This window comes from Mustela nivalis, assembly GCF_964662115.1.
Source record: "Mustela nivalis genome assembly, chromosome: 19".
Classification (NCBI taxonomy): Eukaryota; Metazoa; Chordata; class Mammalia; order Carnivora; family Mustelidae; genus Mustela; species Mustela nivalis.
Genome location: NC_139038.1, coordinates 39,787,342 through 39,931,520, shown reverse-complemented (window position 1 = coordinate 39,931,520; position 144,179 = coordinate 39,787,342). Strand labels below are relative to the sequence as shown.

The 144,179-nt window shown below is 43.4% G+C and overlaps 1 protein-coding gene, 1 long non-coding RNA gene and 1 pseudogene across 3 annotated transcripts; 1 reads left to right on the top strand and 2 right to left on the bottom strand.

Moving 5' to 3' along the window:
- Nucleotides 1-45,143: 45,143 nt before the first annotated feature.
- LOC309854632 (uncharacterized protein) lies at nucleotides 45,144-94,787 on the top strand (the record flags this gene model as incomplete). The annotated part of the gene is made up of 5 exons (XM_082713987.1): nucleotides 45,144-45,228; nucleotides 46,227-46,291; nucleotides 49,263-49,416; nucleotides 49,991-50,073; nucleotides 94,696-94,787. The coding sequence occupies 5 exons, from the start codon at nucleotides 45,144-45,146 to the stop codon at nucleotides 94,741-94,743; spliced, it is 435 nt and encodes a 144-aa protein (XP_082570113.1). The 3' UTR covers nucleotides 94,744-94,787.
- Nucleotides 65,602-66,099, bottom strand: LOC309854576 (small ribosomal subunit protein eS24 pseudogene; annotated as a pseudogene). Its single transcript has one exon. The product of its transcript is annotated as a small ribosomal subunit protein eS24 pseudogene (transcript).
- Nucleotides 94,788-116,378: 21,591 nt separating the features above from the next.
- Nucleotides 116,379-126,791, bottom strand: LOC309854034. The gene is made up of 3 exons (XR_014306077.1): nucleotides 126,651-126,791; nucleotides 123,797-123,918; nucleotides 116,379-116,597 (listed from the first exon to the last, which is right to left on the bottom strand). It is a non-coding gene; the product is annotated as an uncharacterized lncRNA (long non-coding RNA).
- Between the last annotated feature and the right edge of the window lie 17,388 nt (nucleotides 126,792-144,179).

Sequence of the window (144,179 nt, the reverse complement as noted above, 5' to 3'; positions counted from 1 at the left end):
AAAGCACATTTTTTATTGTAAGATGTGCGCACTCCACAACACTCTCTCCTTGTGGGTTATAGGGTATTCCATGTATCAAGTGAATGTCAAGTTGTTGTAGGAAGGCTTTAAAGGGTTGTGAGGGGTAGGCTGGGCCATTATCTGTCTTTAACTGGCGTGGCTTTCCCCATGCCACGAAAGCCTGTAGGCAATGGGCGATAACATCTCTGGATTTTCCCCCCCATATGCACTGAGGTGAAAATTATTACAGAGGAGGTATCTACAGAGACATGATCATATCTTAACTTTCCAAATTCTGAAACGTGTGACATCCATTTGCCATATATGATTAGGTAACAAACCCTTAGGATTAACCCCCAAGGATGGTGCAGGTAGTAAGGTCACGCAATTTCTGCAGGAGACTACTATGTCCCGTGCCTGCGCTTTTGTTATGTTAAATTGAGGCAAAGAGGAGGGAGGAGTCAAGATGGTGGAGAAGTAGCAGGCTGAGACTACTTCAGCTAGCCGGAGATCAGCTAGATAGCTTATCTAAAGATTGCAAACACCTGAAAATCCATCGGCAGATCGAAGAGAAGATGAACAGCAATTCTGGAAACAGAAAAACAACCACTTTCTGAAAGGTAGGACCGGCGGAGAAGTGAACCCAAAGCGACGGGAAGATAGACCCCGGGGGGAGGGGCCGGCTCCCAGCAAGCGGCGGAGCAACGGCGCACAAAATCAGGACTTTTAAAAGTCTGTTCCACTGAGGGACATCGCTCCAGAGGCTAAACCGGGCACACGGGGTCAGGGTGGCCTCAGGTCCCGCAGGGTCACAGAAGGATCGGGGGTGTCTGAGTGTCGCAGAGCTTGCGGGTATTGGAACGGGAAAGCCGGCTACAGAGACAGAGCCGACAGTAAGCTTGCAGCTCGGGGTTACCTTGAACCGGTCGCAGGCTCGGTGAGCTCGGAGCACGGCCGGAGGTCAGGCAGACGGGAGTAACTGGGCGCTGTTCTCTGAGGGCGAACTGAGGAGTGGGGCCCCGGGCTCTCGGCTCCTCCGGGCCGGAGACCTAGAGGCCGCCATTTGTATACCTGTCCTCTGGAACTCCACGGAAAGCGCTCAGAGAACAAAACTCCCGAAAGCAAACCCGAGCAGATTACTCAACCCGGCCCCTGGTAAGGGCGGTGCAATTCCCCCTGGGGCAAAGACACTTGAGAATCATGACACCAGGCCCCTCCCCCAGAAGACCAACAGGAAATCAAGCCAAGACCAAGTTCACCTACCAAGGAGTGCAGTTTCAATACCAAGTAGAGCAGCAGAATTCCAGAGGAGGAGAAAGCAAAGCACGGTACTCATGGCTTTTTCCCTGTGGTTTTTTTTAGTCTTGCAGTTAATTTAATTTTTTTCTTTTTCATTTTTTGTTTTCTTTCTCGCCTTCTGGTAAATTTTTTTTACTTTTACCTTTTTCTTTTTTAACGTTTTTTAACTAGTTTATCGAATATATATATATATATATATTTTATATTTTTCTTATGTTTTCTTTTTTTATTTATTTTTTTTATTTTATTTCTTCCTTTTTGAACCTCTTTTTATCCCCTTTCTCCCCCCTCACGATTTGGGATCTCTTCTAATTTGGTTAAAGCATATTTTCCTGGGGTTGTTGCCACTCTTTTAGTATTTTACTTGCTCCTTCATATACTCTTATCTGGACAAAATGACAAGACAGAAAAATTCAACACAAAGAAAAGAACAAGAGGCAGTAACAAAGGCTAGGGACCTAATCAATACAGACATTGGTAATATGTCAGATCTAGAGTTCAGAATGACAATTCTCAAGGTTCTAGCCGGGCTCAAAAAAGGCATGGAAGATATTAGAGAAACCCTCTCAAGAGATATAAAAGCCATTTCTGGAGAAATGAAAGGACTAAAATCTAACCAAGTTGAAATAAAAAAAGCTATTAATGAGGTGCAATCAAAAATGGAGGCTCTCACTGCTAGGATACATGAGGCAGAAGAAAGAATTAGTGATATAGAAGACCAAATGACAGAGAATAAAGAAGCTGAGCAAAAGAGGGACAAACAGCTACTGGACCATGAGGGGAGAATTCGAGAGATAAGTGACACCATAAGATGAAACAACATTAGAATAATTGGGATTCCAGAAGAAGAAGAAAGAGAGAGGGGAGCAGAAGGTATACTGGAGAGAATTATTGGGGAGAATTTCCCCAATATGGCAAAGGGAACGAGCATCGAAATTCAGGAGGTTCAGAGAACGCCCCTCAAAATCAATAAGAATAGGCCCACACCCCGTCACCTAATAGTAAAATTTACAAGTCTCAGTGACAAAGACAAAATCCTGAAAGCAGCCCGGGAAAAGAAGTCTGTAACATAACAATGGTAAAAATATTAGATTGGCAGCTGAGTTATCCACAGAGACCTGACAGGCCAGAAAGAGCTGGCATATTTTCAGAGCACAAAACGAGAAAACCAGGCAGCCAAGAATACTATATCCAGCTAAGCTATCATTCAAAATAGAAGGAGAGATTAAAAGCTTCCAGGACAAACAAAAACTAAAAAAATTTGCAAACACCAAACCGGCTCTACAGGAAATATTGAAAGGGGTCCTCTAAGCAAAGAGAGAGCCTACAAGTGGTAGATCAGAAAGGAACAGAGACCATATACAGTAACAGTCACCGTACAGGCAATTCAAAATGGCACTAAGTTCATATCTCTCAATAGTTACCCTGAATGTTAATGGGCTAAATGCCCCTGTCAAAAGACACAGGGTATCAGAATGGATAAAAAAACAAAACCCATCTATATGTTGCCTCCAAGAAACTCATTTTAAGCCCGAAGACACCTCCAGATTTAAAGTGAGGGGGTGGAAAAGAAGTTACCATGCTAATGGACATCAGAAGAAAGCAGGAGTGGCAATCCTTATATCAGATCAATTAGATTTTAAGCCAAAGACTATAATAAGAGATGAGGAAGGACACTATATCATACTCAAAGGGTCTGTCCAACAAGAAGATCTAACAATTTTAAATATCTATGCCCCCAACGTGGGAGCAGCCAACTATATAAACCAATTAATAACCAAATCAAAGAAACACATCAACAATAATACAATAATAGTAGGGGACTTTAACACTCCCCTCACTGAAATGGACAGATCATCCAAGCAAAAGATCAGCAAGGAAATAAAGGCCTTAAACAACACACTGGACCAGATGGACATCACAGATATATTCAGAACATTTCATCCCAAAGCAACAGAATACACATTCTTCTCTAGTGCACATGGAACATTCTCCAGAATAGATCACATCCTCCGTCCTAAATCAGGACTCAACCGGTATCAAAAGATTGGGATCATTCCCTGCATATATTCAGACCACAATGCTCTAAAGCTAGAACTCAACCACAAAAGGAAGTTTGAAAAGAACCCAAATACATGGAGACTAAACAGCATCCTTCTAAAGAATGAATGGGTCAACCGAGAAATTAAAGAAGAATTGAAAAAAATCATGGCAACAAATGATAATGAAAATACAACGGTTCAAAATCTGTGGGACACAACAAAGGCAGTCCTGAGAGGAAAATATATAGCGGTACAAGCCTTTCTCAAGCAACAAGAAAGGTCTCAGGTACACCACCTAACCCTACACCTAAAGGAGCTGGAGAAAGAACAAGAAAGAAACCCTAAGCCCAGCAGGAGAAGAGAAATCATAAAGATCAGAGCAGAAATCAATGAAATAGAAACCAAAAAAAACAATAGAACAAATCAATGAAACTAGGAGCTGGTTCTTTGAAAGAATTAACAAAATTGATAAACTCCTGGCCCGACTTATCAAAAAGAAAAGAGAAAGGACCCAAATAAATAAAATCATGAATGAAAGAGGAGAGATCACAACTAACACCAAAGAAATACAAACTATTATAAGAACATACTATGAGCAACTCTATGCCAATAAATTTGACAATCTGGAAGAAATGGATGCATTCCTAGAAACATATAAACTACCACAACTGAACCAGGAAGAAATAGAAAGCCTGAACAGACCCATAACCAGTACGGAGATTGAAACAGTCATTAAAAATCTCCAAACAAACAAAAGCCCAGGGCCAGACGGCTTCCCGGGGGAATTCTACCAAACATTTAAAGAACTAATTCCTATTCTCCTGAAACTGTTCCAAAAAATAGAAATGGAAGGAAAACTTCCAAACTCATTTTATGAGGCCAGCATCACCTTGATCCCAAAACCAGACAAGGATCCCACCAAATAAGAGAGCTATAGACCAATATCCTTGATGAACACAGATGCAAAAATACTCAACAAAATACTAGCCAATAGGATTCGACAGTACATTAAAAGGATTATTCACCACGATCAAGTGGGATTTATTCCAGGGCTGCAAGGTTGGCTCAACATCCGCAAATCAGTCAATGTGATACAACACATAAATAAAAGAAAGAACAAGAACCATATGATACGCTCAATAGATGCTGAAAAAGCATTTGACAAAGTACAGCATCCCTTCCTGATCAAAACTCTTCAAAGTGTAGGGATAGAGGGCGCATACCTCAATATCATCAAAGCCATCTATGAAAAACCCACCGAAAATATCATTCTCAATGGAGAAAAACTGAAAGCTTTTCCGCTAAGGTCAGGAACACGGCAGGGATATCCATTATCATCATTGCTATTCAACATAGTACTAGAGGTCCTAGCCTCAGGAATCAGACAACAAAAGGAAATTAAAGGCATCCAAATCGGCAAAGAAGAAGTCAAATTATCACTCTTCGCAGATGATATGATACTATATGTGGAAAACCCAAAAGACTCCACTCCAAAACTGCTAGAACTTATACAGGAATTCAGTAAAGTGTCAGGATATAAAACCAATGCACAGAAATCAGTTGCATTTCTCTACATCAACAGCAAGACAGAAGAAAGAGAAATTAAGGATTCAATCCCATTTACAATTGCACCCAAAACCATAAGATACCTAGGAATAAACCTAAGCAAAGAGGCACAGAATCTATACTCAGAAAACTATAAAGAACTCATGAAAGAAATTGAGGAAGACACAAAGAAATGGAAAAATGTTCCATGCTCCTGGATTGGAAGAATTAATATTGTGAAAATGTCTATGCTACCTAAAGCAATCTACACATTTAATGCAATTCCTAACAAAGTACCATCCATCTTTTTCAAAGAAATGGAACAAATAATTCTAAAATTTACATGGAACCAGAAAAGACCTCGAATAGCCAAAGGGATATTGAAAAAGAAAGCCAACATTGGTGGCATCACAATTCCGGACTTCAAGCTCTATTACAAAGCTTTCATCATCAAGACAGCATGGTACTGGCACAAAAACAGACACATAGATCAATGGAACAGAATAGAGAGCCCAGAAATAGACCCTCAACTCTATGGTCAACTCATCTTCGACAAAGCAGGAAAGAATGTCCAATGGAAAAAAGAATGCCTCTTCAATAAATGGTGATGGGAAAATTGGACAGCCACATGCAGAAAAATGAAATTGGACCACACACAAAAATAGACTCAAAATGGATGAAGGACCTCAATGTGCGAAAGGAATCCATCAAAATCCTTGAGGAGAACACAGGCAGCGACCTCTTCGACCTCAGCCGCAGCAACATCTTCCTAGGAACAACACCAAAGGCAAGGGAAGCAAGGGCAAAAATGAACTATTGGGATTTCATCAAGATCAAAAGCTTTTGCACAGCAAAGGAAACCGTTAACAAAATCAAAAGACAAATGACAGAATGGGAGAAGATATTTGCAAACGACATATCAGATAAAGGACTAGTGTCCAGAATCTATAAAGAACTTAGCAAACTCAACACCCAAAGAACAAATAATCCAATCAAGAAATGGGCAGAGGACATGAACAGACATTTCTGCAAAGAAGACATCCAGATGGCCAAACAGACACGTGAAAAAGTGCTCCATATCCCTCGGCATCAGGGAAATACAAATCAAAACGACAATGAGATATCACCTCACACCAGTCAGAATGGCTAAAATCAACAAGTCAGGAAATGACAGATGCTGGCGAGGATGCGGAGAAAGGGGAACCCTCCTACACTGTTGGTGGGAATGCAAGCTGGTGCAGCCACTCTGGAAAACAGCATGGGGATTTTTCAAAATGTTGAAAATAGAACTGCCCTATGACCTAGCAATTGCACTATTGGGTATTTACCCTAAAGATACAAACGTAGTGATCCAAAAGAGCACGTGCACCCGAATGTTTATAGCAGCAATGTTCACAATAGCCAAACTATGGAAAGAACCTAGATGTCCATCAACAGATGAATGGATCAAGAAGATGTGGTATATATACACAATGGAATACTATGCAGCCATCAAAAGAAATGAAATCTTGCCATTTGCGACAACATGGATGGAACTAGAGCGTATCATGCTTAGGGAAATAAGTCAAGCAGAGAAAGACAACTATCATATGATCTCCTTGATATGAGGAAGTGGTGATGCAACATGAGGGCTTAAGTGGGTAGGAGAAGAATAAATGAAACAAGATGGGATTGGGAGGGAGACAAACCATAAGTGACTCTTAATCTCACAAAACAAACTGAGGTTTGCTGGGGGGAGGGGGTCCGGGAGAAGGGGGTGGGATTATGGACATTGGGGAGGGTATGTGCTTTGGTGAGTGCTGTGAAGTGTGTAAACCTGGTGATTCACAGACCTGTACCCCTGGAGATAAAAATATATGTTTATAAAAAATAAAAAATTTTAAAAAAACTTGAGGCAAAGAGTTAAAGCATTCACATGGAACCGCTTATGATAATGTCTCACCTGTTGCACTGGGTCCTCAATGGCAAAGACAAATTCTCCTCTGGTTAAGGCATATGCTAACCGATTACTTTTTGTCAGGGGGCCTGGTAAGGTTGTATGAGCTCATATGTGGCCAATATAAAATGGAGCCTTCCTGTCCCAAACTAATGTTTGGATTTCTTGTAATGCCTCAGAGATAGTAGACCTGGCATTAATAGAACCCACATTTTCAATGATAGAGACAGCTTGCACCACATATCTACTATCTGATAAAAGGTTGAAGGGTTCTTGATGAAACATTTGAAATGCTTTTATCACTGTGAGCAGCTCGGTTTCTTGGGGAGAGGAGCTTTGAAATAGGAAGGTCCAACTCTCTTCTTTGGTAACTATAGCTCCTACTCCTTGCTTAGATCCATCAGTGAATATAAGCCTTACATTACTGAGGGGTAAATGGTGAGTGATCCTAGGGTATGTGATTGGATTGGATAAACTGAACTGTAGCCATGGATGTGATGGGTAGTGGTTATCAAATTGAGTGCACGTTATAGTTATCAAAATGGCCCAGTCATCATCACAGGCTGCTAGGCACTTTATTTGTTCCTGCGTATATGGTGATATTATAGTATCTGGTTGTTTACCAAATGCTGCTATACTAAGTTTAATCCCTTTAAGCATAATTTGTGCAATGGCACTTGGGTACCAGGGCAAGACCTTCCCTGGAGAGTGGGTCAAACTAACCCATGATATGGGGCCAGATTGCCAAAAAACTGCAGTGGGGGCTCGTTTTTCGGCAAGGACACAAAATAGCAAAGGTTTGGAGTAGTCATTTCTGTCTATCTGAGCAGCTTCTAGCCTTTTCTGGATCAGATTGATGGCTGCTTTTGCCCCCTCAGTCAACTGATGAGGAGAGGTGAGGTTAGGGTCTCCTTTAAGTGTCTCAAATAAGGGTGACAATTGATATCTCTTAACAATTTTTGAAAATCATTTAACGTATTTAGGTGATCCATCCGCAGGGTTATCTTTAAAGGTCTGACTTTAGTATTCTCTAACCTAGTTCCCAAATATTCTTTAATGGGCGTCATTTGGACCTCTTCTGGTGCTATGTGTAATCCGAATTTCTCAAAATGTTTGTAAAGAAAGGAAAGGGCCTTCTCAATATATTGTTCTTTTTTATGGCACAGCAAAAGATCATCCATATAATGATACCCAATGAGCGGGGGAAATTGTGTTCTAACCTCCTTCAGGGCTTGTTCCACATATAATGGGCACATTGTAGGGCTGTTGGCCATGCCCTGAGGCAATACCACCCACTCATACTGTTGATCCAGACAAGAATGATTAATGGTAGGTACTGTGAAAGCGAAACATTGGGTGTCCTCGGGGTGCAATGGGATGGAAAAGAAACAGTCTTTAATATCGATTACCACAGAGGGCCAACCAGAGGGCAGGGCTGAGACTAAAGGCAGCCCCCAGCTGTACTGCTCCCATGGCCACCATCTTTTCATTAACAGCTCGTAAGGCATGTAACAATCGCCATTTCCCCAACTTCTTCTTATTCACAAAAATAGGCGTATTCCATGGTGATGTGGAGGGCCGAATATGACCAGCGGCAAGTTGCTCTTTTACTAACGTGTGGGCAGCTTCACATTTTTCTTAGGCAGGGGCCACTGAGGAACCCACATGGGTTTACTGTTTTTCCATTGAATTTTTAGAGGTTCAGTGGCCCCTAAGAAAAACCCAGCCCTGGCCCACCTATTCTTTGAGAGAAGTAATTAGTCAAGGGAATAGGTTCAGGGGTGCCCTGCAGCTGTTTTCCTAGGCCTCCCGTTCCAGGATAACCAGACTTAGTCATTAAGGCTTCAGCTTCCTCACTAGAGAATAATTCTGGAGTCAACTTCAGGTTCATTTGGGCCAAGACATCCCGTCCCCACAATGAAATGGGAATCTTAAGGACATATGGCTGCACAAGTACATGGTGGCCTTTATCATCCTTCCATGGCAGTGTAGCTGCACTGCACATGGGGCTATGAGCAATCCCTAATCCTCGAAGTGTTTGATCAGCCTTTTGCACAGGCCAATGCTTAGACCAATCAGCTTCATTGATGATATTGCGATCTGCTCCAGTGTTCAATAAGCCCATGAATTTCTTGTCTCTTATCCAAAAAGAGTAAAGGGGTCTATTTTCCATGCCTAGCGTGATGCATGCTAGAGGAGCTCCAGATGAACCTAACCCCTTTTGTCCCCACGTAACCTCATGGCTTCCAAAAAGCTTGTGACAACTAGGCCATACCAGGATTTGAGCTATCTTATCACCTGGACTAATAGCTGTAATTCCACGTGGGGAGGATACCAGGATTTTCACCGTTCCTTAATAATCAGCATCTATAACTCCGGGGTGAACAATGAGTCCTGATAATGCCATGGAGCTCCGTCCTAGCAAGAGGCCCACGGTGTCCTCAGGTAATGGACCCTTAAAATCTGATTCGACTACCTGGGTCCCCATCTCTGGAGTCAGTATGAGTCTGGTGGTGGCACGGATGTCCGATCCTGCACTCCCTGTTGTGGCTCGCCTTGGATCGTCGGCGGATAATGCGAGCGAGCCACCTGTTGGAGCACCCCATACATTTGAGGGCCCTGGGGTGTGGGGCCCCCCTTCCCATTTTTTGACCCTCTTGGAGGCAGAGAGTTTCCTTTTATATCCCTTATTGAGCGACATTCATATGCCCAGTGGGCATCCTTCCCACATCTTGGGCAGATACCTGGTTTTTTAGGCTCTTGATAGGACAACTTTCTCTCGGGGCACTCACGCTTAAGGTGTCCTGGCTCCTTGCAGTAATAGAAAACTCCAGGAGTACCCCTATGTTTATATTGTTGAGCTCCCTGTAATCCTTGTAAACCTTGAGTGATAGCTGCAGCCATAACGTGCCCTTGAATAACACTGTCGTTGATATCCCTGCAAACTTTAATATATGTACTCAAGTCTTTGCTTTTCCAAGGTCTGATGGCTTCTTTATACCATTTATTAGCTTGCTCATAAGCTAGCCATTTTATCAATGGCATGGCTGCCTCTACCTCCCCAAATATTCGACCAGCTGTTTACATCAGCCTCGCTACCAAATCAGCATATGCTTCATTTGGTCCTTGTATTACCTTAAACAGCTGACCCTGTAAATCCCCACTGCCTTGAATTGTCTTCCATGCTTTAGTGGCCGCGCAGCTATTTACAGATACACTGCAGGGTTGTATTGTATTTGGGCCTGCTTTCCCATGTATGGCCCTATTCCCATTAACATTTCTAGGTCCCACTGAGGATTTCCAGCCGCTGCATTACGGCGGGCAGTGTCCTCTGAGTATTCTTGCCAGGCTGTTTTCCATACTAGATATTGCCCTCCCGACAAGGTTGCGCGGGCTAGGTTACCCCAGTTTCAAGGACTAAGTTCATTCCTGCTATGGTCTCCAACAAAGATACCGTAAAGGCTACCTGAGGGCCATACTGCATGACTGCTTCCTTTAACTGCTTAACTAGTTTAAAATCAAGAGGCTGATGATACCGCTGGTTGTTTTGGTCCTCTAAAACTGGAAAGGCAGAGGCCAGGTCATGATCTCTCCAGCTCAAAACCCTGCCACTACCACGTGTGGTGCAGCAGCTACAAACTCCTTGGCACGCCATAGGATTATACGGCGGAAGGACACTAGGTGTCGCTGGAGTCGACAGTTTCAACTGTTCAAAGTTGGAATGCATTTTACGGTCTAACTCCTCCCCTGACATTTCTTCTTCCTCTTCACTAGAACTACCCCCCTCTGAGGCATGAGAAGACCGCTCCTCTTTCACTTCCTCCAATGCCAATGCTCCCTCTTGTAGAGCTGATTCACATTTGGGTATAGGCCCCACCAGGCATCCCGGACTAAGGTCCATATTGCCAGGGACCCGGGTGGCAAAGGCGTTTTATTGTCCTGTTTCTTCAAATCCTCCCCTAAGTGGTCCTATTGAGGTATGCTTAGCAAGCCTTCATCTAGGAACCATGGAGCCGCCTTTTCCACTGTATTCAAAAAGGCCCGAGCAGTTTTTGCTTTTAGTGAAGTTCCATTGGCTTTCAGCAGGTCTTTTAAAGACTCTTCCAACCGCACTTTAGATACTTCAGATCCCATTACGAACACACAGACAACAGACGTGGACGTTAAAGACAGTAACTAACACATTAACTTTTTACACGCATATACTTCAGTCGACCTTTACTTCCCGCTTTACCACAGAATTCCCACTTTTGAACGTGGCCTTTACTCCATGCTTTACCATGGAATTCCCACTTTTGAACGTGGCTAATGTCCCCGCTTACCTGCGGACCTTTACTCCCCGCTTTCCTGCGGATTACCTTGCAAGATTCCTTTATTTAGTTCCCGGGTGCCGGCGCCATTTATCGCCCTCGACCCCCAAGGATGACAAGAAGCCCCAGTTCAGATGTATCTTCTCTCTCTTTATTTCCGCAAGTCTACACACTTATATACGCTTACCTGACCAATCAGCGAGCAGGGTACAGGAGGGAGCGAATCAGGCTGCACACCTAAACGAACAACTTTGCTAGCAACCAATGCTGTTTACCTCCTCTTTGGGCATTCCGCTTTAGTCTCATGAGGCAATCCTAACCTGGCAACTAGCCAGGCGCCATCTTTTAATGGCGGAGGCCGCCCTGGTCGGGGTCTGCCTCCAACGCCTAAATAACGTGTGCTGCAGTCCTTTGGCTCTCACTTTCTCTTTGGCACTTTCAGGAGGGCCTTTTTGTGGGTGGCCTCTTCGCCCCCATGGTTACCTCCTTCCTTTTTAGGTAAGGATGATTTTGTTTTCGTTTTGGGGTTTTTTGGTTGTTTTAAAGGTTTATTTATCCTTTTAAGGATATTTGTTTATTTGAGAGTCTCCATCGGGGGCATGGGGAGGGTAGAGGGAGAGAGTAAGAATGTCAAGTACACTCTGCACTGAGCCAGGAGCCAGACTGAAGGCTCCATCCCAGGACCCTGAGATCATGAAATGAGCCAGAGTCGGGAGTGGGATGCTTAACCCTCTGAGCCCTGAAAATGGGCTGAGAATATGTAGTAGAACACATATGACTGTACTGTTTGTCACTTGACTCATTCAGAAAATTACATAATTCCTCAAAATCACATGCCATGCCATCATTAAAATCAGTAGTCCCAGGCAGGAGAGAGATTGTGAATGACTGCCCCCACACAGGGCACTGGTGTCTGGACAGGGTCTGATGGAGCACGTGTAATTAAGCCTTTGGTCTCTGTGTTGTCACATGTGGATTTAGCTTTCCAGGGTATGCATTGCTGTCTTTATTTTGTCAGCACAGTTCTCTCCTGCCTCAGGAGCCTGGGAAGGGGCTTCGGCCTGGGGTATGGGCAAGAGGCCAGGACTTTAGGAGAGGCTGCTCCAAAGCTCCTGGTGGCAGAAGAGCAGAAGGGAGCAGGGGAACTGGGGCCAAAAGAAAGAGGCCCACTGGCTCCCAGGGCACTCCAATCCTGGAGGCATAGCAAGCAGCACTGGCAGTTGCAAGCCTCAGTGTGGGGAACTGCCTCCCTGGGAACGGCTTCTGGACTGGGTCCCCACTACAGCCCCTTGCAGGGCCTGGAGCCCATCGCCACTTGCCGGAATCACACGCTCCACCTCGCTGGGCCACTAGGTCACCAAGAAGCCCGCACGCCCCCAAGGAGCACACACTCCCTGACATGCACTCAGTGGAGGCAGCGCAGGTGGGAGCTGGTCTCAGGAGACTGGCAGCTGTGGAGGCTCAAGGGACGGCAGCAGAGGCGGTAGCGGCGGTGAAGGGTGCTCAAGGCCCAGTGGCCTAGGTAGGGCTGAGGTCCTGGGCTGTGAAGGGAGAGGGGCGGACCACGAGGACTCCACCTATGGCGTTACTCCTCCAAGCAGCGCTGGTTTCGGCTTTTGGAGGGTGGGCGGGGGTACAGCCCATCCTTGACCATGGGCCACAAGAAGAGCCCGACTAGGTACCTGCATGGAGCGGAGGGGGTGGAATGGGAGGAAGGGCTGGGGGCAGGCAGGGACTGGAACAGGCTGGATGCTGGGGCCACCCGGGGTGGGGGGAGGCAGGCATTGCTAAGATGGAGTTCCTGGGGCTGGAGGATATCCTGGCGCTGGGGATGTATCTCTCCCACTAGGGATCGGGATTGGGGCTCTTCCCACTGCTGCAGCCCTGGGGGCTCCTTCTCAGGGGCCCTCCGTGACTGGGTGGCTCAGTCAGTTAAGCATCTGCCTTTAACTGGCATCCTGATCTCAGGGTCCTGAGACTGAGTCCTGCTCAGAGAGGAGGCTGCCTCTCCCTCTCCCTCTGTGTCTGCCCACGACTTGTGCTCACTGTCTCTCAAATAATAAAATCTTTTGAAGAAAGTAAATATAAAAGTTTATTTAGCATAATGTTGAGAAAAACAAGTTCAATCTTTAAGAAAAAATGATGATAGTGATAGCTATAAGTATCAGTTTAAACTAGATTTGTATGACGAATCTCGATGAATCTTTGCATCCATGCCCTGAGGAATGAAGCCATGCTGTCCCCACATCACAGAGAAGGACACAGAGGTTTGGAGAGGTGAAGTAATTATCCAGGCAAAGAGTAGAAATTGGAAGAATGGAAACTGGGCCTGTTCTCTTCCAGAAGCTCAACTGGCAACTTGTTTTTTCCATTTCCTTAATAAACATATACTTTTTAGACTACGAACCAGTGCTACATTCTGTCCCTCCAGGATTCTCCCCAGGCCCCATCAGAGAGGGCTCTGGGGCCAGATTCTCCGTCCCCATTCCAGGGGCCCCGGGTGACTCCTTCTGTCTGTTCAGAAACAAGGACAAAGAGCTCTGGGGAGAGACCCTTCCTTGGCCACGGGTGTCCACATCTGCTTGGCTTTCCCATGGCCTGCTGGAAGGTGAAGTCAGGGTCAGAGGTTGAGAGGTGGCTGGGGAAGGAGGAGGAGACCAAGGGCATCCCAGCCTGGTGATTCCCCTTACCTGTCAGACCATTCTTCCCAGGTCCATCCAGCATCCCATTGATCTGCTGCTACTTCTGCTGCTGGTGCTGCTGGTGCTGCTGGTGCTTCCAGATCCCTGCCAGCACCAGCAGGAGTGTAGGAGGGATCTGCCCTGTGGGGACCCAGGAATCTTGTAAGATGCCTCCAGCCCTTTCCACGGGTGCCCAATCCCCCATTCCTTTCAGGGTACCCCGAAGCTCAGTTGCCCAGTCCTGTATAATCCCTCACTTGATCACCTTTCCCATGGTCCAGAAATCTCTCAGTCTTGCCAGGGGCCCAGAGCTCTCCCCACAGTTCATGGGGTCCTCCTGCCATCTGGTGCCAGAATGCTGATGTGGGCAAAGGGCAGGGCATAGCACAGGCCTTAAACAGGAGGGACCTGTGGTTGTCACCCGGGCTGCCATTAACAGGGGTGAGACATGAGGCACTGGATCTCCAAAGACACTGAGCCCATGGAGGTGATGACGTCAATGTCTGCGTGTTCTCAACATGTGACTTCTTCTTGTCCTCCACACAGTTATGGACATGGGCATGGACACTCCCGGTTCGGTGAAGGAAATGAGCACCAGGCCAAACAGCAGGTAAGCAGGACAGCTGGATCTCAGACTCTAGGCTCCTGGCTTGTCTCCCGGGGACACAAAGGGTTTCATAGATGGGAGACTGACACTGGCTTTGGGGACACCTCCTCAACTCCATGACTGATCTCACCTATTTGAGGCCCCCAAACTCTGTTCCCTGCTTCTTTCCCTGCTCCCGATTCCAGTTCTAATCAAGGTGACTCTGGCCATCTTCCATGGAAGTCCCTGGCCCCCCTTACAGGTTGGGCCTCTCTCCTGTTCCCTTTTGGGCTAGTCTGACTCCACCCCTTCCATAGCTCTCCTTCTACAACCAGAGCAGCCCAACTCTGGGGTTCTTGAGGTGGACAGTGGTATCTAAGCAGAATTGAATACTTTGTTTTGTTATCCTTGTTTTGTTGTTGGCTTGTTTTTTATGCTTTCTGTATGTGTATGTTTAAGATGTTGTTGTAACTGAGGGTGGCAGGAGTGGAAGTGGGTGCGAAGGATGGGGTGGCTGGGGAATGGGCATTGGAGAGGGTATGTGCTTTGGTGAGTGCTTGAACTGCGTGCGACTGATGAATCACAGACTACCCCTGAAACAAAAACTACATTATACGTTAATTAGAAAAAACAACCTGTTGTTCTATTTAAGCAGTACTAGAGTGGCTCCTGTTTACAAGAAATTTACACAATAATAAAGTGGTGGTTTGTAGAGCACTGACAATCAGCTGTCTTGGGCCAGAAGGATTTGAGGAAACATTTGAGAGTCCCAGGGAGACACAGTTTAGGAAGTTCATCTCAGGACAGGCCCCAGGAGAGAGGATAACAAGGGGTTTGTCTAGTCTCCTGGGTCCCTGGCCCTGCCCACCTGCTTGGCTCTCCCCACCCAGCACAGATGGAGTTGCCAGCTCTCTGGGTGTTGTCCTGGATCCGCCAGGGTAGAATCTGGTGAAAGTCTTCTCTTAAAATGCTCTCATTCCTGGAGGTCCCAGAAGATGACATGAGAGTCTGATTGGACAGTTTCCCTGTAAAGTTTCCTCATGTAAAGCCGAAGCTAGTGCGTAGGAGGGTCACAAAGAGAAGTGACAGATCTACTCTGTCGGAGGTGTTCCAATGTCTCAGCCAATTGGGGATGATTTTGAGACCATGAAGTCTTCTCAGACTAATACCGGAGGATATTCCAGCCCAGAAGACATTTGATTTTATTGTATCATCCTCGTATCATTCAGTTCCAGTGTTGCTCTTTTCCTTTTCTATTTCTTTTTTATTTAAGATTTTATTTACTTATTTGACACAGAGAGAGAGAGATCACAAGTTGGCAGAGAGGCAGGCAGAGAGGCAGGCAGAGAGTGAGGGGCAAGCAGGCTCCCTGCTGAGCACAGAGCCCGATGTGGGGCTTGATCATAGGACCTGATCATGACCTGAGCCACCAGGAGCCCCTCTTTTTTCTATTTCTTTACTCCTGTTCCCATGATAGAGGTACTTCTCCATTTCTAAACATATGGGAATTTCTAGTTCACTTTTTATCAGTGATTTCTAGCACATTATATTACCACAAGATGCTCTGTAGTTGCCTGAATTAATGCATCTGAGACAAAATTGAAATTTCCCTTATGGTTAAAGTAAATTTGGCGCATTTTTGTAGTGGTCTCCTATGTGCCTAAAATCAGTGGATGTGGATGTGGACAGATGTATGGAGACAGCTATGGGATTCAGATGGTTTGCCATAAAGGTTTACATCTTGTGAATGTTCTGTCTGCATTGAGTTGCTGAGAGAGGGCTCGAACCTCCTACTCTGGTTGTGTACTTGCTTGTTGCTGCAGTTTGGTTCTCCTTTGCTTTCTACATTGTTCAGCCAGTGGCTCTCAGACGGGAGTTTGGAAGGGAAGGAGAGAGCGCCCAGAAGAGGGTACAGGGACCTGGGTTGGAGGAAGTAAACAAGAAGGATGGCTAAAGATCCAGAGAGGATCTGTCGTTGGGATGGCACGTGTTGGGGTATCAGGTGGGAAGGGGCTTTGTACCAATGAGGTCACCTGTGGCATCCATGTTGAGCTACTAGGGGCAAAGGCAGGGGATTGGCAGAGAGATTAGAATGTTTCTTGGTTGCTAAGGAAACGTTCAATCCCGGGAAGGCTTGGTGGAGGATGGATTCTCCACACCAACTGCTCCTGAGAGTTCACTTTACCTGCTAATGTGTCCTGCTGACCTTGTCCTTTACTAACCTGCTGACCTCCTGACCTTTCTGAACCGTGCTACTTCCCCTTGAGTACTTAATCTGACCCTGATACCGCCTGACACTGACCCTGACCCCTTCTCCTGACCAACACCTTCCCCATCCTACCCTCTTATTTCTTCCCTATTCCCCTCCCTAATTACCACCCTGCCCCTCCCCACCCCTTCCGAACACCCCCACCCCACTCTCCCCTGCCCCCCAACCATCTCCACTTCCTCCCTGGGCCCACAGTGCCCCTTAAAAGGACCAGGACATGATGGTGCAAAGGCTACTCTTCTGGCTTGTCTTGCTCCAGTGTCCCAGTTCCCCAAACCCAAATGTGAGTAAATGTGACACTTCACTCGTGTCTTCCTTCTCCTCCTCCTCCTCCTCCTCTTCCTTCTTCTTCTTCTTCTTCTTCTTCTTCTTCTTCTTCTTCTTCTTCTTCTTCTTCTTCTGCTTTTTCTTTTTCTTCATCTTCTGATATGATTTACTTGAGGAATAGAGAAAAGGGGCTCATGTGTAGGGGGCAGAGAGGGTGGGAAAGAGAAAATCCCAAACCAGCTGTGCAGGGAGCACAGAGCCCAAAGTGGGCCTCAACCTCAGGACCATGAGATCATGACTTGATCCAAACCAAGACTTGGTCATTTATCTGACTGAGCTACTTGGGTGCCCATAAGCTGCTAGTGGTGTCTTCCTTCCGACTGGGTTCTTTAATCACAGCTTTTTCATGGGGTTCTTGATGGTAACTTCAGAAGAACGAGAGTTCTTCCTGACGACTGGGCACCACAGGGCAGGTTTCAGGGTCAGCCTGAAGGGGTTGAGGCCACAGCCATTTTCCTCATGTTTTGGGTCCTGTCTGTGCTGCTTGGTCCAAGAAGCACAGCTTTGGTAGGATGGAAACCTGAAGGCACCAGGTTTCTAGTGTCAGGAGGAAGGATTTGTGAAGATAGGAAGAGCCATTGAGCTCTTTGTCCTAAATCAGGGGCTTGTGTGATATGTACATTATATCTCTTTAAAATTGTCTTCAAAAATGTCAGGAACTCTAATTTAGTAGGAGCTAGGGGTGTTAGATTGTCCCCTGGAATCCTGGTGAAGATCCTACTGCAAGCCTGGTAAATTCAGGGTCCAGCTTCTGTTTAGTTTGTTTTTGTGTCAGCGCATTGTTTATATTTGTCAAGTTTGACAGCCCTGGGTATCTTAAGCATTGGTGTTGGGACTAGAGTGTTAAGAAGTGAAATGTCCTTTTTGCTCTGCTTCTTGGTTGGTTGACTTTTAGCAACTTCTGAATCAGCCCTTTCCTTCTGGTCTTGGAGGCTGTCCCCAGGGACCGTGTGTCCCACCAGGTGCATGGAGACCTGAGAATCCCAGAAGACACTAATAGACCGCAACCTGCTGGGATATATGTCACAGGAAAATCACTAGGAGTGATGTGATCAGGAAGTGAATGAGTTGTTGTCCTTTCTTTGACCAAGTACGTGCAGTGTGTTGATTTTCCCAAAATAAGAAAGTTCTGGATGTCCTTAGGATTGTCCAAATATAAAGAAATACGTGGTTCCCAGCATGAATATTTTACTCTGTCATGAAAAAGTAAACCCTGTACCCCCAGGAGAAAGAGAGAGAGTCAGCCAACAGTTAGGGAACACCCCTGGAAATAAGTAGACTACTTTAGATCCGCTTGCACCAGATTAGGAAAGAGGGATCCGGAAGTGTCAGTAGCCAAGAAGGATGCTTGTATTGAGGCAGACCCATCGCACATGAAGACCTCTAGTCAAAGTAGACCCCATTCTGTTTCATTTGAGTCTTCAGAAGAGGGAATTTCTTGGTCGTCTGGATTGGAATCATTCCCCTCTACCTGGGCTGCATCTCATGGATCAGTTCACCTTTCTCACCCTTCCTCATCTCTGAACTCTTGCCTAAATGAACTGGTGTTGCATTTTCCACCTCCACCTGCTCATGGCCACTGTCGGAGAACCTAGAGTTTTTGGCCCCACTGGCTGTCCTCTAGTTAAGACTCAGCTACTGGTATCAGCATCCAGACAGCTGCCAGATGTACTGTGTGCCCACAGCTGGGCGTGTTTTACATTCCTGACAAGACAGCCTCTGTCTTTTGTGCATTTGATCCCCATGACCAACCATTGTGCTGACAGCTACTGCTCTCTTCCAGACAGTGGCTATTAAAGGCAGTGTACGTTTCCCACCAGCACACATTTTCCTGACCTCAGCTGTGAGGGCTGAAGAGGAAAATGTTTTAGATTTCAGGAGCTCCTTTCTAGAGAGCTTTGTTTGCACAAAATTCAAGCTTGGTGTGAATTAGTATGAATTGCATTGTTAGTGTCTTTTCTCCAGAAATACTTCTAAATGTAGTTTTTGTAAAATGATGTGTTCCTAGCCTTGGTGTTCGTATCCAGGAATTTTGTATTCTTAGAATTCACAGGCACCTGGGTGGTTCAGGCAGTTAAGTGTCTGCCTTAGGCTTGGGTCATGATCCCAGAGTGCTGGGATTGAGCCCTGGTTGGGCTCCCTGCTCAGCTGGCACTCAGCTACTCAGTCTCCCTCTGCCCTTCCCCCTCTCTCTTTCAAATAAATAAATACATTCGTTAATATTTTCCCTCTTTAGAAAGTTAAATTTTAAGTTGCTCTTGTATGATTTATTTACAGTACCAAGAAATAGGAACATGAATTGCTTCCATTGGCTTTTTGGAGATACTAACCCTCACAGATATGCTTAGAACATACATGATCACCTGATTATGTACTTCAGAAATCTGACATCTGGGTTTGTGATTCAGAATCAGAGTGAGCACTGAAAGAAAACATCAATGTTTTCAGAAACTAATCAGTAACTCTGATTTATTTTTATTGGGCAATAATCACATGTCATATTAATGAGCAGCCTCCTGTCTCTCTCACTTATGTCCTGATCTATAAACATGTGTCCATATAATGTGCTCATTTGTACCTCTAGTACAAATTCTATTCATGCTTTCTCTCATTCGTCCATAAATTTTGGGTGTAGTTTAGGAAATGGTCCAAAGGAGTTTTTCCAGGTCCTTCATGGATGTACAATAGAAGTCACTGACTCCTTACCTATTCTAAGTTTACATTGACTTACCTTGTTTATTTTATGTTGGCTTATAAATTCTCAAGTTCTGTTAGCTATAGAAAAAACAGTTGCAATGTGCTTGTAGATAAAATAAAATTTCAAGATTTGTCTATTAGATTTTGCCTGCAGCTTTAGTGTGTCATAATGTATATATGATCATAACATCTTTTCAAAGAATACTTTTTGCTGATATTAGACACAGGGAAGCAACAAGGAAGCCATCATCATGGTAAGTTGGGAAACACACTCATCACTGCCAAAAGTTTGCCCCAGCTCCTTGGAAATGCCTCTGTGCTCCTTCTCCTCCAGGAGGAGCTAGTTGAGAGGTATGCTTACCTCCTGGAGGCTGATTGAGGGTTTGTAAAGTTGATCTTTTGTGACAGATACACAGTAAAAGTCTTTGAGATTCCTCATTGTCTCAAATGGTATTTCAGCTTGTCCTTTCCTTGCCTGATCATTTCTGTCTTGGCCCTCATGGGATTGAAGTTCTGTGGAAGCTTCTCATTTTAACTGCCTTCTTGGGAACTTGTGCCTTTCTCATTTACCTCTGGAGAACCATCCTCGCTGTAAGTATATTAATGTACCTTCTGTACTTTCATTCATAAATAAGCAAAAAATGTTATAGTCCCTGGACATTTTTATGTCCATTCAGTACTACAAATTTCCCTCTAATATGTCAATTTTGATTATCACCTAGATTGATGTAGTTTTAAATTTCTATTGAAGTGCCTTCTTGATCCATATGTTCTTTTTTTTAAGTTCAAGCATAATTGGCAAACAGTGTAATGTGACTTTCAGGTGTACAACATGACTCCGCAATTCTATACATTTCTCAGTGCTCAGCAGAAGAAGTGCACTCTTCTTTCCCTTCACCTCCTTCACCCATCCCTCCACCCACCTGCCCTTCCACCCATGTCTTCTTTAGAAGTGGGCTGTTGAATCTCTCTCTCTCTGGTCATTTCTCCAGCTATCTTTCTGTTCTCGATCTCTAGTTTGAGTCAACTGGGGTCTGAGAGCATAGTTCCGGTGATTTCGATTCCTTTGGTGGTTCACATGTGTTGTATGGCCCCGAATATGGGCTCTCTTAGTGACTGTTTCATGTCAGCCCGAGCAGAATGTCTATACCTCATTGTTGAATGAAGTATTCTGCCAATGTGTAGTGGATGGGGTGGATGGGTGATGCTGGTCAGTTCACCTGTGTTCTCATGGAACTTCTGCATCTCTGGGTCTGTCAATGAGGGAGAAGAGGATTTTGAATTCTCCAGCTGTAGGAATAGATTCATCTGTTCCCACCAGCAGTATTTTCAGTTTCTGCTTCATGTACTCTGACACTCTGTTGTTGATGCATGCGCATTAGAAATTGTTGTGTCTTTTTGGAGCATTGACCCCTTCATCATTGAAATAATGCCCGCCATTATTCCGGACGGGTTTCCTTACTCTGTAGTGTGTGTTGAAGGACCATTTCACTGGCCACAGGTTTCTAGCTCGATGTTCCTTTAAACAATATAAACACTTCATCCTTCTTGATGGCATGGATTCTGAAAAGAAGTGTGATGTCGTTCTTATCCTTTTTCTCTGGAGTAAGGTGTTTCTGCTCCCCTCTCCCATTCCCACACCCACTCCCAATCCCTGCTCCAGATTTCCAGAACAATTTCTTTGTCTTTAATGATCTGTAGCTGAATATTCTAGATTAGGAAACATTGGTGTTTTTGGTTCATTGTTTGTGTGTGTGTTTTGGTATTTATCCTTCTTTCAATGTTTTGATTTTCCTGGATCTTGATTAGTTTACTCCATTAATTTCAGTCAATCCTCTGTCATTATTGCTTCAAATAGCTCTCCATCCACTCTCCTATAGGAATAGGTATTCCTGTTATGTGTGTGTTACACATTTTGTAATGACCTATCAGTCTTGGGTTTTCTGTGTTGTCTGTGTAATTTTTGTCTTTGTGTTTCTCTTTTGGAAGTTTCTTTCCTGTCAATGATTCTTTCCTCTGGTTTATATTGAGTGTCTTCATGAAGCCACCGCAAGCACTCTTGATTTTTATAATGGTGTTGTTGTCTTTCTAGACAACATGTTACAATCTTAGAGTTTCCTATCTCTGCCCACATTTACCATCTCTTCTTTCTCTTGTGCACTTTTCCCTTAGACCCAGTATCATACATCAAAGAGACTTGAAAGTCCAGCCTGCTCTCCCCATCACTTCTGCCACAGGAAGTGTGATTCTCGTGCTTGCTGTCATGGTTTTTACCTGCAGCATGCCTTGTAGGGTTGTGTTGAAAGCTAGATACTGTGTCCTGCTGAAGGAAGGGAGGTAAGTGGGAGTTAGGGTGAAGTTTTCTGCTTCTCTGGCTCGGGGTTAGACTGAGGTCCTCGCCGGTGAGACAGGGAGGAGATGGCACTGGACTTAAGGATTTCCCTCACCTCTGTGGCTGAGTCTTTGGGAAACCCCCAGTTAGACTCTGGAGACATAGTTTCATTTGAGGGCAGACCTTTGTAAGAAGAAAGAAGTCTTTTGAGTTTCTTTCTCCTTGGGACTATTCCCCCTCTCCCTCACAATGGAGAAAACTTCCCTTCAAAGAGAAAAGAAAAATATTATATATTTGGTGTAGCCATCGACCTTTCCACTTCCCCTACCCATGGGGCTGGTGACATGGGCCAGGGGAGCTCAGAGGTTCCTAATCAACATGTGAAATTAAAGGAATAACCATGGCTTTTTGATTCCCCTCCCCTGATGCACTCTCCCCAACAACATACTATGACTGGTTTATTGATAGCATGGTGATATTCCAATATCCTGGCAAGATTTGGGGGTTGGCCCCAGCCTCTCATCATCCTGTAAAACTTTTAAAACAGGAAATATGTTAATAGTGTCAAAATGAGGTCTTGCCTAGATGTTATTGAGCTATAATAACATGAGGGTGACTCAAATCTGAATTGCCTCACTCCCCTTTTTGGAACCATCAGCTGTCATTTCTGTCATGGCTTATGCTTCATCTCATAATGGGCCACTCTTTATCTCAACCGATGGCTTTTACTTCTTTTTGATGACACTGCATTTAAACAGTCTGGGAAACTTCATAGCACCTCATATGCCATAACTGTGTGTGAATTCAGCAAACAGCCAACTCTTTGTAAGGTTTCAACATAGCTTTGTAGAGAAGGAAAGACGTGGCATATCCTTGACACTGCCTGCCTTCTTTCCTCCTTCCTTCCATTTTCTTTCTTTCAGGATTTTAAAATAGTCCCAGGTTCTGTACTTCAGAACTGCAGATACTGGGTTGCAAAAATGTGAGGGAAATATACTAAGTGAAATAAGTCCAGTGGAGAAAGTCAATTATCCTTTGGTCACTTATTTGTGGAACATAAGGAATGGCATAGGGAATATTTGGAGAAGGAAGGGAAAAATGAATTGGGGGGGAAGAGTCAGAGGGGGAGATGAACCATGAGAGACTGTGGACTCTGGGAAGCAAACTGAGTGTTTTAGAGGAGAGGGGTATGAGGAGCCTGGTGATGGGTAATAAGGAGGGTACCGATTTCATGGAGCTCTGGATGATATACGCAAACAGTGTATCCTGGAACATTACATCAAAAACTAATGACAGAAGGGACAAGATGACGTGGGGAAGTAGGAAGAGGCACCTTTTCAACCTGTACTCTAAAGCGAGCTGATTACCTACCAAAGAACTCTGATCACCCATGAAATCAGCCTGAGATCAGAATTTTACACATCTGGATCTCTACAGGGGCAGAAGTCGCCAATGGGCAGGTAAAGCGGAGTGGGAAAGGCGGGCTGATATTGCAAGATAAACAAAAGGGGGAGGGAGCCACCAGAGCTGACCAGTTGTAAAGTAATACCCAAATATGAGCAAGCTTGCCCAGTGTCTGGGGACCAGCATTAACTTGGAGACTGGTGAAAGCACTCCAAAAGAGCAAAGGAACGTGGGGGATAAATTGTGGGAATCGGGGAAGCTAGGGACAGGGGCTTAAGTCCCCGGTCCCAGGACAGCCTTCCCTGCCTCTGAGCTAGAGAGAGTGTGACAAAGAAACCAGATCTTGGTCCCAGAGCCGCCAGCAAACCCGCGATTGCGTGGGTTCTGGCTCCTGTGAGGGGATGGGAGCCACACAGGACAGCAGAAATTGTGAGCCCTGCTACAGAGCCTCTAATGTGCGCCTCCCTCACCCTCCCCTGAGAGAGGTACAAAGGCCCAGCCAGCGCTCTTTGATATGCGCCATTGTTTCAGAGCCTAACAAACGCACCCCAAACTGCCAGGAGAGAGGTGCTCAAAGGCTCAGCCTGGTGCTTTCGGAACTGCACCTGTTCTCAGAGCCTGAGACGTGCAAGCGACCCACAGACTCCCCCGAAAGAGGTGCATGCAAGCCGGGTGCTCTTAGACCCAGAAAGACTAAGCACTCCCAGCCTGGGCCAGCGGGAAAATCTCAGTGTGCGATCGCTGCTTAGAACCTCTCTGGCGGTCTGGAGATCCCAGACAGCCTCCGCTGCCTTGCTTTTGGGTACAAGCAGAAGATCCTGTGTCCCCAGGGACCGTGACTCAGAACCTACTCTGCCAGCAGCCAAGGGGAAATTTATATGGGCTCTGCAACACCCACAGAAGAACAGACTGAGGCTTCTCTCTGAGAGGGAGGTCAGGGTACAGTTTGCTTTCCTCTAAACCTAGGAAAACCATCAAAAGAGGTCAAGGCGAGGGGGCGGGGGAAGGTGAACAAACATAAAAACCTCCAGAGAACAAAAGCCTGAAAAAACCGGTTTCCTCATAGCCCACCCCCTATAAGGGGACTGGAGGACTTAACTCAGGGAACATTACTGACTGAAAACCAACGTGGCAGGCACATCCCCAAGAAAACCAATCAAAAGAAAAAAAAACAAAAAAAAGACTACGAGAGAACCACCACCACTACTTCATAGGACAACTTTTATTTTTAATTTGTTCCCACTATTCTGGCTCATTTTTTGTAAATAGATAATTGTTTAACCTATCTACCATCACAGAGAGCTGTCCAGCACATCAAATTCCATAATAAATTTCCAACCTAAACTTTTTGTTGCATACACCTGTGTTTCTCTTTTGCACTTCTATTTTTTGAATTTTTAAAAAATTTAGTTTAGTTTAGTTTATTCCTTTTTTATTTTTATTTTCTAATATTCATATAGAGTTAAACTTCAAAGTAATCCCCATTCCCCAATCAATACTACCCCTATAGGTAAACCAATTTTTAATCCCCCTTTATCCTCGGAAAGTTGAGTCCTTTAACAAACATATCAATTACATCCAGCAAGGATCAAAACAACCTTCCTTGCCCACACTGAGAATTTATAACCACTCTCCCATCTTTTTCTTCCACCAGTGTTTCTGTGTTTTTGTGTTTGTCCTGATAGTATATAAATCTTACACTTGGGGTTCTTTTCAACAAGGTTATTCCTGTATTTGCATATATTTATATATTTTCTCTTGTTATATACTTTTATCAGTCTTTTTGTTTGTCTTTTGTTTGTATACCTCATAAATCTTACCTTGGGGCGCATTTGGGCTGAACCTTCTCTTTCATCTTCCCTTTCTTTCCTGTCTCTCTCTATCTATTATTTTTTTCTTTTTCTTGTCTTTTTTCTCTCATTTTGGTGGGGAATCCTGATTGCTCAGAAGTGTTCCAGAGTGCACCCTGACTGCACCACGGTCGATACATCCAACTACATCTGTTCAGTCATCTCTCACCAAAATTACTAGGAGGAGGAATCCCAACAGAAGAAAAATACAGAGGATGGACCTTCCACAACAGAGCTAAGGGCTATCAATATAGACAATATGTCGAAAAGAGAATTCAGGCTAACATTTATCCAGGCAATAGCTAGGTTGGAGAAAGCCATGGATGACCAAGTGCAATTGATTAGGGCCGTGCTGAAAGCGACCAGACAGGATGTTCACAATGTTAGGGCAGAGTTAAAAGTTACCAGGGCTGATGTTCACAATGCTCGCAATGAGTTCCAATCTAATCTAAATTCTCTCAAACCTAGGGTAACTGAGACAGAAGATAGAATTAGTGATCTGGAGGACAAACAGATAGAGAGAAAGTTCAAGACGAAGCCTGGAACAAACAGATTAGAAACCACAAAAACAGAATCAGGGAAATAAATGATGCCATGAAACGTTCCAACGTCAGAATTATTGGAATCCCTGAAGGGGAGGAGAATGAAAGAAGTCTAGAAGATATAGTGGAACAAGTCCTTCATGAAAATTTCCCAATCTAGTGAAGAACCAGCATTCATGTACTAGAGACCAAATGTTCTCCACCCAAGATTATAGATTCCAGAAAAACATCAAGACACCTGATAGTCAAATTGAGGAATCATAATTGTAGGTATAATCTCTTGAAAGCTGCTAGCACTAAGAGGCTCCTTACTTACAGAGGAAAGCCCATGAGAATAGTATTAGACCTCTCCACAGAGACCTGGCAAGCCATAAAGGGCTGGCAAGATATTCAGGGCACTAAATGAGAATAATAGGCAGCCAAAAATACTTTATCCAGCAAGACTGACATTCAAAATGGATGGAGAGATAAAGAGTTTCCAGGATCGGCAAGGCTTAAAAGACTACACAACCACCAAGCCGATACTGCAGGAAATATTAAGGGGGGAGTTCTATAAAAGAGGAAAAATCCTAAGAATAGTATTGAACAGAAATATAGAGACAATCTACAGGAAGAAAGACTTAAAAGGTAGCACGATGTCAATAAAAACAAATCTATCAATATCACTCTCAATGAAAATGGCCTAAATGCTCCCATAAAATGGCAAAGGGTTGCAGATTAAATGAAACGATAGGACCCATCCATATGTTGTCTACAAGAGACCCATTTTGAACCTAAAGATATACCCAGACTGAAAGTGAAGGGATGGAGAAGCATCTTTCATGCCAATGGGCCTCAAAAGAAGGATGGGTAGCAATTCTCATATCAGATAAATGAGATTTTAAACTAAAGACTGTAGTCAGAGATACATAAGGACACTACATAATCCTTAAAGGAACTAACCACCAAGATGATCTAACAATTGTAAATATCTATGCCCCCAATATGGGAGCAGCCAATTACACAGGAAAACTGTTAATCAAGATAAAGAGTCATACTGATATGAATACATTAATAGTAGGAGATCTTAACACGCCTCTCTCAGAAATAGATAATCGAAACAGAAAATCAATAAAGAAACAAGAGCATTGAATGACACATTGGACCAGATGGACCTCATAGATATATACACAACATTCCACCCTAAAACAACAGAATACTCATTCTCCTCAAGTGCACATGGAACCTTCTCAAGAATAAACCACATACTGGGTCACAAATCAGGACTCAACTGATACCAAAAGACTGAGATGATTCCCTGCATATTCTCAGGTCACAATGCTTTGAAACTGGAGCTCAATCACAAGGAAAAGTTCCGAAGGAACTCAGATAACTGGAAGCTAAAGACCACCTTGCTTAAGAATGCTTGGATCAACCAGGAGATCAAAGAAAAACTGAAACAATTCATGGAAACGAATGAGAATGAAGACACTTTGGTCCAAAACCTATGGGATACAGCAAAGGTGGTCCTAAGGGGGAAATACATATCCACCCAAGTCTCCATCAAAAAAATTGAAAACTTCAGAACACAGCAGCTGGCTCTACACCTTAAAGAACTGAAGAATCAACAACAAATCAAACCAACTCCACACATAAGAATGCAAATCATCAAGATTAGAGCTGAGATCAATGAGGTAGAAACCAGAGATACAGTAGAACGTATCAATGAAACTAGAACCTGGTTTTTGGAAGAATCAATAAGATCGATAAACCATTGGTCACACTAATCCAAAAGAAAAGAGAGAAAGCCGAAATTCATAAAATTATGAATGAAAAGGGAGAGATCACAATAAACACCAAGGCAGTAGAACCAATCATCAGAAGTTATTATCAACAGTTTATATGCTAATAAGCTTAGCAACCTAGATGAAATGGATGCATTCCTGGAAAACTATAAACTCCCAAAATGGAACCAGGAAGAATTCAACAACCGGAATAGGCCGATGTCTAGTAATGAGATTGGAGCAGTGATCAAAAATCTCCCAAAAACAAGAGTCCAGGTCCTGACGGATTCCCAAGGGAATTCTACCAAACTTTCAAAGAAGAAATAACACCTATTCTCCTGAAACTGTTTCAAACAATTGAAGCAGAAGGAAAACTCCCAGATTCTTTCTATGAAGCCAGCATTACCCTGATTCCCAAACCAGGCAAAGACGCTACCAAAAAGGAGAATTTCAGATCAATATCACTGATGAATCAATATCACTGTTGCTAAGATCTTCTCAACAAGATCTTAGCAAACAGGATCCAACAGCTTATTAAAAAGATTATCCACCATGACCAGGTGGGATTCATCCCTTGGCTACAAGGATGATTCAACATTTGCAAATCAATCAATGTGATAGAATAAATTAGTATGAGAAGAGAGAAGAACCACATGGTCCTCTCAATCGATGCAGAAAAAGCATTTGACAAAATCCAGCATCCGATGCATTAAAACGCTTCAAAGTATAGGGATACAAAGAACATTCCTGAACTCCATCAAATCTATCTATGAAAGAACCACAGCAAATATAATCCTCAATGGGAAAAAGCTTGCAGCCTTCCTGTTGAGATCAGGAACACGACAAGGATGTCCACTCTCGCCACTCTTGTTCAACATGGTATTAGAAGTCCTAGCAACAGCAATCAGACAACAAAGGGAAATAAAAGGTATCCAAATTGGTAATGAAGAAGTCAAACTCTCTCTCTTTGCAGATTACATGATTCTTTATATGGAAAACCCAAAAGACCCCACCCCCAAACTACTAGAACTCATACAGCCATTCAGTAATGTGGCAGGATACAAAGTCAATGTACAGAAATCAGAGGATTTCTTATACACTAACAATGAAAATACAGAAAGGGAAATTAGAGAACTGATTCTATCTACAATATCACGAAGAACCATAAGATACTGGGAATAAACCTAATCAAAGGAGTAAAGGATCTGTACTCGAGAACTACAGAACACTCAAGAAGGAAATTGAAGAAGACACAAAAAGATGGAAGACCATTCCATGCTCTTGGATCAGAAGAATAAACATTGTTAAAATGTCTATACTTTTAATGCCATTCCAATCAAAATTTCACCAGTATTCTTCAAATACCTGGAGCAAATAATCCAAAAATTTATATGGAATCAGAAGAGACCCCGAATCGCTAAGGAAATGTTGAAAAACAAAAATAAAATGGGGGAGTATCACGTTACCTGATTTCAAGCTTTACTACAAAGCTGTGATCACCAAGACAGCATGGTACTGGCATACAAACAGACACATAGACCAGTGAAACAGAGTAGAGAGCCCAGATATTGACCCTCAACTCTATGGGCAAATAATCTTTGACAAAGCAGGAAAAAATATACGGTGGAAAAAAGACAGTCTCTTCAATAAATGGTGCTGGGAAAACTGGGCAGCTATATGTAGAAGAATGAAACTCGACCATTCTCTTATGCCATACACAAATATAAACTCAAAATGGATAAATGATGGCAACGTGAGACAGGAATCCATCCGAATCCTAGAAGAGAACATAGGCAGTAATCTCTTCGATATCAGCCACAGCAACTCCATTCAAGATATGTCCCCAAAGGCAAAGGAAACAAAAGCCAAAATAAACTTGGGACTTCAGCAAAATCAAAAGCTTCTGCACAGCAAAGGAAACAGTCAATAAAACATAGAGACAACACACGGAATGGAAGAGGATATTCGCAAATGACAGTACAGACAAAAGGTTGATATCCAGGATCTACAAAGAACACCTCAAACTCAACACACACAAAATAGATAATCATATCAAAAAATGGGCAGAAGGTATGAACATACACTTCTCCAATGAAGTCATACAAATGGCTATCAGACACATGAAAAATTGTTCATCATCACTAGCCCTCAGGGAGATTCAAATTAAAACCACATTGAGATATGGCCAAAATTAACCAAACGGGAAGCAATATGTGTTGGAGGGGATGTGGAGAAAGGGGAAACCTCTTCCATTGTTGGTGAGAATGCAAGTTGGTGCAGCCTCATTAGAGAACAGTGTGGACATTCCTTAAGAAATTAAAAATAGAGCTTCTCTATGAGCTGCCATTGCACTACTGGGTATTTACCCCAAAGATACAGATGTGATAAGAAGGGCCATCTGTACCCCAGTGTTTATAGCAGCAATGGCCACGGTTGCCAAACTGTGGAAAGAACCAAGATGCCCTTCAACGGACGAATGGATAAGGAAGATGTGGTCCATATACACTATGGAGTATTATGCCTCCATCAGAATGGACAAATACCCAGCTTTTTTAGCAACATGGATGGGACTGGAGGAGATTATGCTGAGTGAAATAAGGCAACAAACAGAGTCAGTTATCATATGGTTTCACTTATTGGTGGAGCATGGTGGGCATGGGGAGTTAGGAGAAGGGAGTTGGGGGAAATTGGAAGGGGAGGTGAACTATGAGAGATTATGGCCTCTGAAAAACAATCTGAGGGGTTTTAAGTCTTGGGATTGGGAGGTTGGGGAAACCAGGTGGTGGGTATTAGAGAGGGCATGGATTGCATGGAGCACTGGGTGTGGTACAGAAACAAAGAATACTGTTAGGCTGAAAATAAATAAAATATAAATTTAAAAAAAAAACAAGAAAACAAAAACTAATGACAGACTGTGTGGTGACTAACATAAAAAAAAGCTAGGGAAATCATGAATTAATGGATATATTTTCAATATCTGCATGATCCCTTGTCAAAATTGAATAGGTTGAACATTCATTGACTACTATGTGAATAGAATTTGGGGGCAAAAATAAGTTAAACACACTTGTGCTCTTTATCATAAATTGATTGTGAGCCATGATGACTTCATCAGAAATTCTAATTTTATCTTCCTTTTTAATCCTGTGAATTCGTGCTGCTAAGCAAAGTGATTGTTGTCATATCTTTGGATTATAATTGTGGTACTATCTGTACTATAGATTATTACTCATAATATGTTTTGTCATCCAGCTTATCTTTGTTTCTTCCTCTCTTAGATAAAGCCTCGACAATACGAAGGTAAGATTTGGGGCTTCAGTTTTCTTTGCCAAAAATTCTCAGTACCCGTATTTGATGTGTGTTTAATTTGATGAGGGATAAATATGGTGACTTCTGATGTCTCACTGACTTAAGTCTTGAAAATGCTTCTCTTCCCCATGTGGAGTCTAAGTGACAGTGTGGAGGGAGTTGCCATCTCTAAGAGACCAGGAGAAGGAAATCTTCGTGGGACTAGGGAGAATACAAGGTGTAATTTTGCAGAGACATGTTTAGGAGGCAAGTGATGATGACAGCGTGAGGTCTGGAGTGAGTACTTCACCATGAGCCGGCTCTTGGTGAAATGTCAAGAGGAGAAAACTCTCTGAGTCTAGCAAACCGGCTACACGTAGGGAAGAAGGCAGATATTGCCATGCAGAGCGTGTGTTACAGGAGAGAAGTAAACTGTGGTTTTAAGTCTGAAGTGGAGGGGTCGTTGCCTACCAGGGGAGAATGAATGGAATAGAGCCTGTGCCAGCGGGGATAATGGATAGTGTGTGGGGATCATGGATTGTGGTGATTCCATGGTGCTGGCTGTTGACGGCCTGGGTGGCCACCTGGCACTTAGGAAACCATTGAATGTCGTTGTTCGTTGTTGTGAGTGTGGAAGTGGTACTGGTGAGAAGAGAGGTCTCAGAGCAGGAGAGTGCTCACAGTGCGTCAGGAGAAGAGAAGTTTGCACTTTGAGGTAGGATGAGAGAATTATTTTTTTAAGAGATTCTGTTTATTCACTTGATATATATAGAGAGAGAGCACAAGGAGGCAGAGTGGGAGGCAGACAGAGAGGGAGAAGCAGGTCCTTGCTGAGCAGAGAGTTGGATGTGGGATGTGATCCCAGGACCCAGGATCCTGATTCCAGCAGAAGGCAGACCCTTAACCAACTGAGCCACCGAGGTGCCCCACGATGAGAAAATTAAGTGGCTCTTAGAGGAGTCTGTGTTCTAGACCTTACAAGTGTTATGCAGCTGCCATCAGTCTCCTCACGAGTGTTGTTTTCCTTTAAGGGTGGAGGGTAACATTCTCCTGTTGTGATGAAAAAAGCTTGTCTTCTCAGGCTTGTGCATTATCCAGGGCCTCCAAAGACTGTCTGTAACGTGGAGATTGTACCCAAGTGTGTTTATAGCAGAGATCTTGTCCTCCAGAGCCCCCAGCCTGGGGTCCATGAAAGGCGATCTGGGAGCAGCAGAAAGTTTCTGAAGGCCTGTGAGTTGTCACTCACCTGATATCTTGAGCTTTCCTTGTGTGGAATTCCAAGTAGGACCTGGAAGTGGACGTTCCACTGAGCAGGAACAAAGTATAGTTTTGCTCATTATGGGTTGTTTGCAGGGACCTGCTTTTGTATCTGAATCACTGGAGGAGAGAGATGTTAGTTGCTAGGATGCTTGATTTTTCGGTCACATCTCTGGCGATGACATTGGCATATGCAAGGTTTGAATTTTCCAAGAATGGTGCTTACAGTTGGGAGAAAAATGAGAAAGCATTCGATTGTTTCTTTTTCTATGTTTGAAAAACATTTTAAGTAGGAATCTCACTGATATAGAATGTCTTAGGTTTCAAATGCTGCTACAACATGCTCCCTTCAGGCACAATGGGAATGCTAGCAAGTTAGTGACACCCAAGTGTCAGAGAATGTACTCTGGTGCTAATATATTGGGATTATTCAATGTCGCTGTTTTTGCTAATTATCTTAAAATTCTTTTTTCTCCTTTCAGTTACTTTAGACCAAATCAAGATGAAGATTAATAACCTTAAAAATGAAAACAGGGATCTTGAAAAAAACATAGCGAGTTGGGAGGAGAGGGTATGTTCAAATATTTTTTTGTGATTTCATATTGGTTACTTACCCTCTGGTAGTTCATTCTATCGATCTATATCATGCAACCCAGAAATGGTCCTTGAGTAAGAGAAGCTTCACAAACGTAGAGTACTGCCTCCTTCTTTGTGAAAGGAGTCACAAATATAGGTTTCTTTAACATGCTATTTTGGACTTCTGATTCTTTTTCATATTTTTTATAGGCCAGGGAAGCAAAGAAGCAAGCAGAAACGAAGAGAGAACATGAGCGTTCCCTTGCTGGAGTACGTAAATTAAAAGTAAGACTCCTTTCTTTGCCTGAATTGTGTTCTAACAGCAGAAATAAAAGTAATAAAATATTATTATTATTATTATTATTATTTCAAAGATTGATTTGAGAGAAGGAAAGAGTGAGGGGAGGGGGTCTGAAGGAGACAGAGAGAGAATGCCAAGCAGACACCGTGCCGAGTGTTTCGCCTGATGCGGGGATCAGTCCCATGACCTTGAGACCAGGACTTGAGGCAAACGAAAGCAGGAGTCAGACACTCCACAGACTGGGCCACCCAGGTGTAACCCAGGTGCCCCAAGGAATGAATCATTGTTACTCATTCAATATGTTTTCTTGAAGGAGAACATCAAAAAGGTGGAAGAGATTAATGAAAATTTGAAGGACTCCCTTCATTGTAAACAGGCTCTCTTACAAGCTCAGAGAGAAAAGAATATCAAGAATGTGGATGTGGTAAAAGTTAGGTGTTAGTTGTACTATAATGTGGCTTGGGAGGCTTTCGGTTCATTGGGTGAGGTGAGTGCAGTGTACTCGTGTGCTGTTTGCGCAGTAGAGCGTGGGCGTCTGGGAACAGCAACTACTACTGAACCGTGAGCTGTGATTTCACTTAGGACCACCCCGATGAGATTTGCAATTTCAAGGCCTAGGAAGTATGGTTTATTTCACAGCTGGGTAATCATCACATCATTCAGCGCTGCCCTCCAAGTTACGTAGAAAATCCCACAAAATACGTGAGCAGTGAAGGATGATAGCAAGCCCAATTTGTATAGTAGAATATTATTTTATATCAGTTCCTCTAAGAAAGCCATTTGTGCGTTTTTTTGACATGAACTAGTTTCTTTACGTGCCCCTTATTCCTTTTATGCCTCAAGGGCTTTCTTTGTTGCCCTCCATGATCCTGTCCTGTTAGGTGCCCTCATATGTCTTTTCTCAAATCTGTCTTAAAGGCCCAAGATGCACTGGCGGATCAAGAGCTGAGAGCCTTGAAATCAAAAAACCAAGAACTTAAAGGTACCTTGTTTGGGGGGATGAAATCTCCATATGGTGGCAATGAGTTTGCATCGGGCAGGGAGAGAATGCCTTTCTGCCTTCACGGCCTTGCCCTTCTCCTTTCCCCATTGAAACCAAGTTCTCAGGTCATGGCACAAACATAGAAAATTAAACTCATCCTTTACAGAAAGGAAAACATTCCTGGAAGACCAGTGTAATGCCCTGAGCTATCAGAAGACAGCTAAAGAAGCAGAATTGAACCTGCTAAAGAAAAAATTGGATATGGTGGTGGAGTTCTCTGAAAACCGAAAACTGACTGCAGAGAAGTAAGCTATTGCTGTCTTGTCATAGATATTGTTGTATGAATTTTCGTGGCAGCAAGTATTTAGATCTTCTGGAATTGGATCTTTGTGTACTTTTGCCAAATGCATTCTGTAGAATTGTGCCTGCCCTTCCTGTCTTGATTTGTGTAACCTGAATTTTCCTTTCTGTTCTAATGACTTGCCACATGTTATTGTGTGATTCATTGGGGAAGAAGAGGGAAGGTACCAGCATTAATCACTTTGATACGTGGATCCCCTCTGGATCAGTCTACATTGTCCTTTCATTTTAACTCTCATCACGTGCTCTGACCACTCCTGCATTAGGTCCATTTCTTGTTCAGTATGAGACTTGGGTCCAGAATGTGCAGAGAAAAATGGAATTCTCTTCCTGCAGAAACAGGGAAAGTTTCTTTGTGGAAAGTGTGCTGGGGCTCCAGCAATACTGGGTCCCTTTATCTGGTGTACAACTGAGATCATTCGCTGCAGCCCAATACCTTAGAAGGCCAGGGTATTTCCTGTCCACCTGATTTTCTTTTCTCTTTCTTTCTTTCTTTCTTTCTTTCTTTCTTTCTTTCTTTCTTTCTTTCTTTCTTTTTTAAAGAGATTTTATTTATCTATTTGACAGAAAGAGACACCGCGCGCGAGAGAACACAAGCAGGGGGAGTGCAAGAGGGAGAAGCAGGCTTCCCACCGAACAGGGAGTCCAGTGTGGGGCTCTGTTGCAGGACCCTGGGATCATGACCTGTACCAAATACTTTTAAGCAGATAATTACTGAGCCATCCTGGTGCCCCTCCACACGATTTTCTAGGTGTATGTCTCTTGGATCCCAACCAAAGCCTGCAGTTTCATTAAGTCTCATCTTTGCTGGCTGGACGAGAGCTTCGCTTGTTGAATTCCAACCTGTCCCCAAAAGGTTGCTTGTTCATTTACTTTGTATTCACTCGCCTGTTCTAGAATTCACTGATGTGTCCTCCGGAAACTGGCTCTCACTGCCAGGCTGGCTTTCTCCTAGGCCTCCTTCTTCTCCATCTGATTATCATGTTTCTTCATGTGCTCTTTAGAAATTGAGTGCATTCAGTCACAAGTTTTCTCTCTTGTCCAGTGTGTCCTTTTATTTCTCAGGAGGAGATAAGGACGTTGGAGTCCCTCATTCATGTGGAAAAGCAAAACTGTTCCCTGTCTACCCTGGGGAATCAGCTTTGTGTTATTCCGTCCCACATCGGTGGTGGGGGCCACTCTCTCTCATAGGCACTTGGGTTCTGTTCATTGGTAAAGACCCACTCCCCTCACTCTTTCCTTCTCTCAAATCAATCTTTGAAATAATAATAATTTTAATAATAATAATAATAATATTTCATTACTTTTATTTCTGCTGTTAGAACACAATTCAGGCAAAGAAAAGAGTCTTACTTTTAATTTACATACTTCAGGACCTTCTTGGGGCAGGTCCAGTGTCCTGACCACCTTTCTCTCTTCAACACCATATCCCTGAGCCGCACACTGACTGCCGCTCCAGAAGACATTTGCTGAAGGATGGTTGAGAGACCAAAAGCAGATGCTCCTGTCCTTCTCTTTCTAGAGCTTTTGTCTGTCCCTAAGTCTTTCTGCATGAGATTCTTGACAAGTGTCCTGTTGAAACCTTGTGAATGAACACCATGAACAAAAGAGTTGAGGGCAGCCCAGCAGACCAACCTTTCTAAGCATCACCATTTGCTGCCTTCACCATCCATGAAGTTGGTCTTGGTCAAGAAGGTTTACTTGGGACGCCTGGGTGGTTCAGTAGGTTAGAGCCTCTGCTTTTGGCTGAGTTCATGGTCCCCCTGGGATGGAGCCCTGCATTGGGCTCTTTGCTCAGTGGGCAGCCTGCTCCCCCCCGCTCTGCCTACCTCTCTGCATACTTGAGATCTCTCTCTGTCAAATAAATAAATAAAATCTTTTTTTTTAATAAAGGTAGAGTCATTGGAGTTGACAGATTTACATCTGAACTATGTTCCACTGTGATAACACCCTGAGTATGTGACAGTTCACATGGATTATTTAAGGACATATTTTCGGCACTAAGATTGGCCTTTTCCTATTCCAGGATCTTTCACGAGGGGCCAGGGGTTGTACATCTAAAGCCTAGAGATGTGTGGGAGTGAGTTTCCATACCAGTGAAGCCATATTCTGGAAGTTCCTTTGGGCTGAATGTGGGGGCACAGCCTTGGTCTGAGGATCAGGGCTCCCCACAGAGACTAATGATGGTCCCCTATTCATCCTAATGAGTGTAGCTCATCAGGCTTGGCTTTTCACTTTGAATTGAAATGAGCCTTCACCTTCTCAAACCAAAGACGTATTCCAAGAGGGCACAGAGTGCAATATTATTTGGTGACATAGTGAATGAATTAAAGTAGACAAGTAAAAAGAAAGCCCCGATTGCAGGGAGCTTGGCCAGCAGCAAGAGTTCGATGTTTCTTCAACCTTAAATGGGGCCTTCATTCATTTCCCTGTTGTGTTGTCAGTCTGTGCTTTTAGCGGGGACATTCCACCATAGGCCATCAAGTGTGCTGGAAGAATAAATGGCAAAAATTCAGGACCGTGGCTACTGGACAATGTATATATCTCTCCCATCTTAGGAAGCTAGAAGAGAAACTGTATGAATTGAATGCAACTAAGAATGAGCTGTTAGCTGCCGATAAATATCTGAAAGTAACTGAAGAAGAAATGGAGAAGCACGGGTAAGTTCAGACACTACATACTATTGGCTCCTGAAAAGTTCCCTTTGGATTTTTTTAAAATTTTTAATTTTCTTATAAACCTATGATGAATTCTTAGCCCCAGGGGTACAGGTCTGTTATTCATCAGGCTTACACACTTCACAGCACTCACCATAGCTCATACCCTCCCCAGTGTCCATAACCCCACCATCCTCTCCCTACAACCTTCCCCCCAGCATCCCTCAGTTTATTTTGTGACATCTTGTTTCATTTATTCTTTTCCTACCCCACAACCCCCCACGTTGCATCTCCACTTCCTCATATAAGGGAGACCATATGATAGTTGTCTTTCTCCGATCGACTTCTTTCGATAAGGATAATTCCCTCTAGTTCCAAGCACGTCGTCGCAAATGGCAAGATATTTCTTTTGATGGCTTCATAGTATTCCACTGTATATATATACCACATCTTCTTTATCCACTCATTTGTTGATGGACATCTAGGTCCTTTCCGTAGTTTGGCTATTGTGGACATTGCTGCTATAAACATTCAGGTACACGTGGCCCTTCAGATCACTACGTTTGTATCATTAGGGTAAATAGCCAGTAGTGCAATTGCTGGGTCATAGGGTAGCTCTATTTTCAGCTTTTTGAGAAACCACCATGGTGTTTTCCAGAGTGGTTGCACCAGCTTGCATTCCCACCAAAAGTGTAAGAGTGTTCCTTTTTCTATGCATCCTCACCAGCATCTGTCATTTCCTGACTTGTTAATCTTAGCCATTCTGACTAGTGTGAGGTGGTATCTCATTGTGGTTTTGATTTGTATTTCCCTGATGCCGAGTGATGTGGAGCAATTTTTCATGTGTCTGTTGGCCATCTGGATGTCTTTGCAGAAATGTCTGTTCATGTCCTCTGCTGTTTCTTGATTGGATTATTTGTTCTTTGGGTGTTGAGTTTCCGAAGCTCTTTATAGATTTTGGATCCTAGCCCTTTATCTGATATGTCGTTTGCAAATATCTTCTCCCATTCTGTCAGTTGTCTTTTGGTTTTGTTAACTGTTTCCTTTGCTGTGCAGAAGCTTTTGGTCTTGATGAAGTTCCAATAGTTTGTTTTTGCCTTTGATTTCCTCCCTTTTGATGATGTTTCTAGGAAGAAGTTGCTGTGGTTGAGGTCGAAGATGTTGTTGCCTGTATTCTCCTCAAGGATTTTGATGGATTCCTTTCTCACATTGACGCCCTTCGTCCATTTTTAGTCTATTTTCCTGTGTAGTGTAAGGAAATGGTCCAGTTTCATTTTAATGCATGTGGCTGTCCAATTTCCCCAACACCATTTGTTGAAGAGATGGTCTTTGGACATTGGACATTCTTTCCTGCTTTGTTGAAGATTAGTTGACCATAGAGTTGAGGGTGTATTTTTGGATTCTCTCTTCTGGTCCATTGATCTATGTGTCAGTTTTTGTGCCAGTACCCTTCTGTCTTGATGATGACAGCTTTGAAGCAGAGCTTGAATTCCAGAATTGTGATGCCACCAACTTTGGCTTTCTTTTTCAATATTGCTTTGGCTATTCGAGGTTTTTTCTGGTTCCACATAAATTTTAGGATTATTTGTTCCATTTCTTGGAAAAAAAATGGATGGGATTTTGATAGGGATTGCATTAAATGTGTTAATTTCTTTAGATAGCAAAGACATTTTCATAATATTTGTTTTTCCAATCCAGGTGCATGGAACCTTTTTCCATTTCTTTGTGTCTTCCTCAATTTCTTTCATGAGTGCTTTAGAGTTTTCTTAGTATAGTTTCTTTGCCTCTTTGCTTAGTTGTATTCCTAATTATCTTATGGTTTTGGGTGCAGTTGTAAATGGGGTTGACTCCTTAATTTTCGTCCTTTTGTCTTGTTGTTGTGTAAAGCAATGCAACTGATTTCTGTGCATTGGTTTTATATCCTGACACTTTACTGAATTCCTGTACAAGTTCTAGCAGATTTGGAGTGAAGTCTTTTGGGGTTTCCACATATAGTATCATATCATCTGCAAAGAGTGAGAGTTTGACTTTTTTTTTTTTTTTGCTGATTTGGATGTTTTTGATATCTTTTTGTTGTCTGATTGCTGAGGCGTGGACTTCTAGTACTATGTTGAATAGCAGTGGTGATAATGGACATCCCTGCCGTGTTCCTGGCCTTAGCGGAAAAGCTCTCAGTTTTTCTCCATTGAGAATGATATTTGCAGTGGGTTTTCCATAGATGGCTATGATAATATTGAGATATGGGCCCTCTATCCCTACACTTTGAAGTGTTCTGATCAGGAAGGAATGCTGTACTTTGTCAAATGCTTTCTCAGCATCTATTGAGAGTATCATGTGGTTCTTGTTCTTTTCTTAATGTATTGTATCACATTAATTGATTTGCAGATGTTGAACCAACCTTGCAGCCCTGGAATAAATCCCACTTGGTGGTGGAGAATAATCGTTTTAATGTACTCTTGGATCCTATTGGCTAGTATTTTGGTGAGGATTCTTGCGTCTGTGTTCATCAAGGATATTGATCTGTAATTCTCTTTTTTGATGGGATCCTTGTCTGGTTTGGGGATCAAGGTGATGCAGGCCTCATAAAACGAGTTTGGAAGTTTTCCTACCATTTCAGTTTTTTGGAACAGTTTCGGGACAATAGGAATTAATTCTTCTTTAAATGTTTGATAGAATTCCCCTGGGAAGCAATCTGGCCCTGGGCTTTTATTTGTTTGGATATTTTTGATGACTATTTCAATCTCCCTACTGGTTATGGGTCTGTTAAGGTTTTCTATTTATTCCTGGATCACTTGTGATAGATAATATTGTCTCTGATAGTGCACCCACTTCTTCCAGATTGTCAGATTTGTTGGCGAAGAGTTGCTCATAATATGTACTTATAATTGTTTGTATTTCTTTGGTGTTGGTTTGATCTCTCCTCTTTCTTTTGTGATTTTATTAATTTGGGTCCTTTTTCTTTTCCTTTGATAGGTGTGGCCAGGGGTTTATCAATCTTATTAATTCTTTCAGAGAACCAGCTCCTAGTTTCATTGATTTGTTCTATTGTTTTGTTTGTTGTTTGTTTGTTTTTAAAGATTTTAAGTATTTATTTGACAGAGAGAGAGATCACAAGTAAGCAGTAGGCAGAGAGGCAGGCATAGAGAGGGAGAAGGAAGCAGGCTTCCTGCTGAGCATAGAGCCAGATGCAGGGCTCGATCCCGGGACCCTGGGATCATGACTTGAGCCAAAGGCAGAGCCCCAACCCACTGAGCCACCCAGGCGCCCCTGTTTGTTTGTTTCTATTTCATTGATTTCTACTCTGATCTTTATGATTTCTCTTCTCATGCTGAGTTTAGGTTTTCTTTGGTGTTCTTTCTCCAGCCCCTTTAGGTGTAGGGTTAGGTTGTGTATTTGAGACCTTTCTTATTTCTTGAGAAAGGCTTGTATCGCTATATATTTTCCTCTCAGCACTGCCTTTGCTGTGTCCCACGGATTTTGAACCATTGTGTTTTCATTGTCATTTGTTTCCATGATTTTTTTTTCAATTCTTCTTTATTTTCCTGGTTGAGACATCCATTCTTTAATAGGATGCTCTTTAGCTTCCTTTCTCTGTCATTTGAGTTCCTTCCAACTTTCCTCTTGTGATTGAGTTCTAGCTTCAGAGCATTGTCGTCTGAAAATATGCAGGGGATGATCCCAATCTTTTGATACCGGTTGAGACCTGATCTGTGAACCAGGATGTGATCTATTTTGGAGAATGTTCCATGTGCATTAGAGAAGAATATGTATTGTTGCTTTGGGATGGAATGTTCTGAATACATCTGTGATGGTCCAGTGTGTCATTTAAGGCCTTTATTTCCTTGTTCATCTTTCGCTTGCATGATCTGTCCATTTCAGTGAGGAGAGTGTTAAAGTCCCCTACTCTTCTTGAATTATTGTTGATGTGTTTCTTTGATTTTGTTATTAATTGGTTTATATAGTTGGCTGCTCCCATGTTAGGGGCATAGATATTTAAAATTGTTAGATCTTCTTGTTGGAGAGACCCTTTGAGTATGATATAGTGTCCTTCCTCATCTCTTTTATTATAGTCTTTGGCATAAAATCTAATTGATCTGATAGAAGGATTGCCACCCCAGCTTTCTTCTGATTTTCATTAGCATGGTAAATTGTTTTCCACACCCTCACTTTAAATCTGGAGGTGTCTTAGGGTCTAAAATGAGTTTCTTGTAGGCAGCATATGGTTGGGTATTGTTTTTTTTATCCATTCTGATACCCTGTGTCTTTTGATTGGGGTATTTAACCCATTTACATTCAGGGGAACTATTGAGAGATATGAATTTAGTGCCCTTGTATTGCCTGTAAGATGACTGTTACTGTATGTTGTCTCTGTTTCTTTCTGATCTACAACTTTTAGGCTCTCTCTTTTCTTAGAGGACCACTTTCAATATTTTTTGTAGAGCTGGTTTGGTGTTTGCAAATTCTTTCAGATTTTGTTTGTCCTGGAAGGTTTTTACCTCTCCTTCTATTTTCAATGATAGTCTAGCTGGATATAGTATTCTTGGCTGCATATTTTTCTCATTTATTGCTCTGAATATATCTTGCCAGTCCTTGCTGGCCTGCCAGGTCTCTTTGGATAATTCTGCTGCCAATCTAATATTTTTACCATTGTATGTTACAGACTTCTTGTCCCGGGGTGCTGTCAGAATTTTCTCTTTGTTGCTAAGACTTGTAAATTTTACTATTAGATGGCGGGTTGTGGACCTATTCTTATTGATTTCGAGGGGGGTTCTCTACACCTCCTGGATTTTGATGCTTGCTCCCTTTGCCATATTAGGGAAATTCTCTCCAATAATTCTCTCCAATATACCTTCTGCTCTGCTCTCTCTTCTTCTCCTTCTGGAATCCCAGTTATTCTAATGTTGTTTTGTCTTATGGTATCACTTATCTCTGGAATTCTCCCCAAGTGGTCCTGTAGTTGTTTGTCTCTCTTTTGCTCAGCTTCTTTATTCTCTGTTATTTGGTCTTCTATATCACTAATTCTTTCTTCTGCCTCATTTATCCTAGCAGTAAGAGCCTCCATCTTTGATTGCACCTCTTTAATAGCTTTTTGGATTTCAACATGGTTAAACTGTGGTTCTTTTATTTATCCAGAAAGGGCTTTTATATCTCCAGGTAGGGTTTCTTTAATATCTCCCATGCCTTTTTAGAGCATGGCTAGAACCTTGAGAATCGTCATTTTGAACTCTAGATCTGACATATTACCAATGTCCGTATTGATTAGGTCCCTAGCCTTCGATACTGTCTCTTGTTCTTTATTTGTGGTGAGTTTTTCCGCCTTGTCACTTTGTCCAGATAAGAATATTTGAAGGAGCAAATAAAATACTAAAAGGGTGGCAAAGACCCCAGGAAAGTGTGCTTTAGCCAAATCAGAAGAGAACCCAAATCATGGTGGGAGATAAAGGGGGAAAAAGGAGGTTCAGGGAAAAAATTTAAAAAAGAATACAAATAATGAAATAATATAAAAAAGAAAAATATATATACATATTAGTCTGGTGACTAGAACAGGGTCATTCACTTAATTTGGGGTGTATTTTTGTCTCTTACAAGAAATTACCTCCCAAAATTTTAAAGGATGGAAAACATATATAAGAGTAAGCACAATGAAGGACGGAATATGACTATTAAGATGAAAAGAATTTTTTTTTAATTTCTAAAGAAAGAGTTGATATGTAAGTTGGTTGGGAGAATAAAGAAAAAGAAAGTGGAGAAGAATTGCTCAGGCTGGAGAGTACAACAAGCCCGGTGGTAGATTTAGGGTGTAGTTTCATCTATTAGAAGAAGTTGTACCCCAAATTTTTTAGAAGAAAAAACCCTATGTGTATACAGAAACTGAAGTTAGATACAATGAAGGATAACGTGACAATAATAATGAAGGTTTGAAAAAGATTATTTTAATGAAAAGTATTGTTAAGATAAACTAGTTTAAAAAAAAACGTTAAAAGAAGAAAGGGTAAAAGTTTAAAAAAAAATTAGCTGAAGATAAAAAAGTAAAGTTAAAAAAATTAACTTTGCAAGACTAAAGTATCATGAGGAGAAAGCCGTGAATTCATGGTTTGCTTTAGCCTCCTCTGGTATTCCGCTGTTCTCCTTGGTAAGTGAACTTGGTCTTGGCTGGACTTCTTGTTGATCTTCTCAGGGAGGGGACTGTTGTAGTGATTCGCAGGTCTCTTTGCCCCAGGCAGAATTGCACCACCCTTTCCAGAGGCCAGGCTAAGTAATCCGCTGGGGTCGCTTTCAGGAGATTTTGTTTCCTGAACACTTTCCGTAGAGTTCCAGAGATCAGTAATGAAAGTGGCGGCCTCCCAATCTCTGTCCTGGAGGAGCCGAAAGCTCAGGGACCCACTCCTCAGTGCGCCCTCAGGGAAAAGCACTCATCATTTCCCTCTCCTTGGCCTCCGGCTGCGCTCAGACCTCACCCAGGCTGTGACCAAGTGTCTCTGTCTCTGGCACACAGCTCCACCTGGAGTCTCCGAAACCCTTAGATCGCTGAGCTCTTTTGGGGGGATTTCCCCAGATCCTGTGCCATGGATTACGGTTCAAGGTAACGCTGAGTTGAGAGGTCACTCCTTGGCTCTCTTTCTGTTGCCGGCTTCCCCGCTCTAATACTTGCATGTTCTATGACACTCAGACACCCCCGGGCCTTCTGTGACCCTGCAGGACCTGGGGCCACGCCGTCCCTGCACGGGCTTCAGCCCGGTTTAGCCTCTGGAGCGACGTCCCTCAGTGCACATCGCTTTTAAAAGTCCTGGATTTGTGCTCTGTTGCTTGTCAGGAGCTGGACCCTCCCCACGGGGTCTATCTTCCCATCGCTTTGGATTCACTTCTCCGTGGGTCCGACCTTTCAGAAAGTAGTCGATATTCTGTTTCTCAAATTGATGCTCTTATTCTCTTCGATCTCCTGTTGGATCTGTAGGTGTTTGGAATGGTTTGATAAGCTATCTAGCTCATCTCCTGCTACCTGATGTCATCTCAGCCTGCTATTTCTCCACCATCTTGACTCCTCCCTCCCTCTGGATTGTTAATCTCTGTATATTTTGAGGACTCAATTAAGTAATATACACTAAAATTCAGAGGATGTATCCAGAGCAAATTAACTGACACAGAAAGATAAGGCACAAAACAATTACGTTACTAAACATATCTGGATCCCCAGTGTTGGCAGGACTGTGGAAACTAGCTCCATACCAGCGTCCTTGAGGTGGTGTTTGGAGGAAAACAGTTTGTCCTAGGATGAGTCTTTCCCATAAGCCCGGTAGTGGCATCTGATGGTGCTGGTCTCTGCAAACCTGGGAACCATAGCGAGGATAGAAGTTAAAGGAGAACAGAGCTTCATGGCAAAAGACATTTGTCATCTGATAACTGAGGGAAGGATTGAAAACGGGTAAGGAAGTTTTGTCGGTTTTGATCCTGCAGGCAAAGAAAAATGATGAAGGAAAGGCTGTAAGAACAGCTTTGATCCCACAGTCCAATTATACTCAGGTGAAAGTGTTTCCTGTGTCAGGATCAATTGTATGAGGGGACAGATAAGAGGAGGATGGCCACATTGGCAGATGATTGAAAATCACACCCAGTGTTGGGTTTTGTCTGGTGAAAACAATTGTCCCCCCTCACAGACGAGAAGTGGAAGAAATGCGAGAAGAGCTGCAGGAGTCTAACCTCAGCTTCAACCACAAGGTAACCGAAGTTGTGTCCAACACACTGACCCCTTGGCGCCCCCTGCAGGTGATGGTCGTGGCCCTTAGAGCCCTGAACATGGGTTTCTGGTGTGTTGGCTTTTTCAGATCGCAGTTCAAGAGAGGAATGCTCTGGCTAACTGGGTAAGTGTTTTTCTTTTCCTCATCTTCGTTTGCGGCACAGTCGGGCACAACTGAAGGTGGGTGTGTTTTTCTGCCGCAGATGAAGGCTCGGTATTGGGAAACAAGGATGATGCAGCAGAGCAGGGAGAACACCTACTGGAAATACAGGTGTGGGAGTTTGACATGCGTTTTTGCAGGTGTTTGGAGAGGTGAGGGCTATGCTGTTTACTGCCTAGGAGAGGACGTGGTGTTGTAATTCTTAGAGATGTCCATTCTTTTTCTGTGTTCAAGACTGCGCATGATGCAAAGGGAGATGCTGCCTGTGGGGTCCGTGAGGCGGGAACTGAAGCTGGGAAAGCCTGAGTTGCAGAAGCCTGTGTGGCAAGGTAGGGAGCACAATGGGAAATGCAGCAGCCTGATTTCTGCTGTGAAACCACACGGTGTCCTTCCTGTTCCTGTGGGTGATTGCTGTGTGTCCTGGAGAGAATCACAAGCCTGCAGGTGGTCTGAAGGGGTGACAGGAGGGTGCTTTTCTTATATGCCCCCAGGCAGCAGGACACTTGCCCCCGTGACAGGTGGAGCTCACACCGCTCCACACCTTACCCTTGCTACCCCCTTCGGAAGAGCTGAGCCTGAGAAGGTGCGAGACGAGCGCCCTTCCCACCTTGACTCAGTGGTCACCTTGACAAAAAAAAAAAAAAGACTATTGGTGAAAAAGGGCATTTATTTACTCATTATGGAGGTTTCTATATTTTTGTTTTATTTGTCATCTATAGGACCATATTGAGCAATGAAATATATTTTACTCCTCTCATGTTATCGGTGCAATGCCATAGCTTTATTGCTCAATCTGTCTATGATTTCTTTGTTCATGACTATACAAATGTCAAAGTCTGTTTCTTCCCTGAAATGTTTATTTGTTGGCCAGTCACTCATTCTAGGTCCCAACTGCAGGATGGACAAATGAACCATCCACCTGTGGCCTGAGAAGAGAACATGGGCTGTTCATGTTGAGGGTTTGTGGATGTCCCCACACAAGGCTATTCTCACTTAGGTGTTTAATCTATGAAGATAAAGTGATTTTTTTCTGATGTGTGTTGAGTACCCCAATTTTAGTGTTGATAGCCAGTTGTACCCCGACCTGTTTACACGTGATGGATTGCTTACAGAAACACTGGAACCAGGGCCCTGGAGTGTCTCACGCAAGAGGTGACTGGTGTCTCTCGTTGCAAAGGACTCACTTGAGTCACGGGTGAAACCCTCTGATAAGGGACCCAAGTAACCCTCTGATAAGGGACCCAAGTGTGGGAAAGAGTGCAAGATGGGAGAGGAAGGCATGGAGGGCATGAAACCACAATAAACATCTGACCTTTGTCTGATCTAGCATCTAGAGTGGTTCCCAGGATGAACAGCAGCACTAACCCTCAAAGGGACCCAGAGATGCATACGGTAAGTGCTTGGGCATTTTTAGTTGTGTCTGTTTCTGAAATGGATTGCAGTGTGGACAGGTCCCTGTCCTATCCTGTGGCCTTGGTGTGTGTCCTGTGATCATCCCTTTCAGAGTGCACGCTTTTCACCCAGGAGCCTCCACCTGCTCCCTTAGAGATCTTCAAATTTGTGCTTCCTCCAAAAGCTGTAGATGCTTTGCGACACGGGATGGTAGGACGCTCACCTCATGCGTGTGTGTGTGTGTGTGTGTGTGTGTACGTGCGTGTATGTGTGTGTGTACATAACTCGAGGAGGGTGACATCTCACCCCACAGTGAAGTCAGCTAGTCTGGCTGACTCCTTGCGGTTTGCTTTCCTGCGGGAGCTGGAGCATTTTTAGTATTTGGGTCAGGAGACTAACCTGGGAGGGTGTCTGCAGAGGTCCTCAGATGGAAAATGGGAAAAGCCAGGACCACGTCACACTTGCCCCACATGCTTTGGGCAGCTTGAGTGTTTGTGGAGAAGGTGAGCTGTGACCTCCCGTGCGTCCCATCTGAGTGGGTGAAGACGACAGCTAGATTCCCTCCAGTTGGCCCCTGGGTGAGATGATGATGAACTCTGGCAGGTGCCAGGTGTGTCATAGAAAATACCCCCTGGAGCAGCAGCCCTGAGGAGGGAATCCCAGTGACTCTCTGCAAGGCCCACACCTCACACGTGTTTTACTTATGCTTCCGTGAGCAGGTTCTGATGGGGTCTGATGGCTGTGCCAGCTCATAGTGTCTCTCCCGACCCATCCTGGGAGTATTGCCTGTGCTCTCCAGACACACTGGTTCCCATTTGGGGGTATCGAATCGGCCCATCAGTGGTTCTCAGCACCCAGGACTAGGCATTTGCTCTGTGCCTGAGCTAAGGACTGTCCGAATGTCAGGGATCCACAGAGCTGGTCTTGCTCACTCTAAGGGGTCCTGTTTCTCTCAGAAAGCACTCTTCCAGGTCCTCTGCAGGACTCCGGACACTCCTATCTCCTCAGCGCTGTCTGTGGCCATGGACAGCCCTTGTGGAGTGTAGAAGATCCCATTGTCAGGGAGGAAAGCAGAGCTGGTCAGGGGGGATGCTGGTGGGCTTCCGGTTGACCCACAAGCACCTGCACTTCCATGCATGGACACCTGGCTTCCCATGGCCTCTCATTGTGTTTGTTCTCAATGTATAGAAGGAGCTGCTCTGTTTGCTGTGATGGGGGAGGTGTGGTCCCAGCTGTCGATACTGGCCTGTCCTGAGTGGAGTTTTTTTCCTTAGCTTATTATCCTTGGTGTCACACTCTTGTCTCTGTCGAGGTGTGCAGACCTATATTAACATGTGGTGACAGTAGTTTTCCCCATGGCATCTCTTCACCCCAGGTGCTAGGTGAGACACAGGGGGCGGATAGCCGTTCTGGCACAGATGCTATAGTATTGGAACATGGTGGTGGGGAAGATGTGTGTGCGGATGTGTACCCCTGCCTGCCCACAGTGCACTCCGGGGAAGTAACTGGGGGAGGAGGTCCCCTCCCTCCACAGTGAAGTCCTCTGGCCAGCCCGACTCCCTTTAGGTTACGTTCAGGAGCACTGGTGAGCTCATGCTGGGGATAGATGGGTCTGGGAATGCTCACAAACAGAAACTGGAGAAAACTCTCTCTGCATTTTATACTGTCTCCTTTGCAGTCTGCAATGTTCTCAGGGCATGTTTCACAAGTCATCTCCATTTTACTTCTGATGGAAAACGTGCCTTGCAGAACCAGCCCAATTAAGACCCTGTCTACAAGTATTTTGAAGTGTCAAAGCTCTTATGTGCACTGTTGTAATCTCACACTGGGTCACATGTTCTTAAGGGGGACATCAGTGATTACATGCATGATCACTGCCTCCCAGCCCTTCAGCTGGGTTTCCAGGAGCAGGTCACTGGGTCCTAAGTTACTGTGAGAGTTGATTTCTTTTCTCATTACACGTGTGGAGTTTTCCACTGGGAAGCATATACCCTTTTGTGAATTCTCTCATATGGCCTTCCCATCTTCATTTCCCATTGTACAAAATTACTCTGGAACTCAGTAGGTTGAAATTTCCAAATGACTATGTTTTCAGACAAACACAGGGGGCGCCTGTGTGGCTCAGTGCATTAAAGCCTCTGCCTTAGGCTCAGGTCATGATCCTAGGTCCTGGGATCAAGCCCCACATCAGACTCTCTGCTCAGCCTGCTTCCCTTCCTCTCTCTCTCTCTCTCTCTCTCTCTCTCTCTCTGCCTCTCTGCCTGCTTCTGATCTCTGTCTGTCAAATAAATAAAATCTTTAAAAAAAAAAAAAAAAGACAAGCACAGCTGATGAGTGTAAATAAAGGTTTTTGGTATCATGTCCCTCGGAAGACACTTTTCCAGTGCCCCTGTCAGACCACAAGGCCCTAATTCCTCAAGTGTCTTTGTAGCCATGGACAGAAACTGTAGAGAGTAGAGGACCCCTTTGTCAGGAGCGAGGCAGCGTGGGGAGAGTCAGGGACTTACAGGCCAACAATTCCCCTCAAGTGGCTCAGAAACTTTGTGGAGAAAGGGCATTCAGTTTCGTCACATTCTCTCTATTATGACCAAAGCAAAATCTTCTCTGGTGGCTGAGGAGGATAGAGGAAGTGTTGTCCAGGATGTCGATGCCTCCGTGTCTGGAATGTGCTGCTTTAGTCTGCAATGATCCTTTTTCATCTTTAAGACACGACTTCTTGCTGGAGAATGTGGGCCGACATGGGCAGTGATGTGTTGTGACAGGCTATTCCTGTAACAGCCATTGCCCTCTCCACCCTCATTGGACTGGCCCCAGCTGGGAGGGGCATGTAAATTTTCTAGCATGATGCAGCTCTCCTGGAAGGTGGTATTGGAGAAGGAGCCGGATGCTGAGAGCTCTTTGTTTTGGTTTCTTTTCTTGGTGTTGCAACTTTTGTCTGTTTTGCTAAAATATTTTCTTGTCTGTTCTGCAGGTCGCTAGAGGTGTGAGAGAGTTCCCTCATTGCCCAGGGCTCCTCCATATGCCCTACCACATGGGGTGGAATGTACCAGACTTCCCTCCTCCTCATCCACCTCCACAGTGGTGGACATGGGGGCCTCGGGCACACCTCGTTCCCCCACCACATGGTGAGATGATCTGAATTGACATGGGTCATAGAGCTTATTCATAGTTGAACCACTTCTGTCAGTGGAGAGTATGGAGAGGTGGTACCACAAGGCTTTGCAATGCAGCAATATGCCCAAGTGAGGACATGGTAACATTGCTCCACTTTGTCTGACGTCCATCTCATGGACTGTCTGGTTCACCATACAGAACTGGGCATCAGGCTTCTACTATGGAGCAGAAAGTGACATTCCACAGAGGACAGACATAGAAGCATTGCTCAGGTGCACCACACAGACATGACGTTTTGGGCTCTGGGCTGGACAAATCACAACCTTCACATCAGTCTCACATGTGGAGACCCCAGTTGTCCAGCATTATAGATTAGTTCTGGAAACATATGTCCCAGGCAGAGTGGTCGTATCTGCGAGGGTGATGGACAGTTCCCGTCTTCGTCCACAAGGGTCAGGGGAGTCCTGTGAGAATCACAGTGGACCCTCCAGAAGGAGAGAGGGGAATAGGCTGGGGCAGGGGTAGAGGGTTGGCTTGAATCCTGTGTGGTCGTCGCCAGTCTGAAACCACCTCTGTCCCTTCTAGGCCTTCGGTCCAAATCAGAAGCCTGTGGAGTTCAAGGGGACAATAGCAGCACCATGCCCGAGAAGGTCCCAGAGAAGAACCAAGTAAATGCTGGGGTGTTTTCAGTTGTACCCATTTCTGGAATCCTGTTCCTCTCTGGGCAGCACAGTGTCTTGGCCTGTGTGTGTTGGGTATATCCTGGGGTCTGTGTGTGGTGTCGTTTCCTGTTCAAAGTGGCAAGTCTTCATGCAGAGCTTACAGGTGTCTATTTCCAGATCACCTTCTGGTTGTGTCAGTGGAGCAAAGGCAGAGTTTGTGTTCAGGGCTTGACATTCAAGGGGAAACCAGGCTGGGGACCCTGTATGATTCTGAAGTTCTTCAGGACACACGTGCATGTTCCTGGCTATTTGCACACACTGAGCAGTGGGCAGGTGCCATTGCTGGGAAGGAAGTGTCTCCGTTGCACAATGGCAGACATCTGTCTCTTACCGTCGTGCACATCCAGCACCCGCATACGTTGTTCTGGGAGGGATGAAACACCTCTCACTTCATCTGTGGCGTGTAGGGTTTAAGCTGTCATTTCCTTAGTTGTATAAACGCCTGACACAGGCCTGAGGTCCCTTCATTCTTCATTAGCGTAGGGGTCTGCCCTTGTCCTCTGCAGTTTAGAAACTTGTGGGTAACGGTCTTGTCTGGTCTGGGAGGTGAGAATGAAAGAAAAAGTGGCAGATGCCGGATGCAGGTGTAGAGGGTTTGTTGGAATGTTGCTCAGTCACTTCCAGGTGGAGAAGCTTCTGTCTTTTCCATGGTGTGGGTCAGATACAGATGCTGGAGCGTCCTCACAAGGACCAGCGGTGCTGCCCACAGGCCTCTCGTGGTATGGCAGAGTGAAGGCTGCTAGACATGGTAACTTTCTTCTGGTTGTTCTGTATTTAGAATTGATGGGCCTTGTCTTCCAGTCATACTGAGAGGGTTGTAGGTTCCTTGTGGCAGAGAGCTGCCCTTCTCCGAACGCTGGGCTCAGCAGGTGTCACACACATATGGTACGGAGATGATGCTCTGTGCTCTGGGAGGGATGAGGCCTTAATGTGAGGAATTGAGGGTGTGTGTCTGAGAGAAGGGAGGGACACACTGATGACAGGACATAGACCGTGTGTTCTGTATAAGGGAAGAACTAGAGATGTATCCAGAAAAAAGGGAGGGAGCCCTGAGTCACACAGAAACAGGAGGTCGTGGATGCCCAGAAGGCCCGAGGTGCTCAGGGAGAGGCTGGGCTTCTCTCAGGGAGGGTGAGGCCGTTCCCGGCAGGCCAGCAGCTTGAGAGTGAGTGTGAAGACACCACGCCGTCCACACCGACTGCAGCATGTGTTCACTCACACAGTGTGGATCACGCCGTTATTTGTCTCAGAATGTCGTTTTTGCCATGAATCCCTTCACTCATAGTCTGTGAAGAGCGTTGTTTCCCTGAATTTCTGAAAATTCTGAACCATGTGAAAGAGTATCGTGGAGATTTGGAAATTTAACTTGGTCTTTGGGGATTCTTGTCTGGCTGACTTTAAGTCCCGCAGTGAGAAAACATGAAGACAAGACGGAAACCAGTGAAGGGTGGCCGCCCTGGCCTCAGCCCGAGTCAGACTGTTAGTGGGAGAGTCAGGGTTGGCCAGGAGCAGCCCTAGCTGGAGCCCTGTCACCAGGCCTCCGCATCTGCGTCACTACCCTGCCTGTAGCTCTGCACTTCCCTGGGACTTCAGTCCCAGTTTCCAGATTTGCCTGTGTTCCAGATTTCTCAGCCCAAATACCAGCTCTCAGTGGGGCCTTCTCAGGGCCTCCGCTTTTATTTTAATCTGTCATAGAGAGAACATATTGGATTCTGAGGTCACTAGAACAATAGGAGTTGAAGTACATAAGGAACCTGCAGGGGCTCCTGGGCGACTCAGTGGGTTAAGCAGCAGAATCTTGATTGCTGCTCCGGTCATGATCTCGAGCTTTTGCGATTGAGCCCCAAGTTGGGCTCGGTGCTGAGTGTGGAGCCTATCTGGGATTCTCTCTCTCCCTTACCTTCTCCCCCATCCGTCTTCACTCACAAGTTTGTGCTTTCTCTGTCTCTGTCTCAAAAAGAAAAAAAATAATAATAATTGGCAAAGAATCTGGGCTCTGACTATTCACCATTCTCACTGTTTAAATGAAAATAGCTCCATGCCAATGAGCATCAAAAAATGTTTATTTAAGTCCACAAAATACACTAAGAGTGTAATACCTCAGCCCCGGTAGTGGCAATTGTCATTTCAAAGACAAGGCAAAGAGCCCCCTTTTTTCTATTAAATGTCAGGTCCTAGCCACAGTGAAGTAAAATATAGTTAAGAGAACAGGTACAATCAGATATTTCTATGTGAGATGTGAAGACAATTATTGTCTATTACATACAGACTCACAGATGTGGCCACACACCCAAGTGTTCATCCAAGGCCTCAGATACAGTATGGGAGGCAGAGAGCATTTAGGAAAACATAAGATCCCATTGTACTAACCCAAATCCTCTTGCCTTACAGGGTAATCATTTTGTAATCTGAAGACTTCCTTGACCTCCAACAACCAGGCTCCAATGAGTTTTTATATCTAGTCAAGATATGAATGTTTCTGCCTGGTGGTCTGAATGCTTTCCCTGCCCATCCTGTACCCTGTGCTTTGTCTCTCCTGGTATCTCCCCAATAAACTGTACATGGTTCTGTCTCTGTGTCAGCATCTCCCTTCAGGGGGACCTACAGTCCCTCTCCTTCGAGGGCACAGGGTGAAGCCTTCAGGCACAGATATCACCCTGGCAACAGTGCAGGGATGGAGGATAGAGCAAGATTACCCTTCGTGGTACTTCTACTGCAGGGACCCCAGGAACCTTTCTGGGGAGGGGGCCCAGTTTGAATTTAGATCTGCTGGTGTTTGTATTAACTCTGGTGACAGATCCTCTTGAGCACATGGCACCTGCTTGTTTAGGGGGATAATGATCAGCAGGACAGGTGGCTGTGCCCAGGCAGTGGTCTACTGTGACAGTGAGCAGAGAATGAAGTGTCTTGTGAGGCCCCGAGAGCCTGGTGAGGAGGACCTGCATTAATCCAGGTTTTGTGCAGGGTTTTCACCTCACCAGCTGCCCCCCAACCACAGGGGGGCCTTGAGTGGAGCTGATGGTGGCAGTGTTTGTGGTAAGACCCATGATGCCCCACAGTCCTCCCACAGTTTCCCTGTTGAGGGATGGGCAGGGCAGAGGTCCCTGACAGGAGACCCATCCCTTCATCAGCAGCAGGAGGATTTGGGTGTGTATGCTTCTGTCCCCTTTTAGGCCCTTTCTTCCCAATCCCTTCTGCAGCAGAGCTGCTGGATCCTGCAAAGCCCTCCTTCTTCCCAGGTCATGGGATCCAGCTCCATTCTCACTGCCCCAGGATAGAGAGCCAGAGCTGTATTTCCAGCCGGTTCACCCGATGCCCTGGGGAGAACCTGGGGCCTTTGCAGTAACTTCTTGCCTCCTGAGGTGTGACACAGAAGCTGCCTTGTTGGCTGAGTGCTGAGTAGGGGGCTCTGGGAGCTTCCCCAGAACATGCTGGTAGGTGAGAAAGTACAGGGGATGACATATTGGGGCTCTTCCCAGAGTTTGGTCCTCATTGTCCCTGAGGGCATTTGAAGACCCTATTTTACTCAAGGGTCTCTGGATTGAGAGGTCACGGACACTGCAACAGAAATACTGTGGTTGGTTTTTTTTACCAATGCCGACTTGTTTCTGGGGAGAAATCGTGACTCAGCTTCAGAGAAACTGGAGCTACATTGGGTTGGGCCAGGAATGCAAGAACCATTGACCTTCAGGACCTTTTAGAAGGAGGAGCTGGGATCCCGCTCTCTGAGTTCTGCTAGACCCAGTACCCCAGGTAAAAGCACAGACTGTCCTGCACTGATGCTTTTATTACTTTTCAGTGTTTATTTTTTTCCAACAATGTTACAGTAGTTGGAAAACAAGTGCAAACTTGACAGGTCCCTGATTCCATAAACCTCTCATTTTTTTAAGGTTAAATTTACAAGGAAAACTGGAATTGTTTTATTTATCCTTTCTCGTGATCATTGGAAGGAAACTCATCAATAATATCTTCAAAACATGACTTCTACCTCATCTCCTTTTCTCTGTTTTCTTTTTTAATGATTTTATGTAAGTACAGTGGTGAGGAGGGGGAGGCAGAGGCAGAGGGAGAAGGTGACTCAACACTGAGTGGGGACTCCAACGTGGAACTCGATCCCAGGATCCTGACATCAAGACCTGATCCACCCAGGTGCCCCTGCTTATCTCTTTATTCTCAACTGAGATTTGCCATGTTTTCTAATTTTCTCATGAGCCAGTAACAATCTTCAGCAGTTTTAAGTTGGTTAAAAAGAGTTCAGTAAGAGCTCCTTCGCAGGATTCCACTGAGATTTCTTCTGTTCAAAGTGTCAAGACCACTTCTCAATATGCGAAAGATTGTACTAAGCAAAATTTGTGAATCAGCATTTGAAAAAAAGCTGCTATTTGTTGAAGATATTAAAATAGATGCTTAGCTCCACTGATTCATGCACTTCCCGCTTTTTTTCCCTTTGTTGCTTATTTCTAATTCAGATATCATATTCATAGCTCTTCCTGAGTTTTCCATGCCTCACACCTACTTTTAGGTTCCTTTGTGACTTGTAAAGAAAACAGACCTTCTGGTGAGCGTGCAACTTTGTGTCCCTTCAGGATTTGTTGTTTACATCTCTATTAACGTTTCTCACCCATTTAAAACTATCATGCACCTTGACATATTACAAAAGAAGTGTAATCTATATGCATCTGTATGATTTCATCTAATTATAGTGTATTTATTGGAGATTTTCTGTTTATGACTAAGACCTGAGAATATCTCCCAAGTTCATTGAATTTGGAAAAATCATATATCCTAAGTATGAAATTTTGAAAGTTTGCATATTGAAATATGGAATATGAAAGATGCATGTTTGCATCTCCTAAATGGAGATGACGTCCCTCTTAAGGTTATTTTCTGAGCAAGGTGCAAGTGGACGTAATCATTGTGAGGGAAGAAAAAAGGTCTTCCATTCTTTTCCAAACATGCTGCAGTTGCTCCATTATCTTATGTCTGGATATGGGCAATTATTTTTTCTTTTCAAATTTTTATTTAAGTTCTACTTAGTTAACATGCAGTGTGTGGATATAAGCAATCTTTTGACGGTATCCTTTTTTTAACCATTTATTGATTTCATAAATTAACATACCTTATTTCTTCTCCATGCTAAGAAAATCAACCAATGTATCATCTATCTTTATGACCCAATTCTTTGTTTTTAGGATTTTATTTATTAATCTGAGAGACAGAGAAAGAGAGAGCATGTATGGAGGGGCTTAGGCAGAGGGAGAAGCAGACTCTGCTGAGCAGAGAGCCTGCTGCATGAATAGATCCCAGGACCTTGAAAAATGACCAGAGCAGAGGGCAGGTGCTTAACCCCCTGAACCACCCAGGCACACCCTTATGACAATTTTTTTAAAGATTCCATTTATTAGTTGGACAGACAGAGATCACGAGTAGGCAGAAAGGCAGGCAGAGAGAGAGGAGGAAGCAGGCTCCCTGCTCCCCAGAGAGCCCGATGCAGGGCTCGATCCCAGACCTCTGGGATGATGACCTGAGCCTGAGGCAGAGGCTCTAACCCACTGAGCCACCCAGGTGCTCCCCTTATGACATTCTCTTTTTTTTTTAATTTTATTTATTAGTTTTACAGAGAGAAGGCACAAGCAGAGGGAGTGGGAGAGGGAGAAGCAGGCTTCCCATAGAGCAGGGAGCCCGATGTGGGGCTTGATCTCAGGACTCTGGGATCATGACCTGAGCCAAAGGCAGATGCTTAACAACTGAGCCACCCAGGCGCCCCCCTTATCCATTCTTAATATGACATCTCTTATAATTGAAGCTTTTCCTCACTGATGGGCTTTACCTGTTTTCCCGTCAATAACCAGGGGATAGCATTTTGCTTTGAATATTCTCAATAGTGTTTCAGGTCTAATATAATGTTGTAGTAGCATTACAAATTATTTTTGAATTTTGTTATACATATAAGACTAGATCTTACTATCACTATATGATTAGGCATATAAACACTATAATAATCTATAAAACTCTAAATTCAGAATCCTTCCAGAGTTTGGGCTTTCAATATTTTCTTGTGATCCCCTAAGATTTAAATTGTTTATTGCACAAAACTTAACATCTAAATCACTCCCAAAATATTCTTTCATTTTAAAATATTTTTTTTCATTTGCTACAAAGCACAACATAATAAATTATTAGTTTGAATAATTTGTGAACTTTGTTTTGAACAAAAAAAACCCTTCATGATGAAATATTACATCTTCGTTGTGACAGATTCTGTTTCTGATCTGTGATATCAGTGAGGCAGAGATGGCCCCTGTGTATTGGCAGCTGCAACCCATGAGCTAAAAACCTTTGGCTGGTGCCTAAGTCAGATTTGTTTTCTACACATCCAGTCTTTTAAAAACATAACCCTGGAGAGCAGATGTTAAGGTATTGACTGCCTGCCTCAATTCTTTATGTCGTGAAACTGTGACCAACATTTTCTTATCATAAATAAAGTCAGTGAGTCAATCAAGCAATCCAGATTAATCCTTCAGCTCTAAAAGACCCTGAACAACTGTTGGCCTTCTAAATCCCTGAGGCAGAGACCCCGCACCCCATCCAGGCTGCAGAAAGGCATTACTTAGGCTCATGTGTACTCACTTCAATGTCCCCAGTATTGGAAGAATTAATACTGTGATGGGCCACCCATCTTGCAAACCTGTCGGTCCCCCAGGATATGGGGGTTCCATGTTACTGTCATCTTTTTCCTTCAGCCTGAAACTCATTGAACTCACTCTACATCCTTCCAGTGTTGAAATGTCTTTATAAAATGAAATATTTGATTGTCCAGTTACTGCTGAAGAGGATGAAGGGGAGGAAGAGAAAAATGAGGTATCCTGAGAACAATTGAGCCAGCAACATGGATCACTTGGCCACATGTAATTTTTTTTTAACAGGTTCAGCCCTGGTGTAAAATATCACATCCTTCATTTTTCATTTTTTGAGGAACCTCTACACTGTTTTCCAAAGTGGCTGTACCAACTTCCATTCCCACCAGCAGTATGAGAGGGTTCTCCTTTCTCCCAACTTCTCCAACACTGGTTGTTTCTTGCCTTGTCAGTTTTTGCGGTATCTGTGTGGTTTGGATTTGAATCTCCCTGATGGCTAATGATGATGAACAGTTTTTCATGCATCTGTTAGCCATTTGTATGTCTTCTTTGCAGAAGTGTCTGGTCCCATCTTCTGCCCATTTTTTGACTCGATTATTTGTTTTTTGGGTGTTGAGTTTGAGAAGTTCTTTATAGTTCTTGGATATCAGCCCTTTGTAGTGTCATTTGCAAATAAGTTCTCTCATTTTGTGGGTTGCCTCTTTGTTTTGTTGACGGTTTTCGTTTGTGGCGCAGAAGCTTTTGATCTTGATGAAATCCCAAAAGTTCATTTTCACTTTTGTTTCCCTTGCCTTTGGAGGTGCATCTAGTAAGGAGTTACTGTGGCTGAGGTCAAAGATGTTGCTGCCTGTGTTCTCCTCTAGGATTTTGGTGGATTCCTGCCTCAGTCTGAGCTCTTTTATCCAGACTTTTCACGACAGACAACAAAGTGATGGTTGCCAGCATGGGTGAAGTAGGTGATAGGGATGAAGGAGCTGCTTGTCCTGATGAGCCCTAGAGAATGCATGAAAGTGTTGAATCCCTCTGTTGTATTCCAGAAACTAATATATGTGAACCATATTGGAATTAAAGAATTACAAAAAAGCAAAATAGTTTTCAAACTGTGTTAGGTGTATGGAAATGTTTAGTCCTCTCTTTTCTATTTGGTTTTGTTGGTAAATCTAAACCTATTACAAAGTGAAAAGTTTATTAGTAATCTTTTATTTTATTTTTTAATGCATAATGTAGCATAATTATTCCTACCATTACTTACTAGTAATTGACACCTATTCTCTTCTATTGTTTTATTTATTTATTTATCTATTCATTTATATTATTTAAGCATTTTATTTATTTATTAGACACACAGAGAGAGATCACAAGTAGGCAGATAGGCGGGGGGGAGAAGGTCCCCGCTGAGCAGAGAGTCCGATGCGGGTCTCCATCCAAGGACCCCAAGATCATGACCCGAGCCAAAGGCAAAGACTTAACCCACTGAGCCACCCAGGCACCCCTGTTGTTTTATTTAAATAATAGCATTTATGTTACCGAAATTGAGTAATACACAACATAGAAATCACAGAAAGAGCAATTACAGATGTTTTATGTTAAGGTAAAACATATATAACATTTTGTATTCTATCATAATGTAGTTTTCTAATCTAGAATGGGTGTGTCCTTACATGGCGCTCTATGAAGTTGGTGCCTGCCATTCCAGGGGCTAATTACTCATGGAGGGAAAAATCATGGTTGTAATACTAGAATGATTAATACCAAAAAGGCTATTTAGAGGTTACTGGAGGGGATAAAAGAGATTTGATATGGGGGGACCACCTTGGTGGCTCAATTGGTTAAGCATCAGAGTCTTGATTTTTGCCTCAGGTCATTATATCAGGGTCATGAGACTAATCCCAAATCAGGCTCCACATTGAGCATGGAGTCTGTTTAGATTTTCCCTCTCGGGTGCCTGGGTGGCTCGGTGGGTTAATCCTCTGCCTTCAGTTCAGGTCTTGGTCTCGGGGCCCTGGGATCGAGCCCCACATCATGTTCTCTGCTTGGTGGGGAGCCAGCTTCTCTCTTCTCTCTACCTGCCTCTCTCTCTACTTGTGATCTCTTTGTCTGTCAAATAAATAAATAAAATATTTTTAAAAAAAGATTCTCCATCTCCTTCTAGCCTCTCTCAGGGGAGGGTGTGGGGCACGACTCGGACTCTGATGGCACAGCAGGGCACTTGCGTGGGGACTGCAAAAAGGCTGTGCTTCTGTTGGCTGGCAAGCCTCCCAGCGCTTCACGGGAGCCAAGCGCCATGCACTCTCAGGCGCACTGGTGGTTCAGGGACCTGGGTTCTCTGCTGCACTCTCTCTGGCTCTGCGCCAGGGGTAACTGTCCTGGGTCTGGGACAAGCCCCCACCCTAACAACCCCATCCCCGCAATGCCCCCGCCCCCCCCCCGTGATCCTTTGCTTTCTGAGTGCTTTCTACCAGACTCCCGAGTTAATGCTGGTCCCCAGGTGCAGGGCACTCGCGTATTGGGATATTACTTTCCAATGGGTCGCTTCTGGAGGCTCCCTCCCCCTTTTTTTTATCTTCTGATATCAGTCCGACTTTCCCACTCCGCTTTACCTGCCCACTGGCGTCTTCTGCTCCAGTAGAGATCCAGACGTGTATAATTCTTATCTCAGGCTGATTTCGTGGGTGATTAGAGATCTTTGGAAGGTAATCAGCTCACTTTAGGGAGAAGGTTGAAAGGGCGCCTCCTCCTACTTCCCTGCCATCTTGTCTCCCCCCTGGAAGTCTATGTTAATGCCACATATGCAGTATCATTTTCATTCATAACATACTGGTTATTCCTATGAGATTCCCTTTTTCAGTTTTATTCAAAAAGCTATTCAATTTCCAAATATATGGGGAAATCCTAGTTATCCTTTCTTGATTAATCCAGCACATTTGCAATTATGATCAAAGAACAACTCTTGTGGGTTTCATTCTTTTGAAATATATTGAGACTTCCTTTATTTCCAATGTATAATTATAGTTGAATTCAATTCCTTCTTTGAAATAGACTAATATCCAGGCAATCCTGGACTCCAGACTGGGGCCCATTCCCCCTTGGAGGGCCAGGATATAAGGAAAGGTAGAGCAAGACCTTCATTCATACTCACACCCCCTCCTACTAACTAGAAGGGATCAGGAGAGATGATGGACCCAAGGATCTTCCAACACCTGAAGAGTAGGAGTCTGGAGCCAAGATGGATCTTGGGAAACCTTGGAGAGCAGAAAAGGAGGAAGGGACATGGAAAGTGGGAGCAGGGGAGGTAGGGTTGGATGACAGTGAGTCTAGGACTGGATACAAAGATAAGGACTGGACGTGAGTTGAGGGTGAGCATATAACCAAGAAGTACCCTTATGGACAAAATGGAAGTCAAAGAAGAACCTTCAAGAGATAGGATGTTTGAACTCAGTAACAGTACCACTGATAATGATACTACAATGTATGTCTCCTTCCAGCCTGAGCATTCCACTTTGTGTGACAAGTTGAATAATCTCACTATTATCTAGGTCACCCTACTGCCTTGCATGCATGGATTTTCAGTTCTCCTACCCAAAGGAAAAATGTAAGTTGGTTCTCATGACTGAGCTTTGAGATCTCCCAAGAATGTGTGTGTGTGTGTGTGTGTGTGTGTGTGTGTGTGTGTTTTAAGATTTTATTTATTTGACAGACAGAGATCACAAGCAGGCAGAGAGGCAGGCAGAGAGAGAGAGAGAGAGAGAGAGAGAGAGAGAGAGGAGGAAACAGGCTCCCCGCTGAGCAGAGAGCCCGATGTGGGAATCGATCCCAGGACCCTGATATCATGACCTGAGCCAAAGGCAGAGGCTTACCCCTCTGAACCACCCAGGTGCCCCAATGTGTGTGTTTTAAAAGGTAGATCCTCTCCTGGGGCACAGAGAGACAACACCCACCATTGTTGGCAGCACCAGGAGTTATGAGGCATTGGGTGCCTCAGAAAGTGACTCTAAAACAAGGATGTGAGTATAAGTAGTTTCTCTGGAAGGATCTTTGGTGGGAAGAAATGATGGGAGCTAAGATGTGAAGAAGGAGGGAGCCAACACACAGGACAGGGTGTTAGTTTAGAGGGCACTGCTTGGGCAACTCTGTCTCCATCCACTGGGAACGTTTTAAATACATGCAGAACAGCCCTGAGTCATCCCATCCAAGTGCAAAATTACCTGCACGAGATGAGTGTTGCTCTTATGGACATTGGTTACCTGGCTCCTGAGCTCACTGCCATGGCCAAAGAAGCCAAGGAAGCCAATGGAAACCCTCGGGTAAAGAGCTGCAGGCAACTGCGGGAGGCAGCCACTGTGTGTACAAGACAGGGCTTGTCAGTGAAGACACCAGAGGGCACCAACCCTCTCCTCTCCTCTCCTCCCTATCATGACCCATGGTATCTGAAATATTGAGAAATTAGTGTAGTGCTGCCCATCATACACCAAATGACTGCCAGGATGCCTTACTTTCCTGATCACTTACAGTCCCAACACTGATACTTCTTAAATAACAAGTAACTTCTGTCCCATGACTACTCCAACCCCACTCTTTCACTCCAGGATTTTCAATTCAAGCCACTCTTCTTGCAAGCACTCTTCAAATTTTGCCAGGAACAAAGACATGCACCTTTAACAAGGGATGGAGGACTATCGACAGCGTATACCTTGTGCCAAGAATAATGAACACTTTTGTCCTCCAGGAAAAAATTCTTATTCCTTGGAGTCTCAGAAGTCATAGAATCTGAGGCTTAAGAGTGCTCACTATCCTTGAAATCAGTATTAGTAAGTGCAGCTTTACAAGCTGACCAGCAATTGACAATATATTACAGTAGTGACAAAATAAAAAATATAATCATGGTCCCTTCCTATAAACATTCACAATTAACTGTGTATCTTGAAATCAACCATTTATACATACATACATGCATATACATATATACATATACATATTTTTTTGAGAACAAGAGAAAAAAGACTGAATTGGTGGGGTGGGCTAGAGGTGCACACAAATGCCAGCCAGGTGCTCTAGGATCCTAAAGACCAGGCACTCCCAGCCCGGCCAGCAGGAAAATCTCAGTGTGTGATCACTGCTTGGAACTTCTCTGGCAGTCTGGAGCTGTCCAGACAGTGGCCACTGCCATGGTTTTGGGTACAAGCAAAAAATCCTGAGTCCCGGGGGACCGCGACTGGGAACCTGCTCTGCCAGCGGACAAGGGGGGGATTTATATGGGCTCTGCAGCCTAACTGAGGCTTCTGAGAGGGAGGTCAGGGTGCAGTTTGCTTTCCTCTAAACCTACAAAAACTATCAAAAAGCGGTCAAGGCAAGAGAGAAAAACAAAAGTGAACAAATATAAAAACCTCCAGAAACAAAAGGCTGAAAAAAACAGTTTCCTCAGAACCCACCCCCTTGAGGGGGGCGGGAGGACTTAGCTGAGAGAACTTCAGGGACTGAAAACCCACGTGGCAGGCCCCTCCCCCAGGAAACCAACCGGGAAAGGGAAAAAAAAAAAAAAAAGACGACAAAAGAACAACCACCACTACTTCGTAGGACAATTTTTATTAATAATTCTATCCCACTATTCTGGCTAATTTTTTTATATAGTTAATTTTTTTATTATTATATAGATAATTTTTTAACCTATTTACTGTCAAAGTAAGATGTGCAGTACATCAAGTTCCATAACCTTCTAACCTGAACTATTTGATACATACACCTGTGTTTTCCTTTTGCATTTCTATTTTTTAAATTTCTTTTTTTTTTAATTTTAGTTTAGTTTATTCCTTTTTTTTAAAGATTTTATTTATTTATTTGACAGAGAGAAATTACAAGTACACTGTGAGGCAGGCAGAGAGAGAGAGAGAAGGAAGCAGGCTCCCTGCTGAGCAGAGAGCCTGATGCGGGACTCGATCCCAGGACCCTGAGATCATGACCTGAGCCAAAGGCAGCGGCTTAACCCACTGAGCCACCCAGGTGCCCCAGTTTATTCCTTTTTTTAATTATTATTTTCTAATATTCATATAGAGTTAAACTTCAAGGTAATCCCCTTTCCCCAATCAATGCCACACCTATAGGCAAACCAATTCCTAATCCCCCCTTATCTTGGGAAAGTTGAGTCCTTTAACAAAGATATCAAGATACATTCAGGAAGAATCAAAACAACCTTCCTCACCCACACCGAGAATTTACAACCACTCTCCCATCTTTTTCTTCCACCAGTGTTTCTATAATTTTGTGTTTGTCCTGATAGTATATAAATCTTATATGTAGGGTTCTTTTTGACGAGGTACTTCCTTTATTTGCATATATATATATATGCAAAATATATATATATGCAAAATATATATATGTATACATATATATATAATATGTATACATATATATATATATTATATATATATGTATATATATATATATTTTCTCTTCTCATATACTTTTATCAGTCTTTTTGTTTATCTGTGTCTGTTTGTATACTTCATAAATCTTACCTAGGACCCATTTGGGCTAAACCTTCTCTTCTATCTCACTTTTTGTTCCTATCTCTCTCCCTCTCTTTTTTTCTTTCCCTTTTCTTTTTCCTCTCATTTGGGTGGGGAACCCTGATTGCTCAGAAGCATTCCAGGGTGCACCTTGATTGCACCACAGTCGATACACCCAGATACACCCATTCAGCCATCTATCACCAAAATGACTAAGAGCAGGAATGCCCAACAGAAGAAAAATACAGAGGATGAACCTTCTGCAACAGAGCTAACGGCTATCAACATAGACAATATGTCGGAAAGAGAATTCAGGCTAACAATTATCCAAGCAATAGCTAGGTTGGAGAAAGCCATGGGTGACCAAACGGAATTGATTAGGGCTGAAATGAAAACGACCAGAGATCATGATTTCAGTATTAGGGAAGAGCTGAAAGCTACCAGGGATGAACTTCACAATGCTCTCAATGAGTTCCAATCTAATCTAAATTCTCTCAATGCTAGAGTAACTGAGACAGAAGATAGAATTAGTGATATGGAGGACAAACAGATAGAGAGAAAGGATCAGGAAGAAGCCTGGAACAAACAGCTTAGAAGCCACTAAAAGAAAATCACGGAAATAAATGATGCCCTGAAACCTTCCAACGTCAGAATTTTTGGAATCCCTGAAGGGGAGGAGAAAGAAAGAAGTCTAGAAGATATAGTGGAACAAGTTCTTCATGAAAATTTTCCAAATCTCATGAATGGAACCAGCGTTTATGTACTAGAGGCCGAAAGGTTTCCCCCCCCCAAGATTAGAGATTCTTCAAAGTCCTCGAGACACCTAAAAGTAAGAATGAAGAATTAGAATTGTAGGCAGAACCTCCTGAAAGCAGCTAGGACAAAGAAGATCCTTAGGTACAGAGGAAAGCCCATCAGAATAATGTCAGACCTGTCCACAGAGACCTGGCAAGCCAGAAAGGGCTGGCAAGATATATTCAGGGCACTAAATGAGAAGAACATGCATCCAAGAATACTTTATCCATCAAGACTGACATTCAAAATGGATGGAGAGATAAAGAGTTTCCAGGATCGGCAAGGCTTAAAAGACTATGCAACCACCAAGCCGATACTGCAGGAAATATTAGGGGGCTTCTTTAAAGGAGGAAAAAGCCCAAGAATAGCATTGAACAGAAATAGAGAGACAATCTACAGAAAGAAAGACTTCAAAGGTAACATGATGTCAATAAAAACGTATCTATCAATAATCACCCTCAATGTGAATGGCCTAAATGCGCCCATAAAACAGAACGGGGTTGCAGACTGGATAAAACAACAGGACCCATCCATATGTTGTCTACAAGAGACCCATTTTGAACCTAAAGATACACCCAGACTGAAAGTGAAGGGATGGAGAATCATCTTTCGTGCCAATGGGCCTCAAAAAAAGGCTGGGGTAGCAATACTCATATCAGACAAATTAGATTTTAAACTAAAGACTGTAGTCAGAGATCCAGAAGGACACTACATCATTCTGAAATGGACTATCCACCAGGATGATCTAACAATTGTAAATATCTATGCCCCCAATATGGGAGTAGCCAATTACATAAGAAAACTGTTTATCAACAATAAAGAGTCATATTGATATGAATACACTAATCGTTGGAGATCTTAACAAGCCTCTCTCAGAAATAGAAAGATCATCCAAGCAGAAAACCAATAAAGAAACAAGAGCATTGAATGACACATTGGACCAGATGGACCTCATCGATATATACAGAACATTCCACCCTAAAGCAACAGAATACTCATTCTTCTCAAGTGCACATGGAACCTTCTCAAGAATAGACCACGTACTGGGTCACAAATCAGGACTCAACCGATACCAAAAGACTGAGATGATTCCCTGCACATTCTCAGATCACAATGCTTTGAAACTGGAGCTCAATCACAAGTAAAAGTTTCGAAGGAACTCAGAAACCTGGAAGCTAGAGACCACCTTGCTTAAGAATGCTTGGATCAACCAGGAGATCAAGGAAGAACTAAAACAATTCATGGAAACCAATGACAATAAAGACACTTCCATCCAAAACCTATGGGATACAGCAAAGGTGGTCTGAAGGGGGAAATACATAGCCATCCAAGCCTCCCTCAAAAAAATTGAAAAATCCAGAACACAGCAGCTCTCTCTACACCTTAAAGAACTGGAGAATCAACAAATCAAACCAACTCCACACATAAGAAGGGAAATAATCAAAATTAGAGTTGAGATCGATGAGGTAGAAACCATAGATACAGTAGAACATATCAATGATATTAGAAGATTTTTTAAAACATTCTTAGTTTATTAATCCTCTCATGAAAAATCTGCACAATCACCAAAAATAAAGCCACTGCAGCATCTTTACTCCTTCTGTTGTCCAATCTCCAGCTCACTTCTTTTTGCCAGCACCAACATTGGCTTTCGCAGTCCCCCTGACTTTCTTCATTCTGTTCTTGCGTTCTTTTCGCTGTTTTCTTGAGGTCTTTTTCTTCTCATACAGACAATGTCTTGCAAGTCTATGTTTGGGTTCATTTTTCTTTGCATAATTCAAGGAATCATAAATCATGCCAAAGCCAGTTGTCTTGCCACCACCAAAATGGGTTCTGAATCCAAATACAAATATGACATCTGGTGTGGTCTTGTACATTTTGGCTAGTTTTTCCCGAATTTCTGTCTTAGGTACTGTTGCCTTTCCAGGATGAAGGACATCAATAACCATTTGTTTGTGCTGAAGTAGTCGGTTGGTCATGAACTTCCTGGTCCAGATAGTTACTGTGTCTTTCATGATGGCGGCCAAGCTTCAAGCAGCCGGAGAGGAAAAAAAGACTAGAAGCTGGTTTTTTGAAAGAATCAATAAGATTGATAAACCATTGGCGACACTAATCCAAAAGAAAACAGAGAAAGCTCAAATACATAATATTATGAATGAAAAGGGAGAGATCACAACGAACACCAAAGAAGTAGAAACAATCATCAGAAGTTATTATCAACAGATATAGCCAATAAACTTAGCAACCTAGATGAAATGGATGCATTCCTGGAAAACTATAAACTAGCAAAATTGAACCAGGAAGAAATTGACAACCTGAATAGACCAATATCTAGTAACAAGATTGAAGCAGTGGTCAAAACACTCGCAAAAAAACAAGAGCCCAGGACTTGATGGATTCCCCAGAGACTTCTACCAAACTTTAAAAGAAGAAATAACACTTATTCTCCGGAAGCTGTTTCAAAAATTTGAAGCAGAAGGAAAACTTCCAGACTCTTTCTATGAAGCCAGCATTACCCTGATCTCCAAACCAGGCAAAAACCCTACCAAAAAGGAGAATTTCAGACCAATATCACTGATGAATATGGATGCTAAGATTCTCAACAAGACCCTAGCAAACAGTATCAAAAAGCACATTAAAAAGATTACCCATGGGGCGCCTGGGTGGCTCAGTGGGTTAAGCCGCTGCCTTCGGCTCAGGTCATGATCTCAGGGTCCTGGGATCGAGTCCCACATCGGGTTCTCTGCTTAGCAGGGAGCCTGCTTCCTCCTCTCTCTCTCTCTCTCTGCCTGCCTCTCTGCCTACTTGTGATCTCTGTCAAATAAATAAAATCTTAAAAAAAAAAAAAAAGATTACCCACCATGATCAGGGGGGATTCATCCCTGGGCTACAAGGACAGTTCAACATTCGCAAATCAATCAATGTTATAGAACAAATTAATAAGAGAAGTGAGAATAACCACAGGGTCCTCTCAATTGAAGCAGAAAAATCATTTGACAAAGTCCAGCATCTGTTCCTGATTAAAATGCTTCAAATTGTAGGGATAGAGGGAACATTCCTGAACTCCATCAAATCTATCTATGAAAGACCCACAGCAAATATCATCCTCAATGGGAAAAAGCTTGCAGCCTTCCTGTTGAGATCAGGAACACGACAAGGATGTCCACTCTCACCACTCTTGTTCAACATAGTATTAGAAGTCCTAGCAACAGAAATCAGACAACAAAGGGAAATAAAAGGTATCCAAATTGGTAATGAAGAAGTCAAACTCTCTCTCTTTGCAGATGACATGATTCTTTATATGGAAAACCCAAAAGACTCCACCCCCAAACTACTAGAACTCATACAGCCATTCAGTAATGTGGCAGGATACAAAGTCAATGTACAGAAATCAGTGGATTTCTTATACACTAACAATGAAAATACAGAAAGGGAAATTAGAGAACTGATTCTATCTACAATAACACCAAGAACCATAAGATACCTGAGAATAAACCTAACCAAAGAGGTAAAGGATCTGTACTCAAGTAACTACAGAACACTCAGGAAAGAAATTGAAGAAGACACAAAAAGATGGAAGACCATTCCATGCTCTTGGATCTGAAGAATAAACATTGTTAAAATGTCTATACTGCCTAGAGCTATCTATACTTTTAATGCTATTCCAATAAAAATTCCACCAGTATTCTTCAAAAAGCTGGAGCAAATAATCCTAAAATTTGTATGGAATCAGAAGAGACCCCGAATCGCTAAGGAAATGTTGAAAAACAAAAATAAAATGGGGGAGTATCACGTTACCTGATTTCAAGCTTTACTACAAAGCTGTGATCACCAAGACAGCATGGTACTGGCATAAAAACAGACACATGGACCAGTAGAACAGAGTAGAGAGCCCAGATATGGACCCTCAACGCTATGGGCAAATAATCTTCGACAAAACAGGAAAAAATATACAGTGGAAAAAAGACAGTCTCTTCAATAAATGGTGCTGGGAAAACTGGACAGCTATAAGTAGAAGAATGAAACTTGACCATTCTCTTACACCGTACACATAGATAAACTCAAAATGGATAAAAGACCTCAATGTGAGACAGGAATCCATCCGAATCCTAGAGGAGAACATAGGCAGTAATCTCTTCGATATCAGCCACAGCAACTTCTTTCAAGATATGTCTCCAAAGGCAAAGGAAACAAAAGCGAAAATAAACTTTTGGGAATTTAGCAAAATCAAAAGCTTCTGCACAGCAAATGAAACAGTCAAGAAAACAAAGAGGCAACCCACGGAATGGGAGAAGATATTTGCAAATGACAGTACAGACAAAAGGTTGATATCCAGGATCTATAATGAACTCCTCAAACTCAACACACACAAAACAGATAATCATATCAAAAAATGGGCAAAAGATATGGACATACACTTCTCCAATAAAGACATACAAATGGCTATCAGACACATGAAAAAAATGTTCATCATCACTAGCCATCAGGGAGATTCAAATTAAAATTACATTGAGATATCACCTTACACCAGTTAGAATGGCCAAAATTAGCAAGACAGGAAACAACATGTATTGGAGAGGATGTGGAGAAAGGGGAACCCTCTTCCACTGTTGGTGGGAATGCAAGTTGGTGCAGCCTCCTTGGAGAACGGTGTGGAGATTCCTCAAGAAATTAAAAATACAACTTCCCTTTGACCCTAGCATTGCACTCCTGGGTATTTACCCCAAAGATACAGATGTAGTGAAAAGAAGGGCCATCTGTACCCCAATGTTTATAGCAGCAATGGCCATGGTCGCCAAACTGTGGAAAAAACCAAGATACTCTTCAACGGACGAATGGACAAGGAAGATGTGGTCAATATACACTATGGAGTATTATGCCTCCATCAGAAAGGACGAATACCCAACTTTTGTAGCAACATGGACGGGACTGGAAGAGATTATGCTGAGTGAAATAAGTCAAGCAGAGAGAGTCAATTATCATATGGTTTCACTTATTTGTGGAGCATAATAAAAAGCATGGAGGACATGGGGAGTTAGAAGTGGGTTGGGGTAAATTGGAAGGGGAGGTGAATCATGAGAGACTATGGACTCTGAAAAACAATCTGAGGGGTTTGAAGTGGTGAGGGGGTGGGATGTCAAGCTACCAGGTGGTGGGTATTCTAGAGGGCATGGATTGCATGGAGCACTGGGTGTGCTGAAAAAATAATGATACTGTTATGCTGAAAATAAATAAATGAAAAAAAATTAAAAAAAAAAACTTAGACTTCCTTCAGTTCTGGGAATTCAACTTTGGATAGAAAGATTTATGGTGTTCAAATCATCCCATATTAACAGAGAAGGTATTACACCTAAAACATCTCTAGAAACGCCACTTTTCTCTGTAACCTCACTAGGTGTCAGTGTGGAGCTTACATTATGTACATACATGGAAAAATGACAAGCTGATTCTCATGCTTGCTCTGTGTGGGATCTCCATGACCCTTACTAATTTAAGTCAACAGGTTCATCATACGCTTTTCTGTCAATGGACTTCTGGACAGCTCCCAGACAGTGTGGCACCACCAGGTGTCTGAAAGTAGGAGAGGAATGGTCAGAGGTAACAGGGATAGCAAGAGGAAGGGACAAAGGGGAATTGCATGAAGACAGGTGGGACATGGCCCAGGAGTGTGGAGGGGGAACCATGGCCCACGGAGGAGGGGCTTTCAGTGTTGGGGCAAGAAAAGGCAGGAATCCTGAGCATCAGAGTTCTCTGAGCTCAGGGCTCCAATCTCCCTCCAGCGGCCATTTCACTTGGGAAGGTGAGTCCCCGTCATTTGCCCTGGAAATGAGGGACCCAGCCTCAGGATCTGTCAGGGAGAGAGGTGGCTTGAGGGAGAGCATGCTGCTCTTTGGCAGGTAGTGTCTAGTGCTTGCCCTGTGGGGAGGTGGCCCTGAGCCATCTCTCTCCCTGCCCCTGTCCCTGCTGCATTCCTCCTGCACCAGCAGGGCCTATCTCAAGTTCCAGAACCAGGCCCCAAGTCCTGCAGCCTGAAACTGACACAGAGGCACAGCTGATGTCAACCCAGAGTATTGAGAATAAGGTCCATCTTCTCCCTCTGGAGCTAGCAATGTGCACTAGGATGAGGGGTTGCTATCCTCAAGTTCATCCTGCCCATCCTGACACAGGATGTTAGGTGGATGGCTTCAATCCCTGCAGCCTTCTCCTACAACCAAGCAGAAATGTCATACTTCGCCAAGCTTTCTTCTGCCTGTGAAGAGATGGCAATTAGTACTCGAAGGTAAAATTGGTTCCTTACCAGACTGATGGAAATGATTTCATCCATCTACCATATCTAAAGCACCTATCATTGAAAATACGATCTAAAGAGACATGCAGTAAATTCATAACACATGTGAAGCTCCCTCTAGGTTTGCATTTTGACCCTGTCACCTATGTGTCATTGAACACTTTATTGGCAGGGTCAAAATAAACTATCAAGATCATGGTGCTAGATGATGTCTCGTATCAGTGTACTTTCATTTATCCTGACCTGACTGGAAATTATTCCTAAGAGGAGAAGAAGGAAAGAAAAATTACAGTAGTGTAATTGTGTAGTATGACAATTTTGGTGGGCAAACGCATCTATCTTGACATTTTAAAAAAATATTTTATTTATATATTTGACAGAGATCCCAGGTAGGCAGGGGCAGGCAGAGAGAGAGGGGGAAGCAGGCTCCCTGTTGAGCCAAGAGCCTGATGCAGGGCTCATTCCCAGGACCCTGAAATCATTTCCTGAACCAAAGGTGGAGGCATCACCCACTGAGCCAACCAGGTGCCCCTGTAACTTTCCATTTTGTATGTCAGTAGTCTTTATTATTGAACGGAGTGGTGCAAGCACTACACATTATGCAGTGACATTGTCAAGTTCGGTTCATTCTTCACTCACACAGAAAGAAGGAAGTGATTTGTTTGTGTCTGAGGCGCTGACACAGAGGCCTGCCCTGGTGTAGAGAACAGGCTCCCTGGAACCAGAGTAGCCTCAGTGCCTCCCGCTGAGCAGCCCCAGCTTAGAGCATTGCGGGGATTCCCAGGGAAGCGGGCAGAGGGCGCCCAAGCGCCTCAAGCCAGCAGAGGCGCTTTATCTATCTGCACATGCACCACAGCAGACTTAGGGAGCAGAAGGTTCGCCATGGCATCATCTGACGCTGCGTTCCTCACAGCCAGAAGGGTTTCTGCCACCAGCTGAGGACCCAGGGCCCCTCAGAGGGCCAGGGCTGCATTTGCAGCCAGTTCTGATGCTACCCTGGAGAGACCCTCAGGGCTTTGCAGCAGGTTGGTGCCTCCTGTGGTGCAATGCAGAAGCAGCCTTGTTGGCTGAGAGCTGAGGAGGGGGCTCTGGGCGGCTTCCCGAAACCTGCTGGTAGGTAAGCCGCCTCATTGTTACATTTTTGGTGTTGTTCCCACGGTTTGGTCCTCATTTTCCTCGAGGATATTTGAACCTATTTTACTCAAGGATCCCTGGATGGAGGGGTCACGGGGATGCCATACTGGAGATGCCATGGTTGGTTTGTTACAGAAGCAGGCTTGTTTCTTGGGAGAAATCCCGACTCAAGAGGAACAGGAGCAGCATGTAGTAGGGAGCTGAAAACACAACTTGCTTACTGTCAGGGTGTCTTAGAAAAATGCACTTGGGACCAACTTTCAGATTACTGCTGCAATCAGAGCCCCAGGTAAAAACAAAGTGCCGTCCAGTTTATAACCTTCAAGATTAGAAGTATCAGCAAATGTTGGGTTTGTTGAGAAGGAAGGAAAACTGAATGTAGGCCAAAGAAGCTGTGACTGATCCTTTGGCATATTGGGGAACTTCGGAGAGGTTCACTCTTGTCAGAGACAGGGGGCAATTTGAAAGGCTGTTAAGAACCAGAAGTGCATTGGAGGCATCTGGTGGTACAAATCTTTCTGGCTTTTCATGGGTGGGGCCTGTTGGAGGAGGTGGGGGGCTGGATAGAGAGATGAGAACAGAGTTCTGCTAGCTGGAATAGTGGGACACCCATGCGCAAGATCAAGTCCCTGTCCTCCTTTGGTTCCCCATTTATTTGGAGTGGTAGTGTGTCATAACACCCCCTACCAAAACCTCTTCCCTCTGCTGTGACATTCCCCTTATGACTTTGCCCCATCTGATAAAACGAAATAAGTCAGTCAGAGAAAGGTAGGTACTATACGATTTCACTCATTTGTGGAAATTATGATATAAAACATATGAGCGAAGAGAAATTAAAAAGAGGCACACTACGAAACAGACTCTTAACTAGAGAACAACCTGTTGGTAATCAGAAAGGAGGTGTTGGTGGGGCAGATGGGTTCAACAGACGATGGGGACTGAGTTGTATTCTTGTGATGAATGCCATGTATTGCGTGGAAGTGCTGAATCATGATTATACACCTGAAATGAATACAGCAGTGTGTGTGAGTTAATTGTACTATAAATTAAAACTTCAGGAAAGTTTCCTTGGAGGAATTTCAAATCAACAGTCAAGCTCTTTGTATTTAGTGGTTTTGTGTTTCAGTGCCAGCAAAGCCTTTTCTAGTTGGCATATCCCATGTTGGTTGAATGTGCATGACAGTTGTAAACTACTCAAGTGGGCCTTGAGGAACAGAGAGGTTTAAAAGGGAGAAACTCTCACACACTCCCCTTGTGAAGGTTGTATCTCCTCAAGATTGAAACCAGTGAGCCAGCATCACCTCACTGGGGATGGTGTTAACACAAAGGATTTGAGGAACAGCAAGTACAGGACCAAAGTAAGGAGACAATTCCTAACCATATGTTGTTTCTACACCAGGACTCTACATATGATAGGAACCAGCTAAAAATATATATTGGTACTTTTTTGGACTGAAGGAGGGAGGGTTTCTCCATATGAAGGCCAACTCAGAATCCTGTATGCCTCCTGTAAGTGTCCTCCACGAGTGGCTATGAGCAAAATAGTGAAATACTGTGAGAGTGCACTGAATGAAATCAGGGAGCGTGTTTGGGGACATAGAGTACACTGAAAAACATGAAGCGTTCATTAGAGAACGTGTTGTAAGACTAGGAATACTTACAGGACATTTCAAAACAGTATTGTTCTTTTCAAAAGAACAGTTTAGAACTCTGTGTGTTATCAAAAGTGATCTGTTACGTTGTAAGTTCAGAAACCATGCATTTGGATTAGAATCAGGATTCAGTTAATAGTAGAGGTAAAGGAATGACTTTTGAATTCTGAACCATCTAAATGTCTAGAAATGCTCACAAGATCAAAATTAGTGTTTTCTGGAAAGGCCATAATCCAAAGAAGTTTCTTCCTTTTGCAAGAGACTCAGAGATGCAGAAAATGACGTGTTCTTTGCACAGAATATGGAGAAGGAGCAATAGTGAGGAGAGGAATGCAGGCCTGGTCCAGACATGTGGGGAAGGCTGTCTCCCCAGATGATTTGTATTTCAGTTGGTGCAGTATTAACCTTCTTGTGACCAGATGATGTATAGGTCAAGTCAGGCTTTGGTTCTTCCTTTAAAGGTGTCCCGTGGACCGAAGCGTCCATTCCCTGGAGTTTGGGAGTGCAAGGTTTTATTAGCAGTATTGGAGAGAGACTTCTCGGGGGAGGTTGGAGAGAATCTTTGTGGAGATCCTTCCCAACAGAATCTCCAGGTTGCAAGGTGTGGTGGTCAAGGTAAGTGTCCCCTGGGAGTGCACTATGAAAAAGTCTGATCTACTGCAGTGTGGTTAGGTTGAATAGAGGCAACTCGATCTTTGCTTTATTGAAATACATCCCACTGTGGGTCCAGAGAGGCAGTGGTCGAACGCACAGTGTCCAGTGACTATCTGCAACTTTGGACTCTGATTTCCAAAAAGGGGTGGACTTGAGATTTAGGAGGATAGCAATCCCTTTGACCCAGGGAGCTGAAAAGTCTATGTAGATTTTTCCAAATGAGTCCCCAGTATTGTGGTCACTGTGTGAGACTAACTTTGAAGATAGAGGACAGTAATGTACAAGGAAATTCTAAAACTAGTGAAACATCGCAAATTGGTGGAGAGCCTGCATGGTAGAATGGGTTTCCTGGTCACTGTGTATAGTTCAAGAGGGCTTCCCTGGGAGGGGTAATTTTTCTAACAGGATTTTAAGTCCCCCAGTGAGAAAACATGAAGACAAGATGAAGAACCAATGAAGGGTGGCCGCCCTGGCCTCAGCCCGAGTCAGACTGTTAGTGGGAGAGTCAGGGTTGGCCAGGAGCCACCCTAGCTGGAACCCTGTCACTAGGCCTCTGCATCTGCATCACCACCCTGCCTGCAGCTGTGCACTTCCCTGGGATTTCAGTCCCAGTGTCCAGATTTGCCTGTGTTCCAGATTTCTCAGCCCAAATACCAGCTCTCAGTGGGGACTTCTAAGGGCCTCCGCTTTTATTTTAATCTGTCATAGAGAGAGCATATTGGATTCTGAGGTCACTAGAGCAATAGGAGTTGAAGTACATAAAGAACCTACAAGGGCTCCTGGGTGACTCAGTGGGTTAAGCAGCAGAATCTTGATTGCTGCTCCGGTCATGATCTCAAGCTTTTGAGATTGAGCCCCAAGTCGGGCTCGGTGCTGAGTGTGGAGCCTATCTGGGATTCTCTCTCTCCCTCACCTCCCCCCACTTCCCTCTTCGCTCAAAAGTGTCAAGACCACTTCTCATTATGCGGAAGATTGTACTAAGCAAAATTTGTGAATCAGTGATTACAGAAGAGCTGATCCTGCTTGTTGAAGATATTAAAATAGTTGCTTAGCTACACTGATTCATGCACTTCCCACTTTTTTCTTTTCCTTTGTTGCTTATTTCTAATTCAGATATCATATTCATAGCCCTTCCTGAGTTTTCCATGCTTCACACATACTTTCAAGGTTCCTTTGTGACTTGTAAAGAAAGCAGACCTTCTGTTCAGCATGCAACTCTGTGTCCCTTCAGGATTGGTTGTTTACATCTCTGTTAACGTTTCCAACCCATTTGAAATTTTCATGCCACCTTGACATCTTACAAAAGAAGTGTAATCTATATGCATCGTATGATTTCATTTAATTATAGTGTATTTCTTTATTCGAGATTTTCTGTTCATGACTAAGGCCTTAGAATATCTCTCAAGTTCATTGAATTTGGAAAAATCATATATCCTAAGTATTAAATTTTGAAAGTTTGCATATTGGAATATGAAATATGAAAGATGCATGTTTGTATCTCCTAAATGGAGATGACTTCCCTCTTAAGTTAAGGTTATTTGCTGAGCAAGGTGCAAGTGGACGTAATCATTGTGGGAGAAGAAAAAAATGTCTTCCATTCTTTTCCAAACATGCTGCAGTTGCTCCATTATCTTATGTCTGGATATGGGCAATTACTTTTACTTTTAAAATTTTTATTTAAGTTCTAGTTAGTTAACATGCAGTGTATAGATATAAGCAATCTTATGATGGTATCCTTTTTTTAACCATTTTTTAATTTCATAAATTAATATACCCTTTTTTCTTCTCCATGCTAAGAAAATCAACAAAGGTATCATCTGTTTTTATGACCCAATTCTTTGTTTTTAGGATTTTATTAATCTGACAGATAGAGAAATAGAGAGAATGAATGGAGGGGGTTAGGCAGAGGGAGAAGCAAACTCTGCTGAGCAGGGAGCCTGCTACATGGCTAGATCCTAGGACTCTGAGAGAGAACCAGAGCATAAGGCAGGTGCTTAACCCCCTGAGCCACCCAGGTGCCGCCTTATGACATTCTTAATATGACATCTTTTATAACTGAAGCTTTTCCTCACTGATGGTCTTTATCTTTTTTCCCATCAATAACCAGGGGATAGCATTTTTCTTTGAATATTCTCAATAGTGGTTCAGGTCTAACATAATGTTGTAATAGCATTACAAATTTTTTGAATTTTTTATACATATAAGACTAGATCTTATTATCACTATATGATTAGGCATATAGACATTATAATAATCTATAATACTCTAAATTTAGAATCCTTCCAGAGTTTGGGTTTTCAATATTTTCTTGTGATCCCCTAAGATGTAAATTGTTTATTGCACAAAACGTAACATCTAAATCACTCCCAAAATAATCTTTCATTTAAAAATATTTTTTTCATTTGCTGCAAAGCACAACGGAATAAATTATGAGTTTGAGTAATTTGTGAACTTTGTTCTGAAAAAAACCTTCATGATGAAATATTACATCATCATTGTAACAGATTCTGTTTCTGTTCTGTGATATCGGTGATCCAGAGATGGCCCCTGTGTATTGGCAGCTGCAACCCATGAGCTAAAGACCTGTGGTTGGTGCCTAAGTCAGATTTGTTTTCTACACATGCAGTCTTTTAAAAACATAACCCTGGAGAGCAGATGTTTAGTTATTGACTGCCTGCCTCTATTCTGTATGTCGTGAAACTGTGACCAATATTTTCTTATCATAAATAAAGTCAGTGAGCCAATCAAGCAATCCAGATTAGTCCTTTAGCTCTAAAAGACCCTGAACAACTGTTGGCTTTCTAAATCCCTGATGCAGAGACCCCGCTCCCCCAGCCAGGCTGCAGAAAGGCATTACTTAGGCACATGTGTATCCTGTTCAATATACCCAGTATTGGAAGGATTATTACTGTGATGGACCACCCCTCTTGCAATCCTGTCAGTCCTCCCGGAAAGGGGGTTGCATGTTAGTGCCACCTCATGGTCACATCTTTTTCCTTCAGCCTGAAACTCATTGAACTCCCTCTACATTCTTCCTGGCTAGAATGTCTTTTTAAATTTGCAATATTTGATTGTCCTATTAATGTTGTAGAGGATAAAGGGGAAGTGGAATGTCTTTTTAAATTTGAAATATTTGAATGCAGTTGCTCCATTATCTTATTATTATCATTATTATCTCATTATCTTATTACTGCTAAAGAGGATGAAGGGGAGGAAGAGAAAAATGAGGTATCCTAAGAACAAGTGAGCCAGCCAACATGAATCACTTGGCCACATACAATTTTTCGAACAGGTTCAGCCCTGGTGTGAAATATCATATCCTCTATTTTTCATTTTTTGAGGAACCTCCAAATGGGCTGTACCAACTTCCATTCCCACCAACAGTTGAAAGGGTTCTCCTTTCTCCCAACTTCTTCAACACTTGCTGTTCTTGCCTGGTCAGTTTTTGCCATTCTACGTGGTGGAAGGTGGCATCTGTGTGGTTTTGATTTGAATCTCCCTGATGGCTAATGATGATGAACAGTTTTTCATGCATCTGTTAGCCATTTGTGTCTTCTTTGCAGAACTGTATCGTCACATCTTTGGCCCATTTTGTGATTCGACTATTTGTCTTTTGGGTGTTGAGTTTGAGAAGTTCTTTACAGATCTTGGATATCAGCCCTTTGTCTGTAGTGTCATTTGCATACACCTTTTCCCATTCTGTGGGTTGCCTCTTTGATTGTTGACGGTTTTCCTTTGCTGTGCAGAAGCTTTTGATTTTGATGAAGTCCCAAAAGTTCATTTTCGCTTTTGTTTCCCTTGCCTTTGTAGGTGTGTGTAGTAAGGAGTTTCTGTGGATGAAGTCAAAGGGATTGCTGCCTGTGTTCTCCTCTAGGATTTTGATGGATTTCTGCCTCAGTCTCAGGTCTTTTTTCCAGACTTTTCACGACAGACAACAAAGTGATGGTTGCCAGCATGGGTGAAGTCGGTGATGAGGATGAAGGAGCTGCTTGTCCTGATGAGCCATGGAGAATGCATGTAAGTGTTGAATCCCTCTGTTGTATTCTAGAAACAAACACTGTATGTGAACCATAATGTAATTAAAAGAAAAGGAAAATAGTTGGCAAACTTTGCTAGGTGTATGGAAATGTTCACTCCTGTCTTTCCTATTTGGTTTTGTTGGTAAATCTAAACCTATTTTAAAGTTTATTCATAATCATTGTTTTTCTTATTTTTTAATACATAATGTTGCATAATCAGTGCTACCATTACTTAGTAGTAATGGACACCTATTCTCTTCTGTTGTTTATTTAAATAATAGCATTCATGTTACAGAAATTGAGTAATACACAACAATATAGAAATCACAGAAGGAGCTATTACAGATGTTTTGCGTTAAGGTAAAACATATATAACATTATGTATTCTATCATAATGTAGTTTTCTAATCTAGAATGGATGTGTCATCCCATGGTGCTCTGGGAAGTTGGTGCCTGGCATTCTAGGGGCTAATTATTTATGGGGAGAACAATCATGGTCATAATACTAGAACAGTTAATACCAACAAAGGCTATTTAGAGGTTACTGAGGGGATAAATAGAGTTGATAGGGAGACTTCCTGGGTGGCTCAGTTGCTTAAGCATCAGAGTCTTGATTTTGCCTCAGGTCATGATCTCAGGGTCATGAGACTAAGCCCAAATCAGGTTCCACACTGAGCATGGAGTCCGCTTAAGAGTCTCCCTCTCCCGTGCCTGGGTGGCTCAGTGGTTTAATCCTGTGCCTTCAGGTCATGTCTTGATCTTAGGGTCCTGTGATTGAGCCCCACAACATGTTTTATGCTTGGTGGGGAGCCTGCTTCTTCCTTATCTCTGCCTGCCACTCAGTCTACTTGTGATCTCTCTGTCAAATAAATAAATAAAATCTTAAAAAAAAAAGTTTCTCTTTCTCCCACTATCCCACCCCACCCATTCAGACTTTGTTCTCTCTCACTTTCTCAAAAAAAAAAAAAAAAGGGGGGGGGGGTGCCTGGATGGCTCAGTGGGTTCATATCTCTGTTTTTGGCTCAGGTCATGATCTCATGGTCCTTGGATCTAGCCCTTCATTGGGCTGTCTGCGCTTCATGAGTCTGCTTCCTCCTCTTTCTCTGCCTGCCTCTCTGCCTACTTGTGATCTCTCTCTCTGTCAAGTAAATAAATAAAATCTTTTATAGATATAGATATAGATATAGATATAGATATAGATATAGATATAGATATATGAATAATGTATATGTATGTATGGTTGATATCAAGATGCATAGTTAATTGTTAATGTTTATAGGATGGGAACATGATTACATTTTTTATTTTGTCACTACCACAATATACTGTCAATTGCTGTTCAGCTTGTAAAGCTGTGCTTATTAATAATGATTTCAAGGATAGTGAGCACTCTTAAATCCTATGCCTTCTGAGACTCCAAGGAATGGGAATTTTTTCTTGGAGGACAAAATTGTTCGCTGTTCTTGGCACAAGGTATAGACTGTCGATAATCCTCCATCCCTTGTTAAAGGTGCATGTCTTTGTTCCTAGCAAGATTTGAACAGTGCTTGGAAGAAGAGTTGCTTGAACTGAAACTTCTGGAGTGAAAGAGTGGGGTTGGAGTAGTCATGGGACAGAAGTTACTTGTTATTTAAGAAGTATCAGTGTTGGGACTGTAAGTGATCAGGAAAGTAAGGCATCCTGGCAGTCACTTGGTGTATGATGGGCAGCACTACACTAATTTCTCAGTATTTCAGATCCCATGGGTCATGATAGGGAGGAGAGGAGAGGGTTGGTGCCCTCTGGTGTCTTCACTGACAAGCCCTGTCTTGTACACACAGTGGCTGCCTCCCGCAGTTGCCTGCAGCTCTTTGCCTGAGGGTGTCCATTGCCTTCCTTGGCTCCTTTGGCCATGGCAGTGAGCTCTGGAGCCAGGTAACCAATGTCCATAAGAGCAACACTCATCCCATGCAGGTCTTTTTTCACTTGGATGGGATGACTCAGGGCTGTTCTGCATGTATTTAAAACGTTCCCAGTGGATGGAGACAGAGTTGCCCAAGCAGTGCCCTCTAAACTAACACCCTGTCTTGTGTGTTGGCTGCCTCCTTCTTCACTTCTTAGCTCCCGTCATTTCTTCCCACCAAAGATCCTTCCAGAGAAACTACTTGTACTCACATCCTTGTCTTAGAGTCACTTTCTGAGGCACCCAAACTCTCATAGCTCCTGGTGCTGCCAACAATGGTGGGTGTTGTCTCTCTGTGCCCCAGGAGAGGATCTACCTTTTAAAACACAAACATTCTTGAGAGATCTCAAAGCTCAGTCATGAGAATCAACTTACATTTTTCCCTTGGGTAGGAGAACTGAAAATCTACGCATGCAAAGCAGTAGGGTGACCTAGATAATAGTGAGATTATTCAACTTGTCACATAAAGTGGAACGCTCTGGTTGGAAGGAGACATTTATTGTAGTATCGTTATCAGTGGTACTGTTACTGAGTTCAAACATCCTATCCCTTGAACGTCCCTCTTTGACTCCCATTTTGCTCATAATGGTACTTCTTGGCTATGTGCTCACCCTCAACTCATGCCCCGTCCTTATCTTTGTATCCAGTCCTCGACTCACTCCCATCCATCCCCACCTCCCTTGTTCCCACTTTCTGTGTCCCTTCCTCCTTTTCTTCTCCCCAAGATCCATCTTGGCTCCAGACTCCCACCCTTCAGGTGTCAGAGGTTCCTTGCATCCACCATCTCTCCTGCTCCCCTCTGGTTAGTAGGAGGGGGTGTGAGTATAAATGAAGATCTTGCTCTACCTTCCCTCATATCCTGGCCCTAAAAGGGGGAATGGGATCCAGTCTGGAGTCCTGGATTGCCTGGATATTAGTCTATAGCAAAGAACGGATTGAATTAAACACAAATATGTTAAACTGTAGGCCTTTGCTGGGCACCGGAAAGAGCATCAGCATATTTGTGGGAGGGTAGATGTCAGTAGATATAGTCTGGTTAGGCCTTGCCTGAAAGATGATCCAGCTGTGAAGCCAGGAAATAAAAAATGCGAGGGAAGGAAATGTAAGTAATGGGATGTCATGTTTATTGAATGTTTATGTCAGGTATGCTCCAAAGACCTTTATTAATCAATCTGTTCTCAGGGGACAGTGCCCTACAGTACATAAATCTCATTGTCCTCCCCATTTTGGAAGTGAGCACGTTGAGGCTCAGAGACAGGCACACAGCTAGGGAGGGAGGAAACTAGGATATCAACCAAGAGGGAGACTTCCCTTCAACTCAAGACTCTCTAAGCTTTTGTAGAGCCACTTGCCACTTGATTGTTACTGGTGAAGGGAGAAAGGGGGTATTCAATCCTAATAGAACTCAAAATATTCTCCATGGAGGAGAGAAAATATTTTAAAAAAATCAGGCCCTCCTAGGAAAGGGTAGTCAGAGTGCCTGTCTTGTGGGAAGACGCCATATTGACCTCAGGTCAGGGCCTTTTTAGTCCACCTCTGATGAGGTTACTTATCAACTAGGACCTTGATCATTCCCTTCAGTTTGTTTCCCAAACTTCCTGGACTCTGGTATAGACTGAGAGACTTTTTAACCCAAGCAGATGGGAATTCTTCCTCAGCCTCTGGGTTTCTGTGCCTGAACCTGTGTGGACTGAGAAGGAGGATATCTTCATGTGAAAAGGATGCAGGAGCCAGCTTGAAAGGGTCACTATTGACCAAATCAAGACAACCTGCACCAAAATGTATCACAGCAGGAGTGCTTTCCCAACACTGAATAATAATCTGTAAATCTAGAGTACTACTTAAGAGAACCTTTAGAATCAGGATTGGAGAGAAGCGAAAGATTGCTCAGAAATAAAGACAGAAGTAGAAAGTGGAAAGAAGAAATCATCTTGCAAAAGCATATGTAAAAATTCAGCGACCAGTTTTCAGTAGATGCTAAGGTCTTTGGGTGAAATGATGTTGGAGAACAAGACATGGACTGTGGGAACCATGGGGAACTTAACACCACTTCCTTCTAGTAAAACTAGGCTATTCCCATGTTGCTCATGGGGCAGAATCAAAGTGAAGGGTATGATATCAGATAATAACTGATTTCCAAAAGAAGCAAAAATAGAGAATTCTGGACAAATAAAGAGCAGATCATGAGATGGTGAATGTAAAGTTGAAGAGAAAAGGGTCCCAATGAACGCGAATGGACAGGAAGATCAGATAAAAATCCACAACTTGATCAACCAACCAACCGACCAAACATTGTAAAATTTGATATGATAATCCTCCAATAATTAACGTTATGGATATTTGGAAAATAAAACAGTGGGAAAACAACGAACCATGCAAACAGCAATGAAGGAAATGCTGCTCTGACTATAGTAATATCAGGCCAAAAGCATTACTAGATACAAAGAAAGTTGGTACAAAATGAAAAAAAGCTGTAGTTTACCCAGGAAAGTAAAACTGTGGATCTTACTTACATAGACGTCAAACCTATAAAGGAGTGTTTGACAAGACTGCAAGTAGAGGAGCACCTGGGTGGCTCAGTCAGGTAAGCATCTGCCTTCAGCTCAGGTCATGATCCCAGGGACTTTTGATGGAGCCGCACATCCAGCTCCCCATGCACTGGGAGTCGGCTTCTCCTTCTCACTCTCCCCTTCTCTCCACTCATGCTTTCTCTCCTAAATAAAACAGTCTTTAAAAAAATACTCCAAGAAAAATAAAATCCTCCCTGAGGCAAATTTTCACAGCCCTCACTCAGCAGCTGATAAAAAGCAGACCCCAAATCAGTAAGGATGCAGAAGATTTAGATGGTTGAACCATCTGAATGTAGAAATAGCTACATAATGATACAAGTACATATCATATAGAAGTATATACAAAATAAGTATATGAAATGTATGTGTGGTAATTATACACTTAGATATATGTCCAACGAGCATCCTGACACAGGATGTTAGGTGGATGATTTCAACCCCTGCAGCCTTCTCTTACATCCAAGCAGAAACGTCTACTTCACCAAGCCTTCTTCTGCTAGTGAAGAGATGGCAATTAGTACTCGAAGGTAAAATTGGTTCCTTACCAGACTGATGGAAATGATTTTATCCATCTACCGTGTCTAAATCCCCTTTCATTGAAAACATGATCTAAAGAGACATGCAGTAAATTCATAACGCATGTGTAGCTCTGTCTAGCTTTGCTTTTGACACTGTCACCTATGTGTCCCAAAACACTTTATTGGCAAGGTTGAAAAGAAAGTCTCACATTCAAGATCATAGTGCTAGATGATGTCTTGATTCAGTGGACTTTCATATACCCTGACCTGACTGGAAATTCTTCTAAAAGGAAGAAGAAGGAAAAAAAAATTAAAATAGTGTAATGGGTGTCAGTGATTTATTTAGTAGGAATATTTGGGTGGGTAAACAAAGTTATCTGTTACTTTACATTTGTACGTCTATAGTCTGTATTTTTTTAAAGATTTTATTTATTTATTTGACAGACAGAGATCACAAGTAGGCAGAGAGGCAGGCAGAGAGAGAGAGAGAGAGAGAGAAAGAGAGGAGGTATCAGGCTCCCCACTGAGCAGAGAACCTGATGTGGGACTTGATCCCAAGACTCTGGGATCATGACCTGAGCCAAAGGCAAATGCTTTAAACCACTAAGCCACCCAGGCGCCCCTGTAGTGTGTATTTCTGAAGGGAGTGGAGCAAGCACTACACATTACATAATAACATTGTTAAATTTGGCTTCATCACTCACACAGAAAGGAGAAGGAATCAGTTTCTTTGTGTCTGAGGCGCTGCCACAAAGGTCTGTCTCAGTGTAGAGAACAGGCTCCCTGGGACCAGAACTGCCTCAGTGCCTCCCGCTGAGCTGACCCCTGCCCCTGCTTAGAGCTCTGCAGAGATTCCCAGAGTATCCAGCAGAGGGCGACCGCGCACCTCCAGCTGGCAGAGGACTGTTTGTCTGCGCTTGGGCACAGCAGCCTCAGGGGGCCGAATGCGCGCCATGGCATCATCTGAGGCTGGGTTCTTCAGAGCCCAAAGGGATTCTGCCACCAGCTGAGGACCCAGTACCCCTCAGAGGGCCAGGGCTGTGTTTGCAGCACTTGGTGACTCCTGTAGTGCGATGCAGAAGCAGCCTTGTTGGCTGAGAGCTGAGGAGGGAGCTCTAGGCTGCTTCCTGAGACCTGCTGGTAGGTGAGCCACCACGTTGTTGCATTTTTGGTGTTGTTCCCATGGTTTGCTCCTCGTTTTCCTCGAGGGTAGTTGAATAAGACCTATTTTACTTAGGGCCTAATCTGTGGATGGAGGGATTCTGTGATGCTATAACTGAGATGCCATGGTTGGTTTGTTACAGAAGCAGACCTGTTTCTGGGGAGAAATCCTGACTCAAATAAAGAGGAAGAGGAGCAGCCTGTAGTAGGGAGCTGAAAACACAACCTGCTGACTCTCAGGGTGTCTTAGAAGAATGCAATTGGGGCCTACTTGCAGATTACTGCTGGATTCAGAATCCCAGGTAAAAACAAACTGCTGTCCAGTTTGTAATCTTCAAGGTTAGAAGTATCAGCAAATGTTGGGTTTGTTGAGAAGGAAGGAAAACTGAATGTAGGCCAAAGAAGCGGTGACTGATCCTTTGGCACATTGGGGAACTTCGGAGAGGTTCACTCTTGTCAGAGACAGGGGGCAATTTGAAAGAAGAACAAGAAGTGCATTGGAGGCATCTCGCAGTTCAAATTGTTATGGCTTTTCATGGGGGAGTCCTGTTGGAGGATGTAGGGGGCTGGAGAGAGATGAGACTAGAGCTCTGCTAGCTGGAATAGTGGGGCACCCATGTGCAAGATCAAGTCCATGTCCTCCTGTTGGTTCCCCATTTATTTGGAGTGGTAGTGTGTCAGAACACCCCCTACCAAAACCTCTTCCCTCTGCTGTGACGTTCCCCTTATGACTTTGTCCCGTCTGATCATGATTTGCCTTGATAAACGAAATAAGTCAGTCAGAGAAAGATAGGTACTATATGATTTCACTCATTTGTGGAAATTATGGTATCAAACATACGAGCAAAGAGAAGGAGAAAGAGGCAAACTAAGAAACAGACTCTTAACTAGAGAACAACCCGTTGGTAATCATAGAGGAGGTGTGTGGGCAGGATGAATTCAACAGGTAATGGGGATTGCGGCTTATTCTTGTGACGAGCGCCAGGAGTTGCATGGAAGTACTGAATCACGATTATATACCTGAAATGAATAGAAAAGTGTGTGAGTTGATTGTAATATAAATTAAAACTTTAGGAAAGTTTCCTTGGAGGAATTTCAATCGACAGTAATTTCTTTGTATTTAGTGGTTTTGTGTTTCAGTGCCAGCAAAGCCTTTTCTGGTTGGCATGTGTCATGGGTATGGCATCACAGTTGTAAACTACTCAAGTAACCACTGAGGAGCAGGGAGGGTTAGAAGGCAGAAACTTTCACCAGCTTCCCATGTGAAGTTTGTATCTGCTCAAGACTGAGATCAGTGAGTCAGCATCACCTCACTGGGGACAGTGTTTCTACACAGGATTTGAGAGACATCAAGGGCAGAACCAAAGCATGGGGACAATTCCAAACCATATGTTAGTTCTAAACCAGGACCCTGTGTATTAAAGGAGCCACTGAAAATATTTATTGGCACTTGTTTGGATTGAAGGAGAAAGATTTTCTCCCAATGAAGGCCAACTCAGAGTCCTGTATGCCTCCTGAAAGTGTCCTCCATGAGTGGCTATGAGCAAAATAGTGAAATACTGGGAGAGTGCACCGGATGAAATCAGGGAGCGTGTTTGGGGACATAGGATACACTGAAAAATGTGAAGCGTTCCTTAGACAACTTGTTGCAAGAATAGGAATACTTCCGGGACATTCCCAAACAGGATTGTTTTTTTCAAAAGAACTGTTTAGAACTCTATGTGTTATCAAAAGTGGTCTGATATGTTGTAAATTCAGAAACCATGCATTTGGCTTAGAATCAGGATTCAGTTAATACTAGAGGTAAAGGAACGACTTTTGAATTCTCAACCTTCTAAATGTCTAGAAATGCTCACAAGATCAAAATAAGTGTTTTCTGGCAAGGTCATAATCCAAAGAAGTTTCCTCCTTCTGCAAGAGACTGGGAGATGCAGAAAATGGCATGTTCTTTGCACCGAAGATGGAGAAGGAGCAATAGTGAGGAGAGAAATGCAGGCCTGGCCCGGACATGTGGAGAAGGCTGTCTCCCCAGATGTTTTGTATTTCAGTTGGTGCAGTAACAACCTTCTTGGGACCAGATGGTGTACAGGTCGAGTCAGGCTTTGGCGAATTCTTTAAAGGTGTCCTGAGGACCCAACCATCCATTTCCTTGGGGTTTGGCTGTGCAAGGTTTGGTTAGAAGTATTGGAGAGGGGCCCCTCAGGGGAGGTTGGAGAGAATCTTTGTGGGATCTTTCCCAACAGAATCAGGTTGCAAGGTGTGGCGGTCAGGGTAAGTGTCCCCTGGGAGTGCATTGGGAAAAAGTCTGCTATACTGCATCATGGTTAGGTTGAATAGAGGCAACTCGATCTTTGCTTTATTGAAATACATCCCCTTTTCCCAACTGTGGGTCCAGAGAGGCAGTGGTCGAATGCACATCGAATTCAAATCAAATCCAGTGACTATCTCCCAGGGAGAGAGACTGATTTCCACAAAGGGGTGGACTTGAGATTTAGGAGTGACAGCAATCCCTTTGACCCAGGGAGCTGGAAAGTCTCCATAGATTGTGCCAATGGAGTCCCCAGTAGTGTGGTCATTCTGTGAGCTTAACTTTGAAGATAGAGGACAGTAACATACAATGAAATTGTTCTAAAACTAGCAAAACATTGCAAATTGGTGAAACGCCTGCAGGGTAAAATGTGTTTTCTGGTCACTGTGTATACGTCAAGAGGGCTTCCCTGGGAGGGGTAATTTTTTTCTAACAAGATTTTAGCTGCAGAAGAGTCATTGGCCTTTCTCCAAGGGAAAGCGTTTGTCTAGTGAGAAGACATAGGCACATTAACTAACACCTACTTTATCCATGAGATGAGGAAATTGCATGAAATCCAGTTGCCAAATGTCAGATGGTTCATTGAGTGGTTTTTTAAAAAATTTATTTATTTTCAGCATAACAGTGTCATTATTTTTTCACCACACCCAGTGCTGCATGCAATCCACGCCTTCTATAATACCCACCACCTGGTACCCCGACCTCCCAACCACGCCACTTCAAACCCCTCAGATTGTTTTTCAAAGTCCATAGTCTCTCGTGATTCACCTCCCCTTCCAATTTACCCCAACCAACTTCTCTCTAACTCCCCATGTCCTCCATGCTTTTTGTTATGCTCCACAAATAAGTGAAACCATATGATAATTGACTCTCTCTGCTTGACTTATTTCACTCAGCATAATCTCTCCCAGTCCCGTCCATGTTGCTACAAAAGTTGGGTATTCGTCCTTTCTGATGGAGGCATAATACTCCATAGTGTATATGGACCACATCTTTCTTATCCATTCATCCGTTGAAGGGCATCTGGTTCTTTCCACAGTTTGGCGAACATGGCCATTGCTGCTATAAACATTGGGGTACAGATGGCCCTTCTTTTCACTACATCTGTATCTTTGGGGTAAATACGCAGGAGTGCAATGTCAGGGTCATAGGGAAGTTCTATTTTTAATGTCTTGAGGTATCTCCACACTGTTCTCCAAAGAGGCTGCACCAACTGGCATTCCCACCAACAGTGGAAGAGGGTTCCCCTTTCTCCACATCCTCTCCAATACATGTTGCTTCCTGTTTTGTTAATTTTGGTTAGGGTTATTCCCAGGTATCTTATGGTCCTTGGTGCAATAGTAAATGGAATCGATTCTCTAATTTCCCTTTCTGTATTTTCATTGTTAGTGTATAAGAAAGCCACTGATTTCTGCACATTGAATTTGTATCCTGCCACGTTGCTGAATTGCTGTTATGAGTTCTAGTAGTTTGGGGGTGGAGTCTTTTGGGTTTTCCATATAAAGAATCATGTCATCTGCGAATAGAGAGAGTTTTACTTCTTCATTGCCAATTTGGATATCTTTTATTTCTCTTTGTTGTCGGATTGCTTTTGCTAGGACTTCTAATACTATGTTGAACAAGAGTGGAGAGAGTGGGCATCCTTGTCTTGTTCCTGATCTCAACGTGAAGTCTGCAAGCTTTTTCCCATTGAGGATGATATTTGCTGTGGGTCTTTCATAGATAGATTTGAGGAAGTTCAGAGATGTTCCCTCTATCCCTATACTTTGAAGTGTTTTAATAAGGAACGAATGCTGGATTTTGTCAAATGCTTTTTCTGCATCAATTGAGAGAACCATGTGGCTCTTCTCTCTTCTCATATTAATTTGTTGTATCACATTGATTGATTTGCGAATGTTGAACCATCCTTGTAGCCCAGGGATGAATCCCACCTGGTCCTGGCGGATAATCTTTTTAATGTGCTGTTGGATCCTGTTTGCTAGGATCTTCTTTTTAAATTTTCATTTGTTTCCATGATTTTTTCTATTATTGTTTAATTTCCTAGTTGACCCATTTATTCTTTAGTAGGATGCTCTTTAGCCTCCATGTGACTTCTTTCCAAATTTCCTTTCATGATTAAGTTACAATTTGACACAGCACTGGGGTCTAAGGATATGTGAGGAATAATACCAGTCTTTGGTACTGGTTGAAATGTGATTGTGACCCAGTATGTAATCTATTGTGGAGAATGTTCCATGTGTACTCAAGAAAAATGTCTTTTTTTTTTTTTTTTTTTTTTTTGCTTTAGGATGGAATGTTCTCAATATATATGTGAAGTCCACTTGGTACCCTTTATCATTCAAAACACTTGTTTCCTGGTTGATTTTATGCTTAAATGATAGGTCCATTCCTGTAAGTCTCCTACTACTATTGTATTATTGTTGCTGTGTTTCTTTAATTTTGCTATAATTGGCTTATATAATTGGCTGCTCCTGTGTTAGCAACACAAATATTTATCATTGTTAGATCTTCTTGTTTGATAAAGCCTTTAAGTATGATATAGTAGCCTTCTTCATCTCTTATGACAGTCTTTGGTTTAAAATCTAATTTTCTAAGATATTATTTATTTATTTGACAGAGACCACAACTAGGCGGGGGGGGGGGCGTGAGCAGGCTTCCTGCTGAGCAGAGAGCCTGATGTGGGGCTTGAGCGCAGGACCCTGAGATCATGACCTGAGCCAAAGGCAGAGGTTTTAACCCACTGAGCCACCCAGGTGCCCATAAAATCGAATTTGTCTGATAAAGGTTGCTACCCCAGTTTTCTTTTGATGTCCATTAGCATGATAAATATTTTTCCAACCCCCCTCACTTTCTGTCTGGGGGTATCTTTGGGTCTAAACTGATTCTCTTTAGATAACATTATGGATGGGTCTTGGCCTTTTCATCCTATCCTATACCCCGTGCCTTCTGATTGTCCATTTATTCCATTTACATTCAGAGTAACTATGAAAAGATAGGAAGTTAGTGCCATTGTATTACCTATAAATGAAACTTAAAAGTCCAAAAACAAAAAAAAGAGGGAAAAAAAGGGAAGTTAGCCAGGTGAACAGAACAGAGAGAATATCATGGGACATGTAGGGAAAACAGAGCAATACACTACATATCCTGAGTGTATCTTTTGGTTTGTTAGAAAAAACTCCACCTCAAAATTGTATAGAAAGAAAATCTTGCAAAAATATATATATGAAATATATATATAACTAAATAATACATACACTATACAGTATTATATAATATATATTATGAAAAATACTTCTATATCTTACCAATTTACAGATTTCCACATATTTAATCTTGTAACATATATATGTATACATATATATAAATGTATAAATATATATAAATGTATGTATAAATATAAATGTATATAAATGTATAAATATAAATGTATAAATATATACATTTATATATATATATTTATATATATGTACACAGGTATATACAGAAAAATAAAATTAAATATATGGAAAGGATAGAATGTATCCATGAAGATGAAAATTTAAAAAGACTTGAAGAAAACAAAACAAAACAAAAAAACAACTAAAATACTTAACATATAAAAAGAAGAAGTGGAAGAGAAAGAGGAAGAGGAAGAAAAGACAGTATGATTAGGCAGTTAAAGCAAAAAGAATAATACCCTAGATTCTAGTGTATTTTGGTGTGTTTGAAGAAACTGCACCCTAAAATTATAAAGAAAGAGGAACTTAAATATTTAGAAAGTTAAGTACAAACGTGAAAGTTAAGATTAAAGAAGTGTGGATAAAATAAAGTGGTTGACAAAAAGAAAGAGAACAAAAAATTAAAACTGAAAGACAAAACTGTGAATAGATAAAGAAGATGTGGTCCATAATATACAATGGAATATTACTCAGCCATCAGAAAGGATGAATACTCAACTTTTGCATCAGTGTGGATGGGACTGGAGGAGATTATGCTGAATGAACTAAGTCAAGCAGAGAAAGTCAATTATCATATGGTTTCACTTACTTGTGGAACATAAGGAATAACATGGAAGACATCAGCAGAGAAAAGGAAAAGTGAATTGGGGGAAATCAGAGGGGGAGATGAACCATGAGAGACTGAGAAAAAACCTGAGGGATATATATATATATATATATATATATATATATATATATATATATATTTTATTTATTTGACAGAGAGAAATCCCAAGTAGATGGAGAGGCAGGCAGAGAGAGAGAGGGGGAAGCAGGGTCCCTGCTGAGCAGAGAGCCCAATGCGGGACTCCATCCCAGGACCCTGAGATCATGACCTGAGCCCAAGGCAGCGGCTTAACCCACTGAGCCACCCAGGCGCCCCAAAACCTGAGGGTTTTAGAGGGGAGGGCGTCGGGGGGGATGGGTGAGACTGGTGGTAGGTATTAAGGAGGGCATGTATTGCTCGGAGCACTGGCTGTTGTACATAAACAATGAATCTTGGAACACTGCTTTAAAAACTAATGATATATTTGATGGTGACTAACAACACAATAAAAAATAATTTTTTTTTAAAAAGCCAAGGACCAAATCGTGGGGAAAAAAACCCATGAATTCTATATGCTATATTCCCCTAGCACTGGGGTTTGGGCATTCTCAGTGATCAGTAAACTTGGCGGTGTGTTCTTGCTGATTCTCTGGGGAAGGAGCCTGTGGCATTTTTGCCCCGGGGCAGGATTGCACTGCTGTTGCCTAGGGGCCAAGCTAAGTAATCTAATCCGGTTTGCTCCAGCTTTTGTTCCCTGAAGGTTCTCTGTGCTTCATTAGAGGATGAGAATGAAAAAGGAAGCCTTGCAAAGTCCAGGCCGGGATCCAAGAGTCTGAGGCACCATTCCTCAGTGCACCCGCAGGGAAAAGCAGTGAATCGTTCCTGGCTCCCTGGTCTCCATCTTCTCTCTGTGCTCACCTGGCCTGTGACTGAGCATTTGTATCTCAGGGCGGGACCCTGTTTGAGTCTCCAAACCCTACAGACTCCTGCAGGGCACACCCAAGCCACTCCTTCTGGGAGAAGAATGGATCTTGCCTGTGTGCTGTTGCTGAGTCCCTGCTGGCACTGATTATGCCACAATTCATGGCTTATGGCAGCCTGGAGCTGAGAGTCCACTCTGGGGCTTGATGATTCCAGCAAGAGTCCCCGCTTTGATGCCTGGGACCTCTGCCACACTCAGGAACCCTGTTATTTCTGTGCCCTTGGGCATCTCGAGATGACACTGTCCCACCTTGGATTCTGCCCTGCTTTACCACGTGGGTACCGTTCAGGCAGGAATGGCCCTCATCAGAGCAAACTTCTAAAAGTCCTTACTTTGCAGTCCTCTACTATATCATTTTCTGGTACCTCCCTGCAGTTCATCTTCCCATATATCAACGCGAATTCACTTCTCCACAGGTCCTACCTTGTAGAAAGAGGTCACTTTTATATTTCTAGAGTTGCAGCTACTCTTTTCTTACATCTCTGGGTGTGTTCACAGGTGTTCAGAATGATCTGATAACTGTGCAACTGAATTCCTGTGACCAGATGAAATGAAGGTCTCCTATTTCTCCACCATCTTAGAGTCTCTGGGAGTACATCTTAAATTGTATACATATATACATATATGTAGACATATATAGATACGTGATAAACAAAAGTGAACAAAGTGTTTATTCTATCCTGTAATACATGATATACTTTAATCTACTTCATTTGTTTTTTTTTTAACCTCGTTTGTTTTTGATGCCATGTGCAGCCTATGAAAATGCCCCACAATAGAAAAATGATTAAATTATTGGCAATATTTAACATTAAATAATTTAAAAAGCCGAGGCAGAGCTATAATTTGGAACTTAAAAAGAGCACAGTACCTTGTTAAGAGAAAAAATACTGTCAATGAATGTAAATATTACACTGTTGAAAAACACAGTTCAAAAGGATGCATAAGCCAAAAATTGAACAAGTCCTTCTTTTGTCACAATACATTTCTGAGCTTTCAGAATGTTTACAATCGAGACATAAAGGTATACAGCAAAAATTTATTGAGCATTTACTGTGTGTGCAGTTGCTGACTCAAACTTTACATGTATTATTATTTCCTTAATCCCCCCAAACCTGAGATGGTATAACCAACCACCATATAGAGTAGAAATGGAGGCTCAGAGACTCACAGTAAATTGCGTGAGGTTGGAGTGAAGACATGGGCAGAGGTGGAGGTCAAACCCTGTGTCTCAGACAACAGAGTTCATGCTTCGCCTTTTAGGCTGTGCTGCCTCACAGAGAGAAGACTGGAGGGATGTGTGCCAGTTAGAAAGGGCCAGATGTTACTGTGAGTAACCTGTAGCCCTGAGCCTTAGTGGCTTCTATTAGGGAAGTCTGTTTCTAGCACCTGCCACATGTCCACACGGTCTTCGTGGGACCAGGATAAAAGAGCACCCACCATAGGTAACTGCCGGGTGCTATATGAGATGGACAGAGGGGGAACCTGATTCAGTCCCAGGTATTCTGTTCGAGATGGCACATCTCACTCCCTCGCACATCTTACTGGTCAGAGCATGTCTACAGGACTGCCTCCGACTTCCTGAGTCAGAGGAATGCCTGAAATGCTTGGTGGAGCCTCTTGGGGATACCACATGGTGCCAGTCCATCTGGGGGACTGTGCAGGGTCGGAGGAGGGACGTGGGATATTGGTAGGAAATGACAGGAGGCCTATGTCAGGATGGATTTGTGTTCTCCTTCATCACATAGGATTTATAGGGTTCAGTCTATGAGGCATGATTTTGAGACCATATAGTGTTCTCACACCACATTTCCAAGATATTCTCAGCCAAAGACATATTTGATTACGATTGTATCATGCTCATATCATTCAGTTCCAATGTAGCTCTTTTTCTTTTCTATTTCTTTACTCCTATTTCATTATTAGAGGTACTTCTTTCTGTCTAAACATATGGGAATTTCTGGTTAGTTTTTTATCAGTGATTTCTAGCACATTATGTTAACACAGCATGTTCTGTGTCATTTCATGCCTCTGAAACAGATTGAAATTTCCCTTACGACCAAAGTAAATCGGGAGCATTTTTGTAACGGTCTCTGTGCCTAAAATCAATGTGTCCTCCACAGTGGATGTGGATGTGGACAGATGTATGAAGACAGCTGTCGGATTCAGATGGTTTGCCATCAAGATCTATATTTGGTGGATGCTCTGTAGACTGCGCTGAGTTGCTGACAGAGGGCTGGAACCTCCTACTCTGGTTGTGTATTTGATTGTTGTTGCAGTTTGGTCCTGCTTTGCTTTCTACATTGTTCACCTTGTGGTTCTCGGACAGGAGTTTGGAACAGAAGAAGAGAGCACCCAGAAGAGGGAACAGGGACCTGGGTTGAAGGGAGCAGAAAACAAGAATTCTTCCAAGGGTGGCTTATTTATTTATTATTATTATTATTATCATCATCATTATTGTTATTTATTTTGTCCCATTAAGCAGCATATACTACATCGTTTGTTTCTGATGTAGTTTTCATTAGTTGCATGTAACACCAAGTGTTTATTACCACAGCTGCCCTCCTCAAGACCGATCACCCAATTACCCCTTCAACCCATCCCTTCCCTTTTGTAACCCTCTGTGTTTGTTTGTTTTTTTTTTAATGTTTAAGGAACATTTGATTATCATTTTCTGTAAACTATCTATTCGTGTATTTTTCCTACTTTCCTACCAAGTTTCTTCTTTTTCTCCTTTAAGAGTTCTGGATATGTTAGCGATATTAGCTCCTTGTTGTAGAAGTTGCAAATATTTTCACTGTGTACCACCTCATTGGTAATATCTGATCCCCATTAGCCAGCCTGGAGCTAATTTCTGAAGAAGGACTCCTTCTCCAAATAAGCCAAACATGGGCAGAAGAAAATGGAATTCCTGTTTCTTGGGTGTCAGGCACGTTCTGGGTGCTTTGTGAACATTCTCTCACTTATCGCTTATGAAATTTCTTTCAATATTATTTCTCACCTGAAAACCATAGGGCTAATGTGTATTAGATTTCATTGTTTCTCAGCTTTTATAAAGGTGATATGGTACATAAAACCATGGAGCTGCATCTTGAAATCATACCAGTAAATATTTCTGCAATGAAATATATGAATATGTCTACTGACTAGGATAAAGATCTCAGAGAGTTTCACTTCCTGATAGGTCAGGTTTTGCATCAAATGAGATATGAGAAGCAGTTTTATTTTTCAGAGCTTCTCCAATTTTGGAATGGGGGATAGGAGATGTCGGAGCTCTATCATCCTTACATTATAGGCAGGGGAAAGGAGTTCTGGTGTTTTATAATCGAATACATCCTCCGACTTTTACCCTTTTCTTCTTTTTCTCTTTGTTTTGTCAGGAAGGGAGGAGGGAGCAAGCTGGAGAGCTTGAGGATTCAAGTGAGTAGCAGAGAAATTGCAGCATCTCTCCACTTCTCTTCTCTCCGCCTTCCTGCAGCCAGAGTGAGACTGAGATGGGCAGCCCTTTAGGGACCCCAATATTCTTCATAATGAAAATTTAACCAACAACCTTTAGACACTTGTTCAACATCTGTTTGGAGGAAAAGCTGTTGGCTGCGTGGGGAAGGATGAAAAAGAAAGACAGAGGTGACAGGGTGCAGCCTCATCCCCAGAGTACCAAGCAAAGCACTTCTGGCCCTAAACTCACATGCCCTTCTCAGTCAGAAGCAAAGCCCTGCAGCTGGTCTGATCTACCTTGCTCAGGTAGGTGGTTAGCAACTTCCTCCTTTGACTCATGTGTCCTTTATGGGTTTCTTAGACAATATCCCAAATTACTTCCAGCCACACACTCTCAGTCTCTCTGAGAAGAATTATAATCCTGCACTTTTCTTTGTCTTATTACTTTTTTGGTTCCCTGAACAGATTATCCCCCAGACAAATACAGTAACCGCCCCTGGTCTGTAATGAAATATTTTGCAAGAAGGGCTTGTTTTGCTTCTTTAACTCCACTTATCAGGCTGCATGGGGCCTCCTTCAGGACTGAGTTTTATGGTTTTTATATTCTGGTTTTTCACGGCCTGTCTCCTTTCTCCATCAAAACCAAACTACCTTGTCTCCTTGTGCCTTAGTGCACTACTGAAAATCTAGTAAATGAGGAGTGCCTGGATTCATGATCCGTCTCTCCCACAGTTCCAGTCTTTGAGTGATACCTTAGGTCAAAAGTGCTCTAATGACAAGCAGGTATTTTTAGACCATAGCGTGGAGGTAAAGGGACTGTGGACTGAGCACTTTTACTTTCATATTGAGCACACCACCCTCTGCTCAGTCTCACTCATTTAGGTGTCCAACTCTTGATGGATTTGCGCTCAGGTCATGAATTTTAAGTTGTCTGACTGAGCCCCATGTCAGTGCAGGCTCCCCATACAGTGGGGAGCCTGCTTGAGATTCTCTCTTCTCTGAACCTTTCTCTTCCTCTGCCTTCCCCTCCGAACTCACGTTCTCTCTCTCTTGTTCTCTCTTCCTCTCTCAAAGATTTTAAAATGGGAAAAGGACAGCAAATATACAAAAAACTTCAATCTGGGGAACTTGGGTGGCTCAGTGGGTTAAGCCTATGCCTTCAGCTTGGGTCATGATCTCAGAGTCCTGGGATTGAGACCCACATCAGGCCCTTTGCTCAACAGGGAGCCTGCTTCCCCTGCTCTCTCTCTGCCAGACTCTCTGCCTACATGTGGTATCTTTATAGCTCTCTCTCTCTCTCTCAAATAAATATATATATATTTAAAAAGAAACACTTTGGGGCACCTGGGTGTTTCAGTTGTTAAGCATCTCCCTTTGGCTCAGGTCATGGTCCCAGGGTCCTGGGATCGCACTCTGCATCGGGCTCCTTGCTCAGTGGGAAGCCTGCTTCTCTCTTTCCCACTGCCCCTGCTTGTGTTCCTGCTCTCACTGAAAAACAAAAAAAAAATCTTTAAAAAGAAAATCCAATCTTATTAGTAATGAAAAGACAAATAAGATTAAAGTTTTCACATTGGCAAAGGCTTAAAACCTCATAACACCCAGTGTTACTTGCTCCTTTACTGTCTGAAAGGGTTTTTTGTAATTTTGGTGTTATTTCTTCCATAAATGTTTGATAGGATTTGCCAGTAAAACTACTTGGATCTAGGACTTTCTTTCTGATAAAGTTGTTAATAATTATTTCAATTATTAAAATAGATATTGAATCATTCAGATTTTTGTTTTATTTTGTGGTGTTATATATTTTTTAAAGATTTTACTTATTTGATACAGAGAGAGAGAGAGAGAGATCACAAGTCAACAGGCAGGCAGAGGAGGGGGAAGCAGGGAGCCCAATCTGGGCTCAATCCCAGGACCATGAAATCATGACCAAAGCCAAAGGCAGAGGCTTCAACACACTGAGCCACCAAGTTGCCCCTGTAGTGATAACTCTCTTTTAATTTCTGATATTGGTACAGAAAAATTTTATATTAAAGGATGATCATCCAGGTGTTTTGTAAAGAATTAAAAAGAAAACAAAAACAAGCCTCCAACAATTAAAGATTAGTAAACTAAAAAACTTTGTCATCTTGACAGAAGGAACTACTACATGGCCCTTAAAATTATACATAAACTCTGACGAAATAATACTGCATGCTTATAGGGATAACTGAAGTTTGAAAGATTCATAATAACAAGTGTTGTTGAGGGTATGGAGCGAATAGAGCTTTTTAATTAATTAAATTTTATTTTAAATTCTGGTTAGTTAACATACAGTATAATTTTAGTTTCCAGTGTAGGATTTAGTGATTCAGCACACAGTACAAAATCCAGTGCTCATCAATGATTTCACATGAGTGAAAGCATATGATATTTGTCTTTCTCTGACTTATTTTGCTCAGCATAATTATACAATTGGAACTTTTATTCAACTTTTATTCAGCTTCCACTGTGGTAGGAGTATATGTTAGGCATTAAAAAACTGTGTGGTAATAACTTAATCAAACTTAAACTATGTACACCTTACGATTCCGCATCTCTACTCCTGGATATATATCAATCATAAAATCTCTGCAAGTATTCAGCAACAGACATGTACTATAATATGTATAGCAACTTTATTCATGTTATCCCAGATTGGAAACAATTCCATTCTCTCACCAAAAGTAGAGTGAAGTACATTTTAGGTATGTACAAAGAATGGGATTCTACATAATGATGAAGAATAAACTATTGGTACAGATACAATGGCATGTATAAATCTCACAGGCATTATTTGGAGAGAAGTGAGACACAATGATGCACAGACTGTATGACTCCATTTGTATAAGTGAGCAGGCAAAAATAATCTATGGTTTTAGAAGTCAGAATAATGGTTGATGATGGCAAGAGAGGTAAAGGTAAAACTTGAGACCAGTTAGAGGTAAAGGCAAGTGAACTATCATAGAGTATAAGGAGGCAATCCCACTTATAATTGGATCAAAAAGAATAAAATACCTAGAGTTTAATTAACCAAGGAGGCAAAAGACCTGTATATGAAAACTACCAGAAACTGCTAAAAGAAATCAAAGAAGACCCAAACAAATGGAAACATACTCCATGCTCATGGGCTGGAAGAATTACCCTGATTGAAATGTCCATACTGCCCAAAACAATCTATAGATTCAGTGCAATTCCTATGAAAATTCTAATGGCGTGTCATGCATCCTAATTCCTGGATGAGAGCAGTGGTCTTGGTGTCAGCATTCTGCTCTAAACCACGTGAACCCTCACGTGGTCCTGCAACCACTTTCCAGGACTGGCTGGCAAGTGTGGCAAGACCCTCCCTCCAACTAATAGTGCAGGTTGACACTGTAGGAGTCCCTGAAAGGCTCAGACATGGATGGGCTAAATACAGGGTGCAGATGGAAACATGCTAATCTAACAGGGAAGAGTATGCAGAATTTGCATCAATATTTAAGTTAAAGGTTGAGAGTTCCATTAAGTTTCAGGCCAAGGGAAGCTGCTAGTGTCAAGACCCAGAGCTTGGGGAGGACTAAATATTCACCCCCCTCCCTGAGCAGAGGTAGTGAGGTGAGAAATTCTGGGGAGCGTGCGAGTGTTGTATTCCTCATCACAGAGTGCGCATTCTTCATGTCTGGGGCCCATGACAGAGCCAGGTCCCAGGTATCTGGCTCCCTGCGACAGTTTTCCTGCAGGCCAGAGGTAGATGGGAGCCTTCAAAACCTGAGCACTGAAGGCCTGGGTCTCCTGGCCTGGGCAGCTGCTCAGAAACCAAGCAAGAGCCATTCATTCTGCAGGAACCGCATCGGGCCCATGGAGGTGGAGAATGCCCTGAGCGAACATCCTGAGGTGGCTGAATCAGCTGTGGGGAGCAACCCAGACCCGATTTGAAGGGAGGTCAGGAGGACACAGAGGCCCGTCCTTGTGTCTGTCTGTGCGCATTAAGGCAGGTACAGGGATGCCTTGGACCTAGGGTGGAAGGAGGCCCAGGGGATGTACATGTGCATTTACACGGTGTGGTCAGCAGAGGGCAGTGTGTGTGTGTGTGTGTGTGTGTGTGTGTGTGTGCGCGCGCGTGTGTGCGTGAGCGCGCACACGGGCACCCACGCGTGCGGGCTCATTTCCGGCTCACAGCAACCCCATTAATTAAGGACTCTGAGACCCGCTTTTACAGAGACAGAAACAAGCCTAAGGAAATTAAATAAGTTGCCTGATCACAAAACTAAAAAGTGGTGGAGCGGGAATGGGAATCTGAGCAGCCTGGCTCTAAAGTATGCATTCATTGATTCCCTGTGTGCTGAGTGCCTACTGTGTACAAGGCCCTGTGCTCTACTAGTGATATCAATAATATCAACAGAGTTAATCCCCAGCATATATTGAATGCCCACAGAACTCTATCTACAGTAATAGTGAAAATGGTGATGATAGGCGTTCCTGGGTGGCTCAGTCAGTTAAGCATCTGCCTTTAACTCACATCATGATCTCAGAGTCCTGAGACTGAGCCCTGTATCCATCTCCCTGCTCAGCAAGGAATCTGCTTCTTGATTTCATTCTTCCTTAAACAAATACTTTCCATCCAACACTGTCCTAAGCACTTCACAAATTTATCTCCTTTAATCCTCAAAACCACTATATTCATCATTCTCATTTACAGACTAGAAACCCGAGGTACAGGGTGTAAGCAACACAGCTGGGTTCACACAGCCAGTAAGAGGCTGAGCAAGGATTCAGACCCAGGAAGCCTGGCCCCGGAGTCTGCAGCACACTGACCTCCTACACTCTGCTATGCAGTCACAATTGTCAGCCAAACTAAGAACCGTCTCTGGATCATGTGATGCTTAACAGAAGTCAAGTCCCTGGCAAATAGTAAGGCTGTATGAAATGAAAATCATGGGGCGCCTGGGTGTCTCAGTGGGTTAAGCCTCTGCCTTCAGCTCAGGTCATGATCTCAGGGTCCTGGGATCGAACCCCGCATCAGGCTCTCTCCTCAGCAGGGAGCCTGCTTCCTCCTCTCTCTCTGCCTGCCTCTCTGCCTACATGTAATCTGTCTGTCAAATAAATAAACAAAATCTTTAAAAAAAAAAAAAAGAAATGAAAATCATCACCTTCAATCTCCAGGATGCTAGTCTTTCAATTCACAAAGAGAACAAAAATACATTTCTACTTGTATTGTTCTACAAGTATGGAAAAAGGCTTCACCTAAATTACCCTGCTTGGTTCTTAGAACAGTCCTAGGATACACTGTTTTTCTTTTCTTTTTGGAAAGATTTTATTATTTATTTACTTATCTGTCAGAGACAGAATGAGAGAGCATAAGCAAAGAGAACAGTAGTAGAGGAAGAAGCAGGCCCCCTGCTGAGCAAGGAGCCCATGGCAGGGCTGCATCCCAGGACTCAGGGATCATGACCTGCACAAAAGGCACACACTTATTAACCAACTGAGACACTGAGATGTTCTTCTAATAATGTTAGCATATAGAACTTAGCATGTCCCAGGCACTTTTCTGTGTGCCTTATGCGTGCATTTAATCCTAAAATCACTCAGTGCTATAGCTCAGTGAGGTAAGTAGTAGTATTATCTCTTTATTACTGGCCCAGATAAGTAATGTGCCCAGGGTGACACAACTAGTATATAGTAGTGCTGAGATGAAACTCAGAGAGTCTGGTTTCAGACTCTGAGCTTTCTAACCCTCTACTCTGAGGGCATCTGTGTAGGAGGCAATTCTGGCTCACAAACCCTGTGATGAGTAACAGAGACAGTAAGTACCAGAGCCAGAATGCAAGCCCAGGCCTGGCTGCCACCACTGTCCCTAGTAGATGATTTCTCTGACTCTTACCTTGGCATTCCGAGTAGCCTGATGGACATCACCTTGAGTTGGGGCGTAGAAGACATAGGCTCTAGTCCTGCCAATAAAACAACTGGTCAACAGCAGGGAGACCTTGAACCGATCCCTTTGCCTCCAACCTTCATCTAAAAATTAGCGAGTCATACTCACTCCATCTTTAATGTCCTCTAATTCTAAGCAACTGTTTTCCAGGATGAACGGCAATTGTGCTTGAACGACAGAATGCAGCATGTTTCTTATAGCTCAATGTCAATCCCACCCCCACCCCTGTGGAAAACACTTCTTTTGACCCAATACAAATCCTACAGGTGCCATGACGTGCAGCTCAAATGCACAGCAGCCAGAAACACAGCCACTTCTCTGGAGGCCTCTCAAGCTTCTAGTCCCTTTCCCTCACCCTTACTGGTAAGAACCGTGCACACGCTACTCTGTGCTCCTGAAATACTGAGTTTGTGCCTCTAGTATAACAATTCCTACATTCACTGACAGCAGTAGCATGTGTGCATGTGTGTACCTATGTGCGTGTCCTTAAGGGCACAGACTATACTCCATGTATCTATGCTTGGAAAGTTACATTATGTGGACCATATACATAAGTGCCAATATCTGACCATTTTGACCTACAAAGATGACAACTTAATATGGCGCAACCTAACACACGCTCATTAAATATAAGCATATTTCCTACTGTGCAACAGGGCATCCCTGAGAAAACTTGTGCTCTACAAGAGGGGCCAGTAAGCTTCTTTATAAGGGGACCACATGGTCAATACTTTGGACTTTACTTGCTAAAGATTCTCTGTCCCAAGGATTCCACTTTGCCATTGGTGTTATCAAAGAAGCCCTAAACCATCTGTTAATAAATGAGTATGGCAGTATTCCAGTAAAATCCCTTTTTAAAAAACAGGCTGAGGGCACCTGGGTGGCTCACCAGGATAAGTGTCTGACTTTGGTTCAGATCATGATATTCCAAGATCTGGACTCATTTTTCTCAACTCAATTTTTTGTCATATTCATAAAATTCAGAGTTAACTTTCAGGGGACACGATCTGAGATTGCTGTCGAAATTGAGTGGACCCTCCTTGATAATTATAGTCATTATTTGTTGCTAAACTTCCAGACAGACCTATTTGTTTCATAGCACCGGGTGGCGTTTTTAGTCTACTTCTATCCAGGAATGTTAAACAGTACCCAAATAGAGGCAGTCACATGGGTGATAAGATCATCACCATCTAGTCATTCTCTTGTTCCAAAGAACTGACCTAGAACTGGAAGGAACTGTCTATTTCATCTCACTCGTTCAGCTTGTACTGAATGCTTGCCACAATGCCACACACAGGGCTAGGTACCAGGAGATAGCAGAGCCCTGACTCTCACTCCACCTTGGAAAATTTCAAATTGCTTATCATCTAACAGATCTAATTCAGTGGTTCTCAACCAGGGTGATTTTATGTCCAAAGGATATCTGGCAACGTCTAGAGACACCGTTGGTCACCGTAAGGAAAATCCTATTGACGTCTACTGAGTCGAGGGCAGGGGTGCTTCTAGACATTCTGCGATGCACAGAACAGCTTCCACAAGGAGAATTATCCAACCCAGAATGCCAAGAGCCAAGACTATACCTACTGGGACACTTGATCAAACTTCATCTCCCCATTTTACAGACAAAAAAACTGGGGCCAATGTCAATGATACACTCAAGATCATCAATTCTTCAGCAGAGTCAATAGGACCTGGTTCTATACTGCATGCAAGAGATCTTCAGTTTCCCTTTTGTGAACTGAAATTGAGGACTAATTTTTTCATGTTTGTCCTTTCCTCGAAGCAATGAGTTCTGCAGTGCCATCCTGGTAGAAAGCAGCTTTAGACAGCAACAGAAAAGCATTCACGTTTGATCTGCATGTTTCACTGCAGGAGACGGGCTCTACACTTGAGCGACACAGATGACTTGGCATGGTTGCATATGGCTTCTGGATTTTATTTGAAAGGAAGGATGCTGTGAAAAAAAGCATAGACTCATGAAGTTCCATTTATTATTTCTTTTTCTTATTCATTCACAGGATCAAAAACCTGGAGTGGACATACAGTGAATATGCAAGAAGATATGGGATATGTCCTTGCTCTACTTTTTGGCATTCCTCCTCCTCAGGCCCATCATATATCCCAGCAGGTCAGCATTTGTTCTGATTTGGGGGTAGACAGGGTAGAAGGAAGCAAGTGCGGAGTTTAGAGGTAAGGTAAGTTGAAAACTAATCCATGGTCTATATCTAACCATGACCTACTCCATGGAAAGGGGAATTCTGCTTCTCCTTCTCTCCCTGGTGGACTGAAACCAAGAATCCTATTTGTCCTAGATGCCTGGCAAAGAGCTCAGCTCTGTCCTTTGTGGGATCAGTGGCTACTCTGATTAATGATCCCTTCTGGGAAATTCAGCTGTGCCATTATCACAGTGAGAAGGGTCACCAAGTCCCAGAAAGCTTCTGAGTGAGTTCCACGTGGGCTATGCCCCCAGGGGGATCCTTGAACCATTCCTGGAAATCGGAGGCTCTGGACTACTGAGGACAATCCAAGTCTGTTTGGTCATGTATTCAGACTCTCTTGTAGTCACTGAAATCTGTATAGAAACAAAATGGCTCTCACGACTTGATGTCAGGATGGGAACCCAAACTATCTGACCTGGGCACAAGGCCACGAATGACAAGGCAAGAAACCATGCTTAATGTCCATTTTGCACTTCACGCTATGTTCTGAGATAACAAACACACATGCACTATCTCATCTTCACAGCAACTCTAGGAAGAAGACAGCATAATAACTCCCACTGTCTATATAAGAAAACCGAGGACCCAGAAATGAGGTTTTCTTCTCAAGGTCATACAGTGACGTGGCAGGGTGTGAACTTGGAATCACATCTGCCTGATGACAAAAAATGCTGCACTCTCATTTGAGGGCTGGAGGCAGGTAGAATCTCACAGACCAAAATAAGGTTTCTCTCCTGATTTTGTAACTAGGACGTTGGTCCCTATTTCCAATACACACATATACCCCTTGAGAAGAGAGAGCAGTCCTAACAAAGCAGGACTTTAGGAAGCTAAATCCTGAGTTTTACGGACCAAAGCAGAACTGGCAGAAACTATTACTCTGATCCCATCTGATCTGAATGCACTGCTCCGTGAATATGGGACCCGTCGCCATAGGCCTGTGTGACCGGTGGTTCCAGGCTGCATGCTCTTGGCATCCGTGCTGGGCACTGTACTACATCACTTTCCCTCCCATGCAGGCCTCTTCTTCCCTAGTGGGCTGTGCCTTCTTAAGGACCCAGATCCTTTCACTCCTGCTTCAAACCCTCTGCACTGGCTGCCATGATCCCTCAGAAAAGATCCTCCTCCTCTGGAGTCACTCTGTCTCTACTGGCTCCTCCTCCAACCTCTCCTCTCCAATGCTCTGACAGTGCAAATTAAACGAGGTCACTCCAACTTAAAAGTCCCTCAGGGACCCACTGTCTTTCAGCACAACATCCAAAGTCCTTCCTAAACTCATCCCTCACCCTTCCCTCACCCACATCTGGCTCTCCAGCTATGCCCGGTTACCTGCAGCTTCACAGCGGGTTCTTACTCCCCAGTTTTTACTCATGTTCTTCACGACACCTGCAATGTCTTTTCCTCACCTTATTCGCCTAAAACTATGGCCTTCGCAAAATCACCTCACCTCTCTGAAACAAAAATGGGTAGAAGTGGGTTGTTCTGGGAGCTAGTAAAAAAGAGTAAGAAAATTGAATGAGGTCAAACATTTCTAACATGTTCCAGGCATTTTATATGTATCATTCAATCTAATCATCATCAACAACCCTAAGGAACAGCCCGAATTGCTTTCCTGTCACAGGGTGATTAGGTCCCGAGTGTCACACAGGTAGAAGGTGATGGAGTCCAGGTAGCCAGGACCCAACAGCTCCAACACAAAAACCCTCCCCACAAGACCAGGCCCCTGGGAGCTACCAAGGCTGCATAATTAATGTGCTAGCCCAGAAGGGGTCACCCATGCATGAGATCAATAAGCTGATGAGTAAGTGGCATCATGCAAACCACAGGGCCTGGAAGGGGCCAAATGGAGCATCTCGTGCTTCATGCTCTTTATACCGGAAGAACTTTGCTATGATAATATTAACCACAATGTTGAGTAATAATAAAAATACCATTTCTACATGGCTCCCCATATGCCATCTTCTCTGTGAATTTACATATGTATACATTTTTTTCATTTAATCCATAAAACAGTCCATTTTATAGACAAGAAAACCGAGGATAGAGAGGTCAAAAAACATGCCTAAGGAAGCACAGGAGCACAGGGTAGAAATAGGGTGATAGTTTAAGGCTATTTGACTCAAAGCCTGTTCTCGGAAAACCCAGGCTATCCTGCCTGTACACTCTTTCACGTTATATGCCACCTTCCTCAATGAAGTTGCAATGGCCTTTGTCTGTCAGTATAGGACCCACCAGGAGAGGCCGGCAGGCTGTCTCTCAAGGGACCCTGCTGGATTCATTCATTCCTTGTGCCTCACAAACCCAAGGACTGAGGACCCTACAGTCAGGGGTGTTCAGAGAGACTGAGGCTTACTGGCAAAACTTATGAAAGGCAGGCACAATTGACAGAATGAACTCTCAATAAGTGTGTCCACTTACAATGATTATTGGAAAGGCCAAGAAGACCAGAGTGCCTCTGCTGCCATGAACAGCACATTCATTCCTTGTCTGGAGCCAAATGACAATCGTGTGCCCATGAAACAGACATTTGTGGAACCTCTGCACAGCGGTGAGCAAAAGCAAGTATAGCAAAAAGGTGGTTAGGTGAGCACATCATCATCTAAACTATGCTGAGCTTCTGTGGGTTGTAGGTGACAGAAAACCACTTGCATTTATTGAAGTAGAAAGGAGAGTTTCTTATATTAAAAAATAGGGCTATCTCATAATATCCCTGGACAAGAATTAAACTGTGGTCTTGAGAGGGATAGAGGTTAAGAACAAGAAAAACAGAAACCATGAGATTCTCTTTCTTTCAAATATTATATACATATATATGTGCATGTAGATATATCTATCTATCTACATCTATCTATCTATCTATCTATCTATCTATATATATATATATATACACACTGTGTAAATTTTAGTTGTTAGATATATAAATGACATATATTTTTATATATCTGTTTCTCCTAATTCCTCTCTCTCCTCCCACAGTCTGTCAGATCACCTTTTCTCTATACATCAGCTTCACCCTTTTCTTGTGTAAGTCAGAATTCTTGCTTCACAGAAACTGATTCTGACTAAATTTAACAGAAAAAGAATTTATTGAAAGGCTGTTAGGAAGGCCAAAGAACAAGACAAAAAAATGAAAATACAACAGGGATAAAGGGAAGCTTGACAGCCAGACACCACCAACATTCCACTGCAGACCAAGCCTACTAAGGACGCCACTGCTGCCGCTCCTGCGAACCCCCGTCTCAGTTTGTCCACCCTCCCCACGTGTTGGCACCAGATGCCACGTGAACACAGACACTACATCACCCCTAGCAAGCTTGTGAGCTTTTGTTATGGAAATATACAAGTGCATATAATATACTGCACACACACACACACACACACACACACACACACACGATATAAACATACAGATAGATACATATACACACACCCAAATAGAGAGAATGGTATAAGGAACTCCCATCACTAACTTAAATAATTCTCAGCTCACAGCCCATCCCCACAGCCCCCATAACATTTTGAAACAACTATCTTCATCCTATCATTGAACCCATGGCTACGTCAACACCTGTCTCCAGAACAGGCTTACACAACCTTGGAATGACCCACATCTTGGGCCCCATCATTCTTTGCTGAGGGCGCTGTCCTGAGTATACTACGATGCTTAGCAGCACCCCTGGTCTCCATACATGAGGTGCAGAGAGCCTCTTCCTCACTTGTGCTTATGACCACCGAATAGGTCCTAGACTTTGCCAAACATCTAGGGAGCAAAATTGCCCTTGATGGACACACACATAGATATGCCCGCAAAACTATCCTCACTCTTTAAACATTTCAAAATAACTTCGCAATATCATGACAGGTCAAGTCACAGTTCAAATTTAGCTGATTGGGGCACCTGGGTGGCTCAGTGGGTTAAAGCCTGTGCCTTCGGCTCATGTCATGATCCCAGGGTCCTGGGATCGAGCCCCGCATCGGGCTCCCTGCACAGCGGGGCACCTGCTTCCTTCTCTCTCTCTGACTTGCCCCTGCCTACTTGTGATCTCTCTCTAAATAAGTAAAATCTTGGGGAAAAAAAGAAATTTAGCTGATTATGTCATAAATATTTTGACTCTCCGTATTTGTTAAATCCTGGGTGAGGATAAGACCCATACCTTGCAATTGGTTAACAAGCCTCTCAAGCCTCTTTTAATTATAGGCCTCATTTTCTCCCTCCTCTTTCTTTACCCTTGCAATTTATTTTCCTAGGCAACAGGCCCTGTAAGGGTGCCTGGGTAGCTCAGTTTGGCAAAGCATCCGACTCTTGGTATCAGCTCAGGTCCTGATCTCAGGGTCCTGGGATCCAGCCTCTTATTGGCAGAGAGCCCAATGTGAAGCTGGATCCCAGGACCCTTGGATCATGAACTGAGACAAAGGCAGAGCTTTAGCCCACTGAGTCCCCCAGGTGCCCCTATTTATTTCTTGCATCAACCACCGACACCTACTACATGGCTCTGAGTGTTTTATTAATGTTAAATATCATTTCATCTTTACAATCATATATGAAGTGGGATTATTATCACCCCCATTTTTTCCTTCAGGAAACTGAGACCTACAATGGTAGAGTAACATGGCTCATAAGAGGCAGAGCTAGGATCAGCTTGGGCCTGGGCATCATGTTTTAAATCACTATGATTAGTCTCCAAGAACCTACAAAAAGTCCAAGTCCTCACCCCAAACCTTGGTTTTCCCCATCCTACAGTCCCCACGTGGCCCAAGATTCAAGGACATTCTCTCAGTTCCTGTAACAGTACACATCCTTCCCTGCTCTCACTGAACACCTTCCCACATCCGCCTTTTATTTCTTAGCCTTCTGGTCTCAGCTTAAACACTACTCAGTAAAGGACAAACTCTAACGCACACTGTATTTTTCAGCACTCAATGCAAAATAGTAATGATGAATTTCACGGATCATTATTTCCTTCTGTCTTTTCCAACCAGTTGGTGAGTCCCTCACACATCCTGTCAGTCCTACTGATCATGCTTTCCAGTCACTGAAGGCCCACCAGCCACCCAAAAGGCCATTCCCCCTACACACACACACACACACACACACACACACACACACACACACCCCTAATTGGCCCTATCTCAGGTGCACAGTGGAGATCCTGACAACGCCTAGTGGAATGTAACTATTCAAGAGGGAGAACGGAAACTTCTGGCCCACCAAAACTACAACTCACTCGCTTCACATCGGGTTTTTAGCAGGACTTGAGCCCCAAGAAGGCCGAAAGTCCGTGTGCCTGGTTCAGGCTGCATTCCCACTCTCCCTTTCTCACAGCACACTTGAGATAATTAGCAGGTCCATAAATGAAGCCCTGCTCTGGGCCCCTCACAGATGCGAAACAAGGGGCGCAGGAGCTGACAGATACCTTTTGGCAATCCAGTGTATTCCTGAGACACAGGCTGCCTCCCAGCAAGGCCCCAGCCCCCAAGGACACAGGGTCCTGACATCATGCCCCACAGGTACCTCTGCACAGAGAAGCATCTTCCCAGGGGCCGCTCAATCTGTCATCCTCTGCATCGGCCTTGAAGAGGAAGTACAGGAGGTGAAAAAGTGCGTCCTCAGGCCAGTGGCCATGGGTCTGGAGGTTCTGCACCCACCGGGGCAAGGAAGAGGGATCCAGAGATGCCAGGCAAGAAGCAAGCCTCACAGAAAGCTGGAAAAAGGGAGCTGGTCGCCCTGCACTCAGCAGAGGCATTTTGGAGACCTGCCCCCCCCCCCCCGTCAGCTATCCTAACAACCCTCCCCCTCATTGGTGCCTGTGCCCACATGCTGATTGGACAGTTTCCCATCTCCCTAGCCCTTTGGAAAACATCAATAGATAACTCTTTGGACCCCGCCCACACAACCCGGGGCATGGAATCTCTCTCCTTCCCCATTCCCACCTGGTAGGGCCTGGGTCACACCACCATCATCCTTCTCTGCTGATACTGTTTCTAAGTTTGGCCTCTGTGATTTCCACAAGCTTTAGAGGGCTGTAGAGAGTACAAACCCAGTTTTCTCCCACTGGAATTGCTTTAGTGCCCTTTTCAAAACACAGTTGGGCTTATTTGTGGGGACTATACCTGGGTTCTTTGTTCTGCTCTATTCTTTTTTTAAAATTTTTTTTTGAAGATTTTATTTATTTACCTGACAGACAGAGATTACAAGTAGGCAGAGAGGCAGGCAGAGAGAGAGGAGAAAGCTGGCTCCCTGCTGAGGGGAGAGCCCAATGTGGGGCTCCATCCCAGGACTCTGAAATCATGACCTGAGCCAAAGGCAGAGGCTTTAACCCACTGAGCCACCCAGGTGCCCCTGTTCTGCTCGGTTCCATGTATCTGTCCTACAAATAGCACACAGCCTTCCTTATTTTAACTACTAAGTTCTGAAACTCTGTAGACTGTGTTCCCACATTAGTATTATTTTCAAAATAGTTTTTGAAACTACTCTAATTCCTTTGTCCCTCCACGTGCATTTTGGAATATTTTTGTCTATTTCAACAAAAACAAACAAAGCTGACAGGACTTTGATAGGAACTGCATTAACTCTATCAGTCTGGGGAGAATTGACATCTTTACAATGCTTAGTCTTCCAAATCACGAGCATGGTGCATTTCTCCATTTATTTATATCTTTGACTTCCTGTATCAGTGCTAAATAGCTTTCAGCATGGGATGCCTGGACAGGCACTGTTAGATTTATCCCGAAGTAGTTTCTTTGTACGAGTAATTGTGAATGTGTGTTTGATTGTGGAGCCCACATATTCATTGCTAGCATAGAGGAATACAAGTTACTTTACATAAGGTAAGAATTACTTTGTCATACCCTCTTATGGCATAAGGCCTGAAATTAAGATTCTGTAATAAGGACTGTCTTGACACCTGAAGATCAAGGAGGGACTCAAATGGCATCATGCACGTTCTCCTCTCCCTATCACATGGGAGGTCTCTTAAGCAAACACCCTTCTCATCGCAGGGACCAGACATAAAGCCTACTGGTTTTTGGGGAGCAGTGTTCAGTTCTCTAGAAGCCCACTGAATTTTTCAAGGAAGCCACTCATACCATCTCATGGGAACCAGGACTTGCCTGCCCTCTTGTTTCAACCAAGTCTGCCCTTCCAAGGCCCTGCTCCCTCTCTCTGTTCCCAAGTGCAATCTCTGTGCAGTCCTGCACCGTGTTTGGTATCCTCTCCCCTGAAGTGTGAGTATATGTGACTAGTAAACTGTTGTTAATCACATGTAGCAGGTGTCAGGGATTCCCAAACATCTGGAGCAGGTCTCCTCAGGCCTCATCAGGGACCTGAGGAGAAGGTGATTCAAACAAGTGGCATCACAAATAGGGTGTCCCCACATTAAATGAAGACATGGGGTCAGCTTGACCTGCTGATTTGCTAAGTCACTGGCTTCAGGGGTGACAATGACGATCTGGGAGGGAACTGGCAATCACTGGCAAGTTGTGTTGGCTCATGTTCTATTCTCTCAAATGGAGGTCGCCATCCATTTCCAAAATAATACCCCATCCTTGCCAAAAAGGTGAGAATGAATGAGAATTGACTGTATCTGGGGGAGATGTGTCACCTATGTGGCCTGCATTGGTCTCCAACAGTTTACTAGTCACAACCCTGAGGTTGGCAACTGCAGGGCATGCTGACTTGTGTGCTTGAAGTTCCAGGGACTGGGTGATGGCCCAGTGCTTGGGGCTGATGTACAGGTCTATGGGGGACAGTGCACCTCAAGCACAGTCCTGGGGCTGACCCTCTGTGTTGTGGGTGCAAAGGAGGGAGACCACGGCCCCAGGGAAATGTAAGAATGGCTCCCTGGCAGCCTCCCGAGTCACTGTGTTTCAGGCATTGGGAGTGGCCTTGCCCGACTCCGAGCTGCCACTCCTCTCCCTGTTACCATGTGTCTTCCTGAGCCCTCAAGGTTTTCAGGTAGACACCCATGGCAGCCCAAGGCCCACCAGCTGATCAAAAACAGAAAAGTGGAGGGGGGGAGGCATTTGGTGTTCCACTTCTCTCCCAGTGCCAAACACCTCATCAGCACACTTGCCTTTCTCGTAGTGTTGTTGCTCCCCAGCTCGTCGATAGACTAATCTTGTGATTCGGGGGCTTGATGTTCTGACTCTGGCCACGGACAGAATGATTTTCCTGGCTGTGGACTCCAACACTGGGGAGATGGACTGGAATTCCCACAAGAAGAGGATGGCATCTGTGGACTGACCAAACCGGCTCCCTTTCCCCATAAACATGCAGAACATGTGCGCCATGTGATTAGATGGGGACAGAAACAAAACCTCATGGCTTTGTGTGGTTAGAAATGAAACTCTATCCTGAGGAAATATGTAGAGAGGGAAAAGGGGGGAAGGGAAACAGTCTATACTGAGAGAAGGTAGGGCTGTAGCAGAAGATGGTTTTGCTTCATCAATGACTAGGCTGTGGGTCTTGTGCCTTTCCACTGACCACCCCATTGCCTAATCTGTTTGGCACAGGATCCCGATCCTCAGGATTACGGGGGAAACATACGGGGGACCCCCATGGCACAGTGAGGGGATCAATTTCCACTTGACTTACACCAGGAGACTTGAAACCATACAACCATTGCCACAACGGAAGCTCCAAGGCTGATGATGCTCATTTGAGCCACTCTGGGAAAAAAAACCGAGAAAGAGGAGCAGGGTAATGAGACACTCCCCCACCCCACAGGGGTTTCTTCTTCCAGGAAGAAACAGACCCAAGCATAGGAGGAGTGGAAGAGAGAAGTCTGAATACAGGAGGCAGAACCCACCCCCCACCTGCCCCGACTAATTCAACATAGGTTCAAAATTTGACCCAACTGTCAATCCAAAATTTACACGGGCACCTGGGTGGCTCACATGGTTAGTCAATGACTTTAGCTTGGGTCTTGATTCCAGGATCCTGGGATAGAGCCACATATCAAGCTCCCTGCTGGGCAAGGAGTCACTCTGCTTCTCCCTCTACCTCTCCCTGCTACTCCCCCTGGGGCCTGCTCTATCACACGTACTTGCACTATCTCTCTCTCCAATAAATAAATAAAATCTTTGAAAAAAAGAAATCCAAAATTTACTAAAATAATTTAATTGGCAAAAATAAAAGGAGGCCGACTGGCTTTTGTGCCTCTACATCATAGGTTCTGAATGAACACTAATGTTGCTAGGAGGCACTGGTTGCCTAACCTTAATGGACTTACTACGAGGGCTCAAATCCTGTTTATAGCAAATATGATAACCATATTTTCTATCCTCTGTATTTAATGCTTTGACATCTCAGGCCTTCTGACTTCAGAGGGATTGTCCTTGGCAGGCTTACTGAATTCCTAGAGATGGTCAGCAGCTTGCCTGCCAGCAAACCTTTCACAGGTAAAGCAACCAAATCAGAGGCTTTAACCCCAACCACCTCTTGTAAGAAACTCTAACACTCTGGGCCACTATGCCCTGCCCTGATCACCCCAGGGGTAAGGACAGACTACTCCAGACACCACTGTGTACCAGAACCCACTGAGATGACACAAACTAGGCAGTCTTAAACGTGCTTACCCGGACTCTCCTGCCCCTTCGCACGGAATCCATGATAAAGGGTCTTCCCCCTATTGTCCCTTCACTTCCTCTTTCTCCTGACCAAGCCTGGTGCTTCCCGGGGCAGCCCTCCATGCCTCCCAGGACCTCCTTTCATGGGATCTGTGAGTCCAAAAACAATTCTTCCGTTGTGAGAGTTACTTGTATATCTGCCTGTCTTACCATACCTGATTAAAATAAACCCCAGTCCCCTTAAAACATCTGAGACACCTGGGGGGCTCGTTGGGTTAAGCTTTTGGCTCAGGTCATGATCTCAGAGTCATAGGATTGGGTCCCATGTCCAGCTACATGCTCGGGGTGGAGTCCACTTGGGATTTTCTCTGCCTCTGCCCTTCCCTTCCCACCACCACCCCCTACCCCCGCTCATTTGCTATCTCTCTCTCTCTTGCTCTCTCTTTAAAATAAAGAAATAAAGTCATTTAAGAAACCATGAGGGATGGGGAACCTGGGTGGCTCAGTGGGTTAAAGCCTCTGCCTTCAACTCTGGTCATGGTCTCAGGGTCCTGGGATCGGGCCCACATTGGGCTCTCTGCTCAGGGGGGAGCCAGCTTCCCCAACACCCCCGCCTGCCTCTCTGCCTAATTGTGATCTCTCTCTGTCAAAATAAATAAATAAAATTTTTTAAAAAATTTTAAAAAATGAGGGAGCCCAACCAATTTAAAATGGCGAATACTTCGCTATGATAGATTTGGCCAAGATGTTCTGATCAGTGCCTATTTTAACATCCTCACAGGCATGTGTGCCTCAACCTTGAAGGACACATGATATACCATGTTATACAAAGGGCATCCAAACCGCTCTGCTATCATAGGCAACCTTTGTGGGTAGGAACTTACTACACCCATCTTTCTCGAGGAACATAGGTGTGACATCACATTTAAGACATCCTACTGTGGGACGCCTGGGTGGCTCAGTTGGTTGAGCGGCTGCCTTCGGCTCAGGTCATGATCCCAGCGTCCTGGGATCGAGTCCCACGTTGGGCTCCTTGCTTGGCGGGGAGCCTGCTTCTCCCTCTGCCTCTGCCTGCCACTCTGTCTGCCTGTGTTTGCTCTCGCTTCTCTCTCTATGACAAGTAAATAAATAAAATCTTAAAAAAAAAAAAAGACATCCTACTGTGAGGAAATTTATTTGGCAAACTTGTTAAGGACCTACAAATGCGGGGGTTCCTGGGTGGCTCTGTAAGTTAAGTGTCTGCCTTCAGCTCAGGTCCTGATCTCAGGGTCCTGCAACAAGCCCTGCATCAGGCTCCCTGATCAGCGGGAAGCATGCTTCTCCCTCTCCCTCTGCCCCTGCCAGCCCCTTCTATTCTTCTCTCTCTCTCTCTCTCTCTCTCTCTCTCTCTCTCTCTCTCTCTCTCGTGCTCTATCAACTAACAAATTAAATCTTTAAAAAAGAAAAAAAGGACATAGAAGTCCAACATCTTTCAGTACTTTTTGGGTTCTGAGACAACATATTCCTTGTTTATAAATTTTACAGAAGCCCATTTAGGCTGTTACTTGTCAATGTGCTCACAATCAAGCAGGAGGGTCTCCCCTCAACAAAAAGCAAGTAAAAATGACCTGTTGAGGGTGACGGGGTGGCTCAGTTGGTGAAGCATCTGCCTTAGTTTCATGTCCTGATCTCAGGATCCTGACATCAAGCCTGGCAGGGGGGTTCCCTGCTTGGTGGGGAGCCTGCTTCTCCCTCACCCTTCCACCCCCTCTTCCAGCCAGAGCTCTCTCTTAACTACATAAATAAACTCTTTTTTAAAAAGTCACCTGTTATTGCCCAGGAGAAAAGGCTTCAGAAGCCTCCTCTCTCCTTCCTGGAGTCCCTGGACCACCCATGCTATCTGTCAATTGTCCATGGGATCCCAATGCAAGAAACAGCCCTCCTTGGCCCTGGGTTATAGACCATGAAAGCAGCAGTTGCTGGCCATGCACTGGGCACTCCTGGAAACAGAGTCTCTCACAGGCTCTGAGCCTTCCTATCCAGCTGCCTATTATTCTCTGGGTCATGGCACCCCCACCAGCTTAATAGAGTCACCAAGGCCTACTTGCTAGAGGCTGAAGCCAAAGTCTGCTTATCCTACCTGCAGGTGGAGGTGGAGGCTTCTGTCCACAGTGCATTGCCAGATTCCATGGTGCTGGAGGACTTTAGCTCTTCCTTCTACCCCTTGGCCACCCAGGGATTTCCTTGGGATCAACTGCATGAACATCTATGGAAGATATTACATTTTGGTTTTGATGACCACATCTCCCTCCTGCTCACATGACAGCTTCACGTCCTGGAGAAGCACCTTTCCTATGCATTAAGGGTCTCAGATGAAATGGATGTCCAAATACCAGAGTCTGCCGTGACGGGAAGCCCGAGTTTGATTAAGATTCAGATGGCCTCAAATGGCCTCACTCCATGTTCTCTTCCCACTCTGCTCCCACAGATCAGATCCTCTGGCCAACAAGGCCTCCTAAGCACAGGTACCAGGCACAGTTCCTCCCCAAGTAATAAGTTCCAGTTCCCTGACAGCCTGTGGAATGATCCAGCAAGCAGGTCATTCCCTCTTGCAGGACGTAGGGCTCACCTTCGCTCTCCCCTTACTACATAGTCTGCACCCAAAGCCCTTGTCCATTCTGTTCCCAGGTGCAACGTCCCCCATGGCCCTGCATGATGTGTGTGTCCTCCTTCCCTGGGCCATGAGGATAGGTCGGTAACAAATCACGGTGGATCTCAGCTATGTTGCATACGGACATTGCATAGCTTTAGGGCTAGAATCCCTCCCCTTGCCAACGGGTGAAGAAGAGGATGAAATCTTTCTCACTTGTACCTTTGTCAAGGCACAAAGAGGAGGCTCATGGACTTGAAGCTATTTGGATAATAATCTATTTGGTGCTTGCAAGAATTCACCTGGAGCTAAAGGGCAGCCTTTATGTGAACGATGAAGAGGAAGGAAGGCCGCAAAGGCAAGGGCTTGGATGCTCTCTTAAAGGTCAAACCCCAGGCAGTGGGGAAACGCTCCAGTAATTACAGCAGGGAAGTAACATCACATGTTCATCTCAGTTCATCCTGACAGCAGAGTTCAGAATGGATTCAACGGAGGCTAAGTGTGGAACCAGCAAGATTGTTAGGGAGTCTACTGCACCAGTCTGAGACAGCAGTGGGTGAATCAGAGCACTGACAACAGGAAAGCAGGGAAGGAATGACCATATTTGGCAGGCTGAAGAGAGAGCAGAATGAAAAAAGGAATGAGGTCCTTAAAGAAATCTGAATGGATCCTTTCCAAGGTGCAATGGAACAATTCGCCTCAAAGGGCAAAGGAAGATTTGAAGGGGCTTTTGAAGAAATGAACAAGGGAGTTGACCATGGACATTCCAGGTAAAAACCGCTTAAATGCTAATCAAGGGGAGCTATTTGCATAATGTAGGGTAGAACCATAAGCAGCTGGATTTTCTTTTAAAGAATAAGATGGGATTCATTCCCATTTCAAATGGTCTCCAAGGCAGAGTGATTTGGAGGGAAAAAAATAAAACAAGTCACAGAATACAATACTCCTAACTAGACAAATATACATAAGGCCCAAGAGGACTCAGGTTACCCATAGAGTGCTTTTGCAGACAACAGAAAAGGAAATGACTTTGAAAAAATAAAAACTAAAAAATAAGCGAACAGAAATGAGACTTCCCTGGGAAAAGCAAACTTGCCTTTTTGTTTTTAACCTTATATTTATCTTGTACTTTCATGCTATTCACTTTGTTTCCCATATAAGGAGTGTGTATTCGTGTATTTGATAAATTTGGAAGACTACAACGAGTTGATGTGTTCCCTAGATCAGATATACAAAGACACCTGACCCTTGTGAAAACCTTAAAGCATTACAGACATTATTGGAAGAATCATTTGACCACAGCCCCCAAGCCCAGCAGTGTCGACTGTCCTAACAAAGTCACCACTGTTCTGGTATCTGGGTGGCTCAGTCTGTTAACCGTCTGCCTCTGGCTCTGGTCATGATCCCGGGGTCCAAGGATCAGGTCACAGGTTCCCCTGCTCAGTGGAGAGCCTACTTCTCTCTCTCCCTCTGCTTCTCCCCTTGCTTGTGTGCTCCCAATTTCTGTCAAAAAAAGAAAGAAAGAAGAAAGAAAGAAAGAAAGAAAGAAAGAAAGAAAGAAAGAAAGAAAGAAAGAGAAAGAAAGAAAGAAAGAAAGAAAGAAAGAAAGAAAGAAAGAAAGAAAGATAGATCTTAAAAAAAAGAAAAAGAAGTCACCACTGTTTTCACTTTGGCAAATACTTCTGCAGTCTTTAAATGACCCCTTTTTTTGTTAAGTCATAAAATACTATGTTTATTAAGCTGAAAGCAGAACTGCAAATAGTTTACATTTTGAAAAAGGGCATTTGGGGTTCAGGTAGACACACAGAGTGACTTGGGATCTTCAAAGTTTGGTCTCATCTCTGGCTTGACAATCATCTATTTCTCTGAGAGGTCTTTGGCTGCCATTCCAACCTTCTTGGCAGGTGACAGTATATAGGGCGTGTATCTGGGTAAAGAATCAGAGATAACATTTACAAGAAGGTGCTCCGACCCATCCACTTCCGGTCCAGGTGGGTTAATAAGAGACACAGCTGTGGTTCTGGGCTTGTCATCTTTTTTTCTGGGTGTGGATCCCAGGGTAGCATTCAGTCGTGGTGGGCCTTGTTTCTTAGGCAGTTGTCCCCTTCCTCCTGAATCTGGGGGTTTCATGTCATGAGCAGAGGAGTTTGGCGATGGAAAAGCTGAATGAGATTCCGCTTCTAGAAACTGGACAAAAAGTCCTGAAAAAGAATGATTGGCCACAGCTTGGTGATTTGGCTTCCCTGGTGCATTGGGGGCGCTTCTGGATCCAGGCTCCCCAGTCACCCCCTGGGCACACCCGTGGGCTCTTGACCACGCAGCTGCTGCAGCTGGTCTTCTTGGATCCCCAGTGTGCTTGCCATCAACCTCAACGCTTCTTGCTGTTCCGCATCACCTGCCTGGAGAGATCCCACGAAGAGTCTCCTTAGGAGGGTTTTGTCCACCATTCCTTCAGCCTTACTTACTAAGGTCAAGAGTTTCTTCTGTGTGTCCTCCAGTATTTCCTGCTGGACCTCATTCTGTTTCTTGAACTCTTGGAGTTGGTCCTCCTTCACCTCCAAGTCGGCATTTGTTTAATGCCATCGTCCCTGTAACGACTTCAGTTTTCCTTCTAGGGTGTCTGCCTTTTCCATCCATTCAGCATGTTCCAGCTTGAGGTTTGCTAGCCTTCGATCATAGTGCCTTCCCTCTTCCTGGGAGGCGGCAAGCCGGAGCGCAGCTTCCTCTTTCTGCTGGGTGACCACGTGCAGTTGCTCCCGCAGCAACTCCACCTGCAGACTGGCTCCATGCTTGCCCTTTTCCATGGCAGCGGAAGACAAAACGAGTTTTCCTGCAGGACCGTCACTTCCTCTCTTAGCTGAGCCACTTGGTCTTCTGAAGCCAAACGTTCCGGGCAACGAGAATCTTGGCTTCTGCAGCGAGGTGCCACCCTCTCTCCAGCTCCTGGGTTAGGCGCAATTCTCTCATGTAACTGGTGACCCTCCTTCTGGTGGGCACAGGTTTCCGTTTCGTTCTGTTTCTGTGCCAACACGACATCATCTCTCTCCTGTTGACCCACAACTGCCTTTTCCTGCTTTGACTGAACAGCGTCCATATGCCGGTTCAATTCCCCTATCTCGCCCTGTTCTTTCTCTCGCAGCAGTTCCTCCAGAGCAAGTGGTTCTCTTTCATCACGGCAGGCTGGGATTCCTCCTCCCTCCACATCTTTGAAAGCAGCCGATTTGTCTCTTGCAAGGCCTGATTTTCCATGTCCTTTTCTCTACATGTTTCCACCATCTTTGCATTTTCCTCTTTCCACCGACACACATCCATTTCAAAATCTCCTATCCTCTCCTTCAGTCTGGTGACTGCCTGCCTCAGCAGCTCATTCTCACTCAGTTGGCCCCTGAGCTTCACCTGTAAAGAAAGCAGTTCCTCACTTTTTGCTGGGATTCGGAGCTCCTGAGCCTGAGGGAAATCTTGTAGAACAGCCTGTTTCTCCTTCTGCTGCTCCATGTGGGAATCGGAATCGCTCTGTTCCTGTGGCTTCCCTTCTCCTTCCCCCGTAGCAGCCCCTGAAGCAATCCGTCTCTGCTGATCTTCCTGGAGGGTTTGAATCTTTTTATCTTTTCCTTGCCCTGATTTTCTGAGCTCTTCTACCTCCTCTCAGAGCACCTTAGAAGACTCACTCACTCAGTCAGATTTCACGGCCTTCAGAGAGTCGGCTGCCTCTGCAGTGTTGCTGGAGGGAGGGAGGAAAATCGCGTCAAGGTTCCCTAAAAGGAGGTCCTTGGCATTGCAGAGCTCCCCGATGCGGAGCTGAAGTTGTGCCAGTTCCTTCTCTAGCTCTTGTAAGTGTATTTCATGTTCTTGGTAAGTGTGGATATGGTCAAGAGAGGTCATCTGCGGTTTCAAAACCTCGCTGTTGGTGCAAGCCCATGCCTGGAGTTGTCGCAGATCTCTCTGAAGCTGGGGTGACTCACGCTTCATATTTTGGACTGTGGTCAGCACCTGCTCTTTCCACTCCTCCATGATCATCACCCGCTGTCTTAATGTGTCCCATTCCTGTAGAAGCTGCTGGAACTGATCAATAGAAACTCCTCCAACCGCATGACCAGTGCTGGGTGTCTGCAGGATTGTCATTAAAGTCTGGCATTTTTGACTTAACGCATCCACTTCCAGGTCTTTTTCTCGAATAATGTGTGACAAATTCCGAATCATTTCTCTAAACACCTCTATGTCACTGCTTTCTATTCTAGTGGACAGTTTTTGATTTTCCTCTTGCATCTTCTGGAGTTCTGCTTCTTTGGCAGCAAGTCGATTGGTCATTCTGTGATAGTTCCTTTTCAGATAGCTATTCTCCCTCGTCTTCTCATTTAGGACCACCAAGACCTGTTCGCTTTTCAAAGTACACTCTTGCAATTGGCGCTGAAGCTGTTCCATGTGCGCATTCTGGCAGTGAGAAGCCACAGAGATTTTCCTAGAAAGATCCTGAATTTCCAACTCCTTTTGCTGGATAATTTGAGTGAGTTTCCCAATCTCCTCTTTGGAGAGCCGATCCATCCGTTGATAGTCTCTAAGTTGTTGGCGGTGCCGGTCAGTGAGGTCTGCTAGCTTCCGCCAGTGGGTGTTTTGCAACCCCGCCACCTCCAGCTGATGTTTGTCCAGCTCCCGCTTCCACCGCTGCTCTAGATCCCTGATGTGACTCTTCAGTTTCCACAGTCTTTCTGTGTTGATGGTATTTGGTCCCTGGGTAGAACACTGGCACAACTTTTTCCAATGAGTCACTTCAGCCTCCAATGTTTCAATCTCATGGAGGAGTCTACTGATCTGTGTCTGGGTTGAGATGACATCAGCCAAATCCCTGGCATCCCCAGGGAAAGTCCCTTTCCGCAGCACATGTCTCTTAATATCGATGTCCCTGGTCAAAGAGGTCTGGCTGCTGTCCAAGGCCCCTAGGGAATGGCCTAGGCCAGAGCCCAGCCTACCAGACCAGGAGAACATCTGATGGTCATACAACTGTACTGGTCCGCGGTACAAAAGCATTCAGCCCAGTCAGACTACCCTGCCAAGTGTCCTAGAACCCCAAGCTGTGCAAGGCTAAGAATCAAAAGCCTACAGAGGTTTCCAGGCAACACCTGCATGCCCCTCCCCCAACCCCTCCTGTGAGCTCAGCTATGCCTAAGCATACAGACCTTTCCAGGCAACACCTGCATGCCCCTCCCCCACCCCCCTCTCCAGCGCTCCCTTGTGCCTAAGAATAGGGACCTTTTCAGGCAATGCCTGCATGCCCCTTCCCTACCCCTCTGCCCCCCCACCCCACCTCCTGCCGCTCACTCCCGCGCGCCTCTGCTGGTCAGGTAGCTCCAAACAGCCAAGGCCCCCTGGCCACTGGTCCAGGTCCCTGTCCCCACAGCTCATCCCCACAACTTCCCACCCAGGCCTCGGCCCCTTGTCCTCCTTGGTGCTTGTCCAGGGTGTGCCCCTAGTGCATGATCCCGACTGATTGCACCCAGGTGCTTGCCCCCAGAAAATGCACATGGCCCTCTACTACCCCCCTAAGTGGGATCACAATACACAAAGTCCTGTGGTATGGTCTTTCCACCCAATAGTACATTTTTCATTCTGGTGTAAATTACAGGGTCACACACATCCATCCAGCTAGGAGAGAGAATCCTCAGAGCACTTCACAGAGGTCTCTATCTGCACAGAGAATGGCCCTCATGGAGACTTTGTGTATTTCCAGCCTCCAGTGGCTCCAGAGTGCTCTGTCACTCCTTGCCCCATCAGTTCTGCAGGGACAGCTTGGTGATGATTTGCTCTAGGCGGTTCACTGGCCACTGCCCACGCTGCACCTCTATCACCTCCCGCAGCTGTGCGCCTAGACCAGGCAGGCATTAGGGCAGAATGTTGGACACGCCTGGTCCGCGGGTCCTCCGCCTGCACAGAGTGGCAGGTGTGCAGCAGCAGAGGCCTGATTCCACCCCCCTTGCCAGTCCTGACTGATGCTAGTCCAGGGGGATAGGGTTAGGAACCGCGCTGGCAGCTGTCCCGCGGGAGCCCCGCTGCCCACCCCATCGCCACGATGAAGAAGCAATTCTGCTGCGTGAAGCAGCTGGCCAACCAGACCCTGGCCTGTAAATACGCCCATTCGGGCCTGGATTGTGCCAGGTGAGGTCAGGAGCGGGAACAGGAGGGCTGGAGGCTCTCCTGGGGGCATGCTCACGTCCCCTGCCACCACCACGCACCAGGCACAAGGGGTCCTGGTCTGGGTCTGCGCCAAGCCACAGACTGGAGGCCAGCTTGGGCCAGTGCCAGAGTCTGGGAAGAGCTACTTGGTGGATTGGCCTTTCCAAGACGCCCCCTGCAGGGGGTGTCCACCGTCCTCTGTCCTGGCCATGCCCAGCATCGCCCTGGGGGGACTGCACCTGAGCCTTCCCCTGCCCCCCACACCAGGGTTTGCCCTGGGCAAAAACTCTGGGCACTGATGTGCCTGAGGCCCCGTGGACGCTGTGCTCTGGGGGAGGTGTTCTCTGCATTTCGGGAGCACCCTACCTCTGCAGATCCTCAGCTTCCAAGTGCCTAATTGCAGGAAAGAATTAATTGGAGGTCCGGCCCATAGGATCTGCCTCCGGACTTCCTGCTATCCATGGAGGGACCGTAGAGGTGCTGCTGCCTCCAAACCCAGGCCCCTGGGAGAAAAGAACTGTGGAAACGCTTTGGGCCGACTTTTAGGTTTATTTTTCTTTTTATTTTTTTAAAGACCTTTTAAAAAATCCTTTCTCCCTCTGGGTTTGGATGCAGCTCCTCTCCAAGTTTCTTTGGTTTCTGCTTTAACGCCTGACAGGAAACATTATCCACTATGAAATGACAACAGACACCAGGGTTTGTAGACCATCTGGCTGTTGGAATAGGAATCACTCACTGGTGGTTTTGAGAGCTCCTGGAGGTGATGGTCATATGCCCAGTTTTCTGGGGCACAGCTTTCAAGGTCCTTAGGGCTTCTGGCTGTACTGGACCTACTGACTGTTTATTCTGGATGAAATACCAAAGTGTGAGTCTTCCACAGCTATTGCTTTTTTGTTTTTTCCCCCAAGGACTGGGTCAAATGGGGAGTGAGGTTTGGCCAAAGCACATGTGACAGTTCTTCTGGTGTGTGTGTACCAAAATGCTTTTCCTTCCCCTCTCATTTTCTAAACTTGCAATTGAGGGTTTGCAGGTCCCTCCCCCAGAACTTTTCGCTTAGTGGCTTTGTTTTGTGTTTAATTTGGTTGCTACTCCACTCCATGATCTTAGTGTGCACTGACCCTGTTCCAGAGTTGATGCCTGTCCCCTAAAGCCTAGCAGTGCCTCCTTTGCCATCATTTGCAGGAAAAGATAGAAATAATGCCAAACGGCAGGTAGACAGGGGAGCAGTCCTAGAGTTTTGGAATGTAGGTGATGTTTGGTGGGGTGAGGTCCAGAGCCGATGTCGAGAAAGAGTTCTTGAGACCTCTTTGGTGCAAAACAGTGGTTTTATTAAAGCACGGGGACAGGATCCGTGCACAGAAAGTGTGGCATCAGTGTTGGGGGGGGGGGGAACTGATACACCCTTGAAAGGTGGGGAAGGTAAGGAGAGGGAAGGGTTTCAAAAGAACTTTCCTATGCTAAGGAAGACCTACAAGATACTGGAGACCTTGCCATTGTCAAGTGGCAAGTGTCAAGTAGTTTTACCCTCTAGCAGGGAATGAACATGAAGATGGTTGGAACAGGCATTCTTTTGTTTCAAGGGGACTTGAGTTTTTTTAAAAAACCCTTTGGACCGATCCAAAAGACATCCACTAAATCTGTCCTACCCTGTGCTATTTGCCGTCCTTACTACTGGCAGATAACCTTATCCTTGGAAGGGGTACCTAAGACTCAGTGTACCTGGACCAAAAATGAAAATGTCAGATGTATTCCTGATCAACCCAACTATATGACACGAAGGAGAAAACAAACCTCGGGACCAATTTGAAAGGACGTGGGGCTGAGAGGAGGCATTTCTCCAGTGGCATCTGTTCCTACTGCACACGATCTGCCCCCGCATTCTGATCCAGCTCCTTCCGCCACACGATGGCCACTGAGGTACAGGCACCACTGACTGATGGACCAAAAAGACCTCCCTGAGCAAGCACAAGGCTCTGTACAGAGAAACACAGGAGCAACCTGGACTTGTGGGACCTGCAGTCTATTCGGTCCTGCTTCTGCCACTAACCAGACCCGTCTCATTTCCTGTGAGGGAAGTTAGAACTGTTCTTGATCGTTAACTGAGCAGGTGAGGGATGAAATCAGGGAGCAGCTATGAAAGGCCTTTGTACATATCACTATCACCAGCCTTGCACATCTCTAAACTGTACTGAAGACACTGTCACGCTGACAATAAAATCTTCGTGATTGTGAATACAGCAGACACGGGGGTCTAGCGCTCACAGTCCCACTGGCAGGGTCTTCCACTCATGCAGAGGACACGTCGATAAGGGTTTTTATCAGGAGCCCTGTTGATAACAGCAAAGGATGAGAAGCCAGGCACCCATCCTTCACCGGGGCCCCGGTGACATCAAGTACGTGGCTGACGGCGGCAGCAGGCGCAAGTAGCTGGGGACAGGCATGGGAGACAGGCAGTCACCTCCTAATATATTTTCAACATTTTGAACCAGGCGGCCACATTCACAAATGAAAGAAGAGGGCAAATGTTCACTTACCTTTAATCTCCAGAAGGTGGTCTCCATCCCAGTCCCAAGATTTAGAATTTGACCATGACATTCTGTCTTCTGCAGAAATGCCCTTACCAGCTGACTGACGCCATAGACTCGAGCAAAATATCCTGAGACAGAGACACAGAGACAAGTTATCGCTCCGTGAGATCAGAAAGCATCCCTGCAGAGCCCGCCCTGGGAGAAGAGCCTATGGGGATTCGGCTGCTCTTCTTTGGGGTCAGGGATTTTCCTGTGCACTCATGGGAGAAATCAAGACTTTCACATTCTCTTCTTTTTAACTTAAACCTGCTGGAACCAAAGTAACTACAATCTATTTAATGATTTAATGGTGGAAATAAAGATCTTAGAAATAAAAATGTCCCTTGGGCCACCTGGGTGGCTCGGTTGGTAAAGCATCTGCCTTTGGCTCAGGTCAGGATCTGCTCCCTGCTCTGCTGACAGCCTGTTTTTCCCTCTCCCTCTGGCTCTCCCACTCATGCTCTCCCTCTCCAATAAATAAATAAATGAAATCTTTAAAGATTACCATAAAATGTCCCATGATTTTACACAGGAAAGACAAGTGTTTTACATCAAAACATCAGATCTTAATGTTCCTCTTCGAAATATGATTTCGTGCCCAGGTGCAAACTACTGAGGACTCAGCTAAACATCAACATGCGAGATCAAGGTGATATAATATTTTGCAGTCAGAATATGGGGCAGATAAATGTCCAAGCAAAATGAAATAAAATAAAGCTGTATTTCTTACCATGTTCCCTTCATCTCCAACCTGTGTGGGTAAAACTCTCTATGCTTATAAACTGACCTCACAGACTGACTGCAGAAGAGGAAGGCATGAGCAAACATTGCCCCCAAAATGGACTTATTCAGCTCCAGGGTGAGGGGCTTGGGTAAAGGAGATGGCGAATAAATAGGGGAAAGGAAGATAGAATCTGTGTTCTACAGCCCTGTTGCTTAAAGTGTAACTATCTTAAGAACAAAACCTGAGCAGCATTTAGAAATGTACTGCAATGTGATATAGGAGTTCTGTGTATATTGATTCTCCTAATAAATCATTTGAGCTTGTAGTTTACAGGTTATCTTGCATTTTATTTCTAGGAAATCATTTTTGTTGTATGTTATACAGTATCATCCACAACAGACTGGATGTTGAAACAAAAACTGAAAAGATGCTCACCACACCCTACTTGGGAAGCACTCTGGACATGCCAGCCCATGCAGAGAGAGAAGGCAGGCAGGCTGCTGACTCGCTGCCTCAGGGCACCCAGGTCCCCAGGGCTCCAAGGGGCAGCCCCGAAAGCTGCCTCAGGAGTCCCGAATGGAGGCTTCAGGCCTCTTAGGTAGGCCTGGTCCCATCTTCCTAAAGCCTGGGTTTCACCCTCAGCTCAAAGGAAGGTCCTTGTCCTTATTGTCACTTTAAACTTTCTTTGCATTTCTTACAAAATCGACCCAGAGGCTCTATCTTTTTGGCCAGGATTCCCTGCATGCCCAAGGACTTGGGGTCATTTGGCTAATTTCTCCATCTGATCGAGAATGAGTCACCCTCCCATCTCAAATCTTTTCATTGCCTTCCTTGATAGAAAGGACTTGCAGAGCCTAAGAGTGTTATTATCACTTTAATATGGCCAAAAAGGTGATTCCTTACTTGGACAGTTCACTGTAAAAGATACTAGAAATGGTTCTTAAGCATATAAAAATGATCCTTAATTTCAGCCCCCAAATAAGAGGAATACAATACCATAAATATACTGTAAGATCACATTTTTTGCATAACAGATGAACCACAATGAAAAGTTCCCTGTGCTGGTGAGGATGTTGGGAAATGAGCACTTTCATATGCCACCAGAGAGAGTGAACACTGGAACTCTCTCTTTTGAAGAATGAACCCCTAAAACCTCAGGACTCTGGGCTGATGAGGGGACATTGGGAGGGAGGGAGTCACTTGCCTCTGTTCATCCTGGAGGCCTTCTTCTCCTTAGACAGTCTTATAAAATGCTGGATGGAAGGTTCATACCAGTAGCTGATGCTTACTGCAGACCTAGAGGGGAAGAAACGAGGCAGGTAAGGGGAGGTCAATAGGTTCGGGCCCAGTTCTCAGGAAGCAGGTCAAGGAGGACAATCAGCTACCTCCAAAGGTCAGCAGAGGCGCATTTCAGGCACCATTACAAACCTCAGCAGACTCAGCCATCTGTCTTGGTGCTCACGTACACCCCTCACCGTTCCACCCCTTGCCAGTGGCCGTTTCTTCTCTTTATTTGCTCAGGTGCCTAACTCCCTTCCCAGGACCCTACAGAGCACAGCATCTCACCTCATACCTCACCTAGAAGACCTGCCACCATTTATCCCCTCAGCAAACTCACTGGCAAGAGCCAGACAGACAATTATGCTCGACCACAAGTTCTAGGTCTATGGGAAAAGAGCTCCAAGATTGTTTCCTAAAACTCACTTGAATGACTTCCTAAGCCTTTCCCCCAGCTCTGTAATAGGTACCACTCCTTCCCATCCCTTAGGGAGGTCGCAGTGGGAAAACCAGGAACCAATAAACATAATAGCTACAACGTAGAAAATGGTGCAGTAGCCTGAACTCTGATCTACACAACCTGGAAAATGCTATGGTAGCCTAAACTCTCCATGGTGTACGCTACAAGGAACCAAAGTTTTAGTGTTCTAAGCCAGGAGCTGAAGCCCAAATTACCAGTGAAGGTCTTCTGCCAACTGTGAGGAACCAGCCTTAGGGAAACAAGAAATAGCAGAGGGAGCCTGGATCTCTAAGGCAAACTGAAGCCATTTTGACCTTTGCCCTTCAATGGGTATCTTGGGAATTAACAAACATCTTTACCATTTAAACCAAACGGTATGTGCGGTCAGCTCTTGGTTTCAGCTCAGGTCCCGATCTCAGGGTCCTGGCATCCAGCCCGGCACTGGACTTCATCGTGAGTGGGGAGTCTGCTTCAGGATTCTCTCTCCCTCTCTCCACAAATATCTGTTTAATGGACACATGTATAAACGTGCTAAATTGTTTGACAGGTAAATTTTGTATTATAATATTTAAAAAAATGCTGTTATAAGTGAAAACCCAACCCTCCAAAATTTTTAGTAGAAGCTAATTTAGTTTTCAACAAATTCTCACAGTTACCAAAGGCCAAAGATTGTATTTTCTAACACCAACTGTAATAGAATTAAAAGCAACTTAACATGACAGTTTTCCATTTAAGGTGTATTGTTTAGCAATGTCTAACAGCAGGTATTTCATTCTCATCTACATGGTCAAAAAAAAAAAAAAAAACCAAAGCACAGTCAATACATTGCTCAGTAAGTATACTCTTGGGCATTTATTCTAAAGAAAGAAAAACCTATTTTCATACCAAAACCTTTACGTAAGGGTTTCTAGCAGCTTTATGTGATCATAGCCCAAAACTGAAAACAACTCAAATACCCTACAATGGGTGGATATTATAGCCACAGTATGTCCACAGCATGGAATACCAACTGAAGAGTAAAAAGGGATAACTAGTAAAACACACAATTTGAATTCACCTTAAACAAATTATGATTAAGTGAAAAAAAAATCCACTCTTAATGGGTAACATATATAGGATTCCATCTACAAAACCTTCTTGAAATGACAACATCACTGGAGAGAGTCCAGATGAGTGGTTGCCGAAGAGGCTGGGAGCAGAGGACTGGACTGTAGGGATTCTTGTGACAGACTTCCTCTGCATCTTCACTGTGATGGTGGCATTACAAACTACATGTATGGTAACATTACCTACAACTAATTACGCATACACTCTCTTTCTTTCTTACTTCCTCTACCTGACAACGTCACAGATAGGTCTAAGTAAAACTTGGGAATTTAAATAAAGTCTGGATTGTGTCGGTGTCAAGTTTCTGGATGTGTTACTGTTTCCTACAGTCATTCAAGACATTGTCACCAGGAAAAACAGGATAAAGGTTATAGGAGATGTGAGATGTCTCTAGTATTTCTTATAACTGCATATAAATCTACAAGTATTTCAAAATAAAATTTTTTTCAAGTTAAATTAATTTCAACATAGCATATTTGCACTGCTACCTCTACAGAATACTGGTAGCTCACATATTCTGAGGCTGCATCACGTTTTAAGTCTTGCAATATATGAATCTTTTTTATGGGGTATAAACCCTCCACACAGCAGACCAAAGAAAAGTGATTTCAAACAATCATTAGCTATTGATTCTTAACACCAGAGAACAAACACAGGAAAGAAATTCAGCACTGAAAACTTCTACATCGAGCTGCAAAATACAATCTCTAGAGGTGGAATTAAATTTTTAACCAAAAACCCTGGAACAATCTCTTCAATCAGAAAGGTATGGTACAGATGAAGCCATGCCTTCGAGATTGTAGGACACACACAAAGGCATACACTTTATTATTAATTCCAAGTTTACCAAGTCAGTTCAAATCACCAACCTAGGTTCTTAGCACCTTGACACCTTCAACTCCCATCTGATAGGATATCTGGTGAGTGGAAATCTTTTGGGAGCCCGATTTGTCTCTTAACTCCACATAAAGCATGCAAAGCTATCCCCTTTCCACCTGGTGACCTACTGATGGCACCCAGCAAGTCTAAACATGCAATGGACAGCTGCCAGAAAAAGGAAGACAGAGAGTAAAGGTGGAGAAGCTTTCCTTCCCATTTCAAAGTAAAAAGCAACAGTAAAGGAGCCATCTGAAAACTGTAACATCCTTACATTACCTGAAACTCATAAAAGAAAGAAAATCAAGACGGGCACATACTCTGGTCCTTTTGCACCCTGAAATTACAGGTAACAAGACAAAAGACAGAAAACATAAGAAAAGTGTATAAAGGCACTAAATGAAAGGAACACCAAAGTTCAAATTATAACTTTGGGAACAATGTCCAGAAGATTATACTTTCTTAACATTCCAACACAGTTAACAAACAGAAGAATTTCAAACAGATAACAAACATACCAAAAGAAGTTTATACTTCTGGATAAGGAAAATGTACAGTAAAAGATTCGAATTCCATTTACGACCCTCCCATTTTCCACTCTCTTTTCTAGACCTGAAACCTGATAACCCCAAACTGTTGGTATTCTACAAGAAAATTGGAATTCTGTTTATGCATGCTAGATTCAGTATCAACATGGTTGTATGTCACACAAAGCTAAGTCAAACAACAACAACAACAAAAACAAAAAACTCAAGGTGCAAAAATATACGTAAAGTACACCATTTAGACAGATTTTCCAACTAGAAAAAAGGTTTATACAGATGATGAATTCATACAAATATGTACCAAAAAATACAGAAATATGCAAAGGAATGATATAGATCTCCTTCAGTAACGGTGGTTCAGAAAGGCACTGAGGGAGAAAAAGAAGACGTGCTCACTGTTTCAATTCCTGCAAATTGTTCAGTGTTTGAATATTTTAATCAAAACTTTCCAAATCAGGGACGCCTGGGTGGCTCAGTTGGTTAAGCGGCTGTCTTTGGCTCAGGTCATGATCCCAGCATCCTGGGATCGAGTCCCACATCAGGCGCCTTGCTCAGTGGGGATCCTGCTTCTCCCTCTGCCTCTGCTGCCACTCTGCCTGCCTGTGCTCGCTCTCGCTCTCTCTCTCTGGCAAATAAATAAATAAGATCTTAATTTAAAAAAAAACTATCCAAATCAAATGCACAAAAAGAGTTAACATTTCTTAAATTTAGGGAATGAGTATTACTTCGTATTTTTCTATTAGTTTAAAAGATTGTCTTTCCAAAGGTTTTAAAAACGGAAAAGTACATTAAGTCAAAGGAAAAAAAGAAGATGCAAATTCTACCAAGAATCAAGAAAAAGACATCATTACAAGTCTTATAGATATTAAAAGGATAAGGGAAACTTACGATTTGTGTATGTGACAGCTTAGATGAGATGTCTCAAAGAATTTCTCCAATTATCAAAGGTTACATGAGAATAGGTGAAGTAAGAAGACCTATATATATTTAAAATAACTGATTTGTACTTAAAGACTTCAACAATTAAAACAACAAAACCAAAAGAATACCCCCACCAAGACAATTTCTTTGGTGAATTCTACCAAAAATTTAAGAAAGAATTCTTCACCAATTCTTCCTTCCCAAGAGAACACTCTTTTCAACTCAGTGTTATGAAGTCAGCATTATCAGAACACCAAAAATAAAGACAACACAAGAGAACGATCCAGCTCTCTCAAGAATATGGAACCAAAACTCCTTAAGAAATTGGAAAATTGAATCCAGCAATACAAAAAAGGGTAAAACGTAATAAAGAATTGAATTTATACAAGGAGTGCAAAGTTCTTTCATACCTGAAACATGAAAATACTAAAATAAATACAATATTATTGACATATTACCAACAACTGGAAATAAAATATAAAGTACAACTTAATAGCATAAAAAACACATTAACTATTCAGGGATAAATGTAAAAAGATATGTAGGAGATCTGTACGCTACAACATACGAAACACTGATGAGAGAATCAGAGACTTAACTGAGTAAGAGATATACCATGCTTGTAGGTGAGAAAACTTATTAATGTTAAAATCAATTTTCCCCAAAATGACCTGTAGTTATGATACACAACACAGCAGTCGCTACTAACATGGTTATTTACATTTGCATTTAATTAAAATCACATAAAATTTAGAATTCGTTTCCTCAATTTCACTAATCACTTTTCAAGTGCTCAAGTCACATGTTGTCCGTCACTGCCATACTGGACTGTGTAGATGGGAAACATCCCCCTCATTACAAGAAGTTCTTATTGCTACTGGACAGTGCTAGCTTCAGAGTCAATGCAATCCAGTCACAATCTCACCAAATTTCACAGAAATGAGGATAAAAAAAGAGGACCTCATAGACTCTAAATGAGTAAGAAAGTAATTTTATAAAATTCTGAAAACGTAGTACCCAGATGAGGGACTGATGTTACTGGATTTCATGGTTTATGATGACTGCTAATAGTAATGAAGATGGTGTGGTATTGGCAAAAACACAAAGTTCAGATACATATACACGCATACATAGGATCATTTGATTTTGAACAAAGATACCAATTTAACTCATTAGAGAAAAGAGAGTCTTCAATAACTGGTACAGAAAAAGGTGGGATGTCCATACATAAAAATTAAGAACCTCAATCCATATTCTTATCCATATATTAGAATGGATTAAATACCTAATTGTAAAACTAAAGTTCTTATAAAACTTCTGAGAAAAAATAAAGGAAAATCTTTAGGACCATGTCTATGCAAAGATTCCTTGGATAAAACATAAAAAGCAGGGGTGCCTGGGTGGCTCAGTGGGCTACAGCCTCTGCCCTTAGCTCAGGTCCTCATCCCAGGGTCCTGGGATGGAGCCCCACATCGGGCTCTCTGCTTAGCAGGGAGCCTGCTTCCTCACACACCCCTCTCTCTGCCTGCCTCCCAGCCTACTTGTGATCTCTGTCAAATAAGCAAAATCTTCAAAAAGCAAAACATAAAAAGCATAACCTGCAAAAGTAAAAAATATAAATATTGAGTTTCAAAAAATTAAAAATCTCTATTTTCTGAAAGAGGGCATTTCCCCAGGTTTGAGAAATAATTGACACATACCACTATAAAAGTTTAAGGTGAACAGCATGAAAATTTGATTTACATATGTCATAAAATGATTACCACAAGTTTGGAACAGCCATCATCTTCTCTAAATACAATAAAAAGGAAAAAAGTTCTCCTTGGGTAAGAACTCTCAGAATGTACTCCTTTAACAACTTTCCTATACATAATACAACAGACTCATGGTCATGATGCTGTACATTTCATCCTTAGTACTTATTTCTAACTTGGCATTTGTGCCTTTTGACCACCTTCCTCAAATTCCCTCTCCCACTGAAAGACACCACGAAGAAAATGAAAAGCCAAGGACTAGGAGAGAAAATATGCAAAATATGTATCTAACAAACTGTTATTTGGAATATATGAAAACCTGTATGAAAGCTGAGTAATAAATGCAATGGGCAAAAGAATATATCTGAAGGCATTTCCCCAGAGATAGATGGGTGACTTGCATAAAAACACATGAAAGGATGGGGTGCCTGGGTGGCTCAGTGCGTTAAAGCCTCTGCCTTCGGCTCAGGTCATGATCCTAGGGTTCCGGGATTGAGCCCCACCTAGGGTTCTCCACTCAGTGGGGAGACTCTTTCCCCCTCTCTGTCTCTGCCTGCCTCTCTGGCTACTTGTGATCTCTGTAAAATAAGTTGAATCTTTAAAAAAAACATGCATTAAAAGGCACTTATCATTAGTCATTAAGGCAATGCAAATTAAGACTACAAAGATAGACCATTAAATCTATTATATTGGTATTACAAAAGGAAAAAGAACTAGGAATGTGAAATACTGAGGATGCACAAACAAATTCTACACTGTTGATGATAAAAAACAAAATGGTTCTCTTGGGGATGATGCAAATATTATTACTGCTTGTAATTACAGGGTTAATGAGTTCATGAACATTCACAGACCTGTACACCAAGAAAGATTAATCTGACTATTCTGTATATGTATAACTAACCTTTAAAAAAACATCCTTTTCTTGAGTATTTTCTTTAAAATATTTTAACATTTCAGTTTCCCAAACTCCATTGACTCTTCTCTAACAAATCCTCTCATCATGTACTTCTAAATGTACTTCTAAAAGCCTCATATAACCATACTGATCAAACTTCAACTCCAAGACAACCAGATGTTCCATATGACGACACAATCTAGTATTTCCAATGCATGTTTTGTAGAGCTAATCCTATAAACTTCAAAAAGGATAAAAGCATGTAAAGCATTCCGCCTCTGCCTAAGTACTACAGGAGCTCCACAATCATCTATGAAGAAAATCATCCGAGAAGAATCATCAAGAAAGGAGTAGAAAAACAAAGGAAATCTTAGGGAGTTTTATGCATATGATGGCAACAACAACAAATCACCACCCACATTCATACATCTCTCCCACTGGGAGACATTAGGTCCACAGACAAATCAAGAGAAAGCTAATTCACACCCTGAATCCCCTTGTATCAAATTTCCCTGTTGCGCAAACCAAATCACAGGGCTTCCTATGACAACACCCAAGTACTGGAAGTCTAAGATAGTTTAGACTGTAACGGGGAGTATTTCATGGAAGTGCTTTCTACAGAGAAAAATGAGAGCTGGAATTGAGAAGAAACAGTTCTTATTTTGTTATGAAATACACACGTGTCTACCACAGTTCTGAATCTTCAATGTAAAGAAACCATAAAATCTAAGGCATAATAGCACTCATACTGCAGAGTACAGAGGAATGCCTCTTATCATCTTCCTAATGCTTGGTCTGTCAGAAAGGTGATACGACTTGGCAGAAGAGGACAAAACTAGTCCAGAAGTCTAGTCCAGGTTCTATTACTACTAACCTGTTTCGTGACGTGGGGCCAGTCACTTAAGCTCACTGGATTCCTGGATGTAATGACTGGATAAAATGATCTCTAAGGTCCATTCTAAAGCAATTTTTCCATGGAGGAAAAACAGTACCCGGGGCAATTCAAAGAATCCTAGCTCTTCTGGGCCAGTTGCAACTATAGTCATTAGGAATGTAGATTGAACATTAGTTCATTTCATAAAAATGTTCCTTATTTATTTCCCAACATCCTACAGGCTTTAAGTAGAAAGCACAGTGCTGCTCAACAAACCCTAAGCACAAGAAACATGTAGAAAACAACACCAAGGACCATCATAAACTGCTAAAAGCCAGGGATAAAGAGAAATCGTAGAAGCAACTAAGACACACCTTGTAGACAAGGAAAAAAGGGGGTGGGAGATGGCAGCAGATTACTCATCTGAAATCATGAAACCCAGAAAACAATGGAACACCACCTTTAAGGTACCTTTAAGGTACTGAAAGAAGTAAACTGAACCCAGAATTCTATACCCACTGAAAACATCTTTCAAAACAAGGACAGAAACCGGAAGCCTCATACACCGTTGGCAATATGAAATGGTGCAGCCACTTTGGAAAACAGCCTACACTTCAAAAGGTTAAAGAGTTACCATTTGTCCCAGTGATTCCAAGTCTAAGCCTAAATCCCAGAGAAATTAAAACATGGATCCATACAAAAACGTGTACACTCACGTTCATGGCAGCCTGATTCATTCAAAGCCAAAAGGTCGTTTACCTATACAACGGAATATCATCTGGCTATCCTTAACAGGAGTAGGTACTGATACATGCTACAACATACATGTTTCCAAGGTGAGCCTTAGAAACATGATGATAGTGAAAGGACCCAGTCACAAGAGACCACATGTCATCTGATTCCATTTATACAGAATACCCAGAACCCTGAATCTTTAGAGAGAGGGTTTATCAGGGGTTCCCTAGCACTGGGGATGGCTGTGTGCACTGGGAGTGCACACAGGTGACAAGGAAAAACCAGGGGATTCCTTTGGGGGGTGATGAAATGAGGCCACAGTTCATAATTCTGCCAATACACTCAAGACCAATGAACCGCACACTTTAACTAGATGAACCGTACTATATATGCGTTATAGCTCAAAAAGCTGTTATCAGAAGAAAAGCAAAATAAAATCTGAGAAATAAACAGAAGAATCAATCACTGGCAGACACAAACTATAAGAATGTTACAGGAAGGGGCACCTGGGTGGCTCAGAGGATTAACCCCTGACTTCGGCTCAGGGCATGATCTCAGGGTCCTGGGATCGAGTCCTGCATCAGGCTCTCTGCTCAGCAGGGAGCCTGCCTCCCCCTCTCTCTCTGCCTGCCTCTCTGCCAACTTCTGATCTCTCTCTGTGTCAAATAAATAAATAAAACCTTTAAAACAACAAAAGAATGTTACAGGAGGTCCTTCAGGCAGAATGAAAACATTCCCCATGGAAATCTGGCTCTACACAAAGGAATGGAGAGCACCAGAACTGGTACATATGTGGAAAAATAGGAAAGATTTCCTCTCTTATATTTTGCAATCACCCTAAATGATAAGTGACTATATAAAAATTCTCTTACGGAGGATTACAACAGCACTATCACAGAAAGGCTAGTTACAGGAAACTGGCCACATACCTGTACTCTTCAACTACAGATGAACCTTGAACAACATGGTTTGAACTACGTGGATTCAATTACAAGTGGATGTCTTTTCAAAAAATACATGGTATGAAAAATACTGTATTTTTCATACAGTATTTCTCTTCCTTATGATTTTCTTAGTATTTTCTTTTCTCTCACTGAATTCACCACATTATACACTGTAAAATATAGACAGCATACATAATACGTTAACTGACTGCTTATGTTATTGGTAAGTGTTCCTGTAAACAGTAGGATGGAAGTATGTAAATTCTGGCGGACTCATAAGTTATATTGGGATTCCAACTCTATATGGGGCTGGCATCCCTAATCCCCAAGCTGGTCAGGGGTCACCTGGATAGGGAAAAAATCTGGAAGATGACCTTAGATACATAGTAAAGAGGTATACTAAATGAACAACTAAAACCAGAGAGTTATAGCTAAGAAGAAATGATATAAACTGGATTTAAAAACAACAACAAAAACAAAAACCAATTCAACTAAGCCAGAGACAATAGAAGAAAAGAGGAAAGAGGATGGGTGGGAAAAACAGAGAACAAATAGCAAGACAGGTTTAAAACAAATCCTATCAATAAACATAAAAACCCAAAATGGTCTCTTTAAAAAGGCAAAGACTACAATATTTACAAAAAAGAAACACAATTATATCCACATGTAAGAAATCCATGTCAAATATCAAAAGTTTCTGCACAAGAAAGGAAACAGTCAACAAAACAAAGGCAACCCACGGAATGGGAGAAGATATTTGCAAATGAATATACAGACAAAAGGCTGACATCCAGGATCTATAAAGAACTTCTCAGACTCAATACGCACAGATAATCATGTCAAAAAAATGGGCAGAACACATGAAAAGACACTTCTCCAATGAAGACATACAAATAGCTATCAGACACATGAAAAAATGTTCATCATCAGGGAGATTCCAATTAAAACCACATTGAGATACTACCTTACACTAGTTACAATGGCCAAAATTAGCAAGTCAGGAAACAACATGAGTTGGAGAGGGTGTGGAGAAAGGGGAACCCTCTTACACTGTTGGACGGAATGCAAGTTGGTGCAACCAATTTGGAGAACAGTGTGGAGATTCCTCAAGAAATTAAAAATAGAGCTTCCCTGTGGCCCTGCAATTGCAATTGTATTTACTTCAAAGACGCAGATGTCGTGAAAAGAAGGGCCATCTCTACCCCAATGTTAATAGCAGCAATGGCCACGGTCGCCAAACTGTGGAAAGAACCAAGATGCCCTTCAACGGATGAATGGATAAGGAAGATGTGGTCCATACATACTACGGATGGATGTGAAGTGATCATAGCACTTAAAAACAGATCATGTCCATCTTTGCTTTAAACTGGGAGATTAGCTGGAGTAGTGATGATTTTAGTATCGCGCCCATGAATCCAGTCAAATCCTAAGGTGCAGCGACCTATCCACCCTGGAGGAAGCCAGGGCCACAGGTTAGTTCCACATAGCCAGTGGGTTCCGTCTGGAGCTGTCCATCTAATGCCAGGACACCTTACCCAATCAGTAGCAAACCAGTCAGTAGCCTGGAGTACTATTATTTCAGAACATATTTCTAATGATAGCCGTCCTAGATGTCGTGTGCATTTTGCCCATGTATCATATGTATGATTTCTTTGTTCCTGGCATAAAACTGCCTTTTGACTGAGCTGTCCAATGGTGGGTAGGACCCACAAATATGTATCCCAAATCTGATATATGCCATCCTTGGTATAGTGATGAGGAGGGTTTTGTAGCTTAGGCTTAGGCCCTAGTTGTTGGGTATTAATTTGTAGGCTTATAAGGTCAGTTAAGACTTTAATAGTTTGAGAGTATGAAAAAGTTTGGTCATGGAGTCCTGGTGAACTCTATGTTTCACTGAGGATGGGCCAGGAAGAAACATCTGGATTAGTGATAGAGTTATCCTGGTACATACTGTCTCCATATATTATATATGAAATATAATCCTGCAGAGAATGCCAATCAGTGCCCTGTAAAGGCAAAACACACCAGGGTAACCTGGATGTACTTGACATAGGCAAAATTCCACATATCCAACAAACTGATTATGTAGTTCAGTATACTGCTGTGCCCAGGGTAGAAAGGAACGGCCAGTTAAGATAGGTGAAAGGAAGATAAAGAGAATTACAACCTTCATTTTGGTTTGAAGAGAAGTTTGAGGTCTTCTATGGGCTCAGAGGAGTAAGAAGGCACATTCCTTTGCTCACTCAGTTTCTGTGAAGGAGGTCAGGGTTTTACTCTAGATATACGCACCCATGAAGAGTGTCTTTCTAGCTTTCCCGCACTGGGAGTACATAGTATGACCCGATATGGACCTTTCCATTTTGGATGTAGGCTTTCTGTTGTATGTGACTTCCAATTTTGTTTTTAAATAAACCATGTCTCTGAGATTTACATGGGGTGGGTTTTCAGCTATAATTAAATCAGGTTTGGGGAGTACATGATTAGTATCTTCATTGAGTATCTTATAAGTTAAACCAGCCTCTAGTGAGTACTTAATAAGGCATTATAATCTTCATCTCATAACAGATCTATGGAAAGAGATATTTTATATACATATATATAATAACTCATTACTATATAATAATCATTATAATAATCATTATTATATAATATTATTATGTAATAAGTCAAAAGGGCTGAGTCCTACAGCTTGTTTTGGAGCAGTTCTCATCGTGAGAAGTCCTATTGGTAGGAGAGTAATTCAATTTTCCTGGGTTTATAGACTAAGCTTAGTAATATGACATTTTAAGGTATGATTAGTTTTTTCTACCTTTCCAGAAGATTTTGGATGCCAGGCTGAATGCAGGAAATATTTAAATTTTTAAGGCTTTGGCAATTACAAAGTGCTAGTGGGCACTATGGCACACCTAGATTTTCTTACTCTTTTCATGAAAACTCATGGCATCAGTAAACCAACTATCATTTGTATTTTAAACAGGGGCATCGTAAATCTGGCCATATACAGTAAGCAAGATCAGTAACATCTGAACAGTTATGCTCTATAGAGAAGTACAATGGTCAAGGTGATAGTTAATGATGATTAGGAATCAATTTTATTTTTCAGTGGTTGAACCAAGTGCCATGGGCTCTTGTTATTATCTCCACAGAATAAAAATGCAAGAAGATCCTCTGAATGAGCTATTGTGCAACTTTTCTGAAGTGAACCTCAAATTCTCTAGCTTAGGTAAACAAACATTTAAAGACAATTCAATCTACAATGTAACCTTCATAAAGGTGTGTTATTAAAACGTAAATTTCTCTCTAAAATAACCCTCATTTCCAGAGATAGGCAAATCAGGACTAGTTTATTTGAAAAACAAGTCCAGTTTTAACAAATGTGGCCTAATTATTTACATAAGCTCAGCAAGAACAGTGAGTGATCATATAGATCTTTTAGAATCTGCTTTACTGGAACTTCTTGTAAGGAATTTCTAGGTTGAACTTTTTATAGCCTCTCCAGGCCAGAAGCCAAGCCATGTACTTGCCATCAGACATGCCTGCAATACCTGTGGATTTGGGTGAATTCCTCTTCTTGAGGTCCCCCAGGGTATCCCGAGGTTCCAGCACCTGCCAGAAAGTGACATTCTTTACTCACCTGGTGAGGCTGCTGGGAACACTGTAAGCCAGGTAGTGGGCCAACAGTTTCAAGGGGCTTTATGGCTCCAGGTTTCAAAAAGGCAACCTTAGTTCCTTAAAGCTGTCTGGTCATATCAGAGTTGTTCTTTTTGTCTTTCTCAAATAGGGCATTCTAGTCAAAGCCTTGGCAAAATATCCCATGTTTCCCATGGTGTTCTGTTACAAGGAGAACAGATTCTTTTTTTTTTTTTTTTTAAAGATTTTATTTATTTATTTGACAGAGAGAAATCACAAGTAGATGGAGAGGCAGGCAGAGAGAGAGAGAGGAAAGCAGGCTCTCTGCTGAGCAGAGAGCCCGATGCGGGACTCGATCCCAGGACTCTGAGATCATGACCTGAGCCGAAGGCAGCGGCTTAACCCACTGAGCCACCCAGGCGCCCCAGGAGAACAGATTCTTATTGAACTTATTCAAATGACTGATTGCCATGGAGGAAAATACTTACTGAGACCTTTTGAGTTTTAGAGGGTTCAGATAGAAAGAAAAGTTGAAGGCTTTATTTACAAATAAATATTTTTAAATTGCTCTAAGTCACGGACCTCTTAAGAATAAAATTTCCTTAGTCGGGAAGAGCAAACCTTAGAAAACCAGCAATGGTTAAAAGGACAGCTCAAACAGAGGAGCAGAAGCCTTGTTCTCCTGCCAGGAAAGAGGGGTTAAGCAGTCCATGTCAGGCCAAAGAAGAAAGGGAATTTCCCTGAAACAAAGGGAGTTTTGGCAGCTGCCTGGGAATATTCCTCAAAGTCTCCATCTCAAGTTAGACTAACCCCAGTGGCCTCCAGTTATAGCCATTAACACAGAAATGAGTAAAGGAGAAGCATCCCCCCCGCCGCCATCTATGAGGAGAAACAGAGAGAGGGAAAGTCAGAGTCCCCTTTCCTAGGGGGTGGCCTAGCAACCTGGGTTTACTAGAAGGCTTATTGATGTAATTATCACCCAATATGTCAGGAGGGAGTTGACTAGCTCACTCGTTCAGGCAAACACATTCTGCAAAACGCCCTTAGGTCGGGGTCCTGGTGTAGAGCAATGATGGCCTAGGCATGAACAATGAAGGCACCCTAGGTTCAGTCACCCCTTTTCTTGCACAGGAGATCTAACTGATAGATCCCACAGAGGCCATGAAGTGTTACAGGAGCTCAGTCCTCTCCTAAGTTTTGCAATCCAAATTATTTCCAGTGGGTTCAAAAGCATCCCATGGCAGAGTCCTTGGGATTGAAGAAGCCTACTGATGCCATGCTCCCAGAAAAGGAAAGAAGGTCCATTACCAAATCCCCCCTGATGCCTGAGTGGCGTCCCACACAGGATATGTCAGAGCTGCCCATATGTCAAAAGCCACCCTCAAGAAGGTGTCCCTCAAGACCTCGCTATTGATCACCATTCTACCTTCTCAGGAAGGCATTCCTGCCATAAAAGGCCCTGGAGGGGTGCCAGCATCCCTCTTCTTCCCCATCGCATCCTAGGCTACAGATGGGTGCCCGGTGAATAAACTAGTATATTGTGCCATCCTATACTCTAAAAGTTGTGTGGCTGCCCTGCCATTTTTAACCCATGGGAAACAAAAAAATGTTTGGCAAGGGTAAATTACCCAATTTCATAGCTTTATGTAGTTTGGAGAAGACACTGATGTGAAACAGTAAATATTGAAACCCATCATGGTCTATGTGACATTCCAACACATGGGGTCCTTACTGCCCACTTCCCTAGGAAACGATCCCCGGTTGCATTTTAATTCAATTGGGGGCTGCATTTGGCCATCTCCCAGTGGCAGTCCCTGGCATGTGGAGGAGATCACATTAGATCAATCAGGAAGAAACCTCACATGGGAGTCTTAAGATTGGCAGCTGTCCTTCCTGGTGACTGAGGTGGCTGCCCTGTGCCCAAGAAAGACAACTTTATGTAAGAACAGGAATAAAGAGAGGACATCAATTTTCTGGGTCTTATTACCATTCCGGCCAGTGTACTAACTTCCAGCCAAAAATTTGATGTTTTCTTCCCTGTGGAGTAGCCACGGGCTAGAGGATTAAAGCCTGAGCAACTGACATGAAAGTGTTCCAGTAAGACCATACTCCTTGAAAATCCCTGAAGTGAGAGTAAAGGAAGAAGCGAGAACGGACTCACCAACTTTGCACCAAAGCTCAGAGTCCAAATGTAAAGACTCACAGCCCCTGCTGGATGCCAAATGATGAAATTCTAGAACATAGTTGAGGTTTGGTGGGGTGAGGTCTGGAGCTCAGTACCAAGAAAGGATTCCTGAGGCCTCTCTGGTTCAAAATGGTGTTTTATTAATGTATGGGGAAAGGACCTGTGGGCAAGAAGAGATGCTGCCCTGGGGTTCTCAGGAGTGGTCTATTATATATTTGTAAGGTGGGGAAGGGTTTAGGCATGGTATCACTCTCTAAGGAATTTTGGAAGCAAGGTTTCTAGGACCTTCAGGGGCCAGCTATTTTGGGGGGGAAAGGTTATTCACTACTAGTAGTAATACCTTTTTGTGAGACCCTTTACATATCTATCAGTAGGCCATATGCTGGGGAATGATCATCAGCACTATCTGGCAGGTTCAGAGATAAAGTTTCCAAAGGAATTGTTAAAGTGCTCACAGGGTCCTGGTGAGGGAGAGGGGGTCCGTCAGGTTAGGACTGCTCTTTGCCCTTAGCAAGCCCTTAAGGTGGGCGTAGTTGAGTCCCTAGAGGAGAGTCACTGCCTGTTTTAAGGGCTTGTCAGGAGGTAAGGAAATTTAATAATGTTTCTTCTGCCTCTGTTTCCCACATCAGTATGATTTTTATCACAGTGTGATAAAATGAATGTAAAACATCTCACTGTGATTTTATACTGATTACATATTGAAATGATAATATTCTGGATATAACTGATTAAACAAACTAAATTTCTTAAAAATGATTTCACCAAAGGACACCTGGGTGACTCAGGTAATTAAGCTTGAGCTCAGGTCCTGATCTCAGAGTCCTGGGATCAAATTCCACATCCAGCTCTTTGCTTACCAGGGAGCCTGCTTCTCATTTCTGCCTGGTCTGCCCTCTCTGCCTGCCCTTCCCCCTGGATTGTGCATGTGCCCACAGGGGCTCTCTGGCTTGAGAGCACATCTGCTCTAGCTCTTGCTCTCACTCTTGCTCTCTGACAAAAAATAAATAGAATCTTTAAAAATAATCATTTCGCCTGCTTTTTACTTTCTCACTGTGGTTAATGAAGCTTGAAATTTCATGTGGCCTGCAATGTATATACTTACATTGGACAACACTGGGGAGTCAGAACATCAAACAGGACATTTGTAATACCAAGAGCAAAAAAGAGCTTTACATTTACATACACAACACGTTTTAGAGGATAAATATACTCTCCAATCTCAGCTAAGAGCTATTTAAATGCTAACTTGGTGCAACCAATATAAACAAAACTTTACAATCTCAATGTAACTGTTATTTAAATTTCAACATTCCAGAATTGGATTTTTGGAACTTATTATGAATACTGTTTTTCAAACAACAAGAGTGATACCAGCTCATCTAAACTATGGACATTATGGAGAAGCATACACACATTCACAAAAGAATCCAAAAGAATCCACCATGCTACTGCTCAGAATATTTGGATCACTCATTACTTCCAGGTAAATGTATTAAGTGATATGAAATATTAAAGTGGGATCATATGTTTTATCACTTTGGAACTTGTTTTATTCTAATACTGTGAACACTTCCTTTTATTATATATTCTTTCTAAAACTTCACATTTTACTTTGAAATAACTACAGAGCCACAGGGTGTTGCAAAAACAGCATCAAGTCCCATATAATTTGCACCTCATTTCCCTCTGGATTACAGTACATCAAAACCAGGAAACTGACATTGGAACACATGTGTACCATTTTAGGTCACCTTATCACAAGTGTAGATTCAGGTAACAACCACCACAATCAAGATCAGATTTCATCAACACAAAAACGTTCCCTCTCAGTAACCCTTTCCAGTCACAACCACCCACTCCACCCCCAACCTCACCAGCCCTAACCCTTTGGTGACTGCTAATCTCTGTGATAACAAAAATGCGAATGGCTGCCTAGAGTGTGTGACCTGTACAGACTGGCTTTTTTTACTCCGCATCATGACCTTGAAATCCACACTAGTTGTTGCATGCATCCAGAGTTTGTTCCTTCTTAATTGCTGAGAAGTATTCCATCTGGTATGGATGTGCCACTCCTGTACTGAAGGACATTTGGGTTATTTCCAGTTTTGCCATGCGAAAAGTAAAGCTGACATTTTTAAGACCTGCAAAATATTTATCACTATTACACAGTTTTGTATCAATTCCCTGACCTCTATGTAGACTGTTTTGTTTGTTTGTTTTTAACTTGCAGCAAGAATTACTATAAAACTCTAATTTTGGGGCCACATACCCTTGTGGTCTTAGCAAAAGACCTGCCCTCATGAAGCATACTACCAACATTTAATGAGTATATTGGCCAGGAAGCTATGTTTTGTTGTAATAACGATGTAACAAATAAATTTACACAGAAAATGCATATGCAGAGAACACGAATTCCTAGTACAAATGCTAGGTCACAAGCTACAAATATTTTTAAAGGAATTGCTACCAACTGGCCTTCAGAAAATGTAAAGCAAAGCAGCTTATCTTAGCCACCAAGGCTGTTACAATGTCCACTTCTTACTAGATGCACTAACAATTTTGTAGTCTTTAAAATTTGACTTCCCAAAAATATTGTTTTGTATTGAAGTAATAGAAGTTATATATTTCTCATGTTTCTGGACTTAATTTGTCATTCTTTAACTACCTATTCATATTCTTTGGCCAACATTCTATTGAAAGGTTAGTTTACTGACTATCAAACTTGGCTCAAACATATGTTAAAAAGAAACATCCTTTAAAACTACATGTATCTGAAATCCAACACATATTAATAGCCCAAGACAATATCTGACTTTTCAATGTGGACGATAAAAATTTAGTGGATATGGTTCCCCAACTGATAAGTGCTCTTCTACTACACACAATGTCTTTATGAAGAAACCACATCTAATTCCAGCTCTAAGTGAAAAAAATGAATGCAGGGATGCCTTGGTGGCTCAGGCACTTAATCAACTGACTTCAGCTCCCGTCATGATCCCAGGGTCCTGGGATCGAGTCCCGCATGGGGCTTCCCGCTGAGCAGGGAGCCTGATTCTGCCTCTGCCTGCCTCTCTCCTTGCTTGTGCTTCCTCATTCTCCCCCACCTCCTCCGACAAATAAAATCATTTAAATTAATTAATTAATGAATAAATTTTGAATGGATATCACTTCTCTTAAATTCCCTGTGAAATACCAAGACATCAATTTTCTGTAACAATAAAACTATCTCCAGTTTCATTAAGAAACATGGCTGGCCTCTCTTTCCCATTTAAGGTCATCTAACCAATAGTTCCCAATAGCGCTCTCTAGACCAGCACTAGCAGCACTAACATCACCTGGTAACTTCTAAGAATAAATGCAAATTCACAGGCCCTACCCCAGACCTACTTCATAAAAAGACCCAGAAGGTGGTGGGTAGA